The sequence below is a fragment of the Anas acuta genome, chromosome 3, assembly GCF_963932015.1.
Source record: "Anas acuta chromosome 3, bAnaAcu1.1, whole genome shotgun sequence".
Classification (NCBI taxonomy): Eukaryota; Metazoa; Chordata; class Aves; order Anseriformes; family Anatidae; genus Anas; species Anas acuta.
Window position 1 is genome coordinate 105,753,962 of NC_088981.1, and position 144,179 is coordinate 105,898,140.

Here is a 144,179-nt window from a genome sequence, read left to right on the forward strand (position 1 = left end):
GAATGGTGAAGAATACACTATTATTATAGTTAGGCTTATTTTTCAGGCACCTTTGTGAACCAAAGCCACACATTCATACAGGTAAGTTTAAAGTTAAATAAGTTATTCTAAGTTATTGATTTAAATATTGTTTGTTTATAAAATATATACAACTGTCCATCTGACAGTCATAGTTAGGAAATCACTGTCTCTTCTTTCTGTCTCGTGACACTTTTTATATATTAAAGTCCAGATGAATAAGTAAACAAAATGTTATAAAACTCCGTGTGCTCTATTGGAGAGGAAACACTAGTAGGTTACTGTTTGAGGACCAAAAACTTGTACTAGTAGGTTTCTTGTTTGTAAGTGAAATAATTTTTTACTGTTGTATTGGTCCATATCAATCCAAAATAGAATATCATACTATCTACCTGAATCTGAAATAGAAAATCATGAATAGATTATTACAAGAGCCACACGCCATTTCAGAATTATTTAATACAAAGTTCTACAGTATATCCATGGACTCATTCCTCTTGTCCTTGTACAGACTAAATGGCAACCATAATCAAAATAGGTTAAGTAAATGATGATGAAATCAGACCCCAAATGTTTGTTCGGTTTATGAGAAAAAAAGTGAATAAAATGTCCTGAAACGCTATAAAATATGGATTTGTTATTCAAGTCATAAAAATGATTTTGAAGAAAGTATTTTAGTGTCCCAAGTAAATGTATAATTAGGCAGCTTATATTTGCCCAAGGGATAAGAACAGGTTGAAGAAACTGTTAAGGTTCTTTGATAACTTATACAAACTTTTCTGTCTACTGTCCGTCTACTTTGGAAATAACTCTCTGTGTAGTGCTGGTAGAAGTACTACATAACAGTAACTTCAGTTACAATGGTATGCAGATCAAAAGGTAACCTGAAAGGTCTTTTTATCTGCCAAAATCTTACCTGAACTTGATATGCCCTAATTTAGAAATCTGTTATACATGTGGTCTTAAAGTTCTTTTTGTTGTTCACAACCTACTATTTTCCGAGACTGGCAGATAATATGGGCTGATATAGCTATAAACACTGAGGCAATTCTTTTGTACCTCTGGTCTGATTTCACAATAAATTCTGCAAATTCAGTTTTCAGCAGCACTGTAAGTTTTACAGGAGCACTAAACTAAGCAGCGTGTTATTCTGGGATACTACACCTTTCTAAGAAAACCATGCTTTCCCAGGGTATATAGTTCATCTCAAATGTCACCTTGCAATTAAGTTGTTTTATGAATCCGTTAATCAAGTGATCAGGTCCATTGATCATTTATGATGATTTGGGCTTTCCTATCTTTTGTTTATATTTATAGTTCAAGTTGGCTAGAATAGAGTCAATTTGTCTTTTCATTTTGTTGTACAGAACCTATTTTCGTCAGGCTGTGGGCTACATCTGGGGCTTCCAGAATCTTTGACGACTGAAATAATAAACATTAACATCAATTAACTCAGCCTTTAGTGCCTGTGGTGTATCTATCTGCAAGTTATTTCAAAATACAAAACAAATCCTATTAAAAATAATTCAGATGATGCATTCTACCAGACATGGTAGGTAGCAGCAAGAGCAGAACTTGGTAGGTAGCCTGGTAGGTAGCAGCAAGAGCAGAACTGGTCCAAAAGAGAGATAAGCCAGGAGCTGAGGGCGCCACAGTACAGGCAGGGCAGTGACCAGCCTGACCAGGATATAGTCCTGCAGCATTTGACTAGGACCAGGTTGGTGACAGTGACAGGTACCATTGGCAGTCCCAGGCAAGGTGAGGAAACAAGACATGTCTGGTCCATTCAGTCAGGAACAGGTGGAGACAAGGTCAGAGACAGGATTGGAGACATGGCAAACTACAGCACAGGTTCCGGGTCCATCCAGCAAGTCCAGTCAGTAAGTCAGGACACCTGGAGACAAGGCTGAGCATAGGTTGTTCTGAACATTCACTACTCCTAAGGAAAACTGGCCACTTATTCCTCTGTGGGCTGATTTTGCTCCCCAGCTTTCAACTTACTCAGTCTTTTCAGCTCCCCAGTCTTTCAACTTACAAACTGGTCCTAGGACATCTCTCTGAACCCTGTTAGGATGAGTATATACTGCAAATGGCCAAGTAGCATGATCGCTTCCTTTTTAAGATCTTCTGTACCAAGAACTTTTTCAGCAGTTACTCTGACATATACTGCTTTCAAATCAGTTCAGAGTAAATCAGCATATTCAGATATCAGATTGCAATGAGAATCTTCTCTAACTACCACTTACCACAAGGACTGATGTAAAACAGTCCCGTTCTTTTTTTCTATATGAACTTGCAGACTGAGACTCACCATTCTTTGACAATTAACTTCCCCTGAGATTCTGAACTGTCAGCTAGTATTATAATATCCTGGGCAAACTTAGTTTCCTTTAATCTCAGCATCTGAGATTGCTGCCATCTGAGAAATTATATACCCATTTTTGGCCCCAGGCATGGTGTCTCCAAATAGCAAGACATCTGTATGACCACCTCCAGGTCTCAGCCAGCTTTCAGTAGCACATTCAAGCAATCCATTAGGTAACTTTGTTCTAAATCCAATTTGTTCTTTAATAAAGTGTTCTACTGTTATCCATCAATATTGTGTCTGGTGACTTTCCACAGACAATAAAAGCCTATAGAAAGATCTTTGGTGGGTATCAGGAAATATCTAACAGTCTTCAAGTGTTTCTAGAAATGAAACAGCAGAACACAGAATCTTTAGCAACTAGAATAGAGATATGTACATCTAGGTACAAAACACAGTGAAGGATTAAAATGCTCAAGTATCTTGTCTATTAGTAGATGTTTCCAGTGTTTAAAATCAAGATGTGAATTAACAATAAGTAAGAAAGGGAGATGATGGCAGGATAAAGATTTTTTTTCTTTATTTCTAAATGTTTCTAAAGGTAATTTATGTTTCTAGCTCACAGATTATACTTGGAAAGCTGCACTTATTTGATTCAGTAGAGTGTAACTGCAAATGCAGCTGTTGAAAACTGAATTGTTTATTCTATTGCTATGCGTTCCTGGCTGTGACCAGATGCAACCAGCTGTTAACCAGTTGCTTCTCTCTGCTTATCTCCTGGCAACCAGATGATCAACAAGCCCTACAAAATGGTTATAATTGACTAGAAATAGGAAACAGTTTAGACATTTACCTCCCATCCAATGATAAAGTGATTAATTATTTATTTAATTTAAGATTACGAATCCTTTGTGTGACTTTATGTGTTCATAGACTGATTTTAGAAAGACTAATTCTGTGTTTAAAATTATACTGTGCTTAAATATGAGCTTAAACACATGCTTAGCTAAGCATCTCTGAAAGAAAAGCACAGGCAAAAGATACAGATAGTATTCTGGTTTTTAATCTTGTAAATGCTTCAGGGTATGACCAAAAGAGTTGAAGGCGTTGATTGCATTCACAAAAGTAAAGTGATATTTATCACATTGATTGATCTCCTCTGTTCTTTATACAACTTAGTTTCCCTAGCCTGTACTTAATATGTGCATTAACTAAACACTGAACTATTATGAGTTCTTCCTAAGCTTTTTGATACTGTGATAGTTCCTCAACACTCTATAAAAGGCAATGAATTTATCTTCACAGCCCTTCTGTGAGTAAAAATTGTTCCTAAAAAATTTGAAAAAATGCCAAAGCAATGTTAGTTCTGGAAGTCCGTTCTTTACATATGCTCTCTCTTTTTTGTAACATTTTACATGGTACAACCACAGACCCCTGTTGCAGTTTTAGTGCTTAGGATTCTTTAAGTCAAGGGCCCAAAAATGTCATGGCACCCTGAAATAAAAAAAAAAAAAAAAAAAAGAACACGCAACTCCTCACCAAATTTGAGAATTTGGTTAAAAATAACTTGCCAATCAGGAGGACGGGCATAAAATTACTTTGTAGGACATTTTCTTACTTGATCTTGAGATCTTTCTTTCTCTTTCTGCAATATTCTGCCTCATTCAACTTCTACAACCCCTCTGAGTGCAACATTTTGCACTTTATAACACTGATACAGGTTCTGGAGGAGGACAGCCTTTGCGCTGTGGGATTCTAGAGTAAAAATAGGATGCGTTGCCATCAAGAGACTGTAACATGAACAGACAACAGCTGAACTAGGGATGCACAGTTATTTTTAAATGTGAAGTTTCCTTATAAATTTAATGTTCATTATAAATTTAATGATTTTGGGGCATGAGAGATTGAAACTTCAATTATCATACAACATTGATATTGACACACAGTTTATTTCTTGGAAGAACTTCAGTACAAGTAAAAGATACGAAAGTAAGCAGAAAAATGCATTCAGGACCAACTGAGGAACTCCAGAGATAATTCCATATGACCCCTCTTTAAGTTTACACTTCATGGTGAGGTAGATGCCAGCACAAATTAAACTTAGAAATCACCAGCCTAAAACATCTCCACCTAGTCATGTTTTTACTGATTCACAAAAGAGGCCTTTTCTACAACAGTAACAAACAGGACTTTCAAGAAAGATTTTTTTTTAATCCTTCAAGCCCAAAATAGTTTGACTAGCAATGAAGAAGTCAGTTAAGGTTAACTCTTTGTAATCCTTCACAATTTATACCCAACCAAAAAGCACATCAAATTTCTCCTTCCGTATAAGTTAATTCAGAACCTACCTAAACCACATTATTGTTAATCTAAGTGAAGCTAAGAAAGTAGACCTAGCATAAGCTTGATTCATACCAAGACCGACAATACCTTAGTGGTACTAGAAATGGCCTTCTACAAGTGGACAGGATGCAGACACTGTTTCATTATAGATCTCTTTCCAGCTTAACTTTGCCAACCACAGAATTTTCTTGCCTTATTCTCAAGAAATGGCATGCCCACCACCATGTATAAGAGGTTTCTGGTCTTCTGGAAAGACATACCCAACAGTAGTGGTAGCGAAATATCTCATTGCTAGGATCACATCTTTCTCTGGTTGTTCCAGCACTTCACATGCAACAACAAACATCAAACTCAATGTCAGCAACAAGTAGATAGGAAGTAGCTGTAATTTTTCTCTGGAATATTATTATCAAAATATCCCAGTACTTGGATGAACTCTGTTAAAAGGTAAAGAATAGTAGACTGAAACTGAACGTCAGACAGACAAGAGGTATAAAGATGGAAAGCATTTCATTTCAAAGGGAAGCTTTTCTGAGTTTATAGCTAAATTAGAGGGGTTTTATTGGTAATATATATGTCCAACTAATTAACTAAATCTGCAGCATGAGTAATACATGCTATCTTTTTTTTTTTTTTTGTCTAAGTATGACCTATGTCAGTCATTTTAATACCCATTACAAAACCCAGGCATCTTTTTGTTTGCTTGCTTTTTTTTTCTTTTTTTCTTTGTTTTGTTTTGTTTGTTTGTTTGTTTTTCCTGAACATGAGAGTCCTAAACATGGGAATCTGAATTTATCAAGCTGTGGACTGAATTTACCTGCACATAATTTTCCAGTTTATCAAGGTCTGGAACCTCTGACCTAGTCCTAATGATAGCAAAGTAGACAACAGCACTCAGTGAACTCCAGCAAATGAATAACTTGTGTTGTATATTTTCAGAAGCAAGACCAGAGAGCTCACATATGTATCAATATTTCAAAGACTAATTTCAGAAATCTAAAGATGACTCATGATGCTTAAATGTTTAGAAGCAGCAATTATAATGTGGCAATTACTGTGCCACATTTAATCAAATGCATTAATTGTTTTTACTTAGATTTCACTTCCATAGCTCATATGCAATAAATGAGGAGTCTTCATGGTTCTCTGGGCTGGTTCCCACACAAAAGTGTTCTGATTCCTACAGAACACAATGTAAAGTCACGGCTTTTTTTTTTTTTTATTTTAACCTAAGGCAATCTATGTTCAAGGCATTCCATTTCCTGGATGGATTAAATATTTTGGATTAAGAATGCAATTAACAAATAGGCTCTTACACGGTGAAAATTCTCACAATTAAGGGCATCATTTATTTCTATAGGAAACTCTGTTCTGTTAGAATTTCCTTGGAGGATGGTCTGAATGTCAACATACCCCTTTAGGAATTAATTTCTCAGCATCCTTATACAGTACTTTTTGAGCTGTCTTTTATAGTAGAAATATAAACCCAAATGTATATGAAAAAAGACAAGACACACAAACTTAAACTTTGCCAAAACAGGACATTTCACTCCACATGAATTTTCTCAGTGTAGAATTTCAGATTCCAAAGATAGTAAAAAAACACATTTTAGGGACTGTAAACTGTATCACAGAAAAGCATTTACCACAGTATTATGAAGTCTATGGACTTTCACGATACTTCGTATACTTTAAAAATTCACATTGATACTTTAAAATTCACACTTTATTTGAAAATCTTGGCTTGCTTAGAAAATGCACCTCAACGAGCAAAATCAGCAAATAAAAGCTAAATATTTTAGGATATTTCAGGACTGTGTTGGGACATGACTCATATTTAAATGTCTAGCATTACTAACAGTGGTATTCCTCCACGTGGAAGTTAAGATAACTGCTTTTATCTTCATTCTACTTTTCATAGTCCAATGCCAAAGCACAATGTTATTCTTTTACATCTGGCATTTGTAAGCCTCATTATTGGGATATACACCACTGAAAAAATTCTTCGCTTTCTGAAGCAAATGCTTTTTCTAAAGATTCAGAAGCCATATTATTAATTTCCTGATTTATTTTTGGTATGCTCATAAAGAAAGACTTCTATATGTCTGCAAATACTGGATACAAGAAAAGGCCCTGAAACATGATAATGATAGCTAATAAAATATGAAAGCTTTGCTTTGCATACACAGTAATAAAACTACTTCTCTGGTAGGATATAAAGTTAACATCTCTTTCTAAATTGCTTCAGCACTTGTGCTCATGAATGTTATGCTACTAAGCCTAAAGGAACATAAACATTATTTTACGGTATAGTATATACTTAGTATAGAAATAGTATACTGTTAAAGAGAGAGGCTCTCTAACACTTTTGAAGACCATAGTTCCCATTTGATTGATGAGTTAGGAGATCATAGGGAGCATTGTCGCATACAAAAAGTCAGGGCTGATAAGCCTACAGGACACACATTTAATCCTCAGGAGGAAAAAAGAAAAACTAACAGAGCAATACTGAAATGCAAAAGGCAAGAAGCAGCTGGCTTTAAATTAATACCTATTTAAATGGCTTAGATGGAAATAGGCCAACTTTGAAAGCAATTTAGAGGAATTCTATTTTAACCATATCACTAATCACTGAACTTTATGAATTAGTTCTATTCTTTTTAAAACTCCATTAGTCATATCTACTTAAGAAAAAAGTAACCATACATTAGTTCTTCAACACAGCGAATCATACTACAGTTGTGTTTCAGGGTGGGATGTCATCATTATGAAGCTTATAAGTTATAAAGCTCTACAAGGTACTTGTGAAAAAGAGCAACTGCTCTTATAGAAGAGGAATTTCACTTTGATTGTATTAAGAGTGCAACTCAACAAAAGTGCCGTTAATTATTACAGAATTTCCACATAGCAATGGAACTGTATTCCCTCCTCAAGTAACTTTTCTCAGCCTTTCTCTGTAGGGAAGGAGAAGGCAGGGTATGAGTTGCATAGGATGCATAAGAACAGCTGCACTAAACCAGTTGTAAATTGGTTTCCAACTTTAGCTTCAAACTATACAAGGGATTGCTAATGTTGCATAACTCGCAAATCCTGCATGGTCCTCTAGGAAATGGAACTGCAGTTACCATTCAGATGGAACTCACTGATACATTTCCACATTTGCATTCCTATGTTTGAGAAAATCAAAATCTGAATCATGCTGCGTGGCTATGATTGCTTACATAAACATACCGTCCCACCAAAAAACATGCTGGCCTGCCAATGGTTTGCATGCACATTCTTTCAAATACTTGAAGTATTGGTTCTTCACCAGAAAAGCTGCTGGATAATGCAATTTAGTCAAAACCCAAATAATTACTACTTATTTGAACTGCAGCAGTTCTTCGAAATTCCACCTGATATCAGCTTTGTGCTATGCACTTTACAGACACACAAAAGTTTAGGACATCACTGAAGAGTCTATTAGCTGAGTACAGAAAAACCAAGACACAGGAATAATTGGATCAAGGCTGCACAACAAAGCTCTGGCAAAATTTACAGGAGAAGCTAGATATGTTAATACAATGTATTAAATATTAGATCATGAACACTTAAGCAAACAATAAAAAAGTATAAAAAACAAACCACAAAGCATTCAGACACAATACTTAAAGAATAAATATTCTTTTTAGAATAGAAGATTCAGTGTTTTCTTTTCCTGTGACAGAACCCAGAATCCTTTTAACTAATTTGTTGAGGAAATATGCCACAGTGGAATTTAGTATGACTGATTAAACTATGTTAATACATTTTCCAGCTTTGGGTCCCAAGTCCCATTGCCCTATCTATGACCTTTCTAACTCAGGAATTATGTTACTTGTTCTACTAACAAGCATCCATCCATGCCACAGGATATCATGGTTGAACAGAAATTATTTGAAGTGCAAGCATAAAACAAAGACTATATGACACATGAAACATACACATATATCTGATGGTATTTCAGTTGCTACATAAAATCAGTATTAAAAGTAATTTTTAGACTGATCCCTCCTATTTTGGTTAAGTATAACCTGTAAATCAACCCAGGACACATCACAATCCCAGTATCTTATCTAGCAATGTGTTCCCATGCAAAGGTGCTTAGGTGGGGAAAATTAGCAGCTGGGAAAATCAGTCACCTTTTTAAGTTACCCTAATGGAAAACTCAGTGCTTTACTTCTCACCTTTATTACTTCTCAAATATATCTCACTACCACAAAACCACAAATGCATGACAAAAGTAACGTATACATAATCTGCTTGGTGATGTTTTTTTGTGACTCCTGGGAACTGTTTCTAACAGTCTGACCAAGACTCAATTCATCTGATTGTTGGAGGATGGTGAGCTGAACAGTTGATCTTGAAAGTACCAGCAATCATCCATGCCTTTTTTCTTCAGACTGACACTTGTAAGCTCTGATTCAGAGTCTACAGCACAGAAATACAGCAATGGACTAGAAAATTAGTCTAGGCAGCTGCACTGTGAATGTCTTTACTAGATTCAAGCCTAAGGTACCAATCCAGCAAAACTTGTAAGCGCATAACATAGCTAAACCTGTGAGTGACAGCGGGACAAAACAATCTTAATATACATCAGCATGTGGTGATACAGTTTGTTGGTTTTTAAACCTAATTCCCATTGAAGCCTGTTCATTCCTGTTGAATTATATATAACTTTAGTAAGAATATACACCAATAAATATGTATTTCTCTTCACGGTGCCCTGTTAAATCTTCCCTTTCTCATCCCTTGAGCACTTACTTGATCCTGTCTTCCATTCATAAAATCTTGCAAAACCGCACCACCTCAGCAGAATCTCGCAAGCTGTCCTCAGTACACATCACTACGAGGAAAATGCGAGTTGTCTAGCCACCGTCTTGTGATCCTGTGGGAGTAATTGTGTTAATTATCAAAACATAGAGGAAATGATTCTCATTTTCACTTGCTTTAAGGCCCCTTCAAGGCTACAGAAGAGTGAGCTGACTCTGTGTAAATACAGCCCATTAAGTTTAATGCAGTTGAGGCCTGATGATGTCTGGCCAGTGCTAGTGCAAGGAAAAGTTTTTCTAGCCCATTCGGTACTATTTCTGCTGCAGAGAGTTTTCTATTTCCTTTCTGTGACTAAGGCAATTTTTAGCTATTTATGGACAACTCACGCAGTCTTAACCTGGACTGGGAAGCAAGGGGCATGAATGATCTCCTGTCCTATCCGTTCTCATTCTCATTGCTACGGGCAAAGAATTCTGAAGGGGGGAAAAAAAACTACTTTTTTCATCACATTTCTTTTGCATTACATCAGACAAACTATACTGAAAAAAAGGGTAGAATTTCTACTGAAAGTGTCTGTGATAACAAGAGGCTTTTCCATTCAAAATGTAACTGCTGGTAGTATCAACATCTGGAGGACTGTAGCCTTAGGCACCATTACAAGAAGCAAGAGATCTGGACAGGATACATTCAATCTTGCTTTAATGGTATGATGTTCTGCCAAGATAAACTTCTAAGCTTTGACATATTTTATTTTGAAAAATGTTATCGTCAGGTGTAAAGGAAATTCCTCTTCACTGAGGAGAGTTTTGTAGCAGCGTATTTGATGACATAATTACTATGTGACTACATATTTAATGAACATCTTTCCTGACCTGAATAAACAAGAAGCAACAAACATTTTTCCTGATGACATCCCCATGTGCCAGCAAATTCAAATAACAATAAAAAAGAAAGGACTCATTCCCACAAAGGCTCTGTATGGGAATTATTTTACTCCAGAGTGCTGAATTTTAAGTCCATTTCTCTTAGTTAAAGCAAATCAGATGCTCAAATGCTTCTTACACCAAGGCTCTCTGCTCTCAACCTTACACATCTCTTCTCAATTCCTCACATCCATTTTGCCATGCCTTGCTTTTTTACTTCAACTGAAAATAGTTACATCCTCTTGCTGTGACTGCTCTGATTTACAGGTGCCATCTTCATCACCAAAACTGTAATTACTCACGCTGTTATGGACAGTTCAAAACAGTTTGGTTCCAGCTTTGGTGGGGCTTCATAAAATCTAGAACAAGGGTGCACTCACCATATATCCTGCTTAAGGCTCTAAAGGCAGAATAAAAAAGACACGCCTGGGAAAACTGAACATATAACACAGCCTTATATGTTTAGCTTATGAGCCTTTAACCACTGAGCGGTCGTTTCTATGAATAAGTGTGAAAAAAGGAGGATGTAAGATTTAGGTAGAATTATAGGAAGCATGCAAAATGCCAAAATCTCTGAAGGTACCACGGAATCACAGGAGTGACGTAGCTCCTGATAAATTCAGTTCAGCAATGCCTAATTACTGGGCATCCTCAAATTAGGCTGTATGTTGCTGAATACTGTTACTTGGGAGTGAACATCTGTGGCTGAATCTGCTTCCAAAGAGACCTGAAACCACTTTTCTCAGGACTTTGGAGCTCTCAGTCCCAAAGAGTTTACAGTACAGAAGCACACTTCAAAGTGAGTAATACCATGATGATTGTAGAAAAGACTGTCAGCTGGTTTAAATCAGTACAAGTTTACTGAAATCAACCAGCTAAAAGTCTACTACGGGGATGTGAATTAAAATTGTACAATCATGTTCAAGTAGCAGCACTTTATGGTAAATCCATCGGAAACACTAGTAAACTCCCCTTTCTTTGGACTAAAGAAACATTATCATGAAGAAAAATTGGACATTTCACTGATAATCACACTGCACTCCTCACAATGCTGTGTACTCAACTGCAGCTGTTTTTGGAATGCCGTTCCAAAACCTGCATTTCAGCAGCTCAGACACATAGCTTCGGCTTTGTTGGGTCATCTTTGCCTCTGTGATCCACATGTACCACAGATGTAAAAAAAAAAATAATTGTATCTTTTATATCTAATTCAGTTTGTACTTTTTCACTGTAGCATTAATGTAACACAACATAAGTATTTCCCAGGAGAAGTATTTGTCATTATAACACAGGGCTCAATTCATTCACTAAAGCAAAAGTTTGCAGAGCTCCTGGAAGTGGCCAGCTTCAGATAACGAGACCATTGGATTAAATATAGGTTTAGACTTCTTTTTTTAATCTTTCCCTTTATCTCCATCCAAATCCCCACTCCCTTTTGGCTGCTGTCACTACAGCACTTCAGATTCTGGCACAGAACCAGTAAAGGAGGTATTTCAAGAGATGGTAAATCAACTTATTCAATGCTCTCTCTGGCTTCCTTTCTCAGAGGTCAAATATGTTTTCAAACCAGTAAAAGAAGTGAAAGTTCTTTCAAGTCTCACTTCTCACAAGGCAGGACAAGCAGAGGGGGGTTTCCAATACTCACTGCTAACGGCATGCAGTTCTCAGAAGAGCCTCTTTTCTTCTCTGATCCATAGGATATGCACAAAGGCTTACTCATTATCTTTTCATATTTTCTCCAAAATACCAAATACAGAGCTATCAGCATAATGGGTCAAGGAATGTACACATACACCACATTTCATTATCCAGCTTTATTTTTAACTTGTATTCCCAATTCAGCTCCAAGAAAAAAAATGCCAACATTACTTTGTATATAGAAACTCTCTCAGTGATCATTTCATGAGAACAAGCTTGTACAAACAGTACACTGTTAACGTGTAGTTACTCTCTACTGCTGTTATATACGTGTTGTATATAACAACATCCCAGTTCCAAAGAGGTTGAAACACATTTTTGTAAATATAGTGGGAAATCTTGTATTCACATTACCGACAACAAATAAATGACAGCAATGGCAAGATTCACAGACCAGGTAGAAATGTCAGTGCATCTCAGAAGGAGCCGCAGAAACAGCACACATTTTTATAACCTTGTTTAACAGTGACACATCTTTCTAAGCAATTATACCAACTTGTGGCCAAATCCAAACGTACTACACTCAAAGTAATATTGCAAAACACGTATACAACCATCCTGACAGCTGGACAAGCCAGACTAATCTATTTGTCAAAAGACTAATCACCACTTCAGCATTTCACTGCTTCATGCCAAATTTACCTTTCATTTTTTACAGCAGTTGCTGACCAACACTCAGCGCTTGTTATTTTTAAACATGATGATATTATTTGAGAAGATGTTTCAACTATTTATAGACTTCATTAACTCTTTTTGAAGGTTAACATAAAATACATGAGGAAAGGAAAAAGGAAAACAAAAATAATAGTGTCACCACTAAATACTGATTTTTGTTCAAATTAGTCTCAAAGCTAATTTATAACTTTATTAAAGTGATGCCTTAGTTTAACAAAGCAATCTGAGCCAACTCAGAGCAGCTGGAGGTACTTCTATGATAGTAGGTAAGATTAAATTATGTAATGAACATTGCTTGTTAGGCATTATTCATCTCCCGTTAAAGCAGACTAAAGCAAGTCAAATGGATTGTGATCTCTATCAACTAGAAAGGCAGCCTGTAATGTCTACCACCGATGTACGTGTCTGCATTGCAGCCATCCCTTAAGGTGAAATGAATTCCTTTCTGTTTCTTTCCAGTATTTAGTCTTTCTAGACAGTACAGCAATCCTACCTTCATTGCAGAGTATTATTCCACCATCAGCAGAAACATGGTACAAACTGAACACCTTTTTAACAAGCTTACTTAGGTTTTTACAGGCTTACTTAGCAACATTCAATTTACCAGTTCTCAAAACACTTGACAGAGGTACTAACCATCATTATCCCTGTTTCACAAGTGAGGAAAATTGAAAGTTAACATAGAAGTTAGCATGAACTTGCCTGAATGAAAACATTTCCACATTTCACCCTACCTTAGAATTACCATCACCTACTGTGAATCCAGCTCTGCTGCATACTATTCAACAAATTCATAGGTCTGAAAAGTAAGTATAAAGATTAATAAGAAAAATATGAAATGAACAAGGTAAAATATTTATTCTCTTGCAACAACTTAAGACAAATGCTATTCCTGTGTAGCAGACAGTATGTCCACTGAACACGCTGTAGCATGATCCAGTTGCCCAGCTGGCATTGCTTAAGTTAGCACCAGAATGAAACACACCATAGCACTTTCAAAATTATTAGCCAAATTTATTACACTTGTGAAGTGACAAAATCTACTGTCTTGAGCAGCAGGCCAGGCAAGTACAATTTATCTTCTAGTACTTGAGCTATCACCAATATACTATGCTGCACTTTACCAGCCCGGTCTAGGTGAGCTGAGGACTGTTTTCATTATGGTCTACTGCCTCATGTAGACATATTCTAAATTTTCTGTAAGGGCATCTAATTAAAACAGTAGTGTGGATTGTCATATAAAAAAGAAAAATAGTGTAGACAAGAATTCAATGCCTTTTATTTTCAGAAACAGGAAAACAGTTTTGACCATTTACTTCTATATGGTAAGCTGGAGTATAAAAGCACAGACTTTCACACACACACATGCATGTACACAAACATATACACAGACACATGCTTCTGTATAAATACAGTACTCTGCTCCCACTGGTATGTTCACCTAGCACCTTTGTTACTATTTGCCCTAGGTACATTTAGCTACAAAAGCACAATCTTTTCTTAATTATACACACACAAGAGTACTTTGAGTATTTTTTTCCAGAGTACGAAGAAAACTCATCCTCCACACCGTGATGCACTTAGAAGGAGGATGCCTTCCAACCTTGTATTTACACTGCCATCCTGCCAAGAACAAGTCTTTACCAGTAGTCAGAAACTCTGGCACATAGGAGTGATTTTCTGCCCTGATCAGTGCCAATCTAGCTGCCTGTACCCAAAATACAAGTCAAAGGAGAGGGAACGCCAGCACAGTACTAATATATTTGAGGCACTGATCTTGCCAAAACACAACATATTTAGCACTCTGGAACTGATGCAATAAAAATTGTTGTTAGAAGACCTGGGTAACATCAGTATGAAATCAAAATATATCTTCAGCATTTAGATATTTTCTGTCTTTAACACAGATTTCAGCTTTTTTGAGATAATGTACATTTCTGTATTCCTTTACTAATGTGGCCCATCTATTGTAAACGGAAAATTTTAAAAAATATTACGGAAAATATTACAGAAAATTACCTTCATTGATATCAGAAACAATTCAGTAACTGACATGTTAAACAGAAGTTGTTCTTAACAATGGAATTATGTCACTGGAAAACAAAATATATGCATTATTAGTACAGAAAACCTCTAGCTAAGCCTCAACACTGTAATGGCTCATAAATATTTGATGACTGGTAAACAAGACATTTAACATATAAAGTATTATCACATAAATATAGCTGTGTACTACCAAAATAGAGTTACAGCTGTGGATATTTTGGATTACAACAAAACAAGGAAGTCCCTCCTGTACAATGATCAAAAGAGAATTTAACAAGCAACAAAGAAAAAATCAAGAATATGCTTGTCAATTAGTTGAAACAATGCCAAATGTAATTTTTTTATTTTCCTTGTCTCAAAATTAAATAGCGATATTTTCAAACTATTTCAACTATTAAGCATTGCAAGAACATTCTGTCTTGAATTGCTTCTTCTGCCATAACAATTCAAGTTACCCAGATCAAAATAATTCATTCTAATAGAAGTAAAAACAGAACAAGTGAGCAGATTTAAATGAAAATTGAATTATTTTATTATAATACTTTATAGTATCATTCAGCCAAAACTGCATAAAACTTTTTCTTCTCTCATTGATACCGTCTTCTGGATGGCTACAAGACCAACACACTGCCCTGACTCCTGCTGTACTTCCCCTGTCTGACCGCACCTTGGCTTCCCATATACTGGATACACCTTGTTCAGGTTTGCTCTCCTTTTTCCCCTATCACTTTAGGTACTAAGGAGTTAGGCAGCAGAACTGCTTTTAAAATTCATGAGAAACAGGTATAGAGGGAAGCTGGCAGGTCTAGATATTCTAGCACATATTCAGAAACTTCAGTGAAATGTGTCAGTGCAAAATCTTAAGATACACAGACAACCAAGACAGAATTTACAATGCTGATGAGCTCTAAAACATTTAAGCAACATTGCAAGCAACAGGAACAGATCAAATATGATCTGTACAATAAACAGTTTATTACTGATCGAGGAGAAAAAAATTGAATTCATAAACCATGTTTGCTGTGGTAATTTGCTTCCAAAATTCTCTACTTTTGAAAGTTTGTCAAACAATTTTATAATAATTATGTACAATGTACAATGATCAGAACTGGACAAAATTTTACAAAACCTCTTTCAACCTCCTGTTGATCATGGTTCAACTGAAAGCAATAACTTATAGAGTAACTGTGGTTCATACAAAACACTCTTGCATTTAACAGGAAAAACATATGAATATGTTAAAAATATGAATACTTTGTAGGCGTTGCTGAAACAGATCCAAACCTGCATCTACTGAGTCTGGTTTCTCACCTCTAGCAATCATTTATTAATTTACACAGACAGTGAACACCTTTTTGAAAACCCCTGTGTCTATAGGGTGAGAGTTTCAAAGAAGCCTGTGAAGAATTAGCCCCAGTGACATGAAGGACAGTGACATGTCCCTCTGGGAGAGTGCACAAAACATGCACAAGGAGAAGGGAATGGTAGGATATAAAAGAAGATATTTTCATTACTGCAGTAAGTGTTAAGCGTTTCCTTTGCTGTTAACAGTTTTTATGGCAAAGCTTTGAAGAATGTCCCACAGGTTATCAGCAAAAGCTCTATCTGTTGCATATAAAATAAGAACACACTAAACAATCCAGAAAACTACTTTCAAGTTGTGGCCCAAGACTAAAGTTGGAACCATGACAGGACAGATCTTTTGCTGGTGTAATGTGGCACAGTTCCAGTGGAAGGAAGCCATATCAATTGACACCAGCTGAAAATATAGCTTGATGCATCGCCTTATTCACTCCTTACGTCTGTATTTTTATTTTTCTCCCTCCCCCCCCCCTTTTTTTTTTCTTTTATGTTCTAGTCTCCAACACCATTCTGGCCAGTCACTAATAGTCCTTAAAGGCTAATCTTCCTGTTAGCTTGCATTTAAAAATGAATCTCAGATGCAGGAAATGAAAGCCTTCCTCTTAAACATAAAGCAGATTCCAATTGAAAACTAAAGAATTCACGCTTCAAAACACTCTCCGAGGATGTCTGTCTCTATTGGTAACATTTGGAGATGTTTGAAAGGGAGCTAATGAAGACAGGTTTATGTGACTGGTTATAATTTTACCTTCCCAACTGCACATTTCAGATTTGTCTCAGTGAATTATCTGGTAAAATATTTCATAATAATGAATTCTTTAAAAAAGTTTGCAACCAGTGAAACATTTTGAGCTAAAGTTTCAAAAACAGCCAGTAATGTGAGCTTGCATAATAATGCACAAATGGCTAATTGCTCAAAAAGAAGTTAAAGCATTTAAGTACACATAAACATAAACTGTTCTAATGCTTCAAACCACCAAATGACTGAAAATGTGCAGAGGGGGGCAGGTAGAAGAGGAACTGAGTAAGACTCAGGGACAAACCACATAAGCAGCCCATTTTACAAGCAGCATGAACAGCCACCACAGATCTTCTAGAGTTCACTGCCCACTCTTTCTCACTGTGCCATTAACAAGACTTTAACTAAACTCAGCTTTTCAGAGAATTCAACTGATTCAGATCAACAAGACAGCCTGATAATGTGGCATTACTGCATCACCATGGTCCCCTATGAGGAGAAAAACCTGCTTCATGAAGCTGTCAGAAATCACCAGCCCCCTTCCCACCTATTACCTGCAGGAGGTCAATAGAAGCAATGAGCAACTTCGTGCTTATAGACTGCAGAACATAGGCATGACTATCCTGGGCTCACCTAAACTCTTTTTCTAAAGAGTTTTTCTCTAACTCAAACAGGCGATGGCATGGGCATTGACTGCATAAGCTTGACTTTCAAATAAAATCTGAAGATCAGCAATGAGATTATTTTATAAAGACAGAGGTCTACCAGGCTTGCTGTGGCTGAAGGACACTGGATAAATTTGTATGGTTGATATCTCCAGAATTATTGGTAGATGGCAGTTACACTTTATTTGTAACACAGTAATACAGATTAGTGTCTCAGCATGCTGGACATGAATTACATTCATCATAATTTAAAAAAAAAAAAGTGAAAAGGAAATGCACTGATCTGCAGTATAGTTGATTCAGACCAAAGAAACACGTTTTCACAGAACTTTTATCATTCTTCTGATCAAGCCATTTTTAACAGGCCTAATCATCTGTTACAAACAAAGTATTTTGCCACTGCTGTCGTCCTGCAATACATGAATACATGTACATACCAAATGTATTTATTGTGTTACGTGTTTATGAAAACAGGAATATACCATGAGAACAATCCAACTCTACTGTTATGTCAATGATGCTACATGACACTAAGCAGCAAACACTTCTACTAAGATTATGTTCAAGAAACTTGTACCTTCCTCCTCCTGAAGGAATATATGCAAGAACTATAAATGCTTGGAAGTGACTTTACAGTTCAGATGTATCCTCATGTACTCTATATGCATTTAGGAGGAAGCAATTATTTTACAGAGTGTGTGTGTGGGGGCTACAATAATAAATTTATCCACAGATTTTGTATTAATAATGTTTCTTGTGGCTGTTTAAGAAGAAGAGAAAGGTTCCTTCGTATCTTCCTATTTTTTTTTTTTTGTACACAAACTGATTACTTGAGCTCTAAAATTTAATAATTTTGTGATTTGTACTGTCCCCTTTTAAAATTCAGGTACTTGATTACTTCTTGACCTAGTTTTCATGAAGCAGGTTTAACACAGTCATTCCCTAAAGTGAATTCTGAACTCACTAGGAAGTTTCAATCAAACATTACTGAGGGGGAGAGGTCTAAACAAATCTTAAAACTCTTACTTTTTTTTTTTTTATTGGAAACTGGAGAGAGAAAAGAGATCCTATTAATATTTTAATCAAAAAAAGTTAATAAGCTCATTCTTTATTAGACATCAAGAATTCTCATAAAAGAGAGTCATCAGAAACCAGGCTCTCAAAATTCCTTGTTTCTATTACATTTCATGCATTGGTCTTATCCGTAACTATTTGAAGTTCATTTTGTTTTGTTTTGCTTTAGAATACATCTGTAAGATACCAAATGCTTAGATGTTTATCTAGCCATATAGAGGGTTTGAAAAATCTGTTGCAAGTAGGATGTTTTCCTGAGCAACTGCTATCAGCTTCTGCCAAATCTAAAAAATACATCTCTAGTCCTTCTGGTTTTAATGAAAATCCTCCAGTGCTCTCCGAGCAGCTGAAACAAGCTGAGGGAGAAGACTAGTATACAAATGCCTGTCAGACCAATCACTTTTGAAGAAACTTGATGTAGATGATGCACAGAAGGAAGAAAGCTCTTTATCTTTTTATCATTGTGAAAGATGGTAAGGATTATGATACACCTAGGAGCCTTCAGAGGTGAACCATTCAGCCACAGTTATCCAGTTAAATCCAGTATCTCCTCCTTTCTTAGCAGCCACAGTGATGTTTAATTATCAGAATATTTCTTATGGATTATGCGACCTCAAAATTAGTGTTAATTAAATAGAATTAGTCCTCTGATTACTAGGTACTCCTCAAAACATTCTTAAGTGCATAGATGAGAATGACAGGTGATCCCCACAGTGACTGTGAGAGGAATAACTTGGTGTGTTTCTACAATGTCTAGGCCAGGTGAATCATGATACAAGGCCCAGATACTACAGTTGGTATCTATAAGTTTTCATATCACAGGAACATCTGTGAACGTAGCACTGAAAACAGCATTCTTTGCAGAGATGACATCCAATGGATTTGAGAGGCTGCAGTATTCTTTCATCTTAATAGATGATGATGACGCACTCGGCACGAACTTGTGGGAAAGCAATTGCTACCTCACGCTGTTAACAATTAGCATACTGGGGAAATCTGCTTCAATTTCCATATGTGATGTTGGGCAAATCCCTTACCCTGTCTCATCCAAATGAGGGTAAAAGTCATACCAGACTCTACCTTCAGGGAAAGTAGCAAGATAAATATTTTAGATTATATGCACTCAGCAGCTACACAGCAGGGATTGGTAAATCTACCTTGCAAGTCTACTGAAGGTAGGCAGGAATAAATCCATTGCTCTAAATCTGGCAGCTTTATGACTGCTATGTTAACTTTTTCTTTTACAACTCCTCCAAATACTTTTTCCATCTGAAAATGTTGCTACTGCTATCTAATAGGTATTGTATCAGATCCTTGTTTAAGGAAAAAAAGAGTAACACCTAAAATTTTGAGTATTCATAGATCCTTCCTAGTACTATACTGAAAGTTTCACATCTCATTGCTGTTGATTGAGACAGAATGCAGTAAATTATTCAAATTCTGGCATGTTTTTGTCAAGTACACCTAGGAGACATCCTTCATCCCCAATTAAAGAAAAACATTGTAAAAAAAAAACTTCTTTCAATTTAAGATGGATTCATGGAAGTACATACATTACTAATGACTAGCAAAGAAAATTCAGATGACTGAAACATACCAAAGTCTCTGAGGAAGACAACTCCACACATACCAAGTAATATTCTTCTGTTTCTTTTGATCTGCTGGGGTAGTTGCTGGCCGTAAGGGTGAGAGAAACACACATATTGTCACATATACCTTCCCTTACACAGGCTTTCTTAATGAATCAATAACGATGAAAAGGACAATGTTCCATAGCTCTGAACACCAGTAACTTATGAACATATTACACCCAGGTGTGTATGTCTCAGCCCTCAGAACAATGGTTTGCAGACTTGTTAACCCAAATTAAAGACTGCAGTATCTCCTTGGATTCTTACCACTGTGTAAGCAAAATTATCTTTTAGCCCTCTGTACACAATGTCTTTTTCTACCTTCCCAAAGGTGAATCTATAGGTCTGCAGAGCAATAGCCTCACTGTAGAGAACCTTACAGAATTGTCCAAAAAAGTAACATGCCTAGAAGAAATGCAGACTACCACAAAGAAAACTACTCTCAAAATATGCAGTTAAGGATGCTTTCACAAGTTCACTGTCAGCTTTCAGAACTTTTTATGCTCCCAGCTTCCCCTGTTGAATCTGGAAGGTGCTTAGACTTCAAACACTTATGAGAATATAGTTAATCTTCTTACAATGCCTTAAAATATTTGCTACCCAACTGGTATGATCCTATTGGTATCTATGATCTCACTGGCATCACGGAGATGTGGTGGGACAGCTCCCATGACTGGAGAGTTGGAATGGAAGGCTACAGGATGGCTTTCTTCTGTTTTTTTCCAAAAAGAGAAAAAAAAAAAAGAGACATAAAACTACAGGCTAGTATGTCTCACTTCTGTGCCCGGCAAGATGATGAAGCAGACCCTCCTAGAAACTGTGCTAAGGCACATGGAAAATAAGGAGGTGATTGGTGACAGCCAACATGGCTTCACTAAGGGCAGATCTTATCTGACAAATCTGGTAGCCTTCTACACTGGGGTTACAGCATTGTCTCTCTAAATTGGAGAGACATGGATCTGATGGATGGACCACTTGGTGGGTAAGGAATTGGCTGGATGGTCACACTGCAGTCAACTGTCCAAGTGGAGGTCGGTAACAAATGGTGTTCCTCAGAGGTCAGTATTGGTACCAGTACTGTTTAACAACTTCGTCAGTGACATGGGCAGTGGGATTGAACCCAAGTCTGCTGATGGTACCAAGCTGTGTGGTGTGGTCAACATCCTGGAGGGAGGGAATGCCATCCAGAGGGACCTGGACAGGCTTGAAAGGTGTACCTGTGTGAACCTCATGAGGTTCAGCAAGGCCAAGTACAAGGTCCTGCATCTGAGTTGGTGCAATCTCAAGCACAAATACAGGCTGGGCAGAGGATAGACTGGGAGCAGCCCCGAGGAGACGGACCTGGGGGTGTTGGTTGACAAGAAGCTCAACATGAGCTAGCAATGTGTGCTTGCCGCCCATAAAGTCAGACATCCTGGGCTGCATCAGAAGAAGCATGGCCAGCAGGGCAAGGGACATGATTCTCCCGCTCTATTCTGCTCTTGAAACCCCACCTGAACCCCACCTGGAGTGCTGTGTTCAGCTCTTGGGCCATGAACACAAGAAGGATGTGGATCTATCAGAATGAGTCCAGAGAGCCACGAGGATGATCGGAGGGCTGGAGCACCTCCCTTATAAAGACAGTCTGAGAGAGTTGGAGTTGTTGAGTCTTGCAAAAAGAAGGCTCTGGGAAGACCTCATAGCATCCTTCCAGTACCTAAAGGGGGACTACAAGAACAACGGAGAAGGACTTCTTTACAAGAGCATATAGTGATAGGACAATGAGTAATGGCCTTAAAGTGAGAGAGGGTAGATTTCAAGTAGATATAAAGAACAAATTCTTCCCTGTGACGGTAGTGAAGCAGTGGAGTTCTCAGGTTGCCCAGAGAACCTGCGGCTGCTCCATGTGTGGAAGTGTTCCAAGGCCAGGTTGGACAGGGCTTTGAGCAACCTGGTCTGGTGGGAGGTGTCCTTGCCCATGGCAATAGGGTTGGAACTAGATGATCTTTAAGATCTCTTCCAACACAAAACATTCTATTATTCTATGGTCTGTATTGGGACACAGTTCTAAAATCAGTATATCTCAACTCCCAAGTTGTTTCAATGAAACGAAGCAATTATAAATTCAGAGTAACCACAAGTAATTTCAGGTTTCCACTTGCCTAGAGGCTTCTTGATACTTGCCATTTCAGAGACAGAAGGGATCACAGTATCATAGAAACAGAGAAAGAAAAGCAAATGTTGATAAAATAGCCAGAAATGTCAAGGAAAAAAAAAAAAAAAAACAATAAAAAAGATGTGTGTAGTCATTCCAAAGCTTTGCACAATTTTTCATGTCTTTCTCAACTGTACAAGACAAAGCAAGAGATCTGGGTTTAACAACTTTTTTTCTTTAAACAGAATTAGTGCTTATAAACAGCCATGTTTTCATGTTTCTCTGTGTACTGCTTTTTACTTTTTTTTTTTTTTCCCCCCACAATGAAAATTACTTCAAATGTTTTGTCATGAGCATTGTCTTTCATTAATACACACATTAAGGTACAAAAGATATCACACTACACATCACAGTAGACCTTCCCTAGAAGTTGATAGTTAAGTTTGTTTCTGCACAAAAATATGGGGGAAAAAAAAAAAAAAAAGAATATGTAAAAAGGCTGCTGAGAGAATCTAGGTGAGAATTTTAGAATGAATAAATATTAGATCAGACAACAGTGCATATCCATCTCCAAAGTGTGGACGTATTAGTGTTTGCATGTATATCAACATTAAATATGGACAATATGGAATACAATGACTTTAAAGGAACAAATCAAAAATAATTGAAAATAATTGGATAAGCTGAGGAATATCCTTGAATGATGAGTGTAAATAAATTGTTTGCATATCTGGTGAAACAAATACTAACATGCTGCAACCTTTTAAAGGCTACTGAAATATGAAGAAAATTAAATCAACACCACCCACACTTTTTTGTCCAACTAAATCATACAAACAAATTCATAAAGCTCAGCACTTTCATAAGACTTCAAATCTTTACAGTGCAAAGCACACATTGACTAATCAATGAAATCTGCCATCTTGAACCCAAAGTGCGTTTTGGAAATGGAGGCCAAATCACGAAGTCCAGGCACTCTGGTCCTTAAACATCTCAGCAGCTTACTGCCATGGGGGCCAGTAGAGGTCTGGCACTCCTCTATTTTAGGGTGCACGACCCCTCCATAACTGACATCAGGCAGTTGCCACTTCCCAAATGAGTCTTAATTCACTACAGGGTATGCAAAGTAACTGGCAGCACCCTGTGCTTGAACAGCATGTACCCTGAAGCTTGAAGGACTTGCTTCCTAGAGGCCCTTTTTACACTCAACCAGAGCCCACTGAGGGCTCCTCAGGAAGGCGAGCGTTCAGCCACTTCTACACTGAGGGGCAAAAAGCAGGCAAGGGCCTGTTGAGGGGGTCTGGCAGGACTTGCTGCCTGCCTAGTGGCCATTTTGGAGGGGATGGCGGCCACTGCTGGCGCTGCCACCCTTGCTGTGGCAGCGGTAATGGCTGGGTCCCCACAGGTGAGGCGGGTGGGATAGCAGCCGCCATTTTGCCTCCCCTGGCGACCCCGCGCTGCTGCTGCTCCTGTTCGCGGTTTCCCGCCGGGCACCCCAACAAGAGTGCAAATGCTTCAATGCCTCCCCTCCCCGAGGCCTCACAGCTTTGGCCACTGAAGCACAACATGTAGGCGAGGGGGCATCGCCACGCGGGAGGGCGCAGCCCAAAGGCTGCGATATGGGGGGAGGTGGGGGGCAGGGGACGTGTTTAAGGGGCCAGTTTGGAAGACCCCGGGCTCATCCCCACCACCAAGCGAGGGAAGGAGGCGGCGCAGCCCCCTCCGCACACAAAGCGGCCGCCCGCCGGCAGCCATCCTGCGAGCAACGCCCCGCAGTCCCCGCCTCAACCTGCAGCCTATGAGCGAGGAGGCGCCACCCCGCAGCGGCCACCGGATCGCGATCGCTCGCCACCGGGCTCGCCCCCCTCCGCCAAGCTCCGCCGACGAGACAGCGCCGCGCTCCCGGCCCCGCCGCCCTCCCGGCCCCGCCGCGCCCGCGGGGAAGGAGCCGAGAGAGCGGTGGGTGCCCGGCGGCCGGGGGGGGGGAAGATGAGGTGGGAGCCGTGCCGAGCTCCGCCGGCCCTCCGCAAGGTGTCGCCGTCCGCAGCGGAAAGCCGGGGCCCGCGGCGGCTCCGCCGAGTGTTCACGTCCCGGGCGGCGGGGAGGGAGAGAGGGGGGCGCGGGGCGGGGGGTGTGCTTGGGGGGGGATGCGGGCAAACCCCGCTCGTCTGAGGGAGGTGCTCGTTCCGGCAGGATGGTTATTAACGATTTACAAAGCCCCCAGTCGGGAGCCACTCCGTATTCCAGCCACTTCTTTATTCCTCTTTTTTTTTTTTTATTATTATTATTTTTTTCATTTTTTTTTCTCGCCCCGGGTATCTCCGCGGCTTGGGGGATGCCGCTCCTCCCGTGAGCGTCCCCCCCCTTGCTGCGGGGACGAGGGGAGGGGGCGACCCGAAGGGGACGGAGCTGGGGCACGGCTCGGCTCGGCTCGGGGCAGCCGGGCCCCCCCTCGCGTGCAGCGGGACCGGGCCCTCGCCCTGCCCCGCATAAAGAGCAAATGGGGCTTTTGGCGCCAAACGCCAGGCGCCTCCCTGCCTTATGGAAATCAGGAGGTGGGGTTTTGCTGCTCTCGCTTCACCCCCCCTCTTAATTTTTTTTATTTTTTTATTTTTTTAATGCCTCCCCGGGTGTGTCAGCTTTTGCTGTCTTTTTTTTTTTTTTTTTTTTTGGTGTGGGGGGAAATAATAGCTAGGAGCTTCAAAGCCTGCCAGTGACAGTCATCTGTCTGCAAGCACAGGGTGGTTGTGGAGGCTTGGGTTAGCCTCGGGGGCTGCGCGGGCTCAGTAAAGTGCAACATACAAGATCATCTGCTTTTTTTTTTTGCTTTTTCTTTTTTCTTTTTTTTTTTTTTTTCCCCTTCCCCCCAGCCCCCCGCCACTCCTCCCCCTTGCAACACCCACCACCATCACCAAGGAGGTAAGAAGAGGAAGCTGCAGGGTCTGGGCTGTAATAAGCAGGAGGACAAAAACCCAATGAAATAAATACAATTCCCCATCGCGTTCGAGTCGCGAAATCAGGGAGGATGGGAAGGGAGAGGAAGTGCAGGGGCATTGCAGTGCGTGAATGGGTTTTTCATTGAGCAGAAGAAAATCCCGGCGGATATTTTGGTTTTGTTTTGGAGCTGTCGCGCTGAGCTCGCCTGGGTTTTGTAGGTGCCTCTTTACTGCTTTGCATTTTTTTTAACGGTTTAATATATTTCAGGAGCAGAAAAATGTACAATACTGGAAGTGATCAGGGGGCGGGGCAGGGGGAGAGCAGCTGAGCCGGGCTCGTTTCTTTGCATTTCATCATAAGGCTTTTAATGGATTTTTTTTTCCCCCCTTTTTGGTCGCCGTTTAAGCGTCAGCTGTTCTCAACCCAGCCAAACGCTTTCCCTTGGCGGCACGTTAACCGAGGCGAAGGGAGAGACGCTGAGCGGCTCCTTGGGACTTAAAAAGTCACCTTTTATTTTATTTTATTATTTTTTTTTGTTAAATGTCTGATGCAACCCAGCTCTTGGAAGAGGAATGGGGTGCGGGTGACTGGTCGTGGCTAGCGAGTGGGGGGTCCGGCCGAGGTAAGGGGGCGCGCATTTTCCGCGGGGGAGATGGGGAAAAGTGCTGCTTGCAGGAGGCTTTTAGTGCACCAAGGGGCAAAAGCTGCCAAGTTGTCGCCCGCGCAGCCTCTCCGTTTGCTCTCGTCTTGAGCTGGAAGAAAGGGGGGACAGAAACTTCTGTACCTTGTTGGCAAATCACAAGGCTTTGTTGGTGGCGCCGGGGTGATTTTAGTGCCTTTTTTTTTTTTTTGTAACGTGTGTATGTGAGGTTATTACATAAGGTCGATAATTTCTCTTGCTGCTGAATTTCTCCTCCTCCTCCCCCCGTGTGTTTTGTGTGGATTTTTCTCTGGCTCGCTTTGAGTGAATGAACTGGCGATTTGCGAAGTTGCGAAGAGCCCCCTCCGCCCCCTTTTTTGCATCCCCCTCTCTCTTTGCGCTGCTCTGCAGATGACAAAAGGAGTAAACTTCCTCTACTTTTGCTGGCATATTAAGAGGGCTTTCTGGGGAGATTACGGTATCAAAGCCTTGCATCTGTCTACAGTTACTCTGCTGCCTTGAGCATTTGAAGGAGTTCGGGGAGTGCTGTGTGCAGGAGCGCAGAGGTGCTCTGCATCCCTGCCGTACCTTGCTGGGTGTCCTCCCGGAGAGAGCCCTGCACGTCGGAGCTCTACCTGGCCCTTTTCGTTTAATGCCCGAGTCGGGAGGAAAGGTGTGTGATGCATTTTTGCTCGACTTGCAAAAGGCTCCCGGCTTCTTGCTCTTGATGATGGAATTACCGTGTTTTGGTTTTGTTCTGTTTTGTGGCTTTTTCACTTAAGAGGAAGGGAGTTACAGTCGCGTCTGTGTGTTTCTTCGTGTTGTAATTAGTTTTTTTTTTTTTTTATCATCATTTTTTTATTTTTGGTTTAGTTTCAGGTCTTGGGAGGACCTCTCTTTCCCCTTGGTGGAAATACCATAAAACCTGCCTCTAAAACAATTGCCCGACCCGGGAACCCGCAAGAAGACCCCCGTAATGCCAGGAATGGTCAGCAAAAACCCCGACCTCGAGTTTGACTCTTTGCAGCCCTGTTTCTACCCGGACGAAGATGACTTTTATTTGTGCGGCCCGGACTCTGCCCCCCCTGGGGAGGACATCTGGAAAAAGTTTGAGCTGCTGCCCACCCCTCCCCTGTCTCCCAGCCGGGCAGGTCTCCAGGAGCACCCCCCGGGAGGGGGCCCGGTGCCTTGGGGAGGGGCAGCACTGGGGGGCTGCCGCCCCACCGACCACCTGGACTGGGCGTCCGAGCTTCTCCTGCTGCCCCCGGAGGCCGACCTGTGGGGCGGCACGGACGGGGGGGACTTGTTCGAGTCGGGGCTTGGCGTGACCAACAACCTCAACTCCATCATCATCCAGGACTGCATGTGGAGCGGCTTCTCTGCCCGCGAGAAGCTGGAGCGGGCGGTCAGCGAGAAGCTCCAGGGCAAGCCGCCCGCCACCACCACCACTGCCGCCCCGCCACCACCCCCCCCGGCTGCCGCCACCACTGCCCTTGTCACCACAGCCGCCGTCCCTGCCGTGGCAACGGCTGAGTGTGTGGACCCAGCCGTTGTCTTCCCCTTTCCTGTCACCAAAAGGGAGGCAACGGTGACGGGGACGAGCAGAGGGGTGGTGGGCGGAGGGGGGGCCCCACGGGGCGCTCGGTCGCCACGTCCAGCTGGGGACAGCCGGGCCAGCAGCAGCAGCTCTGGAGACGACACCCTCAGTGACTCGGGTGAGTGCATGGGGGGGTGGTGGTGGCCTCGAAAGAGAGGAAGGGGCCGGGCGGGGGCTGTGTGGGGTGTGTGGGGTGCGGGTTGGCCAGCAGGCGGCAGCAGGCACGGCAGGGATGGGGATGGGGACAGCGGCCCTATGGGGAAGGCATGGGCAGGGGTCCGGTGCTGGTGGCCCAGCAGGAGATGGCCCTGAGGGGCAGCAGGACCCTGCTGTGGTGCTGTGAAGCTTCCGTAGCTCCTTCTGTCCCCTTATCCTGTGTCCACCATCCCCAGGGGCATTTTAGGGGTGAGGAGGGTGGTAGTTTCACAATGAATACACATTTTGTGGAGGGTGGTGAATATGTCCATAAGTGTCACATTGGGAGGCTGTAGCAGGCTAAGTAGCCTCGCAGAGGATTCCTTGTTTTTGCATGGACAGAACCTAAAATGCCCACAGACATCTCCTGTCTGTGCCTGCACAGAAGTCCAGTTCTGTTGAAAAGTGGTTCCGCCTGTGCCCATAAGCCAGTCCATATGACCATCAGCATAAACTTGGTGATCCATCCCGGGCTGCAGAGCCTGCTGTCCCTTTAATGTCTGGTTTGACAGCTTTGGGTGAGGAAGCACTTCCAACAGCTGTCTTCTTGGCAGAGCACCAAACGCCGGCTTAAAGGGTCCCCGGCGGGAGCAGCTTCACCTTCTGCATTAGAACAAACCCAGCAATTGTTTCGTTTTCCGGCTGCTTTTCCACCAAGCAAGGGCTGTGTTGTGAGTCTGTGCATGCATTTTGCACCCCAGCTCCACAGCTGTATTAAAAATTCATACATTCTGTATGAAAACTCTTTCTGCCACTGAGATCAGTTGGGTGGGAGCCCCACTTTTCTTGAGAAGTAGAGGCGGTTAAAAAAAAACAAACAAAAAGTTATTAAACTTCTAGAAATCACTTTTCCTTAGTTATTTTGTACATATTTTGTACTTTCCTAGAGCCATAGCTGATTTTAGCTGGTGGGCACACCCTATTTTTACAAATATCAGTTATTTCATTACTGCTTTTAATGTACATGTTTTGTCAATAAATACATCTGGTTTAATACTTGTTCAGAGTAGTTTCTGAAGGAATAACATCTTTCTTTCTTTACTTTCTGTCACCAAAAGATGATGAAGATGAGGAGGAAGAGGATGAAGAAGAAGAAATAGATGTTGTGACAGTGGAGAAAAGACGCTCCTCCTCCAACAAGGCTGTTACGACTCTTACTATCACAGTGCGTCCTAAAAATACCACTTTTCCATCAGTCAGGACACAGCAGAATGAACTGATCTTAAAGCGTTGCGCACCAATTCACCAGCAGCATAATTATGCCGCTCCTTCTCCATACATGGAGAGTGAAGATGCTCCACCACAGAAAAAGTTAAAAACTGAGGTGCCCCGTCCAGTAAAACCCATGATCCAACCAAAGTCTAAGAGTTCAAGTCCTCGAAACTCGGATTCAGAGGATAGTGAACGTCGACGTAACCACAATATCCTGGAGCGTCAAAGGCGTAATGATCTACGGTCAAGTTTTCTCACATTAAGGGACCATGTTCCAGAACTGGTTAAAAATGAGAAAGCTGCAAAAGTTGTGATCTTGAAAAAAGCCACTGAATATGTCCATTCTCTTCAGGCAGAGGAGCAGAAGTTATTGCTAGAAAAGGAGAAATTGCAAGCCAGACAACAACAGCTGGTAAAGAAAATAGAGTTCAAGCGGACTTGCTAAGCTTTTTTTTTTTTTTTTAATTTTTTTTTTTTTTTGGCTGACCAGGACAGTCATTGCCACTTTGCACATTTTTGATTCTTTAAAAAAATTGTGTTTTTTGACGTTAAGAATGTTGGTTTTACTTTCAATCCAGTCCCTGAAGTAATTGACAAACTATATTATCCGGGTACGGAGCAAATGGATGTTCTTGCAAGGAGTTTATTGCAAGACTACCAAACAACAATGGACTGCCTTTGTTTTGTGTTTTTTTTTTTATTTTTTTCTTAAGAACTGTAGATGGTGGGGATTTTTTTTTTTTTATTGTTGTGAGCATTTGGAGCTGCTGATGACATATAGTTGAGTTTAAAACATTCACTCCTAATTTTTATGGTGCTTATGTTCTAACAGATGTTACTTTAGGGGTTGGCATTTGTACCCCTGTGGGAATTTTCTGTAAATACCATCTACACACTTGCCTTTTGTACATGTCTTGGGTTATGAGAGGTGGCTTTTGCTACCAGTATTAGACTGGAAGTTCATACCTAAGTACTGTAATACCTCAATGTTTGAGGAGCATGTTTTTGTATACAAATATATTGTTAATCTCTGTTATGTACTGTACTAATTCTTACATTGCCTGTATACTTTAGTATGATGCTGATACATAACTAAATTTGATACTTATATTTTCGTATGAAAATGAGTTGTGAAAGTTTTGAGTAGATATTACTTTATCACTTTTTTGAACTAAGAAACTTTTGTAAAGAAATTTACTATATATGCCTTTTCCTAGCCTGTTTCTTCCAGTTAATGTATTTGTTAATGTTTGGTGCATAGAACTGGGTAACTGCAAAGTTCTGTGTTTAATTTCTTCCGATGTACATTTAGTGCTGCGTCTTATAGCACTTTGAAATACCTCATGTTTATGAAAATAAATAGCAATTACATGATATGCTATGTACTATTTTTCTTTTAAATTAAGTTCTTTGAAATAAAATCTTTATCTTTGCAATGTTCATGCAATACAAAAACATGGTCCCATATCATGGGCGTTTAAGCTCTCAAACTTGATGCTCTATGAAAAGTCAGCTAGCTAGGACATTCGCATATCTAAAAACTGTAAGAACAGTTTTTCAATTCTTTCACACTTCAGATATCTGTTGTGGTGTCAGGATCATTGCAGGGGACTGGACATACCACAGTTAACAGAAAGACTCCAGTGTCATGAAGACTTCTGGAATATATGGACCTGTATGCGGAGAAGTGTAAAGGGGGCTGCTCAGGGACTGGCCACATGGAGCAGACAGGTGAAAAGTAAATGGTGAAAGTAGACTTTACTACAGAAAATACACAGAAAATGAAATATTTGTAGTAAACCAAGATCTTATTGGGCAGTTCTTATTTGCATTACAAAAGGCGTATCCCTAAAGCTGTCCATCATTGCACAGAAGGATTGATGTTCTTTCTTGTCTAGCCAAAGATCCTGCTTGTTACCACTGTGTGCTAAGTTACTGAAGAATAAAAATCACAGGGAAGTTACAGTTCTGAGGTACAGAGAGCTGCAAGGCGTGCGTCAAGTGGTATGTATGTAGTCTGAACAAAATTTGGCAGGTGGCTTTCTGAAGTGGTGTGATGGCATTTTGTGTGACAGGAGCAAGACTTGCAAATTGTGAAATATATTTGGTTGTATTTTCGTTGGCTTCTTAAGATGAAGGAGCTATTTTATTTTCTGGACTGCACAGGTATTTGTGATGCTGTCTTTTCCCTGCACTGAACCTGAAAAATAAGGTGTGGATCACTGAACGGTGACCAGTAAGTGTTATAAGGATGAACTTGCAAGGAGCTAATCTGGGACATCCTACCCTTCAGTTATGATACAGAGGATGTAGATTGCTTGGTGTATGGAGCATCTCCTTTGCCATGAGGTAACAGAGCAAGACCAGTATGGGAGCAAAATCACCACAGTAGCATATGTGCCATATATCCATGCCCTACAGTAGTTTGTTTGTGTACCCACAGCCTGTGCATTCTTGGGCCCCAGCCAACTTCTGTACCAAGAACATTTGGAGTTGAACTTCTGTTCCAGTGCAACAAACCCAGATCCTCAACTGGCACAAATTTCTACAACGCTTTTTGAATTCAGTTTTGCCACTGGAAGATTTGGTCTGAATATGTAGACTTAATATATCAAAGCAATATATTCTCAAATATTCTCATATTCTCAAAGGAAACTTGAGAACCGCAATCGTTCCATAAATAGAATGTTTATTCTATTCTGCCCTTCCCTGCTCTTCCCTGCCCTTCCCGGAGGACAACTGATCCAAATCCTCCACTCAAATAAAGGGCAAATTCTATGTGAGATCGGGGTGCTCAGAGTCATATCCGGCCAAGTTTTGAATGTCCTCAAGGATCGAGATTCGATAGCCAGACAACACGTTCCAATTTTTGACTGCTATGAGCATTTTTCTAATATCTCTTTGGAATGTTTCTTGTTGCTGTTTCAGTCCATTGCCTCCCATCTTTCTTGTGTTTAACCTCGGAGAAGCGTCTGGCTCCACCTTTTCTGTAACCTCCCATTATGTAGTTGAAGACAGCAATTACTTCTCCTTTCTTGAGACTGAAACCAGTCCTGTCCTGTATTGTTGTGTTATCCAAGCATTTAGAGTATAATAAAGGTGTCAAATACTCAAGTCTGTTTGGAAATTGAGCACAAAATCCCATTCTGAAAGCCTCTTTTTTTTTTTTTCAGTGGGCGATCCTTTTGAATTCGGTGATAAACGTCTGATTAATGTCAATGGAGATAGGATCTGGCCCCATACATTTCAGAAACGCTTCCATATGCTGTAGTGTTTGCTGTGGGTGGGTTTATCTTTTCTTTCTCTCTCTCTCTCTTTTTTTTTTTCCTTCTCTTTATAAGTTTCAGGGGTTAATAGGTTTGTTTTCACATTGTTGATGTAGGGAGCAAGTTGTCAAGGGCAAACGTTTCTGTAAACAAAAATCTCGGATGTAGGATGTTATTAAATTGCAATTGTTAAATAGGAGTTTTAGATTCTTTTATATTTACAAGAAATAAAAAGAAAAGGAGAGGTGTCATAAGATAGCTTTGGAAAAGAAGAGATAAACAATGCATTTGATAATATTTTCAGAAAAATCATTACCTACAAGAGTACATAGAGAAGTACACAGAGACATGGTAACAACAGGAACAAAAGATCCTGCTTCATGCATATCTAGAGTGGAGAGTCCATAAGGACTGTCAAGTATTGAATGGAGAAACTATTCCATTTGGTGTGTTTTTTGTTGGTTTGGTTTCTGTTTTTCATAGACATACCTAGCTTGCATAAAAATGCATACATATCTGGAGAAGCTGTTAGAAGATTTGGCAAGTGCCTAATAACTGCTTATTAAAAGAGGGTATTGCCTATTCCTGAAGGGAAAACCGAATTAGATTAATCACAATCTTATCTGATCGCTATAAAAACTCCCAAGTTCTTTTTCACACAAGACAGAATCTGCTGATAGAATCAAATGGTTTTGTCTCAAATCACATTCCTGAGGACAATCTCTTTCCACTTTTTTTTTTTTTTTTTTTCCTAAAAATACCACTAAAAACACAAGGGACTTCAAACATCAAAATTAAATGATTCCCCCATAAACCAGTATAAGTAAAACACCAGCGGGAGAGCTTAAAAAGGTGAAATGTGTTAATGATGTCATTACCACCAGGTCACCTGTTACCATGAGTGCAAAGGAAAGTGCATTTCTCAACCCCCAAGCTGCTGTTATAGCAACTTATCACCAGCTCTTGGCAGAACTTCTTGGGTTTTCATGATGTGTATAATTTGCACAGGTCACATTTGCTCCTGGTAAATATGCTGATAAACCAAGCTAGAAAAAAAATGACTTTAAAAGGATCCCATTCTGAGTTTCCTGACTGGTAGCTACTTTAAATCAGAAGATTAATTTTATTTAAAGCTTTAAGGTTGGGATCATGAATTTAACTACTTTTTAATGTAGCATATTGTTTATCACACTCTTGGCGATTGCTTCATGATTTATACCTGGCTTCCTTCCTCTTCCTTGCCTCCTTTTCTCCTTTCCTTTTCCCCTTTCTCCTTTATGCTAGAAATGGGGGTTTTCTCTCAGGACCCCAAGGCTATCAAAAGGGCGTCACATCACCCCTGTAAAGTAAGGAGAGAATTCGGTAGAAGCATGAGATATGCAACGCTTCCAGAAGGTTCACAGAAAAATATTGGCCAGGCTGACTGTAGGGCCAGCACAGTGGGCTTTGCCATAGCTCTTCTGGCTAGTGATGTAGCACCAATACACAGGGTGGCAGCTTGCCCCAGCAGCCTGCCTGAATCCTGAGCCCTCATCTGTGCCCAGACAAGCTTGCTCTTCTTCTGGGCTACCTAAACACAGGCTAGTTTTTGCTTTCTGCTTGTACTGACCCTGCAAGGAGGCTTGGCCCCAGGGAAATGGGCATTTTGGGGTTAGGTTGTGTGTGCAGCTTTGTGCTTCTGCTGGCCAGATCCTTCCCTCAATTAAATTAGGTATATGTGTATCTGAGCAACAGTCAACACAAAGAAGATAAAATGAATTCTCAATCTGTGAGCTAGGAAAAGCCCTTGTATACGTGCTCTATGCATACATTAAAATGTATGCTATACATACATGTCAGTTCATGAACCCTGCTAAATAAGGCCAAGTCTGTATTTAAACCGAGTAAGTAACAAGACTGGCCAGTTGGTCCTTCGAAGAAAAAGCAAGCAAACAAGTGTATTTTGTTTCCTGTATTTATGACCATTGTGTGACACTCCTAAACAATGCAAAACTAGAAAATTAAACATGTCCACAAAATAAGTCAATTAATAGCCAGTATTTTTAAACACCCTGGTGAAATGGATGGGTGTGTAGCATGCATCAGACATAACTGAATTAGACCTATTTGTTACTCATCTCTGAACTGTTGAATTAAATTTAATTTGCATAATCATTGTTAGGCTTCATGTATATTATTACAGCTGCTCAGTTTGTGACCTATACCATTTCCCATGATATAGATTTTCCATCCGATATTGCTTTGATAAATTTAAATATTTTAATTTTACAGTAAAATAAGATTATTTATTTTTCATATTCATGCTCCCAATTTTCCAACCTCATTTATCTGCTTTAAATGTTTACTGCTTTCTGTGTTATGCTGCATTTATTTAGGCAGATGAACTGTATTCTGTTATTTGTCTGAAACAGGTGAGTTCGTAGTCATGTGAATTGCTACATTAATCATTACACTATTATGTCTAGAAAAACAGTGTCTAACATCTAAATACAGTCTAGTCTAATGTTAGAGGTAGCATGAATCATGTTTTTGATTTCTTTTAGTTGCATCTTTTAATCTACAGGCATTACAAGCATGGCACATTAAGCACCTCGCTGCTTAGCTTCCTTTCTCCTTATGTCACCAGCAGAGAGAGACAGGTTCATCCCAAAGGACAGATCAGAGCATATATTGGGCTTTTACTGGAATGAGACTGTACATTGCTCTGTATCACGGAAGAAAAGTGATTGAAATGTGAAAGAGGCAGTTACGGGAACTATGTTAAGGACTTCTTTATTGCTGTTGGGTACCATCAATGAGTAATTTGACCTGTAGCTGATGTTACTTAACAAATTAAATTTAAAGCAATGCTTTGAGTTGCAGGTTAATAGATGTATTTATTGCAATAAAATAGTGTATGGATGGATGTAGAAGTATGTATGAAGTATACAGTTAATTTAATTGGCATATTTCATTTGCAGTTAAATAAAATATTTCAATGGCAGCCACACTTGTTTGTTTCTTAATACTGTCAAAATTAACTATGTAGTGTTTTAGCATTCCAAAAGTTTCCCTTCCTCATAGAACAAAGCAGCATATATATTTTACATGTCAGAATATTATTTGGATTGATACTGTTAGAATCCAAATACGTTTTTTTTTGTTGTTGTTGTTTTTGTTTTGTGCAATATGTGGATCTTTTACTTTTTGGCATAACCTTGTTTCAGCATTATGACATAGGTTTAATAATAACAATGTTGTAAGTAATATTGTATTAAATTTAATTTTATATGTAATTGCTATTGCAATTAATTATGTAGGAAATGGGGGAACTATCCATTATAATCAGAGTTTGGTAGTGGCAAGTACTCATCAAATAATTTTTAATGACTTATATAATTTCTTTCTTTTAAACTCTTCAAATCTTAAATAACCTTGAAATATTGTTATGAATTTGCTTTTTAGTAACTGCTAGTCAAGGATCCTTCCTGAAGAAATTCCTTTTGTCTTCTAAAATTAGATCACATTGGTCACTTTTTTTATACAATTTTTTCAGCCACGTTTTTAAAGGAACAGTGTAAAAGAAGGGAAATTCTGTATTCAAAGAGTAAAGATTTGGAGATCAAGTATCTTCGATATTCATATCCTTGGCATTACATGCCTGTGGGGGTTAGTAGCAGTTGAGGACAGGACTGGAGAAAGTCAGTTATTTAAACATAGATGTCACAGCACATAAATCTAAAATCTACAGTTTCCTAACACCAAATTATTTGGATAAATGTTTGTCCTGTGAAACTGAAGGGTGTTTAAACACCTGTACAGGGTCTGTGAATGCGGTCCTAAAGGACAAGGAATAGAACAGCATAGTATGCAATGCAATGGAACAGAATGGAACGGAACGGAACAAGACAGAACGGGACAGAACAGAACAGAACAGAACAGAACAGAACAGAACAGAACAGAACAGAACAGAACAGAACAGAATAGTTCAATTGGAAGGGGTCTTCAAAGATTATCCAGTCCAACTGCCTAACCACTCCAGGACTAACCAAAAGTTAAAGAATGTTATTAAGGGCATTATCCAAATGCTGCTTGAACAATGACAGGCATCAACCACCTCATAGGAAGCCCATTCCAGTGTTTGGCCAACCTCATGGTAAATAATTTTTTTCCTAATGTCCAGTCTAAACTAAACCTTCCTGGCACAGCTTTGTGCCAGCTTTGTATGCAGGTTTTAGATTGCTAAAGTAGCTGCTAAACAGAGAACAACACAGAACTGCAAACAGCCTTTAATAAATAAGCCTTTCCCTGAAAGCTGCAATGCTTTATTTATTTATTCATTTATTCTTCATTTGTTTATTTTAGGAAAAGTTTAGAAGTACATGCTTTATATTCCTCCATCCTAAGAAATTGGGAATGTTAGGTTTCTCCCTTTAGGACTGCATGAGCTTTTAAGTAAGGATTAGAAAATTCTTATTTAATAAATAAATAAATAAATAAACAACAACAACAATAACAACGACGAAAGACAAAAATCTAACAGAAATGCATTTTTTTCTGTTTTATCTAGAAACCTGCTCATGAAAAGTATACTGTAAACTGTTTCTGAGGGCTTTTTGTTTCACATATTTTCCTACAAGCATTAGTTTTGGTCAGGGTTCCCAGGCACCACTCCTGAGTCACATCCTCAATATTTATAATTAGAATTGTAGCTTTTCTCTAAAAGCTCTACTTCAGGCCAAAAGAGCCTGGGTAGAACGTCATGTGCTTCAGCTCCAATGTGTTATTTGTTCAGTATGTACATATAAGGATTTATTGCATGAGTGGAATAGGAACGTAGGTATACAAAATAGCATTGGAAATATAGTGTTGTGAATCTATACAAACCTTTCTTCCTTCAGGCTTACATTAATGTTGCTAACGAAGCTATGTAATGGTGTAATATGCTACAGTATTTAACTTTTAAATATTTATATGATGTTTTGATTTATGACTTCTGGTCTTGCTTTTTTGCCTCTCTCAGATAAGTAACCATGCACGAGGCAAGGGGGATTCATCTGACCATATAGATACCAACTCTTTTCTGCCAATAAAGAAAACACATTTTTAGCACTCAATTAATTTAATCTTTAAATAATTATTTGAAATAATACAAATTAATCTCGCCCTAGAGGTACCCATTTTTTCTTTATTGACTATAGTGGAGCCTTGGATGACCAGATACATATACCAACACTGTAGATATCTAACATGGGGTTCACCATAAAAGACCTAGATCTAAATGTGTTTGTACAGATTCCTAACTGAAAGCTTGATGTCTAGGTCCTGTTTAGGTCAATGGAGTCTGGAGAGTGATTCAGCATAGATGTCTATTTCAGGATGAACTGAATTAGTTCTCTAGTGCACAGGTAAACACCTATGTATTAACAACTAATTTCAAGAGTCCCACTACTTGTGTCTTCAACAAATTTCTTTCACTCATTTGAAGGTTTTTCTTGAATTAGTCAAGTGATCTTAAATCCCATTCCATCTAGGTTGTCTTTTCTACAGCATTCAAGCAAGAAAAATGATATTTTGCTTTGGTTTTCTATAATAATATCTCCATAACTTATGTACCTTTATATTTCTTTTATCTTTTCACATATCCTGCTTATTATCAATGTATAGCAGTACTCATCATTGCCAGAAAATTGTCTGCGTTACTGATAAAATTTCCTCAGGTTACTGTATTGCATGGTGAGCAGGACCTTATTTTCTCCTTCTTAGAACCTACACAAAGCTCAATTACAAGGCATGCTGATGTATTTTAGATGTTGATATACTGACAACATTTTAAGTTAAATGAAATGATAGCACAACTCACATGCTTTTCATAGAAGAACAAAAAGTAAAGCAACAGAAGAAAAACAGAGCAGATGAGTGTTTAGAAAAATCACTATTAACTTCTGCAGCTAGATCTGTTATATGACTTCTTATAGTTCTAACTTTACCAGAGATTACCTTCACCTTTACCTTCAATTGTTTCTACAATCTTACTTCAGTAGTCCTTATAGACCTATTTTTCTGTTCCTTTTAAAAAATTACTTCTTTTCACAGCTCCTGTGGTCTTTGATAACTGTTTCGTATTAATCCCTTCTCAATACCATGTCAATCCAACTTTTGATTCAAACACTTAAATTAGTCTTTTTTTTTTTTTTTTATTTGCAGTCTTGTTCACCCTTACTAATAGTTATCTTATGTTTTAATGTAATTTTGTTATTTAAGTATAAAACACAGGGTCCCATTCTATGACCTGTTGAACTCTTGATGAATGGCTGTAACTGCTGACCTCAGCAGAAAAGTATAAAGCATGAACCCAAGACATGGAATGATGACTAAATAAAAATTCTAAGTATACCAAGTTACATTGCATTGTATTTTATATTCTTTCACTCTTTGGAGTTCTGAAGTTCTCACCGGCATTTGTTTGTGAAAGGGCATTTTATGAAAATGCAAGCATGTAATTAGAATAGAACAGATAGAATAAAGCATAACAAATTAGTATTGTTTCACTTTTGTCAGAGGTAGAAGGGCTTTTAAAGAATAAATTTTGTTCTTCTGGAGCAACTTAAGGATACCGATTCAATCTTAACCAAGGAGCAGTTGAGTTACTCATGAACTTTATATCTTTGTATCTTTCTTTTCTGCTGCTGGTGTTGACAATATGTAGTGCTTGGATGCTTAAGTTATATAAGCACCAGTGAAAATAAACAGCAATTATAAGTGGTCAAGAATAAGACATTTGGCTATTGATCCTCTTGATTATATATTTATTTTTTATGTAATTATTTTCATCTCTTCTTTAAAAAAAAAAAAAAAGAAGAAAAAAAGAATAGCAATAAAACAAAACAGATCTTGGACACCTAGTGTTTTTCTTAGCAGAATTCTTTAATCTTGAATCTTCTGGAATCAGTCTAGTAGCAAGCATCTATAATGTGTGTGTTATCACCTTTTTCTCTCATCACTTCTTAAACTTTGGGGATCTTGGTTCTAGAAGTACCAAATAAAATTCAGACCATATATTAACAGGCATAAAGAAACAGAGATTAAATGATCACAGATAGTTAAGAGAAAAGATTAGCTGCTGCTAATGACTGATTTAGCAGTCACTTGGTCTTATTTAATGTGGTATCCACAATGAAGCCTACTTTTTGTGAGAAATTTTAGCTAATGTCCACATTAAACCCCAAACCTGCATGATGGTTCAGAGTGTATTTAAATTTTACACCAGAATAGGCGTTCCTAGACCTGCTTGTATATTATTGTATATAAACACGTTGCCAACAACATCCAACCATATGTATTTTAATGTATATGCAGCTGACCACTTTACTATGCTGGAGATGAGATGAGTGCAGCTTGGGAGTCCCAGCCAAGAACATTTAAGCTCATTTCAGAAGAAAAGTCCATGATTTTTCTCCCATTGACTAGGTAATAATGACCCCCCAAAAATTTTACCTTGCATTTACTGTTCATTTGTTCCAGTTGCCCAGAAAACAGACCTGATATAGCGTAGCACCTTGGGAGCCAATGGCATTAGGACAGATTATGCCAGTTGAGGAGCTGGAGTTGAAATAAATTGAGAAACCTGATTACAACTGTGCCATTGTACATGCAGAAAAGTATTTGAAGTCCTTCAATGTTTTGTCATGACCACATGTAGATATGATTTTTAATGCCTTAAACCCCCTTAATCAAGATTTTAGTTTTAAAAATTGTTATTAAACATCTTTGCCCAAAGTATATTTGATATACCACAAATGTCGCCTACATCTCAGCAAATATGCACTGTGATTAAAGGGAATAATCTCTCAAGAGAGGTTTATAATCATTTTAATTACCCTGGACTTAATAAAAGGAGTTAAGGGATTTAATAAAAGGGCATTAAGAGATTGCCAAAGGGTTAAATATATATATTTTTATAAGAAAAATTGCAAAGCTTCTGTGGCTTTGAGGTGGGAAGGTGGGAAGTCTTAGTGGGAAAAGAGGAGGAGGTGAGCAAAAGTCAAGATGAGGATTAGTGTCAATTAAGCTTCCCTTTGAACCTCCTAACTTGCATATGTAGAACCTGACACAGATGAAAATATTTGCAATTTCCTGGGCCACACTGGGCCAGAGAGATTGGTACAGCTCTCTGACCTCCAGGAAACTGCAAGGGAGTGAAGAAAAAATACAAAAACATCCAATTTCTTCTAGGTCTGTGGTAAGATATTTCAGAGCTAGTTCAGAGGAGAAGATCTGGATTAAATGAGAGTCAGTAGACTCTCAAACAGTTTGTTTGTTTTTGATCTACCTTAGATCAAAACTAAACAAATTCTCTGCCCTATTCCTCATCCTCTGCTCTTAAGTTTCAGGTTAGCACAGAATTTAGTTTATTTCTAGTCTTTTGGAATATAATAGTAGTAATTAGAGATGAGAAGATAAAAGACCAACAATCTTCAGACAGGAAATTCTATAGCACTTACAAAACAAGCCAAAATCCAATACACAAACACCTACAACGTTGCCTCACATCATCCTTACACTGAATCAAACACAAAGCTGTATCCAGAGAGGTAAGATGGAGATCCAAATGTGGATACATGAACGTAAATCAGTACAAGTTTTCTTGAAGGTTTTGTTGGCTGTAAGTAAAATGACTTGCTTAGGTTTTCCAGTTCGGGTTAACACACATTTCATGCATTTTCCATTTCCAAACACTACAGTCTTTCAATGCTGGGCTGAATCCTTTCTCCTAGTTGTGGGTGTTCCTATAAGCCTCAGGGGTAGACATTCTGCAGAAGCAGACACAGAGAAGTGCCTTGGGGCTTATAATGCTTATTTTCTTCTGTACACCAGAAAAGGAATAAGATAGAAACAGACACCTTGGATAATTTTATATGACCATATATAATATGCCTCTTCTTATAACCCTTTCCCCTTCCCTCTGTCCCCAGAGACCACCCCTCTGGTATGCAGAGAAACCTGGTGCTGAAGTTAGCATTCAGAAATGAAATTTAAACATGAGAGAAGGCAAGAAAAGCAAATCTGTACCCCCCTTTATCGTTCAAAATACCAAGAAATCTTCAGATAAATGGGGCAGCACAACATTGTTTAAAAAATCAAGGCTAACAGCTGTTCATACATATATGTGCACGCTTTTTCTTTTTTCTTTTCTTTTCTTTTCTTTTCTTTCTTTTCTTTTCTTTTCTTTTCTTTTCTTTTCTTTTCTTTTCTTTTCTTTTCTTTTCTTTTCTTTTCTTTTCTTTTCTTTTCTTTTCTTTTCTTTTCTTTTCTTTTCTTTTCTTTTCTTTTCTTTTCTCCTCTTTCTTAATGAAATGGAGTAGCAGAAGAACTTCAATATTTTAGGTAATTGGTATACTTAATCAGGTATTATAGGAGAAACTATCTAAATATGAATTTTGAGCAGGTCAGTGCAGCCACACTACCTTTGTTCTGAATTCTACACAGTTGTAATTCAAACAAACATTACTGCGCAAAATACATGTATTATTCTGTTAATGAATGAAACCTAGTCATTTTTGATGCTGCTGTTGAAAAAAAAAAAAAAAAAAAAAAAAAAAAGATTGATTCACTGCAGAGCAATTCAAGAGGGTTGTTTCTGCTCTTGGAAGAAACAAGAAAACAAACATTTAAGTAAATAAATCCCTAGACAACTAACCTGCAAAACAATTACTATTATTAATATTTTACACTGGGAGCTTCTCATAAATAGTAAAGTCAACTTATTATTATTTTTTTCTTTCTCTTTTATTCTTTCAGCTAGAAGCTTAAGGTCTTTACAGTGGAAATATAGCATATGGATTGTAAGCTTCCTGAAGAAAAAGCTGTGTCTTTTATTTTTTTTTTACTGTGGTCAGCTGTCAGCTCCAGTAAGTTGCTGTGTCTCTAAAAAGTTCTCCAGGTCTACATTGAAAAAACTCATAAATATCCAGCAATGTCTTTACATGGACACAATGAAGACTTTCAATGGGGTTTGTGCATCATGTTCCATTTTAGCTAACCCAGGTAACGTTGTCTCTCTGAGCTGCTAGCTGAAACTGGGGCTGGGGCTCAGCGGTGGCTGATGCCCACCTAACTGTTGGCTGACGTGGTTCCACCCTCCCTGGCAGGCAAGACTTAGATTAGTTTAAATTGCTGTGCAACCGCAGCTTAAATTATCTAACCTGGGTTAGGTAACCCAAGTTAAGAACACACCTTTCTTTGTGGTATGTTTCAGCATGACTTTCATGTTGGTTTTATGTTTCCCACTAAAACAGAGATTGGTACAGAAAGTGAATGTATTCAGAGAAACATTACTGAGCTCCACCAGAGATTTAGCCTTTGGCTACAACAGGCACAGCCCTAAGTCCTGAGAAAATTCCATATACTCCCTGTGACTCATTTCTGCATACCTTGCTCAGGCAAAGCTTCCACTTAACTTAATAGGATATTTTTAAAAAGGGCCAGACTGGCAGTTACACAGGATATAGCTGTCAGATTGTCAGATCAAAAAAAGTTAGTTGGCTTTTTGGGGAGGGGTGGGAGGAGCTGCACAGTATTTTCATAGCACAAGCAGTAGAAAATGCCCCTTTTAACAATATCTTTTTTTTTTTTTTTTAATGTGTGTGTAAAAATGCATGGGCCTTATTTTTAAGGTTTTTCATCATTCTGGTCCAGCTCATGCTATATGTTAAATACATAGGCAGTACTATGAACTAAAATTTTATTTCATTACAGTTAAGCACATGTGTAAATGATTTGCTGGATTGAGGCCAGAACGCTTGCTGAATCAAACTGAAATACAGCAATGTCTGTTCCTCCCCCTTAAACAAACAAGCAGTAAATGAAATACAATAAAATAACATTCCCAGAGAAATCTTGTGCTAAAGAAAGAACTGCTGCATTGCTCTATTAGTAATTTGTCTAATGTTCAGTATCTGCATTGTTCTTACAGGTGTAATGCAGTAGTAATTGGGTAAGCCTTACAATTTTATCCTCATGTTATATTGGGCATACGTTTGTAGATGAAGAAAGTAAAATGAAAATAATGTAGTAAAATGAAAATAACATGAAAACAAAAGCAGGAAATGTCATTCCAAATTGCTTGACTTAATAAACTAAGTAATGATACTGCAGTAATTACAGCACCAGTAGAACCTTGAAAAACTCTGGAATCACTTCCCTCAATGCATGGGGGTCCATCCCAGAACTTGGGCAGTGAGACACACTTCACAGAGCTACAGATGCTCATCAAGGTTATTGATTTAATGCCTATTTCTGGTATGAATGGCAAAATGAGAATAATGAGAATAATGCTAGTTATTAGATATTCTGTGTTAATTTTTCAAGCATGCTGAAACATATTCCATCTGTTTTCTATTCTAACTACAGCCAATCCATTATATTTTGATTTTTATTGTACTTTGTTACTAGGAGCATTATGTGCAATGTATTGACAAATAAACCAGAGTAAAAGATTACAAAGACTGAAAAAGGAGGAGTAACAATTGGACAACAGCAAAAGTCCTACCAAGTACCTGTGAATTGTGAACAATAAGAGCATGTAAAACAGCAGGAATCTCTTTTCATTTCATTCAGTTGTAAATCAGGACGTAAACCACAGTGAGTTATTCCTCTGAGGAGGGCACTTTTACTATTTTTTGTCACCTAAATATGCAATGCAGTGCAGGGCTTACCAAACTTCCTTACATGTATATCCCCATTCCCAAACAGAACAGTACTTTTAAAGCTTTAGGCCTTCAGTAAATCCATGATATTTGACTAGTTGCAGTGGAGTTATGAGTCCTCTTCCACATTCAGGCTTCCTTGGTATTTCAGAATGCTAAAAGCTCTGCAGAGCCTTCTACTCCTCCGCTGAAGTAGGCAGCGAAGGCAGAAGGATTGAGTGATTTGTGCAGTGCTATTGAAGACAAAGGTTTTGTGGCTTCAAAGTAGATGCTGTTGATTCCCAGACTTTCTCTCCACCTCTCCTGCTGTCTTTCATCACCAATTTTCTTACAAAGAAATTAATTAACTTAAAGTAGGGCTTAATCATGCCTTCTTCAGACAGTGACCCACCTTGTACATATTCAGGAATGCCTGACTTTGTTTGCTCTGAACTTCCTAATCCTATTTCTTTCTTCTTTTGCTTTGCAATGTTATAATTGTACTATAAGCAACTAGAGCTGGGGAAATTAAGAACCAGTGATTAGAAAATTCAATACAGAATGACAAACTGAGCTTGACCCAGTTTCTCCTGAAGCCTACTGATTTAGCATTTGGATCTGACAGATTATCTATGAGCTAGTAAGAGGCCCAGGGCACAGACATTAGCAGTGGCCTGTGATTGTCCCCACTGTTACATGATCAACACGCTTTCTGGCAGGGCTTTGACTCAACTAGCGTTTCCACAGCTGTGTTCAGGCACAGCTGGGGATTAGCAGCAGCCAGGGAGCACTCCCAACAAGCAATCTGGATGTGGCCACCCTGTGCTGGAACGTGTGGGACTTAGTTTTATCAATGCAAACAGCCAGGAGCAACCATATATGATGTACCACACCATGACAATTTGACTTAGGTCCAGAGACAGCCTATTGAAATTATTGTAATAAATATAACCATTAATTTTTCATGTCCAAGTGGAAAAAAAAGGTCTCTCAACTTCAGTCTTTCAATTACTTCTATAATAATCAGACCCAATTAATTCTAGATTTCTTCTAACAAAGCTTTTGTCTTTATGCCAACTAACTTAATTAATTGCAGCTCATATTCATGTGTGGTGCCCAGAAGAGTTTTTCCAAGGTCAAAGGATTTCTCCTGTTGTATTTGGCCATTTACAGGTCCCAGCTGACATACAGAGACAGGTAGGAAATCCAGCCTCCAGTTTTGCCTCTCAGCTTTGTCTCTCACCCCTACTTCAATACGGGACTCTATTTCTCATTCTCTTTGTTTCCTTTATGCAACAAGAATGTGGCCAGTCAAGGCTGTAAAAGCTGTAACATCTCACTTCCTTTCCTCCCTGCTTTTCAGAACTGCACCTCAGATGCAAAATGCACATATAGTCAATAGATTACTTGCTGACTGAAATGTGGTGACATATGTACGGTATCTCATAATTAGCACACTTTGCATACACTGAACTTCCTTTGGTTCAGAACATTTCTAAGAGCATTACTACATTTTATAAATCATGATCATAAGTATTCATTGCACATACATATTGAACTCAAAAGCTCTAGCTCTCTTTTGGATTTTCATAGGACTACATATGACATATTACCCATAGAGATGTCATGGTTGGCATTTGGGAGATTTTTCTTAATTACTTCCTCCCATGCCATAGGTTAGGCTCTTGTCATCTTGCATACATACACACACTTCTGAAGAAAAAGCGAAGACACTTCCATACAGTCCTTTCTTATCACACAAGGACATTTGTCCTTTATGACACACAATTCCTGTGTTGGCACTTGGTAAGTCAACATAATTATATGAGGTTACAGATTTCTGCTGGCTAACAGATTCCCAAGAGGTTTTGAGGAAAGCGTGAATCTTTCTATGCTGTGTAATAAGAATCAATTGCTCTTAAAAGTTGTATGAGAATCCACAGGAGTCTTGTACAAGAGACATCAGTCCCAATAGACTGATTTGGTATGAAGAAAGGGCTGTGTTTTATGAAACTGTACTTTCTGAAGATTTTGTGCCTGATACAGGACAGGAGACTCAAATATATTCCAGAAAAGTTCTGCTTATCTGTATGAACCTTCTAAAAAATCTAGGATTGCTGTCCAAATGGCTGCTGGGGTTTGTTATCTGTGTGCAACAACATAGGTGAAAGAGGAGCTTCTGACACCTGTTAAGGAACAGCTTCTCTGGGATACCATGGTTGGTAGGAAAAGACTTCAGTAAATTAATATTGGGCTTACTAGGAGAGGATGGTATTTTTATTTGCACACAGAGGCTGCTGCTGTATTTTTTCCAAGTTTATGACTGTGTCCACTCCTCTTGCAAAGATTTCCTTGTTTGTGCACAGCTGTAGGGGCCTTACAAGTGGGAGAAATTCTGCATGCTGCAAGTGCATGAGGGAGTCTGCCTTTGCTTTTTCAGGCTTCTGAGTGGGAAGCTCAAGACTGCTCAGTTACTTGTCAAGAGGGACTTGAGGAGTATTAAATCCAGCCCTTTTTTCGCTGCTTGTGGGAAGAAGGGTTACTTTTGATGGCAGAATCAGGCTGAAAGCACAGTTTGGGCATAAAACAGAGAGGGCTGTCCCCGTGGGGGCGGCCATGCCCAGAAGCCCCTCTGCCTCTGAGATTACTGAGGTAAATACCAAAACCCAGACTCTGCCACCCAGGTCTAAAATCATGACATGAGAGACAAAACTCCTTCAGAGCCCAACACATTTCCACTGAAATTGAACCCGTTACTTTAATGCTGTGCAACCCACCCCTTACTCCTACACTGGCCCCTCCGCCTCCGTGGCTAGTGAGGCACAACCAAAATGGAGGACCCTGTATGCCTGAACGTCCAGGTACCGAGGGGAGACGTGCCTGAAGTGGGGGAGTGTTTTATGCTCTTTTCCTTTTTTTTTTTTTTTTTTTTTGCCTTTTTTTTTTTCAGGGCATATTGTTTATCTGGGGGGTTAGGGGTGCTGGTATTGGGCCTTCTATCTCCATCAGGCCCTCTCCACGCAGGGCGCCCGCTGGATTTGCAGCCCATTGTTCGGCCACGGTTGCCACAGAAACGGGAGCAGCTGCTGGCTGACGGGCCTTGGCTGGCAGCCCCGGGCAGCTCGGCCGCCCCGGCCGGGCCCTGCGCCCCGCCAGCCGCTCACCCTCCCGCTGCCGGCGGTGGCACGCCAGACTGTGCGGGATAATGTTTACTAACATCGGCCACATGGCTCCCTCCGTACCGCTGCTCTGCCCAAAATGTGTCAGCCCTAGTGGATTGCCAGGCAGCCGGCCAACCCGTCTGCAACGTGCTGAAAAATCTGTCAGCGGGGGCTGCTGCCCGCAATCTCATGGGGGATCCTTCTTCCCCGGGGTTGAAGTGCGCTGCGCGCCCTCCTCGTGGGGCACTGTGGATTGTATACGTCTATAGACATGTATATATATGCATATGTGAATGTTTAGGGTGACTGACTGGGCCTGACCCCACAGCCTCAGCGGAACTTGTGGGGTGGCCGTCAGGGCAGCGTGCGGTGGTTTCCTTCCCAGCACAAAGGGCTCCCGTGAATGTTGTGCTTAACACTACTGATAATGCTGGTGGGGCTCGAGTGTCCTAGTGCCGACAATATTGTTTAATGTGTACTTTTACTGGCATGTTGTTTCTCTAGCAAATTTACAGCATGAGAGATTACTGCTGGAGCTGACCTTTTTTCCTTCAGCCTGGGTAATGAATGTTGCTATTTAAACGCTGTGCCTCCATAGCCCATGTGCTTTAGTTTTTAAAAGAGTAGCATAGTACCCAGGGGAAGCCTTTTGTTGCCCGGCTGTGAAACCTGAATACAAGCTTTCCTATTGGAGGCTGGAGAAGCAGAAAATAACAACTGAGAATAGATTTATAGGGTGTAATTTAGCTTAAATCATGTCACAGAGATAGAAAATATGGATTAGATCCTGAGCTGGTGTAAATCAATACAATTCTACGGAGCAATGATGCTTACTGTAGCCAGGAGCTGGCACTTTCCTCTTAAAATGCAGATGAACACCATCCAGCAGTAGTGAGTAGTAGTTTAAACTAAGTGAAATGGCAGGGAAGTTTCCTGATAGGCACAGCGTAATTGCTTAAATTAAAATATGCTAAATATAGCAAAGTCAGTAAAGTGCCTTGGAATCCTTAAATATGTGCAACTACTTTAGGATTTATAAAATCAGAATTGCCAACTCCAGGAATACAAGGCCATCTAAAGTAAAATGAATATATTAATGCAAAACCATGGAAAAGAGTAATATTGCCTCATTATATGCCTCATTATTGCCTCAAACACATCTTGCCCCTAGTAAGCTTAATTTATGGAAATAGTTTATGGCAAATGGATCAGAAAATTCAAAAATTATAAATACTGGTATTATTAAACTTCAGTCTCCAGTGAGATGTCATAGGAAAAAAACATATATTCATCTTAATTCATCCTATCTATCTATCAATCAGTAAACTGATAGAAAATTAATCTTTTTTTTTTTCATAATTACATGTATAATCAGTTATAGCAAGAAACATTCCAAAAAAAGAAATAAAAAGTTGTACTAACTTTTTAATTTTAATTTTAATTTTTAGAATTTCTATTAAGCATTTATTAAACACTTCTGAAATTGGACATGAATGATGGGATATAATTATGAAAATGAAAGCCTGGACTTATTTTCACTGTCTGTCCTATACCCCTCACCCAACTCCCTTTCTCTGTTATTAGAGGGAATCTTGTCTACTGTTGTAGTTGTGGATGTGAATTCAAATATTATTTTGAATGTAGAGTCACTTGTTTATAATCTTATTTCCATACACACAGTATTCTGCAGTGGCTCAACAGACCACTAGACAATATGATTAACACTTTGATCAGCAAAATTTCAGTGTCACTATCTGAGGTTCCAAGTTCCCACTAAATATTCAAGCTGAGTCTTTCTCCCCAATAAAGTGAAATAAAGCACTGTGTCTATATTTTGCAGATGGAGTCCTAAACCCCTAAAGAGAAATTACTTCATTTTTAGCAGGAGGTTAATTTTCTGTGATTTCTACTAGACCACACCCAAATCACAATCAATTAAATAAATAACTTAAATACAACAACCCATCACTATACAGAAATACCCTAACTGACGCCTGGTGACCCAGTACACCAACCAGAACAAAGTAATGCTACATAAGGATATACCTCTAAGCTTGGATTGCAAAAACAAACAAACAAACATTACATGCAGTATTAGCATCGTTCAGATCTGCCTTTTTAGAGCTGCAGTGATGTTTAGGTATTCATTGGATAAAAAAAAAAGTCAGAAATAAAATAAAACAACCAGTGCCATACCCCAAAAGAGTACACAGTTCACCTATCCTTTAATATTCCTGTTAGCACAACAGCAGGACTATATTGAATACAGGGATGATATTAGACACAGGTTACCAGTAATGCATCAGTACCTTAACTAACCTCTGTAGTACCTCTAAGAAACTTTCTGAATAACACAAGTATGAAGTACAGTTATAAGGAAATGTTGCCTTAGTCTGTGATTTTCTTGTTTTGTTTTCCTTGCTTTTTGTTTTGTTATTTAGTAAGCTCTGATCCTAGAAGAAGCTGAACAAACTAATGATGGACATATATGTTAAAGGAGCAGCCAGGAACCTCTCAGTGTAATGTGCATGCAGGAATATTGTCAAGCCCCCACTGACACAGGCTTTGATTCAGGGCATTTACAACCTAAAAACCAGAAGAGCTGTGTAATTTAACAACTTGAAAGGATTGGTGTTGAACTGGTAACGTACAAGCAAATGAAGAGAATGATAAAATTTCTGTCAGGTAAAGACAGTCCCAGAAAACCGTTTCCTTTCTAGCAAAGCATTGTTTCTCTCTTTTTTCACTTTCTATTTTTCTGTTTTCTTTTTGTTCAAAACCCCTAAATGCTAAAATTAAAGGACTTATACAAAGTAAATAAACAAGAAAAGTTTGCATGTTTAACTTCCTCCTTCCCTTCCTTCCTTCCCTTCCCTTCCCTTCCCTTCCCTTCTCCTTCCCTTCCTTCCCTTCCCTTCCCTTCCTTCCTTCCCTTCCCTTCCCTTTCCCTTCCCTTCCCTTCCCTTCCCTTCCTTTCCCTTCCCTTCCCTTCCCTTCCTTCCCTTCCCTTTCCCTTCCCTTCCCTTCCCTTCCCTTCCCTTCCCTTCCCTTCCCTTCCCTTCCCTTCCCTTCCCTTCCCTTCCCTTCCCTTCCCTTCCCTTCCCTTCCCTTCCCTTCCCTTCCCTTCCCTTCCCTTCCCTTCCCTTCCCTTCCCTTCCCTTCCTTCCCTTCTTTTCTTTTTATTTTCTTACTTTTCCCTTTTTCTTTTTCTTTTTCTTTTTCTTTTTCTTTTCTTTTTTCTTTTTCTTTTTCTTTTTCTTTTTCTTTTTCCTTTTTCTTTTTCTTTTTCTTTTTCTGTTTTCTTTTTCTTTTTCTTCTTAATTAAACATGGACATTTTCATTAAAATCTTTGTTTCAGTGAAAACTGTTTCTATTTTCTTACTTATCATCTTGTGTGAATGTCACCAGCAGGCCTGAAACCTGTGTATCTGTTCATTAGACAAACATGAAGGCAGGTTGGCTGCTGCTAGCGCGGAGTGTCTTTAATTATAGCATATTGGTTTCCCTATTTCTGATGCATGCTCTTAACATCTCAGCTATACCACAGTGCTATAGGAACTATGGTAACTCCCTTTACCCACTGCCTTCGTATTTTATCTTTCTGTGGTTCTTTGGTTTACTTATTTATTCCCATCTTTCCCAGAACAAAGCTTCTTAAAGGACTGAGAGAAAAGTAGTCTGTCTTAAGTTCCTCAAGAAGCAAGAGAGGCATGGCAGTATGTAGTTGCAAGATCTGCAATAATATTTAGCATTGAATAAAAGTACATTATATAATTCCACTGTATACCTTTACATTGCTGCTTCATTTTAATGGAAATCTTTAATTGCATGATAAAGTTAAAATCGATGATGGAAAATTCCGTTTCTTCAGCAGCTGAAATTTACAGTCTCATTGTGTTGGCAAGGGTTTGTGATGAAAGAGTTTTCTAACATATAACAACTCCTTTAAAAATCAAGTTGTCAGAAATATGGTTTTGGAGTAAAAAAAATAAAATTTAGTCTTACTGTTAGATTAAACTGTGAAAAGTTTCTACTTCCTGCTCTTTATTTCCTTTTCCATCCACCAAAGTAAAATATTGAAAATAATATTCACTTCAACACTCAATATGTTTGTCAAATTTTCATTTTCAAAGTTGCTATGCTAGATATAATTATATTGTTAAAAGAAAGAAAAAAAAAAGCATGCACAAGTATATACAAAAACAGTTGATAAGAAAACAAAAGATTTCATATAACTGAGGATAGAGTTTGGGAAGGAAAGAGATTGTCTATTGTTTGTTGCACAAGGAAAATGAACACATTTTGCTCCATTCATAAGTCTCGCGACTCGTACAGAAGTTCATATCATCCCTTTTTACTTAGGATTTTTGTGCTTGGATTGGTCTCTTGACTGGGGATTTGGATTCACTGTGAGTTCTCCCATGAACTGTCTGAGTGACTTTGTGTAAGTGTCAATCTTGGTGTGGGTTTGAGGCCAAATTTAGCATCCATCTGCATTGCTTGTTTGTATAAACTCCTTCAATTCAGTTTTGGAACAATCCAACTAATACTTCTGGCAGGCTAGGTGGTATCCCAACTCTTTGCAGCCCATCCTCCTGCCCGTGCTTCCTGCTGTTTCTGAGACCGTCTGTGATATGGTGTAGACATGGCTACAGTATTTTAGATTGCTCTGTAGAACAAGTTTAATAAATTTTCAACCTTCCACTTTTTTGTCTCTCTGTGGAGGAGGGCTGTACAGCAAAGACGTAGTATGTGGGATTATGACACATGCTTTCCTAGGCACAGTGGCCTCAATCTCTAGTTACAAGAGGAGGGATGCAGTATGGCCTGTGTCGTATCATATCAACTTGAGTATGAAACATAAGCTGCATCAGTGCACATCAGTTGTCATGGCTGGAGAGGACCTTGGGACCATAACAAAAAGAGGAATCCTACTTAGCCTGTTGCCATTCTTCACTTACTTCTGTCATTTTCCTAGCCAGAAGCCTGAGCTGCTTTGCTTCAAAGTAGCATCCCCCACTGCATCCCCCACTGTAAAATTTACAGTAAAAAATATCTATTAATTTGCCACAAACCATGCAATGGTATCTTCATTACTATTCTTAATTGCAGTAGGTAGGACAAAACTGAATGCAAGCTATAATAATGCCTCCATTTTTTATCATGCAACCATATAAAACCATATAAAACCATATAAAACCATGCTTTAGCTCTCCATTCTCTAGACTGCTGAGTGCACGGTAACATTCAGGTGAGGGGCTCTAGATGAACTACTTTTAGCACCCACCTGAAATGCCACCATATGTGTAGTTAGGAAAGCTGTTTTGAAACTGGACTCATTTCAATATAAATTAATTTGGATATTTGACTTGGCAAAGAAGGATATGAAGCATGCGCAGTTTCAAATATTAACATGCACCTGGATGTAAAATGTATTTTGACAATGCAGTAAAAAGAAATTCAGAAATTTTAGTCAGAATGGTTCTGAGAAAACACAATAGCTCGATTTTTTTTTTTTTTAAATATGCCTATATTATGAAAAAAATATTATTTCAAATAGAGACCAATATACTGTGTAAAACTGGGCGGCATTGTATTCTTTGTGTTAATAGAAAGAAACCAGCACAGGGAAAAAGCTGTCATGGTAATTTGTGAAAAAATGTGGGTTAACTAACCTTGAAGCAGAACCTTTTAAAAATCATCTCTTTAATGCTGCTCCTTAGAGCAAACGTTCCTTTCTGGAAAAAAAAAAAAAAAAGGCAGAAGATGGGTTCATAATGTTTTTGTTTTGAATGGAGCCGAAATCTGCCTGGCTACTTTTAACCGTATCAGAGTAAACACTTTATACATGAAAAACAGGCTTAAAATAATTCCAATATGTATTTGGAGCTAGAACAGTTGATCTGTGCTGCTTAGAGGAGTTCAGCTGTAAGGTGAACTTTTAGAACAGTCATTAGAAAATACATTGCTGAGGTTCTTTTGTTCTATGCCAGAGAATAAAATTCCCCCTTTTTTTTTTTTTTTTTTTTTTTTTTTTTTTTTTTCCCTCTCTGATAGGTGTAACTTTAGTGGTGCAAGAAGAATGCTGTTAGCCTCTGCAAAAATCCTTCTATGTAGGTGCCGGATAGTCTTGTAAAAATGTAGCCTTAAAAAGCATAGTATAGAGCCATGCTGCTCTGGAAGCAGAGCAGGCACCAGATGGTGACCCCCGTTTCATGTTCTGGTTCTGTGCCCTTGCTCCATGAAGATTAAGCTGCAGTGGGCTTTCTGCTGGAAGACTTTATGTCCCACACCTGCAGCAGCTCCAGGAGGCAAGCTGATGCAGGAGGATGGAAGCCAAAGAGACTTTTGCTTCAAGCCTCTTCCCTGCTACCAAACTGACGGAATGGCCGTCAACATATTCCTCCTCACATACACTCCAGTATTGTCCAGCAGTTGTGTAACAGAGCTTGTTTGGTCTCGATACGCCTTTTATGATCACTTCACACAATAACTACTGAGACTTGTGTTTGTACAATTGATTACCCTTGTATAGACCTTGTTAAAAGACTTGTGTAATTCCAATTCTATTCTATTCTATTCTATTCTATTCTGTTCTGTTCTGTTCTGTTCTGTTCTTTCTTACACCATGTCTATCAGTGGTGTCTGTTGCTTATTTTACTGTAACATTTTTTCCTTGCACATAAGAAAAATAGACATTTCCATTCCTTGCCTTCCCCCCAAATCCCTCCATGTGAAAGAATGAAATTAAAAAAGGCTGTCTGTGGTAGTTTCACCAGGACTGCAAGAAGCCTGAATATGACTGAGCTCATAAGTTCACCTTGTGAGACTTCAGATTTAGCTTTGACACATGGATGGAGTATTTTATAATAACAATAACAACAACAATGACAATTATAATATATAGTATAAAATGATATAACATCTTTACTGCAGAAGGTAGTAAAACCTTCAAACTGCATATGTAAAGTGAATTTCCCTCCTTTTCCCTTTGCACAGAACTACTAAAACCACCAAATGTGGTGTTTATGCTTTTTTTTTTCTTTTTTATTCTTTTGCTTCTAGCATAAAACTTCCTGCAGAAACTTCTGAAGGAATACTTCTCTTTTGATACAAAGCATTTGAAATCCTGATGTAAGCCTAACAGGTGAACCAATGCTTGTAAGCCCTTGGTCTTTTAAGAGAAGCTTCTTCATCAGTGTTTGAGTCTCTGGTGAATAGCTCACTGCAGCTCTGTTTATATAGACATATGGTGTGAAGAACACTAATACAGTTGTCTGTGCACAACTGTAACAAACAATCTGCTTATTGTGTATTTTTTAGGCAACACTTCATGCTGTCTAACAGGTGGCCCCAAGTTACAATAGGCACACTGTCGGGGTAGAACAAACCCCGTTTACACAAGAGCCTTGACTGGAGATAGTGACTAAGGCAGCCTGCAAAATCAACCTTAGAACATGGTTGTTTAAAACATTTAAATGCCATGAACCTCCAATGAATATGAGCCTTGCCTTTCACCTCCTCCTGTTGCACTCAATCTATCTCAAGGCCAGTAGACTTAATTCCTCCCAATGACTGAATGCCAAGCAACATTTAAAAATCTTTCACATATTATGAGTCTCAAGTTGGTGGATATAATACCATATGATATATATAAAAATTGAAGCCGTGTTCTTTTTTTTTGTTGTTGTTCTTTTTTTTTAATAAATCAATCACATTTTATTACAGGCTTTCAGTTAGGACCATGATTTCACCTGTAATCTCAGCGTTTGTGTGTGCACACTATGCATGCATAGGAGCATTTTTGTATTATTGTAGCATAACGTTTGTTCATGTTCACTACAAAGAGGGTAAGGTGAATTCGGCTTTGTCTGTAGAGATAAACTTCTGTTACATACCTCATTACATTCTCCTTTGTGATCTTCCCCCCAGAAATTTCCTCACCATTCTTTTATTTTTTTTCTTGCTGAAGCTTTCTTCTTGGATATTCAATCCTGCAGCATTATGTTTTCACTTGTTCTGCAGGAAGCTGATATTTATAGATTAAAAAAAAAAAAAAGAAGAAAAAGAAAGAATACATATATCTATTCAGTGGAATTCCCCTAGCAGATAAGGAGATTCATAGGATAAATCTTTACAGTTCCTGGAGCTCTGTTTTTATCATAGTACTTGATTCAGATCTCATTGACCTTCATTGATTTTATAGAGGTGGATCAGGTCTCATGTGAAAACAAATGTTAGGGGGATGGAAATGGGCAGTCCTATCAATGCAGTAAAGCTGAGGCACAAATGATTGTATCTGCATAGGAAACTGGGCAATAATTTACACAATATGCGCGAAGGAACTGATATTCCGTGATCCATCTCTATTAACTTCATATATATATATATTTATATACCAAGCTAATATTTTAGGGTCTCTCAGCAGCCCGTGGTGAGAGATGATCGTCCCCAGAAGACAATTCATCTTGGACCAAGGCAGGTGTCTGAGACAGCTGTGAGAAATCTCTCCCTTAACAAAGAATTCCAGGATGAATAATGCCTAAGTGGTTACAGTAAGACAAAATCCCACCCATTTCAATTGGATGTATGAAAATAATAATAAGCATTTGTATAAGCATATTTGTGGGATGGTGTTTTCCCTCAAAAGGTGTTTTTCTTCAGTTCTGCAAGGTGCTCAGTGCTTCTTGAATTATTTGAGTTCAGCAAGATTTGACAGTGCTAATTATTTCATGGAAGCATGGAAGGAATGAAGCATCTTGATAGCCTTGAATAATCAAAAATTATTCAGTCGAGATTTGGATGGGTTTCACCCTTAAGGGCTTTGGTGAGATACTGGCTTTTAATTTATGATGATCAATTTCAAAGGTTACTCGCCCATTCCTTTTTCCTTTTTTTTTTTTTTTTTTTTTCCATCTCACTCCCATTCCTTTGGAAAGTGTGGGAGCATTTTGAATCATATGTGTATTTTCTCATCAGGTAATATCTAGATGAGATTAGATAGAGCCTGACCCAAAACTCACAAAGTCAGTGGAAAACTTTGAAAGATTTCAGAGGTATTTGGGTGAGGCTACTACTGCACTGATTTGTGAGGATGCCTTGTTTAATTTAATAGAAGAGTTACCTTACACACCATGCCTGGAGCACTGCAAGTCACTTGCTGTGAAACTCTGAATTAACCTAACTCTATTGAATAACACTGTACGCACTCATGGATGTAGGACACGAAATTAGTTGAATCTGCATTAGTGATGAGATCTTGAATTTTTATAAACTGCAGGTAATTTAGGAATAAAATTTTGCAGTCAAAACCAAGAGCAAGACTCCATTTGTTTATCTTATACTGACTCGATTTTTAAGATATTCACCATGAATGCTATCTAGAGTGGTGGAGAAAAATGGAAAATGAAACCGTAAAAAGGAGTGTTCTAACATTATGGGTGTGTGAATGCATTTCCAGAACCAAGACAGACTTTCTAAACACTAGTATTTTTGCGTGTGATTAGACCCTAAGTTCATCCAGTCCAGGATCTTTTCTTCAACATTAGGTTTGACTAAATGATCTTGGAGGTCTTTTTCCAACCTTAATGATTCTATGATTATCCAGTATCAGATAAAGATGTAAACAGAATTTGCCCAATATTATATCTTCTCCTTGTCTCTAACAGTTTGAGATTGGCTTCCAATATGAAATTAAATGGCCTCTCCAATATTTTTGAAATCAATATATATACATAAATGTAACTATTAATATCCACATATAGAAATGCAATCTCTATCTACCTATAGCTGTATGCAGATCATCCTGGTAAGCACAGATCTCTAATGCATACAATACTGCTCTTTGATTTCTTTTCACCATGAAAGGAAAAGCAATAAATGCTTGTAAGAATCAATTCTTCCATTCTTGTTCTATCTATACTATCAATGGAACTACTGGTATAGTGATCTATCAAGTGCTAGAGCCATGGCCCAGGTACTGGAATTCAATCAGTTACTCTGTTAAAAAACAGGCCTTGACACTAATTTGGTTGGCGCTAATTAACAGAAATTATTAATTCAGAAAAAATGAAAGTGTTTTTCACAGCCACACATGTTTCAGAATAGGGGACAAGACTGCAAAGCTGACTGATGTCCACAGAAAACAGTACTAGCGCTTTCCTCTGTTTAGGAGCAAGTGTTAAGCTCAGGTACCTCCACAAGTTAATACATGAAGGAGGTGACAGAGGTGAGTAGGGAGAAAGCAGAGCCTTAAAATTAGGACTTGTGTTGGACATCATACATTGTGTTGTTAAAAAATGTAATTTAAATATGTTCCATGTGTTTAGTACCTTTCAAGATAAAACTTTTTCTTCTGTAACTACAAATTACAGAAATTCATCAAATAGATCATCGCAGAGGAGGCAACAGAGATGCAACAGGAGTGCATGCATCAGAAAAGAAACCAAACTGATATCAATCAACATGTAGAACAGTTTTATAAGAAAAACAGTAGAATTTCAGTTCTTGGATGTATCTGGGCATAAACAAAATTTGAAGTTGAATTGACATTTTAGTACCCATTGAATGTCTTCAAGCTTGCTTTGTATTGACACGTTACTTGAACTTACATTGTAAATGCTTGGTAAACCCAAGTAAGTAGCAGGTTATCCACTGGAGAGAAGCAGATGCCTTTTGAGTCTTCCAAAGCAGACTGTCTGCGTGCTTTTTTATTAACCTCTAGAGCATCATGCTCAGATAACAATGGTGAACGCTGGTCCTTAGTGAATACAGTTCTGTGCTCTATAAAATCCCTGTACCCTCTTACCACTGAAAAGAAAAGAAATGGAAACAGAAATAAAACCCTTCTCTTCTTACTGCTGTGTCTGACAGCTGCATAAGACAATTGTTATTTGGAGGAGAATTGATACTAAACTCAAAAAGTTTTTAGATGGTGTAAGCTCAATGTCTCTGCCTTATGTTTGAGGAAGAACGGTGCACCTGAGGCACTTCTGAGTCTGGACATCTGCTTTAGAGTACGTTACATTCATAATAGCTCAGTCTAGCAGGGGTCACAAGCTCCTCAATTTCTTCTAGTGCCTCAGGGCTATCATTTGTAAAGTTTTCCAACTAATTACCATTTAATAGTTACACCAAAAGGCCTTTTTATAAACATATGTATGTGTATATATAGAAAAAACAATGCATGTATATATTCTTATTGAGTCTTCTGTTTACTTTTAAAATACAAAATAGTGGGAACAGCATTTTTTTTCCGCCACTCTGAATAAGAAAGTCAGTGTCAGCAGTTACTGTCCTTTCTGCCCTTGGGGGAATTCCCTGTCTTTTAGAATGAACTGAGCTGCAATAAAATTAACACTCTCTTCCTTTTACAGGCTTGACAATACCACCTAATGTCCTTAAAATAAGTTTTGCATTCTAGAATACGTGCTTTAATTTAGCTTCTGAAAGAAGCTTTTTTGCCTGTACTTACGAAATCAATCAATTCAAGTAATCAAGTAATCAATTCAATCAATTCAAGTTATTTTAGAATATATCTCATTGTAACAGATAGTATGAACCTATGAGTCTCTCTTATTCTGGTCTAATTGCAAAATACCTTAAATATTGCCTCGCTTCTTGGCCTTTACTATGATTAACATAGCTGGAATATTGTTCTGGTGTTTTCAAGACCATGTCATTTTCCATAGTCAGACAGAAATTTTAAAAGATAAATTAATAGGTATAGCCTGTACAGTTAGAACCACATGCTTTGTGGAGGGCTGGAAGTAAGATAAAGATGGGTGCTGTGCCTTTGCAGTAGCCCTATCCCTGCATAAGCTGTGCTGTATGTATAATCTTCATAAAGATCATAAGAAATATACATTGGCAATATTACCCAAATTGAGTCACTATTAAAATACATATGGAACAAGAATAAGTATGTCCCTGAATGGTGGGGTTGAAGGTGTCTGCACAGTGATGGGGTTTTATCACATATCAAATAGGAGCGTGCTCTGTCCTGGCTATAATACTGATAGGTACGGGAATTCCCAGTCCCCACCAAAAGTCAATACAGGTAAGAGCTGCTGTGCCCATCTCAGATAGATTTTGCATGGACAGACTAGACTGGCTCTGTGGTTATACTATTCAAACAACAGCTGTTCCTAATCTTATTTATTTATTTCTTTTGTTTATTTGGGTGGTGAGCCCCATCATTCTTTTCTATGCCTGGGTGCAATACCATCAGTCTATATGTCACTCTGTCTGCTTTCACTTCATTCTTTTCTTGCCCTGCATACTATTTTCATCACTTTTTTTTCCGATCTTTTATTTTTATTTTCTCTCTCCCTCCTATGCCTGTGCTTTTTTCTCCACATCTTTTTTTTTTTTTTTTTCCTGTTCCATGTTCTTTGCTGCCTTTCCATATATTTTTCCTATATATTTGCTCTAGAAAGGCCACCTAAGGTTGCACTGCCGTCGTACAGTCTCCCTGGCTTACCTTGGAATGAGACAATATTTTCCCTGTGCTCTGAGGTCTGTGGTTCAAACACTCTCCCTTTTGCCCACCTTGTGGGGTGAGAACCGCTCTGTGCGTAGCAGACTATTTCTCCCTTGAGTATTATGCTACTGTGTGATCTTCTGAGAAGTCTAACACTGGATGCAGTCAAAGAGAATGATAACATTTATTAAAAATGGTTTCAAAGGCAGAAATCATGTATCATGGAAACATGCTCTAAAAATGAAACATACAGAAATCATACTAATAAAAAGGCTCTTTTAGGATGTTGTCTGTAGTCCTGGAAACATGGTATGGAGGAAGATGATCTAAACCATAGAAACACCCATTCTTAGAAATCACAGCTGGCCTTCTTCCTCAAGAGCTGACTGGATTAGAAGGAGACCAAGAACAAATTCCCAGATCTTCACCTTCCCAGCTATTTCCTTCCATAGGATTATCATCTTTATCAGTTTACTGGGGCCAATCATTTCTGTCCCATACTCATCAATAGTATATGCCCTCTTTTAGCAGCTAGAGGTTTTGTATGCCCTTCACCAATTTCTCAATATGTGTGGTGTCAAATCTCAGATACTCAGATACTACTCCTGCCTTTGGCTATTCACAAGTAGATGTTATTAGCCAACTTTGCTCTTTTCTACCCATGCTGTGCAGCACCCTGTGCAGCAGTGGTTGATTTAATGACTCTTCACACCCTGGAGCCAGCTGCGTTTTCATTGCTCTGTATGTTATCTGATTGTTGGACACCTTGGGATCCTCTATGATCACAGACACCTTATAAATAACGTAGCAGTCGTGTTAAACCTCCACCTAAGTATGCGGGAGCAAAACGTAGTAAATATTCAAGAAACACGAGTTAGCAGCAAGGCATCCATTTTTCATCTTTGTGAGAATGGTAAAAATGGTAACCTCTGTGTGTAAGAGACTGAATTAATACCTAGCTATCTGCTGGTAATTTTTTAAGGCAAGTTATTGCTGTATGTTCTCCTCTTTTTCTCCTTGTTTTTGAAAAACATTCACTAGATTCTTTGCCCCCCCCCCCCCCCCCCCACCCCTTTTTTTTTTTTTGTTAAATACCTTGATAGGCTGCTGGTAATCTACCACTAATCCTTTCTCCTCAGTACATGCATAAAGAAATAAAAGATGCCAGTTTGTGGCTTAGCTGCATTCAGGAAAACTTCCGTATTGCTGCCAAGAACTGCCATCTGCCACCTACAAGCGCAGGTGCCAGGGAGTCTCCTCTGCACACAAAGCATAATAATATAACACAAAGGACCAATGTGCACTAATAATTGCTAAACACACAGAAAGAGGGGCCAGAACATTTTTATGAAAGTTTACTTAGTCTGTGGAGATTTGCATACAGATGGCTAGGTCAGGGTGCTGTGTATGCCGCCTGGGCCACTGTGGGGTAGGGCTGCCTTCAAGCAGCCTTTATAAGCACACACGGCTTTTACTATAGCATAGTGTTGTGGAGAGACCTCATTCTGCACACACTGAATAGTCATTCAAGTAGCTTGCTTTGAAATGAGAAAAGACCTTGGATAGGGGGGAAAAAAAGCAAATTCTTTTCTTTGTGAGACAGAGGAGGAGTGTTGGGAAAGAGGCCAGAGGACTTAAAGAATGTGGGTTAGCAACCAGGAATTAGAGGAAAGTTTCTGTGGAGACACACAATTAGATATGTGGCATTCACCCCTCTCCTTCTAGTGGGCAACAAGAGCAAGCACATTTCAAAGGGTTCATCATCTGCATGAAACAAGGATAGGGGGAAGAAAAAGCACCCTAATTTTTTAAAGTATAAAGAAAAGTGTAACTGTCTTAAAATAAAACAAACCCAAAGGTTAAGCAGCAAGAAATTTCCCTTCAACTAAGAGTGTGAAGACACAAACCCTGAATTTAGTTGATTTGCTTTCTGTATGTATGGAGCTCAAAGTGTATGTGTGTGCATACAAACACATGTGGAGGTGCCTACTAATATACTTAGATATTTTAAATGAAAACATTGCTATAAGACTTTGTCATGAGTTTATGGAACATACTTTTTTTTTTTTTTTCTATTTATAGAAAAAAACTTATCGACCACAAAATCAAGAAGGATACTACCTTGTGTAGATTACTTATGGCAGGTGTCAGTATTTAGTTACACTGTAGTAGGTTCCTTTAGAAACACTGCATGTGAAAAGAGAGTGATCTTCAAAGCTGCTCACCTTCATAAATTTTCAAGTAAGCTTTAACTATCACTTTTGCCTTTGAAACAGTTTGCTAGCCTAGGTATGCGGTTCATTTTTTGTCCTTACAGTTTGCACCCTGGAGATTACATCAATACCTGTGAATCAGTTCCTGAAAGAACTGAAAGAAAGGAGGATTAGTGGTCTATGCCTTTCACATGTTTTACAGAAAAACAAAACAAACAAACAAAAACTATTCATCCCTTTCCTGTTTCTTATCAGTTTCTTGAGGAAACTGTAAGTATTGTGCCCAGTTTATCTCATTGCATCTCTTCATGCTTTTTATTGATCCTTTTAGAAAATTGTAATACAGCTCCAAAAGATACTACAATTAGCTTGGTGTGTATAGAGGAAAAAAATATCACACAATCTTACATTTTCAAAACTCTGTGTAGATTAATGAAGTAGAGAATTTGAGCACTTTGTGATCAAAGGATTCAAATACCTTGCAAAAGCTCCGTGAGGTAAAAATATATAAAAGATGATTTAGCGGAAAAGAGCAACAGATATAGGTTTGCCCAAGGTCACAGAGGAAGTCTAGGAGAGGAAAGAATTGAATCCCAGTCCTCCGAGTACCAAGGCAATTCCGTATCCATTATCATTCATCCTACTTTGAGACTGCTAATTGATTTTGACTGCTTAGCATGAGCTCTTTAAAGGGGCCTGATTTTCAGGGCTGTTTGTCTCCTGCAGAATGTGGGGCTGAGGTCTGGGGCAGGATGAAAAGGGCAGGAGCAGAGAGGCTTTTCAAGACTTGTGATTACTGCAGGGGTGGGTGCTTGGCTCCTGCCTGCCCTTATGCTCACCTTATAGTAGCATGGGTTTCCTTAGCCTTTACACTGCACCAGCTTCTCCAGGAGCAAAGCATGGAGTTGGAGTGATCATTTCTTCCACTACTGCTTCAGTAGCAAGAAGCCTGAGATGTGCATTGCTGCCCCCAACACTTTTTTTCTACAAGGCTTCCTTCCTTTAGACTTCCAAAAACTAGTAATAATGAAAACAGTAATGATACCTGGGAGTGCAGGGAGGAGGGGGAGACTTTTCTGCCTCAGTTTGTCTCAGATTTTGTAATTCTGAGAAGGATTCCCTTGGTTACTGTGTTACTCTGTCCATCTTTTAAAATCAATAACTCATCCATCACTTACATAAAACTGCAACGTTGAAAGTTGAGATAAACCTGAAATATTTATATGTACTAAAACCAACAATACTTTTATTTTCTTATTTGCCTGGTGTAGGGGATTTTCATTTGACCAGCACTTCATGACACTGTGCTTTCGTAAGCCATTGTGGCTGCCTAGCAAGTCATATCCCAAGCAAACTCCACCTCTCGCCTCTCAGCACTGGAATTCCCCTTTCATGACGCTTCATGTACAATTAGGGTGTAGAGGTAGATCCAGCAGACGGAGAGTAACCAAGTGGGAGGTCTCCAATAACTCAGCAGCAATCTGCAGCTGCTCACCAGGTATGTGCTAGCAGCTGATTCAGGACCTAACACAGTGGATACCAACCTGGACCCTGAATGACACCATTACTTTGACCTTTTCTTCAAAATCCTGGCTAGAACAAGGATGTATGCAATAGCAGAAATCTTTTGGGGAGTCAAATACCTGAACGACTGCATGACTATGGGAGAACGGAATAGCAGCTTTTTTTTTTTTTAAGTTTTATAATGCATTTCATAAGCCTTCTGGGCAAATTAAGAAAAAAATAATAAGTTAGCAGTGGATGGAATCCAGGTTCCTAAATACCAAACACTGCAAAATTTCCATATAAATTATCCCTTCAGGAGCTGGGTTTTACTTTGAATGCCTTCTTGGTCTATGAGGTCTGAAATTATGCCAGTCTGAGGGAGTTCCAGATATTTTCCATAAAAGCTGCTTTCCAAAATCTTTCAAAGCAATCACAGGATCTCCAAGAATGTCCTAACCATGTCCTTCTGGGCACACCCCATAGTGGGATCATCTGAGTTACTTCGGTCCACTGTAATGTCTTAAGCAAGTATCACAGAGCTAATGTGGAAATTATTTTAAAGAAAATGCTTATCTTAAGTGATTAGATGCTGTAACAAATGTAAGACTTACTTCCCCCCCAAATTCTATGTCACTGGTGAAATCTAGAATCAGTGGCTAAACTTAGGGCTTGAAAATTAATGACTGAAATTGAAATGAAATGAAAGCTTCTGCTCAATGTCTCTAAGTGAAACCTTGACCACACTCTAAGCTGTAAGAAGATCACTGACTGATGCAACATCAGAATTCATTTTTTCTGTGGTTTATTCTCTTTCTCTATAGCAAAAATAAATAAATAACTTTTTTTTTTTTTTTTATATACTTTGGTATAAATGCATTAGCATTTATGAGATTCTCATATGCAGTTCAGTGCTTGTTCTACTAGCTTCTTTGGAAAAATTAGTTTAATGCATTAATGCAGTAAGTCTTAATATGTATATACACTTTCCATTTCAGAGTACCTTTTGGGGTCATCTGTTGATGCTGAATTAGGTCTAATCCTCCCGATGGAAGCCTATCATAAAACCAACTTTTTTTCATAGATGATTTGCATTACATTCACAAAATATCCAAGAATTCATAGAGATAAATATGTAAAAGTTTACTTACCTGCTTCTTAAAATTGAATGAATAGGAACTGTTTACCAAATATAGGAGAAAGCTTTGTTTGTCTCACTTAGCACATCCTAAAGAAAGTATGTTAGAGATAAATAATTTATGTGTACATAGTGTAATGATATACGTATATGTCTGAGGCAAGATTTATTACATTTTAACCTTCATAGCTTTCTCACAAATTTATATTTTGATCTGAAAACCCATAATTCTCAAAGATAAATGACTTGAGAAATGCCAATCTGAAATTACAAACATAATATGTCATCCCATTCAATGATTAAGGTTTTTATTTAGAAGGCATTTCTAATGAGGAGTCCTGAAAAAAAAAAAAAAAAATCCATGGGTGCATGACTATTGATGGGCACTATTTGTATGTGAGCATGTATAGAATCATAGAATGCTTTGGGTTGGAAGGGACCTTAAAAGACCATCCAATTCCAACCTCCAGCCATGGGCAGGGACACTTCCCACTAGACCAGGTTGCTCAAGGCCTGACATCAATGGGTCAGCAGACTGGATCGTTCTTACATAAATATTTAGACTGACGTTAAATAGCAATCACTTCTAGATGAAAGTCAAGTATGTTGGGGTTCTAACATTGATGGATCAGGAGTAATCTAAATGCATTATTACCCTCTGATAAATGTTGCCCCCTTTTCATACAAAATATGAGAAATGCTCTGCTACTTTTCTGTTACACGAATGACTTAGAAAACAGCTTTCTTGCTTGCAGCAGGCAAGCATGGGTGTAGTGGTCTATAAAGTGTTCACAAAGCATATGCTGAACAACATCTTGGAGATATGAAGATACAGCAGTCATCTGAATTTTGCTTTTTTTTTTTTTTTTTTTAAATCAGTCCTAAAATTTTCAAAATGAATATATCAGTCAAGTGGTAACAAAAGCATGTTAAGTTTGTTTAGGTTTTTGAGATTTCCATGTCAAAGGGGTGATTTTAATTAGAAAACAAAGGATCAAGAATTAGCTCAAATGGACCTAGATCTTTAACTGATGAGCAGAACTTTCTGAAGGACAACAGGTCACTTGGAGCTATAAAGAAGATAAGGTTCTAGCTTATTCAGAGAAATATTAGGAAATAAGCTTTCAGGATATAAACTGCCAGAACACGGGGAGACAATGGAGGAAAGACTGCTGATCTCCTCATCTTTTCCTAAATGATTAATGGTTTTTCACACCTTAATCTTCCCCATCAATTCCTAGAAAACTTGTTCTGACTTGAAACGGCTTCTAAATAACCAAGAAGACAATGCAGCACTTAGAGGTAACACCATTTTTAAAGTGTCTTGGTTGCACTAATTTTCCTTAGCTCTTCGCATTTCTAGAAGCTGTGGGAGTGAGGAGAACTGAGACTTAAAATGGGGCAATTCCCCTGTGTAATGTAATTAATACACCTTTGAAGAGGCATGGAAAGTTTGGTGACCACAAGCATGTCATTTAAGGCCACACTTTCAAATGTGTTTGCCTTAGTATGGGTAGATGTGCCTAATTCTAGTAAGTGAATTCTAATAAGTGACCCTTATTGTCTTGCAAAAAGAGCAGACCTCAATGTGGGTCCACCTCTCATACTTCAGAAGCAAAAAGAACCATAGAACTATGAATTATTGATATCATAGGAAACTACACTTATTTGTACAAGTGTTGCCTTCATAGCCCTCCTTTCTCCTATTAATATAGCACAGTATTTGCAATTAAAAATAGATTTACTTTATCATACATCCCTTTAAAATGTTGTGGAGTTAAGATAGCAAAAGAAGGCTAGTTATTCAACAGAATAAGGTAGGTGACATTTGAATGTCTGAAACAGACCTCTCTGAGGCCATTAAGCAATATTTCCATTGATTGCAACAAAATCTTGATCAGGCAATTATGTTATAGAAGGAATTAATATCAACCTTAAAAAAAAACACATTCCATAGATTTGTTTTCCTGTAGTGGATGTACCTTCTCAAATTACAAACAGCTTGTCATGAATTATTTTGTCTGCTTCATATAGAGAACTTTTACCTGAAAAGGTAACTAAAATAATAACTACAGAGATGCCAATTTTATGTTATTTTTTTTTTTTTAAAAAAAAAAAGGAAAAAAAGAGGAAAAAAAAAAAAAAAAAAGCAACTTTGCTAATCAGCAAACCCTTTGATCTGGTTAACCCTAAAGGTCAAAATACCCTGACCCCATCAATGTTCTTGCTCTAATGTTGCCCTGCTTGGGTCATTTCTTCCATTGTTTTATTCATCCCATATTAACTTCAAAACGAAGCTGCAATGTTCCTGTGTACCTAGCAAATCTTCCTGATCTTACAATGAGGTGAAGGCCCATTGTTTCACTCCAAATCTGTTCCCATTGTGCCCATTCAGCAAAATCGTTCATTTCCCCAGTCTAATGACTACATCCTATTCAAGGCTGTAAGCATTTTGTCATTCTGACCGCGGAGGCTATTTAAGCCCTTTGATCTTACCTGTTATTGCCCCACTCTTCAGCTGCTGAACCGACAAAATAGGCACTGTTTTAGCTACAAGCGTAAGTGGCTGTATTCCCATTTGCAGTATATGTACATGAATGGAAGAGTATTGAGTATTTTGAAAGAAATGCCTCAAATCTTTAATTTTCCAGTAATGTGTGTAGCTTGTGGAGAGCTAATGCTGCATGTTAGCCCCTGCTGAAGATTGTTTACCCCTGATGTCGATGAGAGTTTTAGCCTTCATTTCAGTGGGAGCAGAATTTAACCAAACCCCTAGTGCTTTCAGAAATTACACCTTCATTTTATAAAGCCCCTCATGAGAATTCCTGCATTTTAAGCTGTGTTTTCCAGTGGGAGGAAGAAGAGATGAGTCAGAGGCAGTACCCCCACCATTCTCCAGAAATCAGAGACCTGGGAGTGGAAGTGGGCAGCTCTGGTCCCCTCCCCTCTGCCATTTGCAGCCTCCACAAGTTAATTGGAAGAAGAGTGATTGCTCAGAGAGAGGAGGCTGTTCTGGTGATAGTGGATTAAAACAAGAGAACAAGGACCAGTCACTTGTAGCTCTTGAATGGTTAAGGTGGAAAAAAGTGTGATAAAGAAAATTCAAATCCACACTATGGTCTGCCTGTAGCCTGGCCTTTAATTAGTAAAATAAAACCAGTAATTAGGAATATTAGAAAATGACTATAAGATGGCATACATTATTATTTGGAGTGGGTGGTACAGGCTCTCTGAGTAATACTGTTTAGAAACAGCAATACTGTTTACATTTTTTTTCTCTTTTTTCCTGTGTTTGACTTTTCCGAATCTAGATTTTTACTTTTTTCTGGGTTGCAACAGATCTCTAAAAAGGTCTTCCTGTCTTCCAATTTTTATTTTATTTATTTATTTATTTATTTTTCCCAAGGGCATTAACTCATATCACAAGTTGGTAGTCTGAGGAAGTATAAATGAGTTCCTGGTAGAAAAGAAGGTCCCTTGTCTCAAGCAAAACATGTTTTGCCCTTTTCTCCTTGCAGCACAGTTTTCTGTTTAGAAAAACTCTACTTTTCAGTTACACTGGGAAAGTGGTCCTAGAGGATGTGCCATTTTTCTGCTGGATCTTTTCTTCCTGAAGTATATGGAGGAAGAATACCTTTAAAAAATGGCAATGCAAGAACTAGCCAGCACATCTAAGAATTAACAGACACATTTGGTTCTTAGCACAGCAGAATCTGTTGACCACAAGGACTTTTATTTCAGGAAAAGCAGCAGATGTATGCATCTATGCCAAATCCTATTTTTGTTTCAATAGGACGGGATAATGTTTTAAAAAGAAACAACAACAAAAACAAAGCCCTATTTTTGTCAGAAAAAAGTATTCAACTGCTAAACTTTTGAATGTTAAATGAGATTTTTTTTTTTGTTAGCTTCTAACATTTGTTTCTCTGTACAGCCATTTACTTCATACCTTTCTGGTTGAAGAATGGCAAATCTTTTGCCTTTTTTAATGTGTAAGGCTTGAATTAATAAGAGGCTCCATTAATAAAATCAGCTCCATAACCTATTTCTCATGCTAAGTACCCCAGCAAGGAATATCAGCCTGAAGTGCAGGGGAACCAAATAATATATGAGCTAACAATTTTGTCTAATAACAAAATATTGTTATTTTGTGAATTGCTGTTCACTAAAACCATGGTCCCACTAAGAAATTTGGAAGCATCAGCTTAAAATTAAATTCTAAAATCTCCTTGATGGCACTTGGTGACTATTTGAAAGGTATCAAGGCTTGTTATTCAAAGGCCATTTTGGTGCCACTTGGTTTTATACAGAAAAGAAACTTTCTCTACAAATATATGATTAATCTTTTCTTTCTGTCTGAAGCAGACTTTCAGAACTCATGGTTTTAAGTTTCATTGTTTTTGAGAATGGCGTATGTTTGTTGCAGTGGTAAGACACTAGGCAAGAACACAAGCAAAACAAATCACTGTTTTGTACTAGCTACATCACAAGCTACTGTGATGTAGCTTGTCTGTAGTTTCCAACATAGATGCACTAAGCAAAGCAGCCATCTGGACCAGATCCTGCTGCTGTTGTGTACACTGAACATAGTCTAAGCCTGTACCCATCTGATTTCCCTGAAGTTAGATATGCAATAGAATTCTACTTGGCTCATGTAAAAATGATGTAAGTCAGTCCATTCAAATATAAGTGGAACTGTCTCAGTTGTACAAAACTGTCTTAGAAGAAACCAACTGAGCAGGTAAACCTCCATCTCTGCATGGTGGGATCCACATTTTGGGATAAAACCTCTATACATGCAATACTGTACAAGGCATATGGAAAGGTTTGTCGAACTATCCCACAGGGCATTTGCTGTTTACATGTGGATCTACAAACGATGTGCATTAAAAGGTCACTACATTCAACTAGTCATTGTCCAGGCTCAGAACAAGGTGAGCACTGCAGTGTGCTGCTTCTTAGGCATTCACTCCACATCCAAGGAAAGTGCTCCTTCCATCTTGGGACTGCTTCCCAGCACTGTCTAACTTCATTCTCCTTTTCTAATGTGTGTGGTAGCTTCAAGCCAGAGGACTCTGTTCTAGGACTTGTGTGCCACCTGTTGTGAAGTCAGTGTGAAGTACAAGTACAGATCACACTGAATGACAGCACCTGCTCGTTGAAACCAGACCTTATATTATGTAGGAAGGATACAGACAATGCAAAGGCAGAAGAAGGAAGTCACATTAAGAACAGCACATACTGATGTGACCTTAGTCTTGCCAGACTAAAAATGTACTAAAATAGCTAAGATTGTATGATAATGTTCAATTTCATTATTTTTTGTACTTATACCTTTCTATGTGAAAAATCACACTGATGTCAGCAAGACTTTTGTAGAGGGCCGGACCTAAAGCCTGTTCAAGACCATTAGAACGTTATTGCTGATTTACTGATTTTAATTTGCAGAGGGCATGGCATTACTCAGTTGGAAGATGTGTGGTAGAATCCAGCTTTATTATCATCTTTAAATTTCCATCTAAAAACTGTAAGAACAGTTCTAAAATATGCTAGTGTCAGCTACTTGTCTTCCTGACTCAATAGACAAATAGACATGTAAGCACCTTTTTCACATGGTTATGATCAAAACATCTATGAATATTTGTCCAATTCTTTTTATTATTATTATTTAAAATATTTTTATACCACATACACTGTACTAAAATGCTATATGTAAACTTGTTGATTTTTTTTTTCCCCCTTTGCATGTATGTAAAACAAATTCAGATTGATCTGTTTCAGATTGATCTGTTTCATTAACAGTGTGGTAGTGTGTTGCTCATTGCTTCATTCACTGAATTAATTCAGGGATTTTCTCTTCTGAGCTGACATACAGACATAGGAATGAATTTAACCCACCCTTCCTTCCTTCCTTCCTTCCTTCCTTCCTTCCTTCCTTCCTTCCTTCCTTCCTTCCTTCCTTCCTTCCTTCCTTCCTTCCTTCCTTCCTTCCTTCCTTCCTTCCTTCCTTCCTTCCTTCCTTCCTTCCTTCCTTCTTCTGTTTTTCTCCCTCCCATTCTCCTTTCTTCTTTCAGTCATGTTTCTTTTCTCCAATTGTTTGTTTTTCAATGGTTTATTGGTTTTACTTTTTGCTTAATGAAAACACCCCTGATGATTCCATACAACTACCTAAAACTGTATTTATGAGTTAAGGTATCTAACATTGTATATTGACTAATCCTAAACATGGTCAGGTTGACTGCTAGGAAGACTCTTACTGCAGCTTTTCTGACAGTAACGTCACAGCATTACAGCTTCAGGAACTGACTGTTGATATTGAAAGTGATAATACTAATCTCAGTAAGGTGGAAGTGTAAAATTTCATGCTTTAATGGTCAATTACTGACTAATGAAATCTTATCTCCAAATATGTGAGTCATGTGTAAAGCTCACATGTACCAAGCTTTGTCACTAATTACCATTTCACTATTTTACATAATTGTACTAAATAGTATAGGCTAGATCTACCAGAAATAATTTAATGGTGTAGTGTCCCCTAGCATAATTAGTGTCATAGGTTCTCATTTCTTTGGTGCTTGCAGACAGAACACTGTCTAATGCAGCTGTGATTGTAAGTAAGAATGGCCATTTCTATAGGCTACACAATATGCTAAAAAGACTGAATGTATATATATACTTATGTGGTTTTGTGAACAGGATGTGGGTATTGTGTGTTGCATGTATAGTTAGTATAAACTACTCCATTTCTCATTCTTAGACCATATGATTGCATACTGCATAATCAATTTCATATGTATCTAACATACAATCATCTCCTAATAAATTTGCAGTCTTCAGCACATCTCTTATTTTCTTACTTGTTGTTGTTAATGCCATATCTTATAGCACTGCCATTTGATAGACCTAAAAAGTATAAAACATTCTTCATCTAGTCAGACCCTAGAGGAAATGGAAATATTCACTGTAATTGTAACCTCTGAAGAAGAGCTGATCTTTTCTGCCTTAGATATATAAAACTGATTCATTCATTGCAAATAGTTCAAGGAAGCTGCTGGGAGGTAAGAGACTAAGATCTTCTGAAGGCTATGAGGATACAAAGAGATCAAGAGTTGCCTAAGAGCATTTGTGGCAAGAGAGGTGGATAAATAATTACCCCTGTGGTAAAATCTAGTCTACCTATTGTCTGAAACTAATGACTTTTTACAAGGTACTTCTCCATTTACAGCTTGCCACTTACAACCTCTGTGATTGAGTATCTTTAAAGTGTATCCTTCAAAACTTGCCCACAGTGGGACCACAGTGCTCAACATGTGGTATGGCAAATTCCTCGCAGAGTCAGGTTAATTTGCTGAAATTAATCATTCTGTCTTGTGACAGCCATATGATGTCAATACTGCCAAGAGTGAAAATAAGATTTCTTATCCAAAGATATTGTCATCTGGACACAGACCTCTGCTACAAATGCCAGATAGGTCATCCAAATATCAGTACAGTGACTCATGCAGTGCATGCTTAGCTTATATCTTTGTAGGTTAGGCACACAGAGCAAGGGATGGGATGAAGCAGAACATACAATTAAAAAAAAGCTACCCAAATATTTTTCTATTCATATATTTGAACGAGAAACTTGCCATTTATTTTTATTTATTTTTGTTTTTATTTTTCCAAAAGAGATTGATAGAATTAACATTGATAATAATAGGATCAATTTTCATTTAGCAGGTAGATTTCTAGAAAATTGTCCTAATTTTTCAGTGGCTGTGATTTGGGATTGTAATTACTCTATATATGAATGAATGAGTGAATGTGTGGTGCTTCTCCTTATGGAGTGAGTGTAACATAATCCCAAGTTTCCAACAAATTCTTATGTTTAAAAATTTAATTTCTTTAAATTCTTGATATTATTGCTTGTCAAGCCACTCATTTGCATATTCATATAAATGAAAATATGCATGAGCTCATTGAAAATCAATGCCTTTAAACTTCAAATGAATTTTAAAAGCAATGCCTTGCAATATTTGCTTTGAACTAAAATCCTTTACATTAAGAAATTTAAATCACTTAACACCTACATACTTAAATTTAGAAACTGCCAGGGAGACCTAGTATGGTTTTCTGACAAATGAAAAATAAACACTGTAATTTATTTAGATGCTCAACTAGAAACATAGCAGTACAGTTTTTATGTTGATTCCTAAGTCTTAGACCAATTCTTTAAAGTGATTTGGCATTTTCCAAGCAGGGAAACCTGTATTTCTTGTGGTCCCACAAAACAGTGGATTTTGTAGTGGAGATTTAGTTGAACATTGGCTTGGCTGAGTGTCTAGCATTGTTATTATTACTGCTGTAAATGACCTTAAGGCATGGCAAAAGGTCCAGGAAAGGCTGAATTGAATGTTAATGTGATGATGAGAATGCTTAGTTTTTCAGCATGGCATTTCAAGTTTTAGAATGAAAGCATAAGCCATCTCTTAATTGATGTGGCAGGTCTCTGAAGTGGGAATTAGCCTGTGCTGCTTCATCTATGTTGGTGTATTCATGTGAATTGTTACATGTGTTAATAGTAAACAAAGGAGTTTTCGTGGTGAAGACTGAAGAGCATCACGTGACTGCTGTACTGAACTTCAGTCGTCCTACTAGGAGATTCTGTTTTCTTTTTTCACTCTCTACACTAATTTAAGAAAAGTGAAAACTTACCTACAGTAGTAGCATGTGCTTAACTTCCATTTATTTTTTCAAGTGGATGGTCTAAATGTTTTCAGACAAGCTAAGAAGGGTATTTGTTACCTTGGTCTACTATTGTTGTGTACTTTGAGGCTGAATGTTATATTCTGTGACTGAAAAAATAACATGATGCTTTGATTTGATTAAATATGAGAGCTGATAGACTAATTCATGTTATAGTTGAGAGCTGGGCTAGTTGTGCTACTGTGATGTGTGCCTGAGGCCGTGTTCTCTCAGTTACACATTTGTTTTATCTACATCTACGATGCTACAATATTTTAAGTTAAATTATAATTTTCAACTACTTTGGTTAATATAATATGAAAATACTCTGTTCAAATTCTGTTTGTTTAGGCTAAACTTACAGTGTTTTAATCTAAATCAATTTGGAGTAGGGCTAAGCCAAGCCAAAATAAGACATTTTTGAAACAAGTGTCAAAAGGCATGTTTTTAACTGGAGATGTTTGTGTAAAAAACAGGCACAGACCCACTTGGTCTTTGTGGAAGTGATAATGCTCTGAGCTACACATGAGAAAAATGCATGAAGTATCCTGAATGATAGCAACCTCCTGAAAGCAGCAACCTCATCTTCTCAGATATCAAATGATGGTCTCAAAGATACAGTAAATCACTGATGGTTAGCTTTTTTTGCTGTAGAATGGAAGACATATTTTGCTCTGCCATGCCTTTCCATAGTTTAGCTGTCTGTCACTGATCAAAACTGGATACTGGGCAAGAAGAACTTTTGATTTGACGTGGCATGGCCATTCATGTATTGTAAATAGAAAAGGAAACCTTTGTGCTTCATTTCCAAGTCCAAAGGATAGTGTGCAGGAAGTTCATTTTTCTTGAATTGAACCACTCCTTTACAAAAATTCTCTAAGCTTGTGTCAAGCTTGGGTTGAGCTCATGTAAGAAGGAAACACTAAGGAACATAGTTCCTGAAGAGAGTCAGAGGGAGTTTCAACCTGAATATGTTGATAGTTATTGATTAAATCACCTCCTGAAGGTTTCATGAATGTCTTCTTGAAAGGAGCATTGGGGGCCTGACTGTTACCAGATGAGTTGTTGCGAAGCACGGACGAAAGCACGACAGACACCAGTAGAGTCAGATCATGCTTCACCATTTTATTGCCCGAATAGCCCAACTTTTATAGTGAATTTTACAGGGGTGGACAGTGTTTCACACAAAATTATTGGTCAAAAGCACCCAGACAAACTGTTAAGAAAATAACACCACCTTTTGATTAGAAGTTAGGAAAACAACCCCCTTTGTGCTTAACGGTCACGTAGGCCTAGTCCTTGAGGCCAGCTGCTGATAACAATATTTTCTGAGTTCCTTAATTGGGTGATGTGGGAGTCATTGCCGTGGGAGCTTCTCACAGTTACTCTGGCAGCTTGGTTTGCTCAGCTACAGCAGGCCCTGAGATTTCTAAGGCCTACCCCTGGTTGCTTAAAGCAAGCTTAGATCGAACAATTATGCCAATTCCCAACAATGAGTCACAGAGGCAACTTCAGTTTCAGCCATGGCACACCATGGACAAAGATTAAAGGATTAAACTTCAGCCTAACCAAGATCTTCAACATGAAGCAGTGGATGAAAATGTCACTTCACATCTAGAAATTATCAATATCTTTCATGGTTATAAACTGAGAATGTTCTTCTGTGAAATTTGGACCAAGCTGAGGCCTTACAAATGCCTTGCAAAGTTGTTCCTGAGGGAAAGGGGAGGGTGGACCTGCAGGCTCCTCAGCAAGGCAGCTGGGGGAGCCTTCTCCAAAGCTTCTTCCAGATTTCTCTTGAAGAACCTCAAGGCTACCAGTGCTTTCCCGAAAGCTCCCAGCATTGAGTGGCCAAAGAAACTCCAGTGGTCAGGGCCTTCATGCCATGCAGTGGAAGTTGCACTTAGTTTTGAACCCTGCATGAGCTCATATGATTGTACCTGCAGTCTTTGTACACCCAACATTTCCCCTTACACCTGCCCTGCATGACGTGTATACTGCAAACGAGTACAGTGGGTGGTAGTCCCCAGGAACTGCTGTTTGATTCCTTTCCTGGGAGCTCTCACAGTCAGACCAAAGGGGGACACTGGAAAAACCTGCAATGGTAGTTTAACAAACACCTCATGGCGGCAGCATCCCCAGAGCTTGTACACGTAAAAGTTACAGAGCCAAACAGAAAGCAATGGATTTATGAAAGATAAGAGCACATGTTGATAAATCATGCTTTTAATACACGGTGTATTAACCAATTCAAAAAAACAAAATCAGAGTTGTGGAGAGAGCACATTGCCTGTAAATTACAGACTGCTGTCTGAGGAGTGTGTTTGTTTATGGGATATTAGAGTCTCATGATGAACCATGGGAAAACAACAACAACAACAACAACAGACAACATACATACCATTAACTGGGAAAGCAAAACATCCTTTTGTATCAACCAAATCTTTTTGTAGACAACCAAATCTTAGTGCTTTCTGTAGCTTCTTTATTCTGGAGAACATGCTTTTAACCTGGTAGTTGAGAAACACAAATAATTAGACATTAATAATATCTAAACATCTTTAAGTTTTGGGGTGCCTTAAAATATATGCCAATTTTAGATCTTTTTCTTGTAGGGAACAGGGTTGCAGGGATGCACACAAGCTAAGTCTGTAGTAGCAAATCATAGAGTGCCAATGCCCAGGCACTGGGATTTTACTAATCTGTACTGTCAAACCAGCTGAAAAGTTCCTAGTGCAGGCACAAACCTGGAGAATAGTCTAGGAGTCAGCAGGGGCTCGGGGCCACTGATGCTGTACACTCTCTCTGAAGCCCCAGTCCTGTGCTCTGGTCCTCCCCGTCCTACAATCCCCATCACCTGAGAACATCAAAATGGCTGTCTGAAATTGTCTTTTCTGAGTTGTGACTCACAGTGCACTTAGGCATGGCTTCAACTTACGTTGCTAATTAGAGGCAGGATTAATTTAAGTGCTTTGTTGAACTGGAACATCACTAAGTTAAATTCCAGTTTCCTCTCAACAGTTTGCCTCCTAGAAGAGAAACACATATCTGACTAGGCCAAAATACTTGGAGCAATACAGAAGAAAGCATATGAGCAAGATAGTGTCTTTTCTTTGTTGGTTAAAACATGACAATATGACAATATTAGAAAAATATTTCTTTCATGCATGAATATAATGATTCCATTCTAAAACTGTATTAAAAAGAGATTTGAACACCGTTTGTGTCACTGTATATTAACTGTTTCAACCATCTCCCATTTTCACAGTCAAATAGATGTTCCTTCTAATACATCTCAAAAATATAAACATGCATAGAAAAATCTCAGCTCTTCAGCTCAAAAAGGTGTATATAGAGAAAGACAGATTTATGATGGATTTCTGGTGTGTACACATCACTGATTTTTGTTGCTTTATGCTTCGTCTGAATTTTGATATTGTTGAAACAAATGCATCTTCTTTTTGTGAACTCTCCACAGTGTGTCTTTCTGCCCAGATGTTTGTGTAACACTGTTCACAGAGCAATGTTATATCTGTGGTTAAATAGCCAGAATACCAATGGTTGAGCAGGAGAGTCATTGTGGAATTTATTCTAGCCTCTGGCTTGTGGCTTCATCCATTTTTAACTTTTAACTCCAGTTATCCATCTGATGCAAATGGCTCCAAGTTATCTGTTCTATAAATGCCAGATGCTGTCATCTGAACTCAAATCTTTGCTTAATGCTATAAAACATAGCTGTATTTTACCAGCTTCTGTTATTTAAATGAGCTGAACACGTTTTGCTGATCACTTGACTGAAACTAAAGCATTGCGAGTTTGTGTGCTTTGTTGTCAGCTAGTAGTGAAAGATCAAAGAGATGGTACTGAACACTGTCACAGATTCTAATTAATTGGCACTTATTTGCTTACATCTCAAGTTAGCCCGTAAGCAGCCCCCTAAATCAGAAGTAATTGGTGACTTGTTATATATTTTTAAATAGTGTCATATTTTTTTTTCTACTTTGTGCATATATGCTGTTATGGTTTTAAGGAATATTTCTTTTAAATTTTCAAATCTAATAAAGAATATTTATAATCTTAAAATAAAATAAAATAAAATGAAAAAGTAAATAGAATGTATGCTATTCAATCTAATAGTGAAAGAGTCCATTATAAACACAAATGCATCACAAATGCAGTTGCAGTTTCAGATTCAGATAAGTGGAATGTATCTTTGCTGTGTGCCTCAGTTTTGTCATAGTTGAACCTGTTGCATGAACTGTAATAACAAATGGCTGTGGATCATTTTAAGAAGATGCAAGAATTTAGGTTGGGTACTTTTAAATTTTATTTTTATTATTATTATTATTAAAGAATATCATCACAGAACTATAGTAGGAAAAGGACTAGGCCTCAAACAGAAGGTTCACAATACAGTGCTGTAGGTAGTCTTCATGGGCAGACAGCATCATTTCAGCTGTCTCTTTGTTGTCCCTGCTTTCATTTCACCTCATAAGTTTGACTTATTCCTTCTGAACACAGGCCCAGGGAGTGAGAAGGAATGGCCAAAAGATGCATGTTTTTCTTGGTAAATCTAGGCATTGTGTTTAATATTTCTTCATCAGTTGTGTACTTGAGTGATGTCTTCAGTTTAATATTTTAATTGGCTGCAAAAGAAACCTCAGAAGGAACTTCTTTCCAAAGGAAGTTCCTTAAAATCACTTATGCTTATTCTTAAGGTTAATTTCCTACCCAGGAACTAAGAAATAACATGAGAAATGTGCAGAGAAAGTATTCAGCAGCACGTAATATCCACTGGTAAATTGGGGGAATATCAATTCTATGCAGTGGTTGTCACATCTTTTTAAACACACTGATTAATGGGTGGATCTATTACTGAAAGCATGAGTATTTAATGTATTCAAAGAAGTTGAGTGTATGTCACCACTCACAGACCTGTTTCTCTAGCATAGCATTTCATGTTTGCAATGCTATAACTACTGAGAACACAATGGATGAAGAAAGACAACTGTAACTCATAGCACAAAGCACTAAAAATGCAATGTGGTCTGTAAGTGATATAAACTGCCTTATAAGAAAATATCAGTGGTATAATTTAAATACAATAAAAATGAAATTGTCATCAGTATTTGGATATATATTCTTAGATTAAACATTTTCAATTGTGGCACTTAGTTCCATATTCTTTTCTTCCACCCTGTTTTATGGGCAAATGTGTTATTTGGAGAACAGCATGTGGAAACACTATGGAAATGGCAATTCTGTGAAATACCATTTGAGAACAGAGACACACTTTTAAACAAGGAATGGAATTCAGGTCAAGCATCACAAATGAAATGGTTATTGTAAAAGCAGTGAGAGCTAGCCATCTGCCACTGCAGCACTCAAAAGGGCTGAGATGCAGGGACTCCGCACAGATATTCCTATTGCAATACCAGTTAAGACCCACAGAAGTCTCAGCTACAGCCATTAGTGTAACAACAGATTTTCTAAACTGACAAATATGCTACATAGCTAAAAACACTGTCCTTGTGTCCATATAGTAAAGTCAAGCCAGGAGAGGAACAACCTTATTTTAAAGAGGGCAATTTGTGCCCCTTAAGGAACTGATCCTGAATTATTTACTCGGAGGCTGATTATAGCTCTTTTTTTTTGGCATGAATAAGATGTTCTGTGTGTTGGTGCCATGCTGAAGATTTAAATGTCCCACACATTTGATCCAGGCTGGGGCTGTGGCAACTACTGCACAGCTGATGACAACAAAGGCTGGTTTCAAGCTCATTGTCATCACCATGGTGTTACACCAGATGAATGGGTGGCATTGATTCTGATTGGCATATTCATTCACATGCATTCAAAGCTCATGAATTTTACTTAACACGTCCCTTTGCTTATTGGCTGGGATTTAATTGGAGTGATGTATTGCAGCACTGCTAGATGAAGTGGAACAGTTTCTTTTTTTTTTTTTTTTTTAAGTTCTCTTTCTTCCAAACCTCCCAACTAGAGACACCACAGCATTATTTTTTACAATCACCAAGGCATTTCCATGTATAGAACCTAATTCTTGGCTTTGTATCAAAGTTTGCATTTAATATTTGTAGACAGAAAAACAAATAGACATAGGGAGAACTCACACAGATTTAAGTGTTGACTTTCATTACTGGGTTCACAAATTGTTTATTTAGTGTTTTCTTTACATACCAGGAAAGCAAGAGGTCTTTTTTTGTGTTTGCTTCTACAATTTTTTTCCAACTTTCCCATATTTTAACATCTTTCTCAGATAGTTGAAGTGGAGAATCCTGACCTATTGGCTAGCAGATTGTTGGTAGCTTTCCAAATAGTGCATAAATATGAGATTATGTGCATATATATAACAGATATAGTCTTGTGTATATGTGAATGTACATTCATAGTGTATTTATCAGAAATGGCAAGAAAAAAAATACTATACAAAACTTAAAAGAAAAAAGAATGCTTTCATTGAAGAGAGACTTATGTTGAGTGTTTACTCATTGTCTTTTTTAGCCTGAAAAGCAAAAACTTTCATCTGAAAATCAAATATTTCTGTCAGCAAAATCAAAATGAAATATTTGGTTTGGGGTCAGATCAATCCAGGTCAAGATATTTTAGTTTGCTGAACAAGATCAAAGCATTTCGTTTCAAGGTAGTTCTGTACACACTGTGAAATGTATTGGCAGAAGCACACTGCAATGTAGGGTCAATATAGAGAGTACCCTTCGGGAACAATTAATAGCATCTATGGTTCATGCTCTGAGCTATGTCTGGAGCTCTTGAGGCTTTCTTCATTGTTTCTAAAATTCAGGCAGACTTCTTGGGCGAAAGTATCACTCTAAATAATGCCTCTCTGTGTCTGCACAGGTTTAGTGCTTCTTCTTTCCTGGCCCCCTTCTTAGCCATTCCTCCTGGAGGAAACCATGCCATCCAGTGCATAATCTCATTACACCTTTTCTCTTGTTGACTTTAGAAGGTACATATGAGTCATTTCATACAAATTGTAAAGTGGAATGCAGATACAGTGCACAGAGATGATATGCAGTAATGTTTTTAATCTAATGCTGTGAATTATACATTCTATAAATGCTGAGTATACATGAATTGCATGTATATGCTTAGTGTTGTTGCTAGCAAATATAATCAGTTAAACCAAAATCACACGAAATATTTTAACTAGTATAGATATAAAGCTATAAATATGTCAGATAAGACCTAAAGGGTATTTGAAAGACAAATGATGAAATCCGTGATGTGGATCTTTGTTGGCCTTAGCTCAGTTCAGCAAATGTATAAATAGTTTCTTCATGTTCATATAGTATGTAGAAATAATTTATGGTAAAATAAGACTGTATCAAGCACCTTTATGTATGGTTAGTTGATTCTGCATATGTTTAGGTTTTGTACTCAGTGTGCTGATTCTGAAATTAAAAAGATATCCCAACTGCTTGTTGTCTTCAGAAAACTGCCAGGCAATACAATTCTGAGTACTCTCTCTTCTTCCTGGCTAGCTAATACACCGATGTACTCAGTAACATATTATGAGCATATTATGAAAACAGAGCCCATTCCATGCCACAGTTTGAACATTTCTGAGGCACAAACCAGGAAAGCCACAAATAATCTTAATCAGAAATGTTTTCCCAGATTATTGCCGTGTTTCTTTTTTACTGCTTTATGTGTCATGACATTCCCTGATTTACTGCTTTTCATGTATTAAATCAAACAAGGTTGTTTGGAGGTAATAAAATTAAGATTATGAACATCTGCCTAGCTATAAGTGGTTCTTTTGGTTTATGCGGCTTTTTTTTTTTTTTTTTTTTGTGAATAGAGTTGTGCATACAGCATTGTCTGTTCTGTTCAGTGTTATACTAGTGGGGAATAAATATCACTTGCTTTTACAGAAATGCATGGACATACCTGGGTTATGATAAAATAAAACTAATAACAAAAAAAAAGATCTTTGACTTTTAGTTCATAATTAATCTAATAGAGGATATATGTGAACACTATTGGGCTTTCCTTTCTGCAATTTTAAGTAGCATTACATGGTCTGAACTGCATTCTGTGGAGACATACTATATATTGTTGGATAAACTAATGAACTGTGATGAGGATATGGAGCTTAAGAATTACTTTTCCCTGAAAGTTTTTAAGAAAGTCAGACCAAACTATTGATTCTAACCATTGTTATAAACACAGTCTAAAATGTTGGAAATTGATGGGAGACCTTCTACTCACTTTTCACTGTTGGATTAAGCTTCCAGTGGTCCAAAGTAGAGTGTAACTGGATGTAAATAAGATATTGGGATATAAAACTAAGCTTTTCAGAAAAAGAAAAAATGTTTTTGCTCAGTGCTAAAATCCTCATTTCTCAGTCAACTTTTTACTTAAAAATAATATCCAAATAGAAATAACTTCATTTCTTTTGAGAAGACACCTAAAGGCTAACAGCTTTAATGGAAAAGTACAGATACTAGGTAGTCTATCTCTGAGTTGTGCTTTATGTGATCCAGTGCATGGAAAGCTCAGATTCCAGCCTCAGTGATTCAAAGCTGATCAGCATATACTGTTAACACATGTAGTTTCAGATATGATATTCAGACACTAGCAGTTATCTGACATCAATTTTTCTCACAGATTTTCACTGATAACAAGACAAAACTCTACCAAGGACCACATCAATATACGTTCAGAGGCGTAGGCTGCAGGGGTTAACTTTGCTTGTAAATGAGGTGACACTCAGGTAGGGCATGGGTCAGTGTGCAATGTGGATCCAGACACAGCCTCTGCTGAAGCAGCAGCACATGCAAGGGCCAGTGTGTGATCTGTTCTTATAGGGATTAACAGCGTGTTAGGCATTTCACCCATTCTGCTGTTGTTTCCTCCAAGGGAAAAAACACCAACTCGGTACAGTTCTTTGGCTTCTTCCACAGGAAAAACAACCACCGCAACCACAACCCGGGATAGACTTATTCCACTGGAAAGAACAAATTTTGCAAGAAAGCCTTGTCCTTTGATGTAGTAGCAGTGATTGGTGCAGCTAGGATGGTGGTGCTCTGTGTTATCCCAAATGCAGGCTTTTGTGCGACTCGTGCATTCCAGCCCTTCAGCAGGCAACTGCTAGCTTAGCAACATTAGCACAGTGTCAATATTTGTCTGCCCAAATCCCACCATTACATGTGCTGATTAAAGCTGGATTTTACAGATACTAATTGCTGTCTTATCCTACCTTCCCCTCTCCCACTGTCCCCTTGCCTCATCAAGAGAAGGGATCACCTCAGCCCATAAGGGAGTCTCAGAAGGAGTCTCAAACTAGCTCTTTCAGAAAGAGTCTAAGGACATTTGTTTGGACATAATTGTTAGTTGCTTATTCAAATAATTTATGATTTCCAAAATAATGTATATTTTTGCAGTATTTTAGCCTGATGTCAAATCTACTCTATTTAAAGCACAGGATATTACCTATTCCTGTATGTTTCATCCTTCCCCTGCTTCTTTCAGTCTGCTTCTCTGGCAATTTAAAGCCACCATACAGATGACATACGTTTCAGCTGGCTAGGATGAGAGGAAACGAGCAGTCTGGGTAGCAACAGAGGCTGTAAGAAAACAGAGGATAGAAGGTGATAGCTCTCCAGACATTGCCAAAAATCAAAATATGTCCACTCTATATATCACAGTCAATAAGCATTGAGTCTGAAACACCCAGCTGGAATCCTGAGAGCTGCCTCTCCTAGTTCCAGTCATCAAAGTAAAATGTCTTTTTTTTTTTTTTTTTTAATATGATGATTCTATATACCATGAAGATTCAGAACTTGAAGGATATTGGTATGTGTAATACTTACTAGTTTCAATTAGACACTTCCTTATATCAGATCTGGACCACTGGTTCTCCATATGGCTATTCGATCTGATCTCCTAACACAGTATAGGGGATTACACATGGACAGGAATAAATAGGTGAAGGTGAAAGTGGTAAGACCTATGTTAATTGTCTTGTCTTGACATTGCCAAAAAAAAAAAAAAAAGTTTGGCATGGCTCAGGGCTGTGGCTTGCAAGCTGCCATCTCTGTAAATCTTTATTTCACCTAGCTATACCTGTCCAAAGCATTGGCACATGTGGACTCCTACACTGTAAAGCCCATATTGAGCCAGATGGGGTACCCACAGCAACCCACAAACAGGTGACAGACAGGCTGAGGTCTCATTTGGACAACGAGATAATAGAGGAAGATAGCTATGTACTAAGCACAAAATAGGTTTCACAACAAAACATCTGTTAGAAAATAGAAAAACAGCATGATGCTCTGCAAATATTTTAGTGATAGTTGTCTATAGGCAAAGTAAGGCAAGGGCCCAATGCAGTTGCCCACACATTAGTGTCCAGTGCATTTTCAGATGGGCTAATGTATAGGAAATACTTGTACAAGGCTGCAGGTATGACACAGGACCTGTGTCCTACAGCTTTTTAGAATGGGAGCAGGAGGCTGGTGTCATTCTTTATGGCATCTCTTCTGGCACCAGGTGAGATGCCATAGACAAATACATGCAAATGAGTGGAGCCTTTGATCTCCAAAACAAAATGAACATCAGCAGTCTTCTGACTAATGCTGAACAGAAATCGTAAAGATTGCAATTCTATGATAAACACTAAGAATAAAATGTATCAATACTTTCAATAAGAATATTTCTTTGATACACACTAGCTTCTTATATATTTATGCTACTCAATAGAGACATGCAGGTACTATAAATAGTGCAGGTTTAATATGATCCTCCCAGAGAAGTCTGTTGGTGACTGTATGTAAGTATATGTATATGTATATATACACTTTTATGTATATAGATATAAATATCTTTAGGTGTGTATGCATATACAGCTACACATATAGATGTATATAGGTTTCTGGGTCTCATAGCAGCGCATATATCTCAAATGTCACACGGATCTATTGGCATTCAAAGAAATGGATGTACAGACATACATAATAAAATATGTCTGTAAAAACATCCATACTTAGACACACATCTATACTGTTTATCTCTATATGAACAGAAATGCAGATAGGGCCATCACGTTAAAACATCAACAGTATATATATATATTTTTTGTTTGGAAGCTGTCACCTTCCTAGTTTATAGAAGACTGAACACTGAGCAGAGTTTGAGTGTAAGCCTACAGTACCAGCTTCTGCTTGACTCCAGCCTCTGCTTTGTCTGCTAACACGCCTGGTAACAGTTAAGAGTTTGCTGGTGTGATAGGTGAGCTCCATTTGTCACGGCTAATGTTGCAAGACAGTTGTGACTCCTTTTGTTTCCGTATTCCCTCGAGGACACATTCTGGAGGCATGGCTGTGTTTACCCTGCAATTTCATTTTTTATTTTTTATTTTTTTAAGTAAGTAATCATGTTTACTTTACTTCCTTCCCTAGCACTGTTTATGAGCCTTGGTGTGGACAGAGGACTAAGTCAACATATATTAAAGAATACATAACAATGTTGTAATGAGAATTAGTGGTACTCTGAAAAGACAGAGACATTGGCTGCTGCGTTTTGTGCTGTTTAGTCTGGGGGTAATGAAGAGCTCACAGATGACCTGATTTCATTAAAGTAGGTCAGATTTGACTGAAACATAGCTATGGCTCTCTCCCAGCAGTGCAGTGTCTTTTTCTTCCCATTCCTGCTTCAGCCCCTGCTCTTGTCATGTCAGCATTTGCAGTCTTTCAGGGATTTACCTTCAGGCTTTGTTAGTATCTTAGCCAAATATATACCACAACATGTAATCTCCAGTACTCCCTGTGTTCTGTCAGAGGATGTGTGATGGAAAGGATGACCATACTTCTGTCTTTACTACAGGAAAGGTGATGGTGTGAGAGGACAGCACACTTGATAAGAGATAATTTATGTAGCATAGATATTTCCCAATGAAATCCTATCTAGACAGGGTGCCTGATAGGTTTGTTGTGAGATAGCTGATCCAGATAAAACCCTATGTTCATACACAGTTTTCATAGAATCATAAAAATGGTTTGGGTTGGAAGGGACCTTAAAGATCACTCAGTTCCAACCCCCTGCTGTGAGCAAGGACACCTCCCACCAGACTAGGTTGCTCAAAAGCCTATCCAGCCTAGCCTTGAACACCTCTAGAGATGGGGCATCCGCAGCTTCTCCGGGCAACCTGTGCCAGTGCCTCACCACACCCTGAGTGAAGAATTTCTTCCTTATATATTAGGAATAATATATATATATTCCTAAATAATAATAATATCTAATCTAAATCTAACCCTTTTTAAGTTCAAAGTCATTACTACTTGTCCTATCAGTACACCCCCTGACAAAGAGTCCCTCCCCAGCTTTCCTGTAGGCCCCCTTTAAGTACTGGAAAGCTGCTGTAAGGTCTCCCTTTATCCTTTTCTTCTCCAGGCTGAACAACTACAATTCCCTCAGCCTGTCTTCATAGGGGAAATGCTCCAGACCCTTGATCATCTTCATGGCCCTCCTCTGGATTCATGAGCTGAGTGCAGCACTCCCTGTGGGGTTTCATGAGAGCAGAGTAGAGGGGGAGAATCACCTCCCTCACCCTGCTGGCCATGCTGCTTTTGATGCAGCCAAGGATATGTCTGGCTTTCTGGGTTGCAAGTACATGTTGCTGGCTTACGTTGAACTTCTCATCCAACAACACCCCTAGATACTTCTCCTCAGAGCTACTCTCAATCCATTCTCCACCCAGTCTGTATTTGTGCTTGGGATTGCCCCTGTCCAGATGCAGGAACTTGCACTTGGCCTTATTGAACTTCATGAGGTTCACACAGGCCCACCTCTTGAGCCTGTCCAGGTCCCTCTGAATGGCATCCCTTCCCTACAGTGTGTTGACTGCACCACACAGCTTGGCATCATCTGCAAACTGCTGATGATCCCAGTGCCCATGTCACCGACAAAATTATAAAACAGTACCGGTGCCAATACTGACCCCTGAGGAACACCAATTGTCACAGATCTCCACTTGGACATTGAGCTGTTGACCACAACTCTTTGAGTGCAATCAACAAGCCATTTTCTATACCCACTGAGTGGTCCATCAGTCAAATCCATGTCTTTCCAAATTAGAGACAAGGATATCATGGAGACAGTGTCAAATGCTTTGCACAAGTCCAGGTAGATTTTGTCAGTTGCTTTTCCCCTATCCATCTATTCTGTCATGCCATCCTAGAAGGCCACCAGACATGTCAGGTACAATATGTGCTTAGTGAAGTCATATTGGCTGTCACCAATCACCTCCTTGTCTTCCATGTGCCTTAGCATAGTTTCCAGGAGAATCTGCTCCATGGTCTTGCTAGGCACAGAGGTGAGACTGACCGGCCTGTAGTTCTCTGTGTCTTTCTTTTTCCCCTTTTTAAAAATGGGGGTTATGTTCCCCCTCTTCCAGTCAGTGGGAACTTCATCAGACTGCCACGACTTCTCACATATGATGGGCAGTGGCTTAGCACCTTCATCTGCCAGTTCCCTCAGGTCTCATGCAAGCAGTTTGTCAGGTTTCATGGATCTGTACACCTTTAGGTTCTTTAGATTGTCTCAAACCTGATTTTCTCCTACAGTGGTTCATCATTGTCTCAATCCCTGCCTTTGTCTTCTGGGTCTAGGGCTATGTGGCTAGACTAATATTCTAATATTCTATTTATTTGCATTGATTTTATTTATTTGCCATGTTGCCATCTAATTTTGCATTTATTTGCCATATTTCATCTCCACAAGTTTTATGGTAGAGTAGCCATGCTGATTTGTCAAGATCTTAGCAGAAAAACATCTTAAAAAAAGGTTCTGAGTACATCTTTATTAGACCTTGTGCTCATAGGTAAGCATGTCAATAGATAAAAGAATTATTCACAGCTTTTGGTGGGATGGATATAACACTGTGAGATACTGGAAACAAAGACAGAAATAGGTATTGTCATGCAGCAGGATGTCTGCTAAGAGAGCTTTCTTCCAGTATCACTGGGAGTAAGGTGGGATCTATAGACCAAATCTAAATAGAGATGTTAGGGAAGTTATTCAGACAGTGCTCAACTTGAAAAAGATCAGGACCTATTAGTTGAAAAAAATGGCATAGACTTATATTCTCTTATGGACTTATGTACTGTCATATAATCTCTTTTACTGGAAGAGATTTTTATTTATTTATTTATTTATTTACATCAGGCTGATAAGCACGCTCAGGCTTTCTGTTCAGCTGCTAAAAGTGCACTAATCTTTTGTGCTGAAATTTTCTAGTTATTTTTCATTTACAGCCTATACATATATTATTCCCAGAGAGAGATACGATATCCTACCTCTCTCTGATTAGAAGACTATCAGATTTTTCCGTGTTTCATGCCAAAAAAGCTCTGAAAATGTATCATCCAAAATACTTTGCCTTTCTTCTGCAGACATATTACATTCAAACCATGGCCTACAGAGCTGTTGAAATTTGGGAACTCTGCTTTCCCAGCTCCCTCCTCCTCACTTCTCTTTCTTGCCCTTAATTGTTGTGATCATGCCCCTCATGACTTCTAAAGCTCGCGTTTTGTTCTCCCATTTGCTTCAGGTCATTACAGTAAAAATCTTTTCATTCCTGAAATCTTTTTTCCCCCCATTAGTCCTGAGACAAATAAATTGATTGTGATTTTCAGAGGCAACTGGGGTGGTCAAGCAGTTCCCAGAGAAGTCTGTAATAAGATTACTTGTGTTAGTAATCTGAGGAGCATGGGTTTTTGAAAATTCCAAATCTTATGGCTACATTTTGGCATCTTAATATTTCTTCTACTTGCTTTCCCTTTACAAAAAGCACGGTAGCTTTATACGTTTCACACCATTATAATGAAAAAGAGTACTATTTATTATAACATAGAAATATTGTGTCTTTAACTTAGAAAAAAAAAAAAAAAGAACCTTTTGGGGTCATCAAGTCCTTTCTTCTGCTCACAATTTTGTTCCTAAACATATCAGGTTCTATTGCCAAACAACTTCAGTTTCCTGCTCTGACCTATATTCTCATGTGATGGTGGTCTGCTTGAACTAAAATACTTTGAAGAGTCTAGTTATGTCAGAAAAAAACAGTATTTAAAATAATCTATATGATTTGCTGTAAACAAAGTAAGATTGGCATACTTTCAGTAAACAAACAACAACAGCAACAACAACAACAACAAAACAACAACTAGAAAAGCTATGTTCAAAAGAGAGGCTTTAAAACATAAAGTACACTGTTTTTCAAGGCCTTGCTATGACTTGGGAATCTTAATATCTCTGTTCTCTTCTGACAGAAGATGTGCTTGTCTGTCTGCACTGTAGGGACATACAATTACTACCATTTTGTGAATGAGAAAGTAACACAGGAAACATCTAAGCAAATTGATGACAGTATGAAAAACAGAACAGCAGAAAATCAACCTCAGCCCAAGAACAGGATGCTAACATCTTCTGTAATGCTCACCCAGTTTGGGATGCTTGATGATGCTAGTGGGAATCTGGTCACATGGAGTTTTATGAATCCACAGTTTGCAGTTTGCACTACATGGGTAATGACTTGGGTTACTCCAGGGTGAGTGAACTGTAATGTTGTTACCTAATACAGTTATGTTGGCAGCTGTATCTGTTTTTTTTTTTTTTTTTTTTTTTTTTTTTTTTTTTTTTTTATAACTGAAAGAAGCAAAAGATGCGTGCTCACTGATTTTTCTCAATACAGATTAACTGGAAGGATCTTCATTTTCAGCCTCAGATTCATCTTTTATAAGCTTCAACAAAAGCATAACACTTCAGTTTACTACCACCCTCAAATCAAAGGAGGGAGATCAAAAACCTCGCCTTGAAAAGATTATGCAACTCAATAGGACCTGATCTTGTTGTATTATTGCATCCATTACAACAGCACAGTTCAGGCAGGTGTTAGTTTCAATTAACCTGGGATTCAGGTATTCACAACATCTTGTCTGCCAATTACTCACATAATTACATGGCCCAGAACTGTAGAATAGAATCAGCCATCATGCTAGGCATGTGTGATTGCTGAAGAAAAGAGGAATTCAGAGGGTGTATGAGTAAAGCACAGCTCCAATGATCATGGACAAAAGTGGTCTTTAGTGAAGAAAGCTTATTTACTAGGCTCTTGCTGATCTCTTGAATGCAGGAACTGTGCCAGCAGTGTTTGTGTGACACGCAGATGCCTCACAGCTGTCCGTTGTTTTTGTATTCTTATTCAGTCAGTAGGTAAAGTGAGAACTTATTTAGCATTTTTCAAGGAAGAAACTGAAAGGCATTCCAGGGAGCTAATGACACAGACATATATGGCAAGAAATCAAAATATGAAAATCAAGAAAACCTTAAATCCAACTTTCTCAGATCAGGATGTCAGCTAAAAAAGACAACTGCTGACATTTTGACCTGAAATATCCAGTGACTTGGTCAATATGAATACCTTTTTTGTATGGCCCCAGCACTGTACTGTCAAAATTCAATCCACCATGGGCCTCCCCATAAAGATCTTTTAAGGTCAAAGGCCAAAGGTCTTTCTGAGCCCTAAGTGCTATATATCTTTGTACTATTTCAAGCTATAATGTCATAGAAAATGTGACATTATGGACAAATGTTGTGAAAAGTAGCAGGTATTTTGACTATCTCATATTGTATAAACTTTATCATATATACTTAATGTCATTTAACTTTAATGACAACACTGTGAAGGAAGCAACAGAAAGGTGAACTGTTTCTTTCCAGTCATATAGATCCAGACTATGTTTAACCTAGTATGCTTTCTAGCAAAATAACTATTTCAATGAAATGGCTTGTGGGGTCAGATGCTGCTCATCACTGTTGGCAAAATATGGGCCCTGATGTGAATAAGATGTAAAGCTAACAGCATTTGACAATGTTACAAGCATGCTTCTCATTCCAAAGGAGAATCTATTATATATATATATATATATATATATATATAAAATATATAAAAATATATATATAAAATATATATATTATATATTATAATATATATAATATATATAATATATTATATATTATATTATATATAATATAATATATTATATATATTATATATATGTATAATATATAAAAATATATATATATATATATTTTAACATAGGAAGTATTTTGATATGTATTTTGATATATATACAATAGCGTTTGGTTTTATTTTCAATATAGTAATCTTATCATCAAATGTAATGCCTATTTGTAAATTTCTTCAACATTCTCTCACTATGTACAAATATTTAAACAAGTAATTTCCCCAAGGGCATACATATCCATGCATTTTAATTTTTATAGAAACTCTTTGTTTTTAGGGGAATGAATGGGCTATGATTAATACTATACTATGAATAGCATCTAATTTTTTTCCTCTCTTCATATATATTTGTCTTAGTGTGTATAGCTATTTACACAGCTAATTTTATTTTATTTTAAAATCTAAATTATGTGAATTGTAAATGTTGTATTGAGGAACTTCAGTGTTTTTCCAGTAAGAGAGCTAATAGTAAACCAATTCAAACACATACCAGTTCTCTGGGAATTATAGTACCAAAAGCTCAGGGACATTTGTCCCACAATGCAGCTTTTTCTCGACGTCATATCCATACATCTTATATCAATCACAGAAATAATCTGTTTGACAGCTGTGCATTTGGGGCATTGTGATACACAAAAGTTCCAGATTAATACACAAGCTCAGAGATATTTGCTGTCATGAGAATAACAGTTTTAATGCAGTTTGAGTGTTGTCTGTACTCAGAGATCAGTTTTAAGAAAAACAGTCAGGACCCAAACCTATGGATGTTTTTACTGTTGCATGCTGGTTTAAATAATGCAATCCTTTTCTCAATAATATGTAATTTTTCTATCACAGGACTAAGGCAAGAATTACGCATTGAAAAGAAAAGCACCCAGAATTATTGATACGCTGGTAAACAGAGATTTGCTCACCTTCTGCTCAGCTGTAATGGTGAGAAATAACAGTTTTATGAAGGTTTCTTCTCATCTTTTATTTACTACTGTCCTTAACATAATTCCTGAGGGATACCTGAAGCTTTTCAATGCTCCTGCACAGATTTTGAAGCATGGCTCCAGAGCGTGCCCTTTCTTTGGGGGATGAAGAGTGAGACAAAGAAGAAATGGGATGACAGCAATGAGTCATTTGTCTCACACAACATGCATGGGTGAACTGCATCTTGGTTCTGCAAAGCCCATGAATTTAGGGATGTATAGGCAGGAAGACTGCCTGTAAGACACTGTGATCACCTTCCTGTGTTCTTCAATTTTGCAAAGCAAGGACTGGAACAGTGTCCTGTCTGGTTCTGGACATGTGTTGCGAGGGAGATATGAACCAGCCAGCAAGAGTCCAAAGTGAGTAATAAAATGATCACAGAATGATCTAGAAGATATGCTTGAGGAAAGAATTATAAACTCAGAAAAAAAAAGGGGGGGGGAGGCAAGTTTACCTGGTGTATGACAGAACCCCACTCAGAGGAAAGAAATATGACAAATGAGAAGTATGGATATTAGGTTCAACACTAAAAACAACAACTACAGAAAACAACAAAACAAAACAAAACAACAACAACAACAACAAAAAATACCACTTTTCTCATGGAAGTTCTTACACTGAAGCACTGGAATGAAATGCTTGTAGAGGCCGTGGAGTCCCTGTTAGAGGAAATCTATATAAATAGGTTAGACAAACATCTCTCAAGAATGCTGTACGTATCATCTTCTGGTATAGGGAGATGGATCTGGAGTTGTTTTTTTTTTTTAAACCATATTGTCTCTGATTTCATCTTTAGACAGGTATAAATCTACTGTAGTTTAGCAGATTGTTCCATCTGATAGCTTTTATAAGTGACACAACCTGCAGGGTTAGCTTTGGGTGAACAGTTCACATCTGTCAGCATCGCAAAAGCCATAACCATAACTGGCTCTAATTAGCTGCCTATACGGCAGTTTTAGCAGCTAGGACAACAACTAGGCTATAAAGAATGAATGATCCTTTCACCCCAGTGGGTGTTTCTTCAGGCTCAGTGAAGCTGGTAAGTCAGAGCAAGGAAGCTGACAGTGCTGCTATCCATGATGTATCTTTTTTTCCTTTGCTATACTGCAGAGGATGTGGGTCTCCAGAACTGTGCATTCAACATCTTTCACAAGCACTGCTTTCATGGACAGAATAACGTACTTGTGCACTGGTGTTCTGTACTGTAAATTGCAGGGGTTTCAGTGGAGAGGATGAAGGGAGGGAGAGGAGAGGAGAGATTTATGATAAGCAGGTACTTGGCTGCTCTTTGCCGAAGGCATGTAAATAGAGCAAAATTCTGACATCAGCACGTTTTCAAACTTAGGCTCTGTTATGAGCTCTCCTTTCAGACGCGGGTATGTTTTTAGACAGGGTAGAAGGATGACCCAAGAATTCCTCTCAGCCTCATGCATAAATATTTGCATCATAGGCTTCAAGAGTAGAGAAAAAGCAGTCTTGCTTTGCCTTCTCCTCCCCCAACTGCATGTCTGTCTTTCTCAGTTTTCTAGTATCCCAATGGCAAAAATGCACTTTCAGCTGTGATGAGTGTTTCCGATTTGTAATCCAGGCCAGTCTGTGTCTTTGCAAACTGCCAAAATTGTGAAGGATGCTGGTCTTAGCCAGATGCTCATATCTGGGGTCACAAAAAGGCTGATCCTTTGAATTCCGTCTGCACTGAAGCCAGAAGGCATATGTGCTGTACCTGCCTGAGGGTCACTTGAGATTGGGAGGCTGATATATTTCTGTCAGTCTTTTCAACCAACTTCTTTGTTTCTTTCACACTATAACTGTATAAATTCACATTGCTTTCTTTGTTATATCTGTTTCATTTAAAATATACAGGGAGCCTTGTACAGAAAGTGAGTCATTCTGGAGCTTTGTCTCTGATACCTCCCAGTAAGAAAAAAAAACACCACCAACAACAAATACATGACAGAACATTAAGGAGAGCTGTTGAGAGGACATTGTTTAGAGGACACATCAGAATAATCCAATAGGTTGGGATGCAAACCCTGACAAAAGTAAATAGTGACTGCTTCTGACTGCTTAAAGGCAAAGCAAAGTGAACACACAAGTTATCATAAATATGGAAACGGAAACAGTGTAAGAGTGTGATTTATCTAAAATCACAGTGCATGTAATTTGGTGAAATTAGGGGGAAAAATGAATGCTCCCCGAATTTCCACATGCATATCCATCCCTTAAAAATCAGTAAGGTAACTAAAGCGGCATGTAAGCCCTGTGGCAACTGTCAGATAAATTACACAACAGTGAAGAAATCTCCTGAAAGTAATGCAATATCCAGCTAACCGTTTTTCCTCTTTCAGAAAAAGACCTTGAGCTGCTACAGTTGATTCTACTACAGAAATGTTACAAAATTTCTCACTGAGAAGGCAGATCTGTGTGTTTGTGCATGAATAAGCCTTTTATTTTCTAGACAGTGTGCAAATGGAGGCATAGCAAAAATTATTAAAGGGCACTAACAAGGGAATACCAGTCTTTAGGCTAATTTTTTGGGTAACTATTTCTATTTATTTTTTCATTAAACAAAGTCTGCAGTTGCACAGATTGTTGTTATGAAGTCCCTAAAGCCCTATAAAGCATGGTAATGTGAGTAAGTTTTCAGAATTTAGTAAGTCTAGCTCTGGGATTTTACTATTACCTAATGTTTCCATTCTATGGCACTGTGAAAACACTATAAATGGCACCTTTCATGAGCAAGCTCTTCTGAGACCAGTAGGCTGCTTCTGCAGCATGCTGGTGGATCTTAAAACATGCACAGACAGACACACAGACACACGCATATGCACACAGACACACACTTTGACTGCTCCATTATGAAAGCTTTCATAAGAAAGCAGAATTGTCCCACTCGTAGCCATTATATCTGATGACATTCTTAATACTGGCTATTGTTTGCAGAAAGAAGCTATTGTCTAAGATTGCATATCTGCTGACCAAAGCACATGTAATAAGCATAGCTTTGGACAAACTGAGCCTAGCCCCAGGGAACAGCTTAGCGGTGAGTTTGTTTGAATGTCCTGATTCAGTGGTGACCTCCAAAGAGGAAATGCCCACCATTATGCAAGGATTGCTGTTTATCTAAATTTTGAAAAAACATCATCTGTTCCTTTGTGTCCCTAAAGGAGATGGGTCCTATTTAAACCAAGACATTGTGTTAATGAAAAAGTCTCTGAGTAGCAAAATAGAGAAAACAATATTTCTGTGTTAGAATAACCTAAGTCATATAGACTATCTTTCTAGTAAGCACTAAATAGAGGTGGTTTTAAATACAAAACTTCTCAAGAGAGTACAAAAAGACAACTTCAAAAGAGAAAGAAAACATCCTTACAATCATATATGTTATCTGTAGCTAGACAATTTTGCTTGACAGTGATTATGAAAAATCATGTGACGCTAAAAATGAGAATGCTAGAAAACATGTAAAGATGAATTGAAAAAGTCATGAGCATTTTCTGTTTTTCTTGATTTACTGAACACTTTAAGTATATTCAATGGGCATTATTCAGCTTGCAGTTACAGAACTGTAAATTCAGAGTAGAGCAAAATGATGTATTGCCTTGAAATAAATTATTAATGAATTATTATTTATTTTATTGTTTCTGAATTATTTGTGAAGTAATTCTAGTTTCTTTGAAAAGAGCATACTATTTATGACTATTAGTGACTTGTTTATTTCTTGCTTGTTTGTTTTCATATTTGGTCTTCAGGGTGTGCTTAGTTTCATAGAGCCATAGATTATGAACTCACAAGGGATCATTGTAATCACCTATATATTTTTAGTTTGAACTTGAGTATGAAATGTTTTGGAAAACATTTGGTCTTGATTGAAAGCATTTGTTAGTTGTTTCACTGGCTAATTGCACTCACTGTTAAAAACTTGTTCTTCATTTCTAGTCTTCAACTTTTTAGCCCCGTCTTTCAGCCACTGTGTTTTGTTACATATTAGACCAAAGAGATCACAATCACAGTTTTATTTTGTGTGTTTATAAACTTTGATTGCCAGTAGCCTTCCCTCTCACAGACTGAATTTTTGAAACCTTTCGGTGTAAGAAATGCTTTTTGAGTGTTTATTCTCTGAATCTCTTCAGTCCTTCAAAGCTTTTCAGACAGTGACACAAGAACTAAACAAAGTATTACAGGGGAAAATGTTGAGATAACACAAACTTTGAGCACCTATTCAAGGTGTTTTCTACATGGGATGATTGTATTAGCCCTCCTGGAAACACTGATGCAAGAACTTCTGTCAGCATAACCAATCACACCTGACCACTTGAAAATAAAATTTGCATGCAGTTTCCCAAGCTGTGTGTCACTGACCTGAACTTGTCTTGATTTATTGCTATCATGGTCATCACCTACAAACTTTAACTGTGTTTGTTTTCTTTCAGATTTCTGAGACAACAGTAAGTAAAATACAGTCAAGACCACTTTCATAGAAATGGTCTCATTTTATAACAATATTTTGAAATGCCTTTTATTCCATAGCTTTATGCCCTGTTAAATTTTTATGTGTCATGTTAATTTAGCATCATCTAGTTTAATGTAATGTGACTTAGAACTGAATGTCTAAAGGGAAAGACAGGGTTAATATAATTTCCTTCATCAGTCAACTCATAATCCCATAAAAATGTATTGCTGGTTTGACACGATTTATTTTCTATATAGTTTCCTAAATTGGCATCAATTATATTTCCTTCGTTTAGCTCTTTGCTGAGTCCTGTGTCAGCCAGGACTCAATTCTTATTTTGCCTGAGTTCTATGTCAAACTGACAGCTTATCATTACAGGAGTCTTCTTGTTATATTTTTCAAATGTTTGCATAACACTGATTTTTTCTCATCTGGAATTTCCAAGTTCTAAATGGAAAAACATAATAATAATAATAATTAAAAAAAAAAAAAAAAGCAACCAAGCTCACTTCATTTGAAACTCTTGGGCATATTATTAGAATGTTTTTCTAATAAAAACAGGGGAGGATTAAAATTCATATTTGTTGAGTAACAATTTCTTAAATTATTGTGGAAGTGTTTTATTATAATCCATGAGAAATCTGCATGTCTAGATTTTATCCAAAAACAGATGGAGGTATTTGTGGAAAATATTCATCTTTATTGAGGTATTTTGACTGCTGCCACCAAACTACTTGAAGCTGCAACAGGGTGGTTCAGGCTCAATATCAGGAAACGGTTCTTCACCGAGAGGGTGGTCAAGCACTGGAACAAGCTTCCCAGGGCATAGCACTGAGCCTGCTAGAGTTGAAGAAGCATTCGGATAGTGCTCTCAGTTTCATGGTCTAATTTTTTGGGTGGTCTCTTGGGCACCCAGGAGTTGGACTTCAGGATCCTTGTGGGTCTCTTCCAACTCAGGATATTCTATGATTCTATGATTTTCATCTAAGTAGGAGAAAATCACAGGCTTTTGTTTATTCTTACTGTATGACCCCCCAGAATGTACATTTTCTTAAAAACACATAATTTTTGTAACTCATCTTGATACACCTTTCTTTCTCTTTGTGTCTTTTTGCTTGCAAACATTGTAGTAGAACAGGAAATGATACAAAAAGAAATAAGAAAAATTATCTGTGTTATGGAACCTTTCAAAAGGAGAAATGACTCAGTAGACAAGTTCAGCCTTGTTCACATGAGTGAGAGGGGATATGATGCAGGTCTACAAAATCATGTAGGAGCTGGAGAAGGTTAATGAGGAACAATTATTCTGTATCTCTTTGACCATTAAAAAAAAGGCAGTATGAAATAAAACTAAGAATTGGAAATTTAAAACAGAGAGATGTTTCTTCACACAGTGCATAATTGAGCTGGTGTGTTGTTGGGTGCTTGCAATGATAGAATTTTATACAGATTAAAAAAGCTATAAATTCACATGAAAGAAAAATCCTTTTGGAGATTTTAAATACAAAGACTCATTCCAGCTCAGGAAGTCTTTGAGCCAGAAAGTATTGAAAACTGGAAGTGTGTTCTATGGATGCATCACAATAGGTATGCTCTGCCCTGATACTCTTCTCTAGGAGCATCTGCTGGTCACCATTGTATTAAATTAGCTACCAGCCTCTTGTCTTGACCTGAGAGGGGAGAGTTCTTCCTATTTGATGCATTACTACTGAACACTTTGCACCAATGTTAATGTACAGCTGCTCAGCTCAGCTGTGTCATATGACACTGCTTATGTTCCTTGAGTAGCTGAATATTATCTTGTAAACAAAACAAAACCAACACAAAAGTGAATAAGTGCATGACAACCAAAAACCAGTTAATCCACATGCACAAATACCTTTCTTAGTATGTGAACACGGGGGTTGTTTGGAACAGCTATCTCTGAAAAGATAGTGTGACCAAGAAGCTTAATTGCAATATATATATATGATCAAAGATGAGCTAAACAGCTGCCATAAACTGAAGACAGACTCACAAACACCACCATTGTGCTCTTCTTCTGGCTTCAAGCCACAATAACTGCACTGAAATTGATCTGGTTAATTCAGAGCTACGCCACTGCAACATTAAGTTTCAGTCCAATGCAAAATATAGATAGGATGTTTCCTTCATCTTTATATACTGAGATTCTTAATGATCCTCTGATGTATTATTACTACAGTATGTGTGTGAGCAGCTGAAACAGCATGGGCACGTACTGTGATACCTTGGTGAAACTGGAGAGTAAGGTGTCAGCCAGTGAGAGCATGTTGTGGGACTCCACTCTTTGATAGATGGGTTAAAAAGTTATGGTACATGCACAGATTCAGTGATTTTTACCTGCTACCAGACTTCCCTGTACTGCAGTCTGGCTGAGGCATATCACAAAAGGTTAGGTTCCCTGGGGTATAATGAAGGTCATGTGAGGGAACCTATTTCTCTCCATCACCTGAGAGAAAGCCTCAAGTGATTAGGTTAGATACAGATATCAAATTTCTAGATGGCAGTTTATCTCATTTTCAATCCCTAGAGGACTGTTCATCTCATCTTGAAATATGTACCTAAGAAAGGTCAGATGAATTGTCAAGTGAAATGGCTATTTCTCTCTACTGACCATAGAGGCAGCTTAAGGTCAGTAGCTTAGACTCAGACATCCTACTTTTGTATGGTCAAATATAGGGATAAAGAATACCACACTTCACTATCATGTTCGGTAGATTAAATGCCATGACAGATATTCCCTTACTCAGGAATAAACGTAGTGTTGCATGTTTTGCAAGTTGGCAAGACCTGCAAAGTCTTCATTTCTAATTAGATTTCACTCAAGATAATGTCAGTGAGCAATTAAACTATTTTCAGGAAATTCTATATTGCCCTAGGATCTTTATGACCTGACATGAGTGCAGAGGCTTCCAAAGCTGGGACAAAGGAAACTATAAATACCAGATGTGTCTGTGCGTGTGTCACAGTGAGTCACTTCCAAAGGCAGGATAGATTTCTAAGCTGTTTGCAGTGTGTATAAAAATTAGATTTCCTTTGAATTTATGAGTTATCATGATGCAAAACCCACAACTGGGCTGTTTTCTTAACAGAATAAGATACCAAAAGTATTTTATGGAGTCAGTCAACAGTCTTTGAGGTGAAATGCTATTCTGTAAAAATTACAATATTTCCAGTGAATGTGTCAATATGTACTTTCAATGGAATCACTTCAAAATTCTGCCATATTAGTTTATAGACTAGCGTGTAGGAATTCATGTTTTCTTTTAAACCATGCATAATCCTTACATTAGGATTTTGCATTTTGGGTTTAAGAAAGATTATTTAATCATTTAAAATCATGTAATATGCTACATTTTATTGCATTTTAATTTTTTTTACACTTTTAGAATGTAAAATTTTACTTCAATATTTAAATAATTTCAAAAGCACTTCAATGTTATCAGAACAAGTTTCCAATAAAGTTCCTTTGCTGTTGTTAAACCTAAATATTTTAGTATTTTTCACTTCAGACAAGTATTTTCAGATCTTGATTCTCTACCACGTGCCGCTGTTCAGCAGGAAACTTACTTTGCCTGCAAGTCTGTCTTGTTGGCTATTTAGAGTCTCACTGACAAACTGAATTGTCAATGGAATGTATTCATTCGTTTATATCAACAGTATTGTCCCTGTCTGCTTTGTTTTCCTCTGAGTTCTTATTTTTTCATCAGCAGCTTGGAAGTGAATCAGTGTCTGCTTATTTTCTAAGGGAACTGCAAAGGGAAGGGCTGCTAATTGTCTCATAAAAAATATTTGTCAGGAAAACATGTTTATTTTAAAATGTACTTTTATCCAGGAATGATCTCATGCCTTAAAATTTTCATCTTTGAGGCATGTTTAAAATCTCACAATGTCCAGAATGTTGTTATACAGCCAGGAGGTCTATAAAACCTAAAGATGGATTCAGGGTTTGTCCATGCTGACTCTTCCTCATTTGCCCATGTCTTCTCACTTCCCGGATGTCAAACAGTAATAAGTAAAAAAGACTTCACTAGTGGTTGAGAACTATCTCAACATTGAACCATAATATTTAATTACAGTATTAGGAAGTCTGTAAAGTTATAAAAGTATATAGAAAACCCACTGGAACAGGCAGATAAATATCTGAAGACTGCTGTTGGGTTCTGATAGCTTCTGATAGCATCTTTGTTTCACTGAATAAAAAAAAAATATTTGCTTAAAATTTTGAAATATTTTATTTTTTAGAATTTATTTTAAGGAGCAAGGATTCAAAGACTTGCATATTAAAGAAGAATGAGAGCTATTTAATTTCAAGAAAAGGGGTCAATTTTCATTGATGCTTGTCCATTTAAAAGATGACTCTTTTGGAACAGATGAAGATATAGTAGAATAAAAGTTGCAATGAGTTAGAAAAAAGGCACATTTGACCTACGGCTGTATGATAAAATTTTAATTGACCCAATCTATCAAGACACTGGGTGACACTGAACCAGAAGTTTCACAGAACAAGATAGCCAATAGATAGCAAAGATAGCAAACTTAGCCAAAACTATACTATTATGTGTTTGCAAATCATTATTCAATAAAAGTGGGGGGCTAATGGAAATTTTAAAAATATGTCTGTATTTTCTCAGTATAGAGACTTCTCAGCAATGTATGGTGTTGCTTTTAGGATATTTCTTGCAACAGAACCCTATATTTGTTTCTTCATTTGTGAATAAAGATCAATTAGATGGTAGAGAATAATACCCGCTCTAACAGTCATTAAGCAGTGGGTAGTAACATCTCCTTTTGTTATACACACAAACAAAAATAGTAATGGTTGTTTGGGAAAGGTCCCTCAAGTTTGATGTGTCTTGTGTCACATGTACTGGATCAATGGACGCTAGAGTTTATTTGTGTCTTTTAAGTTTATTTGTGTCTTTTAATAAGGTTAGAAAGTATACTGAGATGACTGATTTCATCTGTATGATTTGAAAGATAAGTAAAATTAAAACTGTATACCTGGTTTGTTTCCTATTCTGCTTAAATAATACTTTAAGAAGTTAAGAAACTTTCTAAACCAACACAAATACTGAACTGAAGGTGGCTCCAGGGTGGACAGTAGTTCAGGGAGATGCAAAAGAATGTTTTACAAATGAAAAACAAAAGAATAATTTTGTTGTTCATCTCCATAAAAACCTTTTGAAAATTTGAGACAGACAGACAGAGGAAAAAAAAATAAGGAAAAAATGTAAAAATGTTTTGGAAAGGAAAAAAATTACTTGACACAGAGAATATTAACATATTCTTCCATTGTATTCTGAACATCTCTGCGGTTTGTGTAGGTAGCCTTGCTTTAAGCTAGCATTTGAGATTGATAACAGTGCATTCACAACACTATCAAATGTATACCATGAATTCACGGCACCATTAGGATCCTTAAATCTCTTGCAGGTCTTTGGATTAGCAGAGTGAGCTCTCTGCTGCTGCTAGACACTTGGACAGTTGTCCCTCCCTAACTAGTTTAAAGCTTTGAGTAATTACATTAACAAGATTTTGTGCATCTCAAACTTTTTAGTGTACCAATGAGAGGCAACTTGATTGCACCACATAAATTCTTCCTTCAGAGAAAAACAGGGGTACTGAGAGTACAAAAGATATGGGTGGGAGTCAAACACAGGGAAAAAATTGAATACTTGGGTGATAGACTTTAAAAAAAAAAATCTACTTGAAGGTGTGTTCAAATAAAAACTTGATGTCCTTCTGGAGTTTATGCTGCAATCAAACACTGTACCTGGGCTTAGTATGAAAGTGATTGAATACAAGTGATTGGTACCTAGAGTTGAGTTTAGGTACTTTAGATGTACAGGTTGTGAGATAATATCATCTAAGGGCATAGCCGTGGTCCAAACCTGATTTTTTGATCCTCTGAAAAGAGCTTTTCAGATACATTATTTGCAGTTTATTTCATTACATAGTGTTAATTTATATGTAGTGGTTGCAATGGGGTGATAATGCACAAAATTTATTGTTTGTGTAAGTGGTCCAGCAAGATCTGGACAGGGAATGGAGATTTTTCCTACTGGAAATTATAAGTTCAAAACTGAACCCTGGTTTCACCTCCCTCCCCTCCTCCCCTCCCCCAATAAATTATTTAGGGCAAAGACAGCTAAAAACCGAAAGGCATTTGACCGAAAATATGTCGGGAATGCAGTGGAATAGCTTTGTGTGGTGTAACATCATATGTTTATGCCAACTAGAACACTCAAGAAAATGTTCAGCAGTGCTGGTGCAAGGCCATCATCGCTGAGTCCTATCAAAATTTTCCTCTGTGATGAAAAGAATGATATGGTAGAATGGATGCAAGCCAGTGCTGCATTACATGTTTTAAACCAATATAAGGTTACCTGTGAAGTCAGCACCATTTACTTGAACAAATGTAATTGAACTGTGGTCTTTTCTTTTTAATGTGAGGGCACTGGGCCTGTTCAGCCTGGAGAAGAGGAGGCTGAGGGAGGACCTCATCACTGTCTACAACTTCCTCACGAGGGGAAGTGGAGGAGGCAGGTGACCTATTCTCTGTAAACACCAATGATAGGACCCACAGGAATGGTGTTAAGCTGAGGCAGGGGAAGTTTAGGCTGGACATCAATAAGAGGTTCTTAACCGAGAGGGTGGTTGCACACTGGAACAGGCTCGCCAGGGATGTAGTCACTGCACCGAGCCTGACTGAATTTAAGAAGAGATTGGACTGTGCACTTAAGTCACATGGTCTAAACTTTTAGGTAGAGCTGTGCGGTGCCAGGAGTTGGACTTGATGATCCTTATGGGTCCCTTCCAACTCGGGATATTCTATGATTCTATGATTCTATAATGTGGAAACATCCTTAAAAAGATTAACTGAGGTTAAAAATTGAAATTAGGATGCTTCTTGACCAAATATCAGTAGTCATCACACTAGTTACAGTATTTGAAGTCACTAGTGTTTATTAAAAAAAAAAAAAGCTGTGGTTTGTAATATCTTCTCCCAGTTTCCTCATAAATACAATTAAGACAAACTGAGTGAATTATGAGAAATATAACTGAGGGCATACTCTGTTCTCCATTCCTGAGGAATGGACAACATGAACTTTCACCTTAAATCAGATTAGAGGCAACAATTTAACATGAGGTCAAATGCATGGAAACCCATTCCCAGACTTTTTTTGGCTTGTACAGGGTTAAAGATCTGAGAGCAGAAGGCTTTGTTGTATCTACTACATTCAGGCAGATTTCTCTAGGAGGTGAACTGCCTTAAATACAACCCTGCCATGTCTTGCAGAATTGGTAGCATTCCCTGAGAGCAGTTCTACTGGAAGAATAAACTGGAGGAAACAATGTTGGTGGAACTTTTTTTCTTGGAGATGTTACTGAATCAAGGTCCATGAGATGTTAGCTGGCAGACAGCACAGGATTTTTCCCAACGGAGATGTAAAGTGATACTGGGGTCATTAAATAGCTGGTAGTATTTTTTTTTTCTTTTTCATGAGATTAAAAGGCTTAACTACAACATCCTAGCCAGATTCTGACTCAGCTCATTACGTCATAAACTCATAAAGTTCATTCTGTAGAAAGTATTATATCCTTCCTCTCCTCAGCTGTTTGTTAAGTGTCACTGTGCCATGCAGCTGCTGTATTCGATTAAATAGATGGTTTAAGTGATACTTATAAAATATGTGGTATTCAATAACATGGCTACTTTGTGGTTCTGGATTAACCCTAAAGGATTTTCCTTCTATATTATATCCGATTATCTGATCCTTCATGGTTATATTTCTCTCTCTTATCCCTCTTCCAGGTTTCAGCTGTTTTTCCAGTTTTACTCACCCATCCTGCATTCATTCCCTCTCTCATTTCCATTTTTCAGTGCTTCATCTTACTACGCAATGCTTAGTGCTCTAGCCCCCAGAAACAAGTTGTTTCCAGGGGAATAAAACAAAAAGAAAAATGAAGAAACAAACAAAACCAAAACAAAAAATCCACATCTATTTTTCTATCTCTCATGTGTGTATTAAAAGAATGTTTTTCACTTTCATGGTTTCAGGGAAAACGTGATAACATGGTCCCAGTGCGTGTTCCCCATAAGCTCAAAATCCAGAAGTTTGAAGATCCTGATTTCTAATCTTGGGTTGTGACTTCAGCAGGTATGACTTACTATTTTTCAATTACATTTGTTTTTCTAACATTGCTTAACAGATTTTTTTGGAGCATGTGAATACATTCTTCCAGTGACTCCTGTTTCCTCATAGAAAACATTTCCTCATTTCCTTTGTAGAAAATTACAGTTTGTTATCTAGCTGCTTATGAAGAGATGCCCGTTCCTTTTCTTACACTTGCACATCCAGACACCTGACATCTTCTTCCTGATAAAGGGCTAGACAGAGACCTTCTGAGAAGCACTGAAAGAAACTTTCATTACCACACCAGTGTTTTCACAAGTCTCCTGTGCAGTCTGGAGCCAAGTTGTCCATACCATCTTGAATTTTGTTACAGGGTCTCAACCTGGCACACTGACTGATTTTCACTTAAACTGATGAAGCAGTCAGGTTGGAACTCAAATTGAGATTGATACCTCTCGTTCAGGGGCTTATACATAGCTGATGAGAACCCACCAGTATAACTTATGGTATCTTATATGCATTCCCAGTGCTGCCACAAGGATATAGCTATCGACCCCGTGTTGCATCTGCCACAACAGTGGGACTCTTGTATCCGTGATGTGTTTCAATGGCATTGCATGGCCATGTGTATCATGGCTGAACGTATCTCCAGGTAAGCTTCTACACAAAGAAACTTCATGAAGTCTAATACCTTCATTTTTTGGCCAAAATCTAAGATGGGCCCACAGCAAGACAAATTCAAGTGATCATAATATCACTAAGTCATCAGAATCCATCAGGATTTTTTCTTGAAGTGTGAACCAGAAGATATGAATTCCAGTTATGATTTTGTTGATTTTGTTATAGATCCCTGTGTCCCAGGATGAAACCTCTCTCCTTGAAAGCAGAAGCTTGCCAGGAAATCTGCTGTTTCATTTTCTGTTTTTACACAGCATATAGAATTGTGTAGTTCATACTATAAGTAGGAAACCAGACAGTATAAAAAATTATACACAGTTTATCACAAGTATCATAAGTCTAAATTTGTTTATAAGCAATAGCCAAGTAAATGTGTTTCTTACAATAGCTTTATAAAGTATTGAGAAATTGAGATAAAAATTACCTTAAAATTAATTTTAATGTAAGTTCCTGTTAAAGTTCTGAGGTAAGATACAATCCTTATAAGATGTTTTATAATGCACTTTTTGTGGAAATGAACCTTTTTTTCTGGTTCCTCATCAGAAGTATGTAATTACTAGCATAATATATATTGCACATGCAAACTATTCATAGTAAAATGAAAGCAACCATGTGTAAATAATCTAGTTAAATAGAGGTGAGTTTCTTTTTATTTTAATTCTTTTTGAATTGTAATAATAAATGCCAATCATTCCAATCTCCATATGTGCCACCTAAAAATCTGAATTTACTAGTGTTTAAAGAGTTGTTTTTTTGCAATATTTGTAATGTTGGCCAAAGTAATTTACAAGAAGCAGGACTAGAAACAGATTTCTTTCTGCTGCAATCCTTGCAGCTGCTTTAAGGGCACCTTGCTCTTCGCATTAGCTGACTACCTTGATTTTCCTTTCAATAGTTTCTGAAACACTTCTGTATGCATATAGGCTCACAAAACATTCAATGTGTTAATACCATCAGCCATTTGGCACCTCTGGGCAGGTAAATGGGAACTATTTCTTCCTTTTTTCCATCCTCCTCAATGAGCTGCATGTTGCGTCTGGTGCCAGTGTGAATGCATGGGGTTAGGGGCTGCTCATTTGTGGCATGGCCTTCTTTGTGGTGTTGGCCCATGTCCAATAGCATACTTGAATAATTTCCAAGCATAGTTTGGGGCAATAATACAGTGCATGTATGGAGTGTAATTACTCTTCTTCCTCCTTGAAGCACTATGATGATTTTTTCTCTGGATATCAGGTATTTTTGTTAACAGAATTTCTATATATTTTTCAGCTACAGGCTGGTACTTTCTTGTTCCCACACAGACATTAAAAAAATTGGGAGAAACATAACAAATGAGAAAGAGTGGTGAAACTTGCTGCTTTAACAAGCTGGAAGTGAAAACATAATGTAGTACACAACTCATTAGTTAATTTTATTGCAACTTTATGCCAATTTTTATTAGATGTTTTTATTGGATTAGGAATTACTTTTGGAGATTATGTTAAAATATGATGGTGTTTGCCTATTCTCACAGCAGATGTAAAATTTAAACGGTCTTATTTTAATATGTATTTCTTCTATAACATAGATTTTGCCATTTGGCAAACTCTTTAGAGTCAAACATTTGGCATAAAATCAAGTCTAACTCCTTGCAGTCAAAGATTAATGATCTGTCCATAAATTTTATTTATTGTATGGTTAAATTCCTTAGTATCAAATGCTTCCACTTACTAATGTGACTTTAGCAGTTTGTAAATGACATTAACAAATAACAGTCATTTTATGGTGGTCCTATGGCACAGCTAACTCCTGTGATGCTACCTCATCTTCCTTCTTGCAATTAAAATAAATAGTTTACTCCAAACAGTTACTCTGTCAGAGAAGTGTCAAAAAGAAAAGGCTAATAGGAATATCTGCTACATACCCTTTCATATCCTCTGAAAGAATCTCATCACATGTATGGATTTAGTGAACATGCACTGTCAGTTGATGCAAGAAGAATTAGCAGTCATGTAAGTGTTTTCATTGATTTAGACAGGCATCAAGAGAAGACTCTGTACCACTACTGTTTTCCTTTTTTTCTTCCAGCCACAGAGAGCCTCTGTTCTCAGATGAGGCCTGTGTGTCAATTCATAAAACGGGAAGCCATCTCTGGTATCACTGTGCAATGTTCAGTTTTAATAAACATTTAATTGATCCAAGTGCTTACTTCATTGTTGAAATGTGCCATGTTGTATCACATAGGATACTTGATATCTGATACTTGAAATCTTTAGTTATGCAAGGAAACGGCAATAAATAAGGATAAATTAAATGTAATGGTTAAAGTGAGATTTTAACAAAGCCCATTTCTGCTATACAAATAAAAGTTATGTTGATTTCAACTGATTTCTTTTCTAAAGGAAAAATTGGATTCTTGGGCTCCTTATATAACTTGACCAGTCAAAACTACCATATTGTAGCTGAAACACAACAGAGTTTAATTGTATTCAATTTAAAGCCTATTCCTAAATGCAATTGATGAAAATAATCTTTGTTTCCAGTTTTTAGAAGCAAATCAAATCAAATATCATAAAATCAAATCAAATCAGATCAAATCAAATAGAACAGTTTAGCTGGAAGAGACCTTCAAAGATCATCAAGTTCAAACTGCCTGACCTCTTCAGGGCTAACCAAGAGTTAAAGCATGTTACTGAGGGCATTATCCAAATGCTTCTTGAACAGTGGTAGGCATAGGGCATCAACCACCCCACTACGAAGCTTGTTCTAGTGTTTGACCACCTTTACCGTGAAGAAATTTTTCCTAGCATTCAGCCTGAACCTCCCTAGCACAGCTTTGTGTCATTCCTATGCTTCCTTTCACCGGTTACTGGCATATCCCTCCCAACTTCTCCTCCTTAGGAAGCTACAGAAAGCAATGAGGTCACCTCTCTGCTTCCTGTTCTCCAGAGTAGACAACTCAAGTGTCCTCAGCCTCTCCTCATAGGACATGCCTTCCAGCCCTCTTACCAGCTTTGTTGCCCTTCTCTGGATGCTTTTAAGGACCTTAACATGCTTTTTATATTGTGGAGCCCAGAATTACACACAGTAGTCATGGCAAGGCCACACCACCACTAAATATACATGTAGTGCAATAATCACCTATTTTGGCCAGCTGGCTATGCTGCTTTTAATGAACCCCTACATGGAGTTTGCTCTCTTGGCTGCCAGGGCACACTGCTGGCTCATGTTGGGCCTACTGCCAACCAACACCCTCAGATGTCTTTCTGCAGAGGTGAAAGGAACCATCATACACCACAAATTCTTCTATACGTTTCTAAATAGTTATGAACCACCTATGATGACTCACAAAAACAATTCATACTCTGTTCTACTTAGTTGATGACACTCTGCATCCATGAGGATCATGTCCTTTGTGTGGGTTGGAAGTTAGAATGTTTTTTTATAGCACTGCAGGTGTGCACAACTACACAGTCATTGGCAGGGTAAGGTAAATGTCTGTGGTTTTTGATAGAATCTCTTTGCAAAACATGAATGGCAGTGTAATCCCATTATGTTGACAAAGCAGTTCTTTTGATGCCTGTATTAACACTATTTCACATTAAAAATAATTTAATGCAACCTTTAAATTACTTATTTCTTCTTTAACTTCTTATACTTCATATGTCTGCTTTAATATTTCAGAATTTTATGGCTTGTTTCTACAGTATTTACTTTCTAACTGTCCAGTTTGCTACATGCATTTAGTTTCACAGTTTTTAACCTGCAGTTAAAGTACTCTGTTCTAATGCATTTTTAAATGATCTTTTATTTATTTATTTATTTATTTCAGCATTGGTTCTACAGGTTAACATATGGTTACAGCTGTTGTTGAATTCTATTATTTTTTCTATTTTTTTTTTTTTAATTTTTTTTGTTAACTTTTTACTTCTCATTCATTAAACTACATTGTATTTGTAGAAGACAATCTCTCTCTCCAGGTATTTATATAGAACTTATTTGTTTGTTTGTTTTTATAATTCTCTGTTCAAAGAAGCAAATGCCAATGCCTGGAAGGTTTCCAAATCATATAGCTCTATCAAAGGAGAAAGAAACATGGAGGTGCTTGGAAGGTGGAGATTCCTTGAATGAATGCAAGTGGACTGCACAGAATTAACAGAACTATAATGATATACAGAATTCTGCATGCCTGAAGACAGATTTTGTCTTTGGCTTCATGGGAGGATTATTTCTGCTTTGCTTATGGGCTTGAGATATGAATACACAAATGGAAATGCCCTGAGACAGAAAACTTGAATGTAAACCTGAAAGTTAGAGCATTGGGGCATTTGTGCAACAACAAACAGCTTTCTCAGAAATAATTTGGTTTGTGCAGGGAAGAAATTACTCTGTTTTGGAACTAGAGAGATAAGGGATTAAAGGGTTAGATGGTCAAAAATCTGTTGGCATGTAGGGACATGTACAATTTTTCCAATCTAGAATTTTTCTAATTTTTGCAATCTAGGGACATGTAGAATTTTTCCAGAACAATCTGTTTGTAACTCCATTGCCTTAGAAATAAGGAAACTTACTTGGATAACATCTACAAGCTAGTAAAATCCAATTCTTCAAATTTAACTGTAGAACTCCCATTGGAGTCCATGATACCAATATTTTAACTTAAGGATATCCCAGAACAAAAGTAACTATTAAAGCATGTCTTCTTAATGTATTTCATTTCAGATTTCATTGGACCTCATACAAACATGACTGATGGAATAGCTTTAATTAGCTGCCAGAAATACATTTCCAACATGTTTTCAGGAAAATGTGCTTTCAATCAAGCGTACATTTATTTTTTTTTTTTTACATTTTTTGTTGCATATGATATTTGTGCAATGGTTTTTATCTATCAATATCTAAATGGGATTTTATTATTTTAAGCTACTTCACTGAAGTAATGTTCTGAAGCTTTTAAATAACGTAAAATATATAAATGGAGGAAATCCTAGAATTCCTATAAATGGAGGAAATCCTAGAATTCCTGCAATCAACAGAAATTCTATTACTGATTTCAATAGGGGCAGAATATCACTTTTCTTGCTTGAAGCATTATGCATTCTTTCAAACAAATGCTGAAAGGCTATTCCTACAACTTTCTACTCTTTTGTATTAGCATTTGTATCAAGAGTATCTGAAAGATCTTAGCAGAAACAGCTCTGATTTCAATATATATTTCCTGTGAGTGTATGTAGTGTAATTTGTGTGCTAAATTTGAAATATTAAGTGCTCAGTGTACATAGGATTTTCAGAAGCACTTCAAACTACTTAGAAGACTTTCCTTTGAAATTACATGGATTTTTACTTTGACGTAATTTGGATCAGGGTTAAAAACAAGGCTGAGTGCTTTTGAAGATTCCAAACTATGACTAAGTTGGCATAGGATACAGCTCCATTCCCTTTGATGTTGATAAAAAAATCTTTTATTTACTTCAGTGGAATTTGAACACGGGGTTGAACAGTGGTTACGTCACAAAATTTATAGTGGCTCAAAATTTTATAAATATTGGAAGCTGAAGTTTTAATGATTTGTAAGATCTAAACAAAGGACAAAACATTGTTCTATATTCAGAGAACATTTTAAAAGCAATTTTATATACTTCACTGGAATTCGTTATATCATATAATACTGTTGGATATGAACAAGGTTATTAGAATCTGCTTCAAAGAGAGAAAAGAAAACAAAATTTATCTTGTAAAGTGCATAGAAGTACTGACTATACCAGCCAACTGACAGTTTCTACCTGTTACAAATATATAGTATTACACAGAGAAATGAATGACACAAGTATGAAATTAACATTTGCAAAGTTCTTTTTTTTTTTTTTTCTTAACCCAGAAATGGTGAGCTAAATAAATATTTAAAATATATAATGATTACTGATTACTTTGCTTTTCTTAGTACAGCTGAGAAAAGTTGCATGTACAACTGCAGCAGTTACAGATTATGGCTTGTAAAAATATTATGGAAGGAACACAGTCATTTAACCACTTTTACTGCTCGTTGTTACATTATGTAAGTTTCGAAGAGGCAAGTTTCATGTATGTAAAAATTCATATAAAATTTCCATTAAACATGTTAAACTTATGAAAACATTGTCCTGTTCAAGATAATTATGTTTTTCTTTATATATGAAATTCATGAATTCAGAATATGAATTCAGTAGGTATACTCTCTTTTTGTGCTTGTGTATGAAATATAGCATTGTCTCTAATGCTCTACTAATGATGCTTTGTTTGCAAAATACTATAGGCTTAACTGACCTTTATTTAGATGACTTGAATCCTTTCCTGCAATTTTCACACCTACTGTGATGTGTAGGCTAATACCTGCTTTGAGCTAGATTGAAGATTAGCCAATAAATGCCTTAAAAAGAAATATATACATATATTTTAATTCTTACCAACTTGTGTACGTAGTCATTCAAATGATTCTGATGAAATAGAGCAAGATTATATTTACATTGTAAAAGGGGAATTGATAATCATAGGATTATAGAACATCCTGAGCTGGAAGGGACCCACAAGGATCATGGAGTCCAACTCCTGGATCCACACAGGACCACCCAAAAAGCAGACCATGTATCTGACAGTGGCATCTAAACGCTTCTTGAACTCCATCAGGCTCATTGCTGTAACCACTGCCCTGGGGAGCCTGTCCTAGTGCCCAGCCACTGTCTTGGTGAAGAACCTTTTCCTAACACCCAGCCTGACCCTGCCTTGTCCCAGCTCCACGCCATTCCCTCGGGTCCTGTCGCTGTCCCCAGAGAGCAGAGCTCAGCGCCTGCCCCTCCACTCCCCTTGTGAGGGAGCTGCAGGCCACCATGAGGCCTCCCCTCAGCCTGCCCTGCTCTGGGCTGAACAAACCGAGTGATTTCATCCACTCCTCATATGTAAGGAAGTTACCTGAATTTTGTGGTCAGTGAAATTACCCAGGAGGAAAGACAGACTATCTCACTTCCTGCCCCAGACAGGATGAATACATAATGTAAGCGTCTAAATGTAAGTTGGAGCATCACCAGGACCTTCAGGCACCTACATTTACACAGCCTTGCTAATTTTGAACCCCACGTTCCCCATGTGCCCCATTACCATTTAGCTTTTAGTGATTAAAAGTCAGTCTAGGCTTTGTCCAAATTTCCAGGGAGGTGCAGTCCACCAGGTCTGCTCAGAACACACAGGACACACTACACATAAATATATGAGTAAGTAAACAGCCATTGCCACCATGAAAGAATTTTTTCTGGATAACACAGGCTTACTAGTTTCCCTACTTTCTTTTGCATAATAATTGACTGTCCAACATACTTACCCAGAAAGTAAAACCCCTGCATTCAGCATCATCTTGACCTGTGAAGATTTAAATCAACTGCTCCATGCACATTGCCCGTATAAATCATACCTGAGGATTATGACTGTCTAATCCTACGCAAAGCTATTAGCAGCCAATATTTTATCATCTCCTCACAGAGCTTGTTGCCAGTCTTATGTCTTATTTGATAAATAATTACTTCTTATACAAATAAAGTCTCTTATGATAACAAACACAAGAATAAGAATATTGTGTTGACTGGTTTATGATATTTCCTTTCTGGAGGCTAATAAGTCCCATACCTTTGGTCAACAGGATAATGATACTAAAGGTACTAAATTGTATTTTGCTGTTTATTTTGCACTTTTTACACTGAGAAGTTCATTCATCACCCAGGTAACTAGTATGCTAGCAGAGTCAGAATAGCTACAGAAAGCACATCAGTGAGGGGCTGAGTTTAATGAAGGACATGGATCACCTCATAATGCCTGTATAAGAATTGTTGCACTGTCGCTTTGTCTCCTGTTTTGCAAAACATGGAATCAGATGCTTTTTTACACAGTTTATTCACTGAATCTTTAATGTTAAGAACATGCCTTATTGCTTTGTTATACGGAAGTGATTGTTTGCAGCCCAGGTCCTCTGCAAAAGCATGTATGCTGTGAAGGTTAAACATTTTTGGACAGTCACAGGCTATCTCTTCACCTCTCCCAAAATGCAGGGCTCAAAGTCCCACATATTTTAACCACATTAGCTCAAAGAACTAGCTAAGATTGGCTAAGCATTCAGATCCCATGCAAATAATGCTTTTAATGCAAATAAATCTTTGAAAAGACCATCTATTTGAAAAATCCAGTTTATTAATGTAATACATGTTCATTCAGTTCTTAAATGCTTGTAAAAAAGTTTTAAATATATGTGTAGGGAAGAAACTGTAAGCACAAAGGAAAATGCAGTCTCCTATTGGCAACAGTTATCTTGGAGAAAGATTTGTGAATGTGATGGTTTTGTAAGATTTTAACGAAGTCAGAAACTGATAGCACCAGCTAGCGCCAGGCACGATGCAGGCAGGTGCTGAGCAAGCTTCCCCAGCTCAGCCTCTGCCAATGCACGTCCCCCCGACCTGCAGCACTGCAGCTGTTCCTCTTCGTGCCAAGTTGTGTGGTGGTGGTTTGGGGATTTGGAAAAACACATTCTCTGCACAAATACATTTCAGGTCTCCAAAGGGCAGTGAATTAACCCACTGTATCACTTCCAGTGTAATGAATTTTTAAATTCCTCTTTCTAAGCACAAAAGCCTCTCTCTCTCTCTCTTTTTTTTTTTTTTTTAGTTTCCCTGCAGGGCACAGCAATGAGTATCCTTTTCATTCTTCTTTAGCTCACTGCTACATTTTGATCTTTGCAGTTCAGCTGCAATACACTACTTTAAAAGATAAGCATACTTTCCTTATAGATAAAAAAAAAAAGAGAGAAATTTCTTTGAACTATATTTATTAAATTAACAAGGTGGGAGAGGAAATATTTTAATAATTCAGGGGCAGATTCTTTACTCTTTGAAGCAGTGATGAGCTCTCTGTGGTGGCAGTGATCTAAGTTTGTGCCAAGAGTGGGGGTGCTGGAAAGAAGTATTTGTTTTATTTGGCTGTTAAAAGGGTGCTCATCTCATTACCTGGTTTGATATGAGTTATAATAATGTATATGAGTGCTGAACAACCATACGCTGAAAGAGATCTCAGGTTTTTAGATCTAGGTTGCAGTTTTTAGTCCTCTACAGCAGCCCTGTAGAAGAGATGCAAAACTGCTGGCAGTGATCTGAAAGAATCACAGTTATGAAGTGGTTGATCAACAAAGGAAGCCATGACAATTTAATGAATTGCCAGAAAGTCATCTCATTTATTTACCATGATTCATATTTATATTCTCTACCTTTTTGAAGGAGAGCAACTTAACTTCCTATGTTTCATACCAGAACTGAAGTGCACTTTCTGAGGGTGTGTGGTAGGTGTCCTGGGCTTAGATGAGATTCAGCAACCAGTTACACCAAAGGTTCATTGTGTTTCCAGATTTAAACCAATGCATCACTCCATTGATGAAGATGATCTTCAGTTCCAAAAATTTCATTTTCCTGCTGAGATAAACAAAAAATGCATTGTTTAGCAATATAGTTTTTGCTTACTGCAGTTTCCCAACTTCAGATTTAAAAACAAAGCAATGGGAAATAATGAAAATTTGAACGTCAAACTTGTTGCAGTTCACCTTGTCCCTTAGATAAAAGTAATCAAAGGGTAGTGGGAAAGGGCTGTTTGTAGTTTTTTTTTTATTTTCTTAGGATCAGTTCAAGTTGGGTCAAAAAAACAAAAGAATCTTCTCCTTTCCCTCCCTCAAAAGATATCCCACTACCCACAAACAATTTTGTCCTTTCTCTAGAAAATAAGGATTGATTTTTTTCCTTAACAATTCATTTCCTCTTTTTTTTTTTTTTCCCGCTTTGATTATTCCATTTTTTCATATTGCAAATTTATTTGTCCATTTTTTTCCTTTCAAGGAAAATTCTAACATGTTAAGAAACAATAAACTTAATTAGAAAAGGGGAGAGGGAGAGGGAGTGTCAGGATATTTATCTGTTACACAGTGAGAATATTTTCCAGCTGTTCTAGTACATAGGTCCCATCACAGGGATTGTGAGAGGGATCTCAGTAATTCTCAAGAGCTTCTGGTTTCGTTAATATCTTCACTTTCTGTTTATTGATGGGAATTCTTTTCAGAAGTAGACCTACACTTAGAGGTGTCAGAGTGTTTTTGTTAAAAGTCTGAAAGTGAAACTGAGAAAAGCAACAGACATTTTCTGTATGTACAAACAAAGGGAGAAACATGGAAGCTATGTGACTTTTTGTAAAGAAACACTCTTACATGCTAAAAAGATACAGCACATGGGGCATTTCCCATTGGAAAATGAAAGGGAAGGTGCTGAGTGATATATCAAAGATCTATGAATTAAGGTGGATAACTCTTTAAGAACGTAAATGACCTCAGGAGGAATTTTTGGAAGTGGAAGAAGCTAGTTGTTTCACCTTCCCAGGGGTGTGTATGAATTTCAGGCTCTAAATCTGCAGCACAGATGAGGATATTCCGTATGCTGAACACATAATAAGAGGAACATTTTAACCTGAAATGCTTGTGATCTAAGTTGGATGACAACGAATGACAGATGAACCTAGAAGTGGCTTAGTGTATGGTATTCAACACATAAGGATGCCCTCCTGTGCCCGTTGGTGACCTGAATTACTGTAGCCAGATTACCCATATGCTGGCTGATAACCATGGAGCAACTGTGCTCCCTGGGATGAATCCCTCCAGCCCAGCACCTTTTCTCTGGTGCTGTTGGCTTGTGGTTGTCTGGGTAAAGAAGCTCAACAGCTGTTGGATTCCTCCTTGTGCAGCTGCTCATATCTGGGTATTTAAGAGTTTGCTATCATGTGACTTTGGAAGGCAGAGAAATCTTTGGAAGTGCCCCAAAGCTGGCATCTCAACCACAGCTGTGAAAAAGCTGGACAAATCTAAGCAGGTAATTAAATATACAAGAAATTTTCAGAAAGAAAAGAAAAGAAAAAAGAAAAGAAAAGAAAAGAAAAGAAAAGAAAAGAAAAGAAAAGAAAAGAAAAGAAAAGAAAAGAAAAGAAAAGAAAAGAAAAGAAAAGAAAAGAAAAGAAAAGAAAAGAAAAGAAAAGAAAAGAAAAGAAAAAAAGAAAAACTCTCTTATTGTTTTCCTTGTTCTGGGTCTAATTCTGAAAAATGCTGAGTCCCTAGGCACTGAGCACATGGAAATAACAAAATTCAGTTGGCTTATTTATAATACCACTTTGCATCTAATGTGAGCACCACCTTAGTTAGAGAACCTCCAGCTAATGACACCTTTAAGAGGTTCTGTATATACAAAATACTAAATATTGTTTCAAATTGCATTAGCTTATGTTTCCTTACTTAGCTTGCTTGAACAAATAGACAAACAACATTATTTGCTTTATCCACATGAGAACTAGCCTTTCAAGAGGCTTGTGCTGAAAGTCCTTTGGCACAACCTGGTATAAGTTCCCTGCATGTCATTTATGTGAGCTGTGAGAGACTCAGACCTCTTTGGCCCCTAGAGGATCTTACCTCCAGTCTTTACCAATTTGTCTGTTTTAAAACTAAGGATATGTTGTATTCAATTATCTCAACTGTAACTCCTTATTAGTTTTTAGCCACAAATTCAGTGTAAACTCTGAATTTTCTGAATGCAAAAGCCTTAAAGACATACCCATGAAGAACAGCATAACAATGTCACTTCTGAATAGTGCAAAATCAAAATAGTCAACTGTGCCTTACATGTTAGTTCAGGAAGATGTAATGGTGCTTTTTATTTTATATTTCATGTATAAGCCGTTCAGAGAAAGGATTTTTTTTTTCCCACACTACCTAATATTGAGGTTCTAATATTGTCTGTCTATGTCTACCACAAACAACCAAGAAAGATTAAAATCAAATTTCTGTATCAGATCACAGTCTCATTGTTGGATAAAATATTATTGGAAGACAAACTATTCCTAAAGCACTGTCTTACTGCAGATTTACTTACTTATTTACTTACATATTTTTGTAGGAGGAAGGAGGTTAATTATTTTTTTAATACTTATAAAAGAGAATAAAGGTGTATCAAGAACTTGCTGCAGGCAGTAATGTTGAGTACTTTAAATACCCCTCCTTAAAGTGGTGGAGGAATATTTTTAACTTTCTGAAAAATATTGAATCTCATTGTAATATCTTTTGGAATGATTAGAACACTTTGGTCAACTAGAAAGTATGCACACTTTTTTAATAGTTGCATTATTCTAACGGTTCCATGATTGAAAGGAATAAAATTTGATAATAACTCCTCTTTGATGACAGATAAGTTTTAAAAGATAAAATATATCAGAACCTTTTAGAAAGTCAGAAAACTCTGCTTAGCCAAATTCAGCAACAATAAATTCCATTAAAATCTTTTCAAAGATAGTATTAACCAAAACCACAGAACAACTCTCTTTCACTTTAAAACTTGCAGGATGCTTTTAAAATGTTGTTTGACCCTCACTGAGGTAAAAACGGGTTTTACCATTAGTTTAAGTGAAATAAGGAACAGATTAAAATGCTAATCTGTATTACTGAAAGTAAAATGAATGCTAGAGGTCTAAATTATAGAGCAGGGGAGAAGGCAATGTATGCCTGAGAAATCTGAAACAAGTTTTAAACTGAGGAAGATTCAGCAATTTTATAGACTAATTTAGATTGATACCCCAATAAATTTACCATGCAAATTACACTTCTGTGAGGTCATGAAGGGTTATCAACAGTCACACATGGAAGACTTCTGGAAGATAGGTCTTCTGTTAGCACATATCAATTAGAAGAATAGTAATTTTAGAGGCTACTTGGGGTGCTGTCTGGCATAGACCTTCCACAGAGGTCAGTTACAAAAGAAGACTGAAAACACGTGGACTTTAATGCCATTAAGGAAGTCAATTTGTCCTCTTATTCATTCTCCTGGAAATCAATAATACTAGATGAAATTCATCTAAACTTCGGCAGTCAAAATCTTGGGCAGCCATTATAAGCTAGTGCTCTAGATTCCTTCTCTTGTGAAACCATGCAGGAAATGAACTCGTCTACATTAACACCTCTTCCTACTGACTGTAGTGTGAATTAAGAGGTCTGACTTAGACTAGAAGTGAATTAAGAGGTCTGACTTAGACTAGAAGAATAACTCTGAAATGGACATAGAGAGACGAGATGAATCCTCCCCATTTGGATTCTACAAACTGAAAATGCTGGAGCAGTATTCATGAGGATATTTCGCTATTTTCCTCCTAATTATATCTACTGCTCACTGAAATCAATAGGAAAATTTTTACCAGTTGCAATTAGTGCCCATGCTGGCCCGCAGTTTCTACATTCACATACAATTGTCAAGAAAGGACATATTTATTAGCAGGAGATTATCACTGTGTTATAACTTTGCTCATGAGGAAGTGCAGCCATTGACTGCATTACCCAGGAGCACTCTTCTTTTCTCAAGATGGCAGTAATTGTTTTCTTTTTTAGGCAATGCCGTCAGTTGACTGAAACCATGACATGTGCTTTCTGTACACACACCTCATTAACAACCTTACAGGCCTTATAATAAGGCCAATACATAGTTTTAAACCCTTCTATATGGAGAATTCAGAACAGTGTATAATTACAAAAAAAAAAAAAAAAAAAAAAAAACCAACAAAAAACAACACACACACACAAAAAGAAACAAAAACAAACAAACAAAAAATACAAAACAAAAAAAAAACACCTCCCCAGTACATTATGACCTGATTCATTTTGTGTATTATCACTGTAAAATAAACAGTTAATTTAGTGACACTTAACTATAGAACTTAACATGTGAAACATTAATAGCATATACTTTTTTTCCTGTAAATCTGTACTAATCTTACTGATGGTGAACTGGTGGCTCAGCAGTAAGCAAATAAACATAATCTAAGGACAAGCTAGCTATGTAAACCTGTTGACAATCGTGTCCTCTCACTTGATGCATCTGCACATGTTAAGAAAATGTATTTTAAAATAAGGATGTAATTTATTGTCAAGCTGGTCACAAGTTTTGCAGTATGTTGAATGACAGAAGGTGGTTTGTACATGATGAAAGAGCAGAAACAATGAGAAGAGGAAAATAGCAGGACAGTTTGTGAGATTAAAGACAATAAAGGCCATTCACAAAGAATCAGCATATCATGAGGAAGAATAAATACAGTATAATAGTGTCATTTCCAAATAAATACTTATCCAATACGCAACAAACACACACATCCCTGACAAAATAAAGTGTACAAAGAAATACAAAATGAATTACAACATAAAAATAAACCTTATCTTGTAAGGCTTGTAAAGTAATTAGCAAATACAATACATAGTCATTAGCACTGTAAAATATCCATGGTTTAGGGTACATAATGTGTACCCTAAGAGATATTTCCAACTGAGAAGCTGTTCAAGTAAGTTATTGCCTTTGATTATGTATGGTTTCTAGTACGTGTTCTGTAAATCAACAGCTAAAATGAAGTCTATGTTTTACAGTTTCTCTCCCTTAAGAGAGACACTATAGTTTGAGTAGACCAAAGCAGGTGCTTTTGCAGGATGGAATATAAGATTCAGAAGCTGAAGGAGCCAGCATTGCACATTCAGAATGCTGAAGGACAGCATTGCACTGTAGCATTTGCAGTGCCTCCCCCCCCCCCCCCCCCCCCAAAATTAAAACAAACAAACAACAACAAAAACAAAGGCAGCTTTTTTAATCAAGTGAAGGCCTGTAAGGGGGCAGTGAAAGTAATTTACAGAGTGTTACAACTCTGCTACTACCTTCACCATGGTTGAATTTACATCTGCAAATGTCCCTGTCTGTTTCTCTTGGACAATTAGGTTCATTCTGTGTGTAATGGTTGCTCAGATGGCTCTACATTGCGAGCAGCATGAGTTTTCACACGTCAGGCTAAAGTTGTACAGCCCCCAGAGCTGTACACAATAGTACCAACATGACTGTTTTGCTTCTGTTTTAGTTTCATCCATACACTGGACATTAAGTCACTGTATGTATAAGTGACTGAAGCAATATGCCTTATAATGTGCCCTCAAATTCTTTGCTTTCAAACCTCCTAGGAATGGATTTCACACTGTATTTTATTTTAACCAGAACAATACATTGCTTTCAGTTGTTCACAGAAGAGAAGTCAGGAACAGCAAAGGAGAATTTAAAAGTTTTTTCATCAATAAAATCTTCATTAACCAATCTAAGTGGGTTATTTATCTACCAAGTATATTTTAAGTAATGCCTATTTTAGGCTAGTACCTAGAGACTCCTCAGACTGTTGCGTTAAAAGGAGTGAGCAATAGCACCAAGCAGACATTCTGCCCCCAGAGGTTACAGTCTTAGACTATGTTATTTGGTCTTTAAATATATATATGTGTGTATGTAAATATATACAGGCTACCTGAATGTGGAGAATAATTTATGTGTTCTTTCAGAAACTTATTGATAATAATATATGAATAAGGGTGCATGCTCCTTCAGGCAACACTAAGAATTTTTTGCAGATATGTAAGTAAAACCTAATCTAATGGAGACTGATGTGTTCTGAAACATACAGGGGACAATAGACAAAAATAATTTAATTACCATTCGATATTGTTCATGGTAAAGAAAGTGTAGGGCTTCAGTTACTATCTGTAATTAAAAGTCTCATAAATCCATTTCATAGCTGGGAAAGTATATGCCTCAAAGGTGGAAAATAAAGCATATTAGACATTCAAACACAGCTAAGATTACAGTAACAGTGGAAATTTAGGGCTATGCATCTGTGAAAAAGGACTGTGCTTCTCTTCGTCTATGATGGACTAATGAATGACCCTAGAGCAGTGGGATTTAAGATATAAACATTTATCTTAAGGGTTTCAACTGGTTATCTTAGGCAGCTCACTGCTTCACTAAGAACCTACCTGGTTCCTGGTAGACCCCAGCCTGAGATGCCAGTCGCCTTATGAGATCTTTAAGGCTCCCCATAGTCATGCTGAATTCTGGGTTTCATAACTTGTGATGGGCATTCACTTATTGCCCACTATGGGACTGGAGCCAGGCTGTTCACTCAGATTTTGGACCATGGGATGACATTGTCCTTACTGGGGAACTCAGATGATAAACTTTCTGATTGTTAGGGTTATCAGCCAGGTGCCTTTACATAAATAAAGTTTTCCAAAGTCAAAAAATGACAATGAAAAAGGAAACTTTTTCTGTCCATTAAAAATACAATGAAACATTGCATTGCACAGTTGCTGGGAAGACAGAAATCTCATTAGAAAGCTCTGTTCTGTGTCACACAAGGAGAAAAGAATGACAGAAAAATCCAGTGAACCCTGATTTCAGAGAGGAAAACCTTTTATTTTCCCCTTAATGATTTTAAATCCTTTGGGGAAAGAACTGTGAGGGTGGAGGAGGAGCAAAGGAGAGGTCAACACCTTTTTGTGATAAGATAATATTTGCAGGGGGGCTGGTAGGGGACAAGAGGAGAAGAAAAAAAGACAGTAAACATGATATTTAATTTAAAAGGGAAAGCACAATTGAAGAAACTAGTTTATTAAATAAAACAGCAGCAAAGCAGTTTTAAAAATCCTATTGCATATTCCTTTGGGCAGGTTCAAGATATGGTTAAATTGATACCTGCAGTGGTTCTGATCTAAACTAATAAAATGAAAGGAAATGCTCCCATTAACTTTAACAAGCTTTGGATCAATCCCCTGATGAATTGCGCTGCTCACTGGCTTATAGCTGAGCTACACTAGCTGTCAAACAACCCAAAAGTCTCTCCCCTGGGTATCTTGGCATATAACCCTTAGGTACGCTTACAAAACGACATGGGGAATGACACACAAAGAAAGGAAAATGGGCATTTCTGATGCCAGACACCATCCGTCTTCAATTAAGTTAGCTTCCGAAATGTTTCAAGTATCCAGGCTCTTTTTGAAAGCCCAATTGACCCAGAAGTCTCTAACAAAGCAATCCTTAAAACCAGCCACATAGTTAGTTTGTTTGCTTGATGGGGGGTTCTTAATGCCATAAACCCCAGTGCAGAAGTTAATAATTTCATACATTATCTCTTTGAATATGCAATAGAAAACTCGAGGCAGCTGTTTGAACTTCCCTTTAAAAGAGGACAGATTGCCTTTATTGTGTGCACTACTTCATGGGTTGTTTGAGGCCAGGGCAATTATGGGATGAATGACTTCCCTTTAGCTGTTGATGTGTAGGCTTGTTGTTGTGTGCATATTGTTAGGGGCTTTTTTTTTATTATTATTTTTTAAATGAAACATGGGGCCATGTGATAAAGCAACAACAGAGATGACAGGTAATGATCAAAAAAGGAAACAGTCACTACTGACTTGGATTTGTATTGTCTTGTAAATGAAAGAATTGGAATAAGTTACATTTCTATGGATGTCATTCTTACTGGTTTACCACTCCAAGTGTGGGTGTGATTTTGTGCTGTAAACAACACAGGTAAGAAGTAAGCAAACTTTTCAAATTAAGCTCTGTTTTTCCTCTTGGAATTTAGTGGTATTTGCCACAGGATAAATTTTTAGCTAATGTAAAGGTTTTTCATTTTTATTCACTTGTGAGACAAATGGTCTCACCAACTGACTAATAAGTGGACTATTTTTTCACTTTTGCTGGAAGTAGGGTAACCTTCTAATTGGAAAATTATTCTTAAAGTTGAATTATATACATAGGAATAAAATAATTTCTGTAGGGTCCAACTGGCTACACTGGAAGGACTCTTCAACAAACTGCTTATTATAAGGTTACTATTTTCTGAAGAAAATGAGGTCAGAGGACCAAACCTATAATGAAGCCAACTGACAATTCTTTAAGGGAGTTGTACAAAAAGAAGAAAAATATATTTTTGTTCCAGGAAACTCATAGAAGTGGTTATATGATGTAAAATGCATATATACCTAATAATATTTGAGACACACTTGGATATCTGAGATGTTTGAGCATTACTACCACATATGACATGATACTTACTGGAGTTTCTGGAGTAATTGCTGCAGGTGAGGCTGGATACCTCAATGGTACTAGTACCTGTGGAATCATAGAACAGAATCATAGAATATCCACAAGGATCATGGAGTCCAACTCCTGGATCCAAACAAGACCACACAAAAACAAACAAAAAAAAACAAACAAAAAACAGTTCATGTAACTCAGAGAATTGTCCAAATGTCTCTTGAACTCTGTCAGTCTTGGTGTCATGACCACTGCCCTGAGGAGCCTGTCCCAGTACCTGACCACTGTCTTGGTGAAGAACCTTTTCCTAACACCCAGCCTGACCCAGCTCTGTGCCATTTCCTTGGGTCCTGTCGCTGTCCCCAGAGAGCAGAGCTCAGCACCTGCCCCTCCACTCCCCTTGTGAGGGAGCTGCAGGCCGCCATGAGGCCTCCCCTCTTCTCTGGGCTGAACAAACTGAGTGACTTCAGCCACTCATACGTAAGGAAGTTACCTGAATTTTGTGGTCAGTGAAATTATCCAGGAGGAAAGACAGACTATCTACTTTATCACTTCCTGCCCCAGACAGGATGAGTACATAATGTAGGTGTCTGTTCTAGTGCCCAAACACACTCTTGGTGAAGAACCTGTTCCTAATATCCAACCTGAAATTCCACTGATATGGCTTCATGCCATCCCATGGGTCCTGGCCACCAAAAAGAATAAATCAGCATTTCACCCTGCTCCCCCTTGTGAGGAAGCTGTAGACTGTTTGAAACTATTGAATTTAGGCCTCTCTTTATTATGTTCCTATGGTTAATGAAACAGATTTTCTGACACTGCACATTCCTTAGAAGCATCTGTACTGATTTAAAACTTCTCAGAATAATCTGACAAAATTATTAGGTAAAGCCTTAATTTGCCACAAGTGTGTACAGAAGCAATATTAGTATAAAGGTACATATAAGTTTTCAGTTCCTTGGCAAATACATAGAAAATGTAAAGTAAAATAGGGGGAATTATCAGAAATATTTTTCAGACTATTTTGAGAAAAAGATGAACAGAAATGTTTGAGACCATACGATGTACCTTCTGCTCTATTTTTATAAGTTTTCTTGAACTTTTAAATTCAGCCAAAATAAATTACATTAATAATGTCAAACAACAAAGTATTGCATTCTGAACATACCTAAAAAGAAGACTTAGATCAATACACATGCATGGTTTTTTCTATATCATTTAGTGTTGATTGAACATATTTGCTGAGATTGACAAGATTTCATGAAAGGTTTTGTTTCATTGCCTACATTTTCTGTTAAGATAGCTTGGTTAAAGCTGTTGGAATTTTTATCTTTATTACTGATACTTCCTAGCTAGCCATGAAATTTAACCTCATAAATTTGATTTTATTTAATGTATTCTGTCTGTCTTTGCCTACTGCATAGAGTATAAAATATGTCATCAAAGCTATCTTGAGTTAATATTCCAAGAAAATATTTTATTTTCCAGTGATGAATGAAAATGACTTATTATCTTGTTAGCATGACAATATATATATGCTGAATTATATATATATATATATATATATATATATATATTTCCTTTAATTCAAAGATAGTAATTCAAAGATGTTCATTAAAAACTGGAAAAAAATCTTGGAAAGAGCTTAAAAAGTCTTTTGAGGTTCATTTGCATAATTCCTTTTTTAGAGCTTTAATTAACAGGGATCTGTAAGTGTTCTTCCCACTTGTGTTGCAATTTCCCATGCAAATACAAATTAGGAAATACTATTTTTACTGCACCAGAAGGACTATATATGCTGATAGCACTTAAAACCAATTGTCATATTGTGAAATTAAATCTTCTGGACATTTCTGTTAATACATTTAGGGCTACATTTCCAGGGCTAAAATATGTTTTGCTTGTTTGAAAAAAACTCATAGTGATGAGTATAAAATTAACTTTGTCAAAATCAGATGGAAATTTTTCAGTGGTGATGGAGGGGCTAAGATTTCACACTTGGACACCTGCAAACACAGAAGCAGTGGTGGTTCCTCAGGTGAATATACCAGAGTGGAACAATGATCTTGGATACTGGTACAGAAAATAACCCAGTTCTCCTGGCAATGTCTTCAAGTAAACATGAAAATTATATTTTGTCATTATGGCATATGCAGAAAAGAGACTGATATAAGAACTATTAGGGAGTTCTCCCTCACTTCTTGTTTTTCCTCCCAAGTGGACTTCCAGGCTTGAACTTTGGGCTGTTGTAAATTGTAACATTACTGAAAAACAACCTGCAGTTCTTAATGCAATGAGTAAATGAAACCTAAAAAACTGGATTAGGTAATTTCAAAATTCCTTTTTTTGCTTGTTATTTTTGTAGCTGTTTACCTATACTTAACTGTCTGGAATTCATCACTACTTGCAAACCATTCTACATTTCTTTGGTCTTTATGCTTTTCACTTTGACTTTCTTTTTTTTTCTTTTTTTTTTTTTTTTTCCTCAGACTCTTTCTCTGATTTTGTCATAAAAACATCTTACATACATGGGTGGCTCTTTAAAGAAGTGGCATCTACAGGAAACATCTTACATATGAGTAGAGTTGTGGGAGTTACTTTATCTGTTGAGCTACAGAATAAGAGGGATATAGTTTAATTTATACTGAAATGTTTTGCAGTAATTTTTACTTGCAAATCTTGAAATAGGAAAAAGATGAAGCAGGTCAAAAAAATAGTTTTTCTCCATCTTTTGCATGGAAGATGGGTATTTGTTATTCTAGTCTCAGTCCTTAAGAAGTGGCCACAACTGTACCTTATAGATTTAACTTTAATTAAAATTAAATCTTTAGTACTCTCTATAAGTATTCTCTATAACAAAGATCCTTGCAAAATCCAAAAAAATACATATTTTTCAACTTACTGATTTTAATTTATGCCATCATTTTCCTTTGTCTGCTACTTTTCTGTGCCTGTGCTTAAAATCATCTTTATCTGCCATAAAGCAACACTTTGTTTTCTCTTACTCTCGGATATCTAAAACTACCTTTACGATATCTCTTGGATATCTAAAACTATCTCTATCTCTTGGATATTTAAAACCAACAAACAAACAAACAAATTAGACTTGTACCATGAGCACAGGGCCATAGATTTTTTTTTTTTTTTAAATTATTTTCTTGAATGCAACAATAACACCAAAAAATAATATATGTTGAATAATGGCAACCTTTATAAAGTTGTCTTTATTTATTCACCAAACCAAATTTATTCGGTATATTCATTATTTGATATTTGACCTACTCTGGGGTGTGTTCATAGGAATCTTGTTTAAAAAAGAATGTTGAGACTGAAAAAGGAGTAAAGCCACTAGAGCTGCCCTTATAACATAATCTACATGTCACCATCCCATAAGTCTTCTTCACAAGATCCTCATGATGATATAAATAGGAGTTTAAGAAGAGTTATCTGGCAAACTTCTGCCTTTCTTAAAAAATCATCCTTGTTACTGAAAATACACAAACTTTCATTAAAAGTCTCTTTTATAAGCTACAAAGTTATGCTAAATAATACCAATTTAGATGCTCTGAAATGGACGAAACCAGCATTTACATGTAGCTAAATCAGAACGTTGTTATTCTGGTGAGTTTTAACCTAATAAGACACATTTTTAGTGGAGATAACATTGACAGCTATTAAGAACAGTTTGATTTACCCACGGTTTGAAGGAATATGGAAAGGTCAAGATTAAATTCCCCAAAGATCAGCATAATGATACACAGCACACTACAACACTTATCTTCTTTGTGATGAAATACAAAAATACAGTAAAATGGGAACTCTTATACTGCACAATGTTTAATTCATGGAATACTCAAATAAATATGCAAATAGAAGGCTCTTTCTATGCTAGATGTCATAAATACACTTCAGCTATATTAAGTGTTCCTCATCAATACACATAACATTATGTTTTAGTTAACAAGAACAGCAAAGGTTTTGGATGAAATAAAGTGTTAAATGAAATTTAATTATGGTAATTAAAAAAAAAAAGCAACAACTAAGTTACACTAATTCTTTTGTGCAATTGTGGATATCTGTTTCTGCTACTATGAAGATATAACACACTTAATATGATCCCTTTCCCTCATGACATCCATATCCTAGAAACAAATAATTGTTTAGGTTGGAAAGGACCCTAAAAATCAGCTAAATCCAGCCCTCCTACCATGGGCAGGGACACTTCCCACTAGACCAGGTTGCTCAAAGCCGCATCATTCTCAAACATTTGTAAACCATCCCTTCTTCATTAAACCAGGGGTCCTAATAAATAACCTTATAACTAAATTTTGGTCTGAGCAACCTTGTTGTTGACTGTGCTTTGAGCAGGAAGTTGGACTGAAGACCTCCTGATGTTGTTTCCAGCCTGAATTATCTTATACCTTATGAAGTGGATGTATTTCTATGAAGATATTTAAAACTGCACAAAGAAGACAAAACAACCAACTATTAATTATAAATAAAGGGAATAAATAAACAATGATCAACATTCAGTTTCTTAAGTTTAAAATTGATGCTGCAACTGAAAAACCTAATCAGACATTTTCTGAAATGGACCAAGTATTTTATGGAAGTTCCATGCATGAAACTTATAGCAGTTTCTATACAATGAAAAATTAAACTGTATAGCTGATTTGGAGGTATAACTGGAGCACAGAAATACCATAAAGTTAAGTGCTAAATGACTTATTAGTGTTACACAACAATTTTTCATATCAGAAAGGCAATCTTGTTTTTTCAGCTCCCACCACTTCAGTGATAAAAAACAAACAAATAAATAAAAAAGTAAACAAGCAAAGATCAATTTCAATCTAAGAATTACCATAAGATTGTGTTGATATTAATAACAATAAAAATGATGATAAAAGTCCAGTCCATCTCTCTTAAGAGTCATCAATAATGACACCGATATTTTGGAAAAAATAATTGTTTGTTTAATCGAAAATATTAATTTGCAGAAATGTACCCAAACTAAGGCACTGGAAAGACAGGTCCAGCCTAACTATATGGGAGATGTAGTAAATGGTAGAACAGTATTGATAACTATAGTCTAAGACCAGCAGTCATCAGTCTGGAATAAACCTCTTCCATTTCTTAAATATTTAACACTTAGCATCTATGTTACTATACTAATTGTATGAATTCTGTGATTCTGTGAATTCATTTTCTAAAAAAATAAAATTATCGAGCCATAAGTTCATAAATGGTGAAATGAGAAAGGGTCACCAAGTTTCTTCTTCCTATCAGTGTTTTAGCAATTTCTGTGTGAAGGTGACAACTCTTGGTTGAAGGTGATCCTTCAGAATATTGTTTATCATTAATTAAAGTTCCTAAAATGTTTTAGACAGTGATACAAAGTCTTTCTGTTATTCTGAATGTATTTATTTATTTGACCTCCAGTACCAATTTGCATTATGTCAAAGTTGCTAGACAAGTTGCTGTATTCTTTTTTTTTTTTTTAATAAAATGAACAAAATAGGCAGCTTCAGGTTGTAGTTCATCACCTGAAATAGATGGCTAAACTAGGTTAGGTCATTTTATTTTATTTTTTAAATGGACTTGGTGCCTTGCACTGGTACAAACATCCACCCTGTAGACATTTAATAAACTGAAAGCTTCCCTTGGTAGGTTGCTCAGCGTTTTCCCCTGGTTGCTTAAAATGTATAGCATTTTTTTTTCCTTCTAGCTTTAATGTTCCCTTAACAGCTTACTGAAGGTATTACACTCACAGAACAGACAGATGCATAAATGTAAGACTTTTTGAAGAATATAACCAACAGGCAGGACTGGCCAACATCCACAGGAGAAAGCAGGAAGAAGTAGATGATGTGCAATCAAATAAAGATAAAAGCAATGAACATACTGGTTAAGAGTTTTGAAAAAGGTAATATGGCATGCTGAAAAAGAGGATGTGAAAGACAAGGGGATTTGAAATGTGCCTAGTCCTAGTTTGGAAGCAGTAGAATAATTCACACTCGATACCATATCGATTGCGATATGTAGCAATGCTGGCAATTGATAGAGATAATAAATAAATAAATAATAAAATCTGGTCCTAAACATGCTTCTTCAAGACACTGTTCTCTTATGCTCAGAAGAAAAGCTAGAGTACACTTTAACATTGATCCATTTGTGTCTTCATTCATATAATGAATATTCATTCAGTATATGTCTTGCAAAAAAGCTACATGTAATGCAGATGATAAAAGAGGGATGAAAGACTTTATTCAGTCAAGAATCTTCATAACATCAATGACATTTCTCTTTCCTTCTCTGGAATAATATATATAAAATGGCATCATGCAATGACTGTCAGTTACAGCACAAATTAACCAGATGTATAAAGTTGAGAACATCCAGCTCACTGAGCAATTGGTTTCATATTGGCTTGTAGATGACATAACCAGGATGGTCAGGATGAATACTGTATAACAACAATGTCCCCGTGATCTGATTATACTGATTATAACTTTATTACAAATATGTTCTTTTCCTAATGAATAGTTAATGGGTGCATTGGATTCCAGAACACTTCTGCTGTCACAGATAGTTTTAAATGTTCACTTAGGAATTAACATAAGGTTTAAGAGAAAAAAAATGCCGTTTTCATTTTCTCCATTTTCTAAATTGAAAGACTACATTAAAACATCTCCTTTGATGGCTTTTTTTTTTTTTTTTTTTTTCCCATCTATTGTCCTATGCCTTTATAATGTAAATTATTCATTTGATGAATACATTTTCCAGAGGAGCTTGGCAATATTAGTGGAGTGATTCTCTTATGACCATGAACAGACTGAAAATGAAACCTCCCAAAGGCCTTGGTTTTGATATCTGTGGTCCCTTTGTAATAACAGATACCATCATAAATTTCTCAGTAATCTTGCAGTGAGTTTATGTTTTGAACCAATCAAGTCTCCTTTGAGTAAAGCTTATGACTCTATGATAATTAATAATCTATGATCTCTTAAGGACATTAAGTTGAAAAACTTCACTTTCCCAGTGGTAACCTTTTACAACTCATCCTTTACCTAAATGATTCCTATTGAGAATTTCTTTTAGCTGACAGAGTGAGCAGCCTCTGCAGCTAATGACAAGGGACCTCCTTCATAATCTGGCAGCCCCTGGTACTGCACTATTGAGCACTGTGAGGGGTGAAATACCAGATTGAGGGATATGAGTAAAATATGCTTAGCTGTCTTTTTAACTTCAGGGTTTGAGACAAACTAGTTTGATGCAACAACACCCATTTAAACAACATCACAAAGTGTCACATTTTGGAAAGATCTGCAGGTAAATAGAGCTCCTGTAGACCTTCTCTTTGCCCTGTGGGCAGCTAGACATGAACCTCTGGTGTTGCTCAGTAAAGCGTTAGTAGATTGTGATTAACATTTTCTAATATTTGATCCAAATTGATCTCAGGTGTCAACAAAATTAGAGTTACATGATGAATTATTTTGTTCCCTGGTGGGCTTCCACCATTTTTTGTCAGGTGAATGACTCCCACAGTATGGTCCTAAATAAACCAGGAGGAGTGGAAAAATCTGGTTCTGAATAAAATTGCCTCTATGGTAGCCTATATTTCTTGCAATTCTCCATAGCCTACAGTTTGAGATTCTGTGTCAAATGTAGAACTAATTTCCTCTTGGGTAATTTTTATACAAGCCTGTAACATAATAAAGAACTTCCAGGAACTGACAGAGCTACCTGTTCTCATTCAGGTTAGGTCAACATTATTGAAAGGCTATGCCCTGGAAGTAGTGTAATATAATGTCTGCTGATCTGCTCTTTGATTTTAACAGCATCCATAACTTGACATGAATTTGTAATATGATCATAAATTATAAATTTACAGCAAAGTTATCCAGCAATTCTATCATGAAAATGATTTTAAATTAACCATCAACATTCACAGAAAGGAATTGCATTTGTAGATTGCCTTGTGAAATGATTTACTGATATGAATTTAAGCCCTGAGCTCCCAAGTCTCTGCAGAACCTTTCTTTTTGTTTAAGGAAAATATATTGGGGGATGGAGGCTTGAATTGTCTGAGTTAAATCAATGAAGTTCCAATGATTTTCATGCCTTTAGATACTACAGCATATACATGTAGAAAGGTAAATATATCAATATGATACTGTACTACATAAACTAGACACAGTCTGAATTTTAGATATTGGCAGTCTCTAGGTACCTACCACTCTGTTTCTGTCCAAAATAACTTTTGAGCAGTTTTGTAACTTTTTTGAACTTCACGCTTGTAAGAATCACAGCTAAATTAATCCTTTATCTGTCTCAGGGGTTATTTGTTCCTCTATTCAGTCCTGCTATACTGAGCACCCTGAGGGTGCTTACGATCTTGAGGATGCTTAGGATTCTGATATTGCTCTGGAATTGTATTGGCTGCACAAAACAGGAGAGGCTCTACCTTTATTCTGTACTTGAAGGTCAGGGCATAGGCACTGGATGTAGGAGAACTGTGTTCAGTTCCTTTCTCCACGCAAATTAGGTGAGCTTTTTCCTCACTGCCTCTTAAAAAGAGGCTGTCACCTTCAGGCTTCAGGATACTTAGTGGAGTGAAGTTGGACATATTTTGGAAATGCAGTGGGGCATCACAACAACACTAGCTCATTATTACTGCCACACTTTGCTATAGGGTTTCCTCCTTTGCAAGACACTTCAATGTTAGAGCATAGGTTCATTAGACGTGAAGCATGGTATATGTTTTTCAGGAAAGATATGGACAAACTGAAGAGTCCAGAGGAGAGCAGTGAAGTTGGCAAAAACATCAACTATGATAAAAATCTGAAAAGCATCGAATTATTTAGTCAAAACAAATGAAGACTAAAGAGTTAGCATGCATTAAATGTTGCCAATAGCAGAAAGTGTGCATATTGTTCACTAAATCTATTGTAGGTCATAAATAGGATAAAAAGACAGAAAGAAAGATTTAGCTTTGGAAGATTTTTTTCTTTAAGTGAAGATTTTTAAGCATTGAAACAGAATATGTTAGAAGCTGTGGTAGCTTAAAAAATGATTAGATAATTATCTTGTGGGAATAATCTTAGCTGTTCCTACATTCATACAGTAGGTTTACCATGCTATGAGTATTATATGATCTATGAATGACCCTTCAGACACAACTGTCTGCAGTCTTTGAAATCTTTGGACTTGGAGATGGACTTGGAGTTAGTCTGAATTTAGGCTGTGATGTGATTCAGAAATCCCCTTTGCAGATCTGTTCTCTGACTTCCCATTTGTAACCTGTTGGAGGAAGGAAGAATATGCTAAAGATTATGCAGAATACAAATGCTAGATGTCTGGTTCATTGGCATTGGGATCTCTCAGCATAAATCTAAGATGTCTCATGTCAATCACGACCTCCTAATACACCCCTGCAAAGCATGCAAATACTATAAGGCTATTAACATCCTAAATAAGTACTTAAAACAAATTCATTGGTACCTCAAACATTGATGAAATTGTTCTGGTGAATCCCAGAATCCCATAAGGAATATCTGTAGCTCCTCTCTTTCCTAGGTAGTGAACTAAGCACAAAGATGAAATGACTTGTTCAGAGTCACACAGGAAGTGTATGGCACAGTGTGGGAGCTGAATATAGCTATGAAGCCACAAGCCTTTCACTTCCTCTCTAAATTTCTAACCATTGGTATAAAACAACAATGGTTGTTCCTAGTAGAGAGAGGTGTTTTGTTAGTGAAATATTCTTGTGATGCACAAAGTAGCAGGGCTGTCTCAACTGTGGCATTTGGAAAGGAATATTTCTTCTTAGGAATAAAGAGACCTAGATTTATAGGTATTGATTAAAAAGTATTCTCAACACAGAGTAAAAATCAAGCCTGCAGCCAAGAAGCCCACAATAAAGTACATGCTTAATTGAGTGTAATAAGATGAACTCTGAATTATAATTGCAGGTGGAATTCAGAGGTTGGGAGGTGAAATAAACAATTTAGGATTATTGGAACAACCTGTCTTTAGTGAAGACTGGCATGTTTATATGCAGAGTATGACACCCAATGATTTTAGTAAGCAGCAAACAACTGCCACCATAATTTATATTCATTTGAGGCCTTCTTTGGAAAAGAGATCACTCATAATTCAAAGAAGAAATAGTGAGCATTTGCAGGGCAAAAGGAAAAACCATATCCACATGCCTGTACATCTAATGATCAGAAAACATTTATCAAAATACAGTACAAATTACTTTATTGTCCATAGTTAATACTTTCCACAGATTCAGAACAGTCTCAGACAAGTTTGTTCTAGAGTAAATGAACTCTAAAATAAAAGAATGCATTCTAGCACAATGTTAACAGGATAGAGATGTAATTTTGTACTCAACCAGAATACAAGATGGAGGTCATCTGAATTTAGTTTGTTCGTACTGTGTGTATGGTGAAGATAAAAAGATGTAAAACATTTTCTTAAGCAAGTGGTGAATGTAACACAGAAGTATGGCCTGTTAGTTGCATAGATTAAATAAAAACCTTCTGAATCATTACCTACCAAATAAATCACAATAACTTACTGTAACTATGTTTTCACACATACATATAACTATTTGTATATTATATATAGTATAAATGTTTTTTTGTAAATGTTTCTAGATTATTTTGACTTTTATATGGGAAAAATATCTTTGTTTAATAGTTAAAATGCTATTATACCTTATTTAACCAACACAAATACACAAATACAATGACAGACTGCTATTATCTTAGAAATAAGGAGAAGAAAATATAAAATGAGCATTATTGTGGAAGAAAAAAAAAAAGGAGAGACTGAAAAAAGACAACATTCTCATTTTAAATATCCACTTCACAGAAACAGCGACTAACACCCACAAAATTTGAAGGGCTGGGTTACAGAAAGCATAATGGGAAATGTTCTTATGAAAGGGTAGACATAGTTTTATGAAAGTCAGAATGGCCTAAATTGTCAGCGGAAGACACTTTAATAAAATTGTCCTGTATGGTTCATTTGTCTCATGAAATTTTTAGAAAAGAGAACTTGTTCAAAATTACTGATCATAGATTTGAAAAGAATATGTTTATGTCATACTCTACAAAAATACTTCTTTGCATACAATCTGTTTACATCCTTTCCAATTATGGAAATTAGTCCATATCGTCAAATGAAATAATTTTGTATGATCTTATCTGCTTTCCCTAATATCTACCAAACATTTTATAGGCTTTTCAAGATATAAGATTGAAACATGCTTCATTGTGTTAACCACTGTGTTGACCATTGTGTTGTGTTCACTGTGTTGACCATTTCAGCCATCATGAAAAGGTACGGCATACAGAAAAAATTAAGTTGAGTAGTAAAAATAAAAATGCACTGTAGATAGCACAGAGTTAGTTATTCAAGATAAAGTTTGTGTCATGACAGATGTAGGAATGTTACCTATTAGTTCAATATTTTGAATATTTTTAGGGGTCCACCATTATTTATGTATGGCTGTTCACATGTAATCAATTTAAGACTCTCCTCCAGAGATTCAGCTGTTAAGACAAATCACTTTTTGGAAGAAGATGTAAAACATACAAATTCTTTAGTAGTTGAAAATATAACGGTACCATTTTATGGTTATTTGCCAAAGAAGACTTACATAATGCTTCAATGTTAAATCTTCAAAGAACAGCACATACGTGCACTAACTAGTCCATGTACTTCTGCTTTTCTGTACAACAGGTAGATATATTTATATTATCTACACACTGAATATTTTTCATTCCCTGGCAGAGTGTTTTGGACCAGTAGTTAGGTTATGACAAAAAGAAAGGTAGTAAACATAAAACAAAAAGGGTTCTAAAATAACTTGATTTGGGAATTGGATCAATTTCTAGGTATTGTGTGTGTGAGTTTAGGATCTGAATCAAAATCCCATCTAGCTGCAGTTTTGGTGGAGTTTAAGCTTTTTAAGATCAGACTTAAGTCCATTTTTCCTCAGGAAGTAAATCTAATGGATTAAGGATGCATACCAAAACTGCCATTTTGGGACAGTACTAACTACTGTATTATTACTAGTTTAATATAAAGTCAGGCCAGAGAAATGTAGCTGCAGTATTCTGAAAAATGACAAAAGAATTCAGACCAAAGGAAGACAGAAGCTATCATTTTCTAGAGAGCTGTCTGTAAAATAAGAAAAATTCTTCTGAAAAATGTCTGGTACTTATTTTTATCGCAGTACAGAAAACAAGAATAGGTTATCCAAGAGAGTTCAACAACTAAGTAACTTGTCTTAGGGTAGGAGAAGGTGGAGACATAGTTCTACCTTCTGTACAAGCTATCTGCAACAAAATCTTGAAACCTCTATATTCTGTATTAATTGGTCTGACCACCAAATTGCAGCATCAGGGCACTGTAATGAAAAGTTGTCACTTCTGTACAGAACACATTCTTTTTAAACAAGCCAGCTTGAATATCAGTAGTTGTGTCACCTCAGGGCAATAAGCTCAGAATCTGGGGTAAATGGATGCCATTTTTATACTGCTCTAATTACGGAACTAGCTGCCCCCTTTGTCAATGGACATGCCTCAACATCTGCTTTGCACCAGAATTTCTCCCAAGGCCAGAGGAAGATTTTCCTGTGAAATATTTATTATAATTAACAGTTTTTCCATATGCTAGAGAACACTGCAAGCATATGGACTTATATCTACATGATCACTTTGTAGCCTTTGAGGTCAGACAGTGCTTCAGTTTCCACTGAATTATTGTAGACGTGGAGGGAATTAATATCTTTGAAATGGATATTTTATAAAAGAACATTTCATATAAATGTCATAAATAGGTAAACATAATGAATAACAGATGTTTTTCTAAGACATTTTTCAAAACTTCTTGTGGAATCATCTTCTGCAAAGGTTTTGTAAGAACAGGTTAGACAGACGTGCTAATTATGGACCAGATATCAAAGCCATTCTGAATGTTGGGCTAGCACTAGAAAATTTCAGCTCTTTTTGATTTGTGGGCTACCAAAGCATTCCATTGGGGATGCAGAAATTTCACACATTTAAGGTGATTTATAATGTACAGAAGCTTGGTCTTAATTGCTTCTCACAGTTAGCCAACATTCATGTCCAGATAGAAATTAAAAACTGCTGGACTGTGGGTAGGTCTTTTTCAGACCTATAGGTCTTTGGTGTATGTGTGTGTCTTTGCCTGTTCTGGAATTTTTGCTTAACCCACATGTTGGTCCTGGTGACACACTTCCACAACTTTTTTCCAGGGGAGGACATTTTCCTGCAGTTTCTCTTGCCACTAGTTATTCCAATAGTAGCATGTGCACTCCATATGAATTTAATAACAGAGAGAAGCTGTTATTGAGGAAGCTGCTGCAAACTTTCTGTCCCCTGAGAAGAGATATTTTATTAGTTTTGAAGGCAGGCAACTAGGTAATGCTGTCAAAAACTTGTCTTGTTCTCTGCTGAAACTGTGCATTTATTTATGTTGTTTATTTTTATTTTCCCAGTAGTCATTGTAATGTAGTCACTTTAATAATCAGCTGTAAGAAGAAATAACTTACTGCTACAAGTCATCATACCACATGCATAGTTAAAGCCTATATGAGCAATTTCTCTTCATGCATGTAACAGCTTGTCTATGCCCTGTAACAGTTTGTAACTGATCATTTAAACAGGGTTGTTTAGTTTTATTTTTAATGATGTCTAAAAAGAGAAATAGTCTGTATTACAGACCAAATGACTGAAAAAAAATATAAAAAAAATAAAACAAATTGTTCCATACTGGAGCATGAGGAACAGGGATGCAACTACTAAAATAAAATGTTGCTATATTTCATCTGGGAAATGTAGGTAAGAGACCAAATGCTGGGAAATTATAAACCTCAGAAAGTTCAAGACTAAACTTGTAGTCATAATAATTGTCTGTTAGTATGCATATTTTTCCTGTGTATGAAGCAAAATGATTACATTTTAAAATGCTGATTCAATTACAATTTCTATTATTCTGGGTTCTGAAATTTCAATCTTTTCCTTTAATTACCTTTAGAAGTTGTAGTCAGTCACACTGTCCCACAGCTTACTGTATATTTTACTTACAGACTTTTAGAAACATGGTGAAGAAACATGGTGAATAGCTGAGCTTTTAAGGAGGAACATAAATCAATGAAAATAGAGGAGAAGGCAAGCATGAACAGAGAGACTTGCACAACAGGAGAAAAAGATCAAGCTCACAGCAACAGAATAAGTGCTAACTTAATCATCTGCAACCACCCCACTCAGTAGTAAGCTATAATACAATGAAGTGGTGGTTCAGTTTCAGGTCATGTACTACAGAATTAAAAATGCCACACTCATAAAATACAAGGAGGCGAACAGTACAAAATAACTTTTTTTTTTTTTTTTTTTTTTTTTTTTTCCCAAAATTTGATCAAAATGTTCTAAGGAGATAGCAATTTCCAAAGAGAACTGTTGACCAACAGAGAGAGGTTTTCATTTGCCTTCAGACAGCAAGAGCATATTTTTCTCTGGCATTTGAGATATTCATGGGACCAGGCATTTTACATGTTTGCCAAGCTATGGAGATGTATAAGAGTGTAGTGAGTTTAGTGGATCCAGCACATGGGATCCCAGCTTGCTGGCATGTCTTGAGATTTGAAGAAAATGTGAAATGTTGCTCTATCTGCTACACTAGAACAACCAGGATAGTTGCAGCACAATGGAGAGCAAGCTGTTCTTATTGATACAGAACCAAGATGAGGTAAGGAAAAGTAGGAACTGAGATGAGTGTCCTAACACTGATCCTAACATAGCTGGGGAAGCCTAAGAGACCAGAAGGTGCTATGACTTGTCATGTGTCTCATGGACAGGAAACATGGGAAGGCAATTCTCAAAAACGAGTGGCACTCTTGAGTCATTCTTTGGCTAACAGCTTCCTAACTGATAACTGGTAAAGCAACAGGGGATGAAGGTTATGATCTTCTGACTAAACATAAATGCTTGCACATCTTTATATATCTTGCATATTCATCTTCCTCATCAAATAAGACACGAACAAAGTAAGTTTTCACTGAAATCTACCAACAGCCTAAAGCTTATAGGAGATACGCCTCTGTCTTACTCTTTAGATGTCCTCCAAACTTGAAAGAGTCCTGACATTGGATAGATTAAACAACGTTCTCCAATGCACCCATGATGCTTCCATATCTCCTTGTGTCATCTAGGCACATCGTTTATTACACTTCCATATCCCCAGCATGTAAGAGGAAGTTGTGCTGTGACTAGTCTGGAGTCATGTTGGTATGAAGAAAGCACTTGCTGATTGTTCTGAATGCAGACTGAGGAGAGCATTGACTTTGCTTGGCACCATTTTCTCAGCATTGAGTTGTACTCATTCAGCAGTTTTCACAAAATAAAAGTCAATACCAAAAGCAAGAACAATATAAACTATCACTACCCTGACAACTTTTCTATGCTAGAGACAAAGTTGTCATAGCAGAATAAAGATACATCTAGTACGATAACATTTTTTTCCTGGCTTATGCCTTATGAAGAAAATGCTTTATGCTGACACAAGCACTTACCTAATGGAAACAGGTAGCCATTAGATTGCTTGCAGTTCTCATATTGCTCATTCCTTCAGGACAGTAATATTTTGAAAGTAATATAATTGTAGCTGATCTAATTTTTCATGTCTGTATCTAATATATTTTTTTTCTTTTTTTTTTTTCTTTTTTTTTTTCCTCCTGCATTTTCTTATATTTTTTCCCCTTATGACATTTTACTGAACAAAAAGTTATTTTAGAAGTCTTGAATGTTTTGCATTTTAATCTATGGAATTAATATTTATTCAAAGTGCAGTGCAGCCCAAAGATGTCTAATTATTCTTGATATAATGTTATTTTATCATGTGACTAAGGATGCATGGATGTGGTTTCATGCTACCTACAATCTGCTAGCAGAAAGTTGAAGACAATTTGTATCACATCCATGATTTATTTTTATCTTCCAGGTCCATTTATTTAACAATCTTAAACTTATGCCAAAGATGAATTTAGCCCTATATCTTTTACACTGACTTTTACAAGTATTTCCAGACTTCAGGCGCAGTCTAACAAGATGATGATGTTCATTGCTAAGGATGTTTCTCTTCAGATCATTCAGCTGAGACTGAAATAATTTATGTTAACATTTCCCAGGGCAGTTCCCCAAGGTGTACACAAATGCTAATCCGGAGTGGTATTTTTCTACTTTTTGTTTGTTTGTTTGTTTTGTTTTGGGACTTTTTTCATGGAAGTAATTTAATCAATTTGGAAAGATATTGCCTTTAAAACAAGGGAAGTTGTGGGTGCTTTCAAGTTTCTATTTTGGGATCACATATGAAAGAGGAAAATAAACACAGTATTATGTTTATGTTTAACACTCATTTAAAAATGGCTCATAATGGCATATGTTAAAGATGATGAATAATTGCAAAAACTGGTCATATAATTATTAGAAGAAACCGCACATTGTTTCAGAGATTGTAAATCAACAAATTCAAGTCAGCCACAGTCAGCCTACTCCAGGGATTAGCTCTGTTGCTCTGACAAGACCTCTGTTCAGCTGCAGCACTGCAACTACTGTCTGCTTCCAGGGCAGAACATACAGTGAACTGGCCCCTAGGGTTAGTGCTGTCCTACATACTATTTATGAATGCAGCCTGGCATTTTTTTGCTAGCCTGCATATTTCCAAGAAAGCCATATCATTTCTGTTTTAAAGGGGCAACTTGAAATAATACATTGTGAAAGTCATAAAAAAACAACCAACCAACCAACCAACCAAAAAAAAAAAACAAAACAAAGCAAAACAAAACAAAGGCCTTTAAAGAGAAGATATTAGAAAATTTCTTTCAGACAGTAGTAACATTTTATGTAATAAAATAGGTAGCTCCTCTTTGTTATTTGAACTGCATATTCCATGTAAATTATCAGGAAGAGGCAAGGTTGTGGATTTGTTGTGAGAAAACATGCAGTAAATTTTCTTCTAAACTTGCAAATAGTGAGATGGGAAAAGCAAATAAACACTGATTGATGGTGTGTATTTTATGTATATATCTGGGATTATATCTTTAAGTAAAAACATAATCCCAAATTTCTCTTCAGTTTGCTTGTCCATAACATACAAAGGTGGTATGTGGCTAGACAGAACAATAAATGAATAGAATATGCATTCAGATGTTCACTGTCATTTAAAGTTTCTTACAAGACTACGCTTTCCCCATGCCATCCATGGTTAGTAGCAGCTCTAACCACTATCATTAAAAGACTGTGTATCACATATTACGGTAATGTTTTGGGAAAATAAATACATAAATCTTCAGTAACTTTGAGAGGAGAAGGATGAGGTGTCAAACTGCTGATGGAAAACTTAATTTTCTCCATGTTATTGACATGATGGCTGTAATTTGTTGGCCTGTGTGATTGAAAGATCAGTAATGGGATGCATCTATTGTAGATTTTGAGCTAGTTGAATTTGTTAAGGGGTGATGTTATTGAAGGCATATGGCCGTGGAATAAGCATGAAAAGTCAATGACTCTTAAGATTCTTATTATCCTGAATTATGTTTCAGTAGGACAACAGAATGCAAAACAATCATAGAATGGTTTGGATTAGAAAGGACTTAAAAGGCCACCTAGTTCCAACCCTCCTGCTGTATGGAGGGACACCTCCCACCAGACCAAGTTGCCCAAAGCCCTATCTATCCTGGCCTTAAACACTTCCTGGGATGGGGTCATCCACAGCTTCTCTGGGTGACCTGTTCCAATACCTTACCACCTGCAGAGTAAAGAATTTTTTCCTTATATCTAATCTAACTTTACTCTCTTTCAGTTTAAAGCCAATGCTCCCTGTCCTATCAATACACTCCCTGACAAAGAGTCCTTCCCCAGCTTTCCTGTAGGCCCTGCTGAGGTGCTGGAAGGATGTTATAAGGTCTCTCCAGAACCTTCTCTTCTCTGGGCTGAAAAACCCCAACTCCCTCAACTCTCTCCTTCATAGGACAGGTACTGCTGCCCTCTAATCATCCTCATGGCCCCCATCTGGACTCATTCTAATACATCTAAGAATGAAGGTTCTATACTTGTTTTTTCTTTTATGTATTGTTTGAAAAAATGATTAAAAGCCCAATCTTTCTTTCCTTGTAAATCTGTGACTGCATGAAGAAATGCTGCTGTTTCAGAATAGGAAGTATGTCTAACATTCAGGTCACTCCACGCCTTTGGTAACTCATTTTGTAGCCTACAGAACTAAGGCTGAAGATCTGTTGTGTCTTACTGAACATACTGCCAAATGAAAGTGCTGTTATTCAACATTACTTATCCTGCCTTTGTACCACAGTCAATTACCTGTGTCTCTGCCGACCCCCTTTATGCTTTTTAAAATTCAACTTTGTGGTAATACAAAGTGATGCCAAAGTAGCCACAACTTCTGTGTGTCCCCATAATAACTGCAACACTGACAATTTACAGTAATCTCTACTGAAATTGCCCAAGGCATTCATGTTTCAAACCTTCTAGCTGTATCAATATAACACAGGAATAGTTGAAAGCCAATAAATTGGTTACAAATGCTGAATTTTATCCCTCTGTTTCTTTGCTGAAAGGAGTAATGAATACAATTTTCCTCTACTTTCTGCAGGTTTGGAAACATTACTTTAGCAAAAGGATCCACTGATTTGCAGTGTTTCCAGGAAAAGTTAGGCTTCCTCATTCCAAGATTTCCATAGGAAAATGCTAGGACTGAACTACAGGAAGATGCACTGGTACAGAGTAGGTAATCATGAAGGGATAGAGCTAAGAGTGAATAAGGAACAGATGTGTGAACAAGGGACATAAAGGTGAAGTCTGTCCAGACAGGGAGAAAAGGACTGTCTAGGAAGAGACCGTATGGGAGGGTCATAGAGACCATGAGATTCAATAACAAGAACATGGCACCCTGGGGGTTAGGAAGAAGAGAATTATAGAGTGTCTTGGGAAAAATAGCGGGAAGAGTAATGGCGGGCTAGGCAAGAACAGGAGTACAGGTATCGGTGGCAGAAGAATGATGGAAGAACACTAGGTGTGAAGTCTTAGGCAAAGAAGAAAGGGAAGAAAAGATTAGAGAATTGCAGAGAAACAGACATAGAAAAACATTCCTCTGGGTAAGAGATACACTTTAAAATAAATAAATAAATAAATAAATAAATATATAAGAAATTAAAATTAAATCACGATTCCAGAATTTAATCATGTTCACAGTAAGGTCTTTTCATCACAGTAAGGAGGAAAAATAATTTATTCAATTCCCTCTTATATTCTCACAACCCAAACAGAACAGAGTCAGGCATCTTCCATCTCAAACTCAAATGTATTTCCCTTTTTCTTGTAAACATAAATTAATGTTAGTTTATCTTACGCTATTTATTTCCATCTGTACTCCTGGTGCAAATGCTTTCATGTATTTGTTAATCCTAGTGTGGACTTCTACTCTGACTCACTATTCTTTTTGGAATAAATCCAAGATACACTGTCTTATATATGTCACTTTTAGAGAAAAATTCTTTACAGCTGGGAGAAAAAAAGACATCACTTTCAATTTGTGTTTGAATTTTTCTGTCTTAATTAGCTTTGTTTTGTGGCTTAAAGAACTAAGTTTTACTAGTTATTAGCAAGCCAGACTGCCTTATCAGCATCATTCTTTTAAGTGTATACTTACGTATTGCTGAGCTCTGCATTTTTATAATCTGCAAGCTTTCATTTATTTTAAAGTTTGTTACAATTATATTATGCAAATTACAAAATGCAAATGTTGTTACATTATCAGTTAAAAGTGCCAAAGTGGAAATAAAAATAAAACAGAATCTGAAAGGGCAAGGAGGAAGAGATAACGGGAAAAAAATAAACCAAATGAAATAATGCCCTTAAAAATACATATTTATGAATATTTATCCCTTTAGTTTTTTTTGTTTGTTTGTTTATTTGTTTTTTTCAGTGAAGACATTGCTGTATGAGAATGATGCTATAAACTAACGTGGATAACAAATGTAATCCTCAATGGCTTACTCTGACATTATTTCTACAGTGTCACCAACAATGTTTTGAAGACAGATTAAACCAAAGCTATAGACCAAAGATTTGCAGTTTACAGAACCTTATTTGTAGAACTGTATATGTGTATATGTAAACATATAAAAAAGATCCCTTTGTAGAATCTTCTAAGAGGATAACTTCTATCAGAGTCAATGGGATCAAACAGTTAGGGCAAGAACTGTAAAGAGATTGAGTAAAATTCACAGCCCTGGGAATTCACAGTCATGAATCTCACACCAAGACTATGCCTATGCAGGAAAATAAAATAAGCATGGTCTTATGCTGGAGCAGCCGACTGGCATGGAATGCATTCACATGGCTAAATAGTCCCTCACTTTAAAACAGGCTGGCCATATCCAAATGTTGATTAGCAACATGAGTTGCAAGGCAATATATATGTATGTGAACATTTTGAGAGGGTGCACTTGGTATGAGGAGCAAGGATCAATAATAATTAAACATTTTGGTTGACAGTGGGAGAGGGGCATAAGAGCACGTGATTCAGTCTTTGACTTTCTGTGCAATACATGGAAATAAGCACTTCTGAGTAGAGACAATACTGTTAAGTATCAAATGCTAAAATTACATACAAATTTGGAAGTCTGGCTTCAGATGAAAAAACAAGGGTCTTCATCATAATCACCATTAATATTAATGTCATGAGTTGTGGAATATATTACTATGACTTTACTTGGTCTTAATCTGTTTAAATTGGTTTGGTTTGTCATATAACTGCTGTATGCCCTGTATATTACATATAAGTGTTCATGTGATTCATGCACAGAATCGTCACTCATTGATTTAAATTAGGTTTTAGAAAGAAGATATATGTTAGCAATAGCTAGCTGATTCTGAACCAATGCAAGGTGGAGGAAAGGATGGTAAAACTTGAAAAAAAAAACACACACTCACTGCCCTTTTTATTAAATACGCTAATTCCAAATGCATTGCAAATTTCTGCCATTATCAAGAATTTGGGACATCCTTGGATTGAAAATCTACATAGGTAAAGAGTCAATTTTTTTCTGAAGTTTTTCCCAGAAGATTGAAAGTGCATGGTCTGGTTACTGAGGCTCAGGGATTCAACCACATGCATTGGGGAAGCTCCAGACGGCCAAGCAGCTTACAGGTTGTCATGGCCACTGCATTCCAGGTATTTCTCTTTCTACACTGTGATGAAGAAAACCCACACCAAGGTCACTGTTCTATTGAATAAAGACACCCAAAAGCCATAACCTAGGTAACAAGACAGCCTTTCCCTCCATGATTTACACCTGCTGTGACACTTGTACACCTTAGCAGTGAAACACCTGCGAAATTGGAAACTCGTGACTCTGAGAGACAGTTTTGCAAGAAGCTAATAAAATGCCAGTAGTTCTCCACACACTCAAATCAAAACATAAAATTCTGTGGCTTGGCTCTCTAGTGAGAAATTATTATTTACAGAAACACATAGACAGTATTATGAAAGTTGCTGTGGAGGATGAGAGAAGTGTACTAATTACACAGTACTAGTAGTATAAAAATACAAACCTTATACCTTTGTAAAACTCCAAACTTCCTTGGGGAAAGCCTAAAAATATTGAATTGAGAATTTTTTATTTTTGAAGAGTT

At 37.4% G+C, this 144,179-nt stretch overlaps 1 protein-coding gene and 2 long non-coding RNA genes across 7 annotated transcripts; 2 read left to right on the plus strand and 1 right to left on the minus strand.

Moving 5' to 3' along the window:
* Positions 1-24,198: 24,198 nt before the first annotated feature.
* Positions 24,199-30,359, plus strand: MYCN (MYCN proto-oncogene, bHLH transcription factor). 5 transcript variants are annotated; one of them, XM_068678627.1, is made up of 3 exons: positions 24,199-24,363; positions 26,855-27,696; positions 28,832-30,359. In XM_068678627.1, exons 2-3 carry the CDS (start codon positions 26,958-26,960, stop codon positions 29,428-29,430), a joined length of 1,338 nt encoding a protein of 445 aa, XP_068534728.1. In that variant the 5' UTR covers positions 24,199-24,363; positions 26,855-26,957; the 3' UTR covers positions 29,431-30,359. The 5 variants fall into 5 exon arrangements, with proteins under 5 accessions (XP_068534728.1, XP_068534730.1, XP_068534729.1 ...); XM_068678629.1 differs by lacking the exon at positions 24,199-24,363 and adding an exon at positions 25,090-25,323; XM_068678628.1 differs by lacking the exon at positions 24,199-24,363 and adding an exon at positions 25,339-25,555.
* A 16,356-nt stretch (positions 30,360-46,715) lies between these two features.
* Positions 46,716-104,472, plus strand: LOC137853095 (uncharacterized). The gene is made up of 3 exons (XR_011094237.1): positions 46,716-46,778; positions 103,723-103,822; positions 104,326-104,472. It is a non-coding gene; the product is annotated as an uncharacterized lncRNA (long non-coding RNA).
* Positions 104,473-113,550: 9,078 nt separating this feature from the next.
* LOC137853094 (uncharacterized) lies at positions 113,551-132,070 on the minus strand. Its single transcript, XR_011094236.1, has 3 exons — positions 131,932-132,070; positions 122,449-122,505; positions 113,551-113,931 (listed from the first exon to the last, which is right to left on the minus strand). It is a non-coding gene; the product is annotated as an uncharacterized lncRNA (long non-coding RNA).
* Between the last annotated feature and the right edge of the window lie 12,109 nt (positions 132,071-144,179).

Bases quoted from the DNA above. Each gene is read 5' to 3' on its own strand.
- MYCN (XM_068678627.1), top strand. From the start codon at position 26,958: ATGCCAGGAATGGTCAGCAAAAACCCCGACCTCGAGTTTGACTCTTTG. The intron at 27,697-28,831 runs GTGAGTGCATGG...TGTCACCAAAAG, and splicing joins CGACACCCTCAGTGACTCGG to ATGATGAAGATGAGGAGGAA.